General features: G+C 54.2%; 7 protein-coding genes, 1 long non-coding RNA gene and 1 pseudogene across 20 annotated transcripts; 6 read left to right on the forward strand and 3 right to left on the reverse strand.

Annotated features, from left to right (window-relative positions):
* Window positions 1–1,021: 1,021 nt before the first annotated feature.
* SLC12A9 (solute carrier family 12 member 9) lies at window positions 1,022–10,578 on the forward strand. 4 transcript variants are annotated; one of them, XM_045773929.2, is made up of 14 exons: window positions 1,022–1,151; window positions 1,901–2,120; window positions 2,349–2,483; window positions 2,930–3,061; window positions 3,466–3,774; window positions 4,436–4,543; window positions 4,676–4,787; window positions 5,355–5,512; window positions 5,631–5,713; window positions 5,859–5,983; window positions 6,117–6,309; window positions 6,474–6,648; window positions 6,881–7,027; window positions 9,278–10,578. In XM_045773929.2, the coding sequence occupies exons 2-14, from the start codon at window positions 1,940–1,942 to the stop codon at window positions 10,165–10,167; spliced, it is 2,748 nt and encodes a 915-aa protein (XP_045629885.2). In that variant the 5' UTR covers window positions 1,022–1,151; window positions 1,901–1,939; the 3' UTR covers window positions 10,168–10,578. The 4 variants fall into 4 exon arrangements, with proteins under 4 accessions (XP_045629885.2, XP_087723949.1, XP_087723952.1 ...); XM_045773928.2 differs by having other exon boundaries at window positions 1,032–1,147; XM_087867823.1 differs by lacking the exon at window positions 2,349–2,483.
* Window positions 10,579–10,660: 82 nt separating this feature from the next.
* On the forward strand, window positions 10,661–14,436 carry TRIP6 (thyroid hormone receptor interactor 6). The gene is made up of 9 exons (XM_045773944.2): window positions 10,661–11,128; window positions 11,382–11,509; window positions 11,593–11,718; window positions 11,999–12,376; window positions 12,662–12,755; window positions 12,860–13,029; window positions 13,489–13,667; window positions 13,933–14,053; window positions 14,166–14,436. Exons 1-9 carry the CDS (start codon window positions 11,020–11,022, stop codon window positions 14,295–14,297), a joined length of 1,437 nt encoding a protein of 478 aa, XP_045629900.2. The 5' UTR covers window positions 10,661–11,019; the 3' UTR covers window positions 14,298–14,436.
* Window positions 14,437–15,326: 890 nt separating this feature from the next.
* SRRT (serrate, RNA effector molecule) lies at window positions 15,327–27,717 on the forward strand. 4 transcript variants are annotated; one of them, XM_045773933.2, is made up of 20 exons: window positions 15,327–15,631; window positions 15,907–16,036; window positions 20,146–20,274; window positions 20,528–20,674; window positions 20,905–21,117; window positions 22,969–23,138; window positions 23,264–23,448; window positions 23,638–23,736; window positions 23,821–23,938; window positions 24,129–24,286; window positions 24,631–24,692; window positions 24,805–24,883; window positions 25,143–25,331; window positions 25,638–25,811; window positions 25,906–26,059; window positions 26,367–26,560; window positions 26,720–26,876; window positions 27,072–27,173; window positions 27,293–27,419; window positions 27,520–27,717. In XM_045773933.2, the coding sequence occupies exons 2-20, from the start codon at window positions 15,915–15,917 to the stop codon at window positions 27,593–27,595; spliced, it is 2,655 nt and encodes an 884-aa protein (XP_045629889.1). In that variant the 5' UTR covers window positions 15,327–15,631; window positions 15,907–15,914; the 3' UTR covers window positions 27,596–27,717. The 4 variants fall into 4 exon arrangements, with proteins under 4 accessions (XP_045629889.1, XP_045629890.1, XP_045629891.1 ...); XM_045773934.2 differs by having other exon boundaries at window positions 27,084–27,173; XM_045773935.2 differs by having other exon boundaries at window positions 20,929–21,117.
* Window positions 27,718–27,838: 121 nt separating this feature from the next.
* On the reverse strand, window positions 27,839–28,998 carry UFSP1 (UFM1 specific peptidase 1). Its single transcript, XM_045773946.2, is given in 3 exon segments — window positions 27,839–28,607; window positions 28,610–28,871; window positions 28,990–28,998. Coding segments are annotated over 3 exon segments (996 nt in total). The 3' UTR covers window positions 27,839–27,882.
* On the reverse strand, window positions 28,927–34,723 carry ACHE (acetylcholinesterase (Yt blood group)). 6 transcript variants are annotated; one of them, XM_045773939.2, is made up of 6 exons: window positions 34,593–34,692; window positions 33,293–33,484; window positions 31,912–32,995; window positions 31,068–31,552; window positions 30,136–30,305; window positions 28,927–29,273 (listed from the first exon to the last, which is right to left on the reverse strand). In XM_045773939.2, the coding sequence occupies exons 3-6, from the start codon at window positions 32,968–32,970 to the stop codon at window positions 29,152–29,154; spliced, it is 1,836 nt and encodes a 611-aa protein (XP_045629895.2). In that variant the 5' UTR covers window positions 32,971–32,995; window positions 33,293–33,484; window positions 34,593–34,692; the 3' UTR covers window positions 28,927–29,151. The 6 variants fall into 6 exon arrangements, with proteins under 6 accessions (XP_045629895.2, XP_087723977.1, XP_045629899.1 ...); XM_045773943.2 differs by lacking the exon at window positions 28,927–29,273 and adding an exon at window positions 29,286–30,022 and having other exon boundaries at window positions 34,593–34,694; XM_087867851.1 differs by lacking the exon at window positions 33,293–33,484 and having other exon boundaries at window positions 31,912–32,992; window positions 34,593–34,723.
* A 1,159-nt stretch (window positions 34,724–35,882) lies between these two features.
* Window positions 35,883–52,342, forward strand: LOC148110472 (uncharacterized). Of its 2 annotated transcripts, none has more exons than XR_015726385.1 (3): window positions 35,883–36,318; window positions 45,636–45,752; window positions 52,258–52,342. It is a non-coding gene; the product is annotated as an uncharacterized LOC148110472 (long non-coding RNA). The 2 variants fall into 2 exon arrangements; XR_015726384.1 differs by lacking the exon at window positions 52,258–52,342 and adding an exon at window positions 46,273–46,731.
* On the reverse strand, window positions 47,601–48,025 carry LOC123777307 (cytochrome c oxidase subunit 5B, mitochondrial-like; annotated as a pseudogene).
* Window positions 52,343–61,135: 8,793 nt separating the features above from the next.
* Window positions 61,136–77,768, forward strand: MUC3A (mucin 3A, cell surface associated). The gene is given in 15 exon segments (XM_087865506.1): window positions 61,136–61,406; window positions 62,301–62,428; window positions 62,969–63,983; window positions 64,090–64,120; window positions 64,208–64,278; window positions 65,492–65,607; window positions 65,720–65,778; window positions 66,398–66,546; window positions 67,160–67,225; window positions 67,590–67,752; window positions 67,933–67,958; window positions 67,961–68,108; window positions 68,200–68,291; window positions 68,954–69,006; window positions 77,667–77,768. Coding segments are annotated over 15 exon segments (2,490 nt in total).
* Window positions 77,769–82,813: 5,045 nt separating this feature from the next.
* Window positions 82,814–90,907, forward strand: MUC12 (mucin 12, cell surface associated). The gene is given in 12 exon segments (XM_087865516.1): window positions 82,814–82,844; window positions 83,238–83,339; window positions 83,811–83,938; window positions 86,797–86,995; window positions 87,327–87,398; window positions 87,510–87,693; window positions 88,361–88,432; window positions 88,434–88,508; window positions 89,117–89,163; window positions 89,166–89,192; window positions 90,619–90,707; window positions 90,866–90,907. Coding segments are annotated over 12 exon segments (1,068 nt in total).
* The last annotated feature ends 46,758 nt before the right edge of the window (window positions 90,908–137,665 follow it).

The following is a 137,665-nucleotide window of genomic DNA, read 5'->3' on the forward strand; positions in this document are numbered from 1 at the left end:
CTCTCCTAGGGGAGTGTTACAGATAATCTACAGCCAAACACTAGTGGCAGTAACAGCGGTGTTCATTTCCTGAGGCTCAAGTGGCAGCGTAGCCACAAGGACTGTATCAAGATTAGAAACGGATTAAGGAAGCTCTCCCAGCTTCAGTTTCCTAATGAAGCATCTTCCTCACAGGGTGCTTATGCATATATAATGTATGCAAATAACTTACTGTACATTTAGGCATTGTTTTCAAGTGCCGGTGAGTTCATTGAACCCTCTGTAGCAACCTTATGCAGGGTTCTAGTTATCCCCATTTTACAGCTGAGGAAATGTTGCCAGGTGGTGCTAATGTTGATGGTACCGGTAAAGAGTGAGGAGGGGGGGAAAATCCCATCTCCCGGAAGTTCACAAGCCCTGTCATATCTGCTAGAGGGGACAACACCGCGCGGGGAGGCATGAAAGCAATAGGAAGACATTGAGGACTGACGGTGGCCTGAGCAGCCAGGGCTCGCCGGGATCGGCGGCCGATGGCTCCCTCCGATGGCCGACGCGGAGAGCGCAGCCGGCGGGATGAAACGGCCGTGAGGGGCGGGCCTCCGCTGGGGTGAGGGCTGAGGCGGGTACCCTAGAGACATTCCCGGGACTCGAGAGGCTGGAGGAATAGGACTCCGGAAGGCGCCGCGCGACGTGGCCCCGCGTTCCCGGCGACGCACCTGGGCCAGGTGTCATGGCCCCGCCCACCTGCAGTTGCCTTCGCGGTCACCTCACGCCCCTTTCAGTGGTGACTCCTCCGGGTGCCTCCGCGAGCACGGAGTGGGGTCCCGCCAGCACAGCGGGCGCTTGTTTGCATCGGGGTTACGGGCGCCTTAGGAGCCGTGACCTACACCGTATCCTTAGGAGCGACCCAGGGCAGCATCCCGGGCGCACGTGGAGTGGGAGGGAGCAGCGCCGGCCCCCGGAGCCCGATGGGGGCGGGGCTTCCTGGGCGCGCCCACGGGGCGGGGCTGGGCCCGAGGACCAATGGGGCGCGTGGGCTGGGGGGGCGGGCACCGGGCCTGGCATCCCGGTAGCTGCAGCTGGCTTTTCCGGCACCCGCGCCCCCTCGGCCCGTAGCAGACCCCCCTCCGGCTCTTGGGGTTCGCCCCAGGGCGGCTGCGTCCTCCGGGTGGGTGAGTGAGCGCCCTGCCGCGCCCGGGCTGTGGGGATGCGCCTGGCCGGAGAGAAGCGGATCTCGGCCCCCTCCCACCCGCCCGGGGAGAAAGTGGGCTGGAACCGGTGGGGGGGGGGGGAGGACCCACCTAGTGTTGCTGGCCTGTGTCTTTGTTTTGGTAGTCGAGGGGTGTGTTTGGGTTGGTCGAGATTGGAGGATGCCTCTGTGTGTGTGTGTGGGAGGAATCTGGTGAGGCGGCTTGGGGGAGAGGAGCTGGTTTGAAATGGGTTGAGAGAGGACTGATGGAGGCCGGGGCTTCGGAAGATTTGGAAATTTCTCGTTGGGTGAGGTGATTGCTTGGGGGAGGTGGGAGGGGGACAGCTCGGGACACCGGCGGAGGGGGTGAGGAGGGCTTCCTGCCCGGAACTCACTTCCCTTTTTGGGGGATTTGTTTCCTCTTGCACTGCTAGTTGAAAGGGGAGAGTATCTTTGCCTCTTCCCAGAGCCACTGCCATCCTTAGTCTCAGAGATATGGGGGAATGGGGTGGTCCCCAGGAGCTGGGAGGGGACTTGGTAACCGAATGCTGAGGGTGTGGGGTCTGCCATTGTCCCAGGAAGTGGCAAGGACCAGTCTGCCCCTCATGAACTCTCAGTTGCTGGTGAGTTCTTGCAGCTCTCCCTTTTGGGGAAGTTTCCAGGTGTTTGGTTAGAGATGTTTTTGAGGGGCTCCGTGGAGCTGCTTTCCATTAAGCAAACTGTCTTTTGCAGGCCTCATAACCCACTGGTGGCTTCTGCCTGCTCTCTGCCATGGCCAGCGAGAACTCTCCTCTGCTGGCCTACCGGCTCCTGGGAGATGAGGGGGTTGCCTTCTCTGCCAATGGGGCTGGGGGTCCCGGAGGGGCATCCGCCCGGAAGCTGTCCACCTTCCTGGGTGTGGTGGTGCCCACGGTCCTGTCCATGTTCAGTATAGTTGTCTTTTTGAGGATTGGTGAGTGGGGTGGTGGGGCTTCCTCAGGGGTACAGTGGGATGGGGAGGGGTCGGACTGGGATGGGGTGGGGAAGGGGTCCTGGGAGAAGTGGGTGGATGAAGAGCTTGGGGAGAGGGCTCCCGTGGCCTTGTGTTTAGCTCTGCCCTGCAGGTAACTGATGCTGATGACCAGTGTGGTGTGGGGATGCATGAGCCACCCTCTGACCTGCTTTGCCACTCCTGTCCCAGGGTTCGTGGTGGGCCATGCTGGGCTGCTACAGGCTTTGGCCATGCTCCTGGTTGCCTACTTCATCCTGGCGCTCACCGTCCTCTCTGTCTGTGCCATCGCCACCAATGGAGCTGTGCGGGGGGGTGGCGCCTACTGTATCCTCCAACATTGATGGACTGGGGTCTGGGCTTTTCTGTCTTGTAGGGAGGACGAGGGGCCGGGGCAGGGGAAGAGGGAGACAAGTTCTAATAAATGTTCAGCAGGCAGGCCGATATGGGGAAGGTGACCAACATGGCCTTGCATGGATGTTAGTGCTAGTCTCCTGTCCACCAGGTGTTCCCAGCTGCCATTTTGGTTCTCCCAACAGTCTTGTCAATTAGGTCGTTCGTTTTACAGATGAGGAACTTGGAGCTCAAGAATATTAGTGACGTGTGTAAAGCCACGTAGCTTGGGAGTGGCTGTGCTGGGCCAGCTTGACCCTGGGGACACTCTTGGTGTGTGTAGGGAGACAGGGCTGCGGAGTGCTTTGTGCCCAGAACCTTCCTCCTGCTCCAATTCACTCTCTTTTCCCTTAACACTCACCCCCTTCTTCCACTTTTAGTCATGATCAGCCGGACCCTGGGGCCTGAGGTTGGGGGCAGCATCGGCCTCATGTTCTACCTGGCTAACGTCTGTGGCTGTGCCGTCTCCCTGCTGGGGCTGGTGGAGGCCGTGCTCGATGTCTTCGGGGCTGGTCTGTGCTCCAGGCAGCTCTGCGGGTTTGCGGGGTCTGGGATTCCGGGGTCCCCAGGGAGAAAGCCCTCTCTAGAAGAATGGCAACGTGGTCCATGAGCTTGGCTTTCTTGAGCGCCTCCTGTGTTTCCCGCCACATAGGGACATCCGAGAGATGGTCCTGGCACACAGGCAGCTTACTCTTTAGTTGGGGGAGCCCAGGCTAACACTCCTAAAGTCAACAGAGCAAGATTGGTGCTATCCACCAGGAAGGTGTAGGATGCTGGAGGACAGTTGGGTAGGAGAGGGGGAAAGATAGTCTTTGAGGACAGTGGGGCCAAAGAGGGGGTTTGTTCCTGCTTTGATTCATGGTTGGGATCCCTCCTGGGGGTCTGGTCTTCTAACTCTCTTCCTTCCTCTTTGTAGACTCCACAGGGTCCAGTGGGCTTCATGTCCTGCCCCAGGGCTACGGCTGGAGCCTGCTCTATGGCTCCCTGCTGCTGGGCCTTGTGGGTGGGGTCTGTACCCTAGGGGCTGGCCTCTATGCCCGTGCCTCCTTCCTCACATTCCTGCTTGTCTCTGGATCCCTGGCCTCCGTGCTGGTCAGCTTTGTGGCTGTGGGGCCCAGGAGCATCCCCTTGACCCCTCGACCCGGCCCCAATGGCTCCTCTCTGCCGCCCCAGGTCGGCCACTTCACGGGCTTCAACAGCAGCACTCTGAAGGCCAACTTGGGTGGTGAGCTGGGCACAGGGGTGACGGGGTTCGTGGGGCAAGGGGCAAGCCTGGGGGGGGGGGGCAGGCCCTTGGAATCCCTGGATAAGAACAGATGTCAGAAAGAATCAGGGGCAGGAGGTCAGATCTCTGAACAGTGCAGGTCATTTAAGATCTGGCCAGCGTGTCTGGTCCAGTGGGGAGCCAGCGTGACCACGAGATGTTCGGCCTTAGAGGAACTTTTTTTAGTTGGAGAGATAAAACGGACATTCAGGAAACAATTAAATCGCACAATGAGGCCAAGAATGATTCAAGTGGATGAAAGGCAGGCGAGTAGTTGGGAGGAGGGAGGCCTGAGTGTGGGCTGGGAGTGGGGAAGCGGGTAGAGCTGGAGGTGGTCTGGGGTGGGTTGGGGAATTCAGGTAGGAGTGAGAGGGGAGGGTGTCTCAGGAAGGAGCAAGGATGAAGGCCTGGAGGGAGGAATGAGGAGAATGGGGCAGGGGGTCGGCGGGGAAGGAGGTGATGAGGCCAGCTGAGCCAGGGCCCGTGGTGGGTCAGGGCTGGGGTCTTGGGGAGGGTGGTGGGGGAGGCGTGGGGGTTTGGATGGAAAGGGTGGCAGGGCCAAGATGCCTGGATCCCTGCGAGGGATACCGACGCCCTTTCCTCCCTGGAAACCATCCCTCAGCTGGCTACGCCAAGGACTACACCACGGGGGCCATGATGACCTTTGCCAGCGTCTTTGCGGTCCTTTTTAATGGCTGCACGGGCATCATGGCTGGGGCCAACATGTCAGGTGAGAGCCTCTGCCCGCCGCACCTTGGGGCTGTGGGGTGGCCACCCTGTGCTCCTATGGGAGTGCTGAGGGCTCCAGGATGTAGGGGTTAGTGGAGGGCTGACCTCTGACCTTCTGCTCCTCTCCTTCCAGGGGAGCTGAAGGACCCCAGCCGGGCCATTCCTCTGGGCACCATTGTCGCTGTCACCTATACCTTCTTCATCTACACCCTGCTTTTCTTCCTCTCCAGCTTCACCTGTGACAGGTGCCTGGGGAGGGGGCCGGCCTGGCCCTTGAGGGGGTGGAGCGGGGCTGTGGGACAAGGCTGCCACATCTGGATCACCCAGGGCAGCAAAGGCTGGGGGGGCAGGTACCCCCGTTGTTGAAGACTGTTTCTCCCACTGGGAGAGAGAAGGAGCTGCCGCCACCACAGATGGGGACAGCTGGCTAAATGCTGGTCGCCAGCCCGTAGCCAGTATTGCTGTGTCCCTGGGACTGCTGTAGCGCTTGGTTTGGGGGTGGGGGATGGCTTTCTAATCAATTTATATTTCCATAAATATTTGGATTCTTGTGCAGATACTGTTAGGAATGTCCACCATGTGATTAAACCCAAAGCAGCCCGATGATAGCCAGCAAATACCACGTCTTTCCCCTCCGGGCACACATGATGCATTACAATGGGCTTTGAGATCGGGCTGGGTCAGTTGAGAATACCCAGGAATACCCCCTCTTCACGTCAGAGGAGAGAGTCAGAGCACTTGTCTCACAGTGGCCCTGGGACGGATGGGACGGATGCACCCGTGTTACCGAGTCCTCCTTTCCCTCCCTCCAGGACCCTGCTGCAGGAGGACTACGGGTTCTTTCGCGCCATCAGCCTGTGGCCCCCCCTGGTGCTGATCGGGATCTACGCTACATCGCTGTCAGCCTCCATGAGCTCACTCATCGGGGCCTCCCGCATCCTCCACGCTCTGGCTCAGGATGACCTCTTTGGTGCGCCGTCCCCTGCTCCTGGCCTGGTTCTGAGCACACACCTTCCCCGCTCCCCCATGTCTGCCTCGGTCTCCACTTGGCCGAGGCTGATGTGTCTGGCGCGTTTCTGTTTGCACAGGAGTGATCCTGGCACCGGCCAAGGTTGTGTCCCGAACAGGGAACCCCTGGGGGGCTGTGCTGTATTCTTGGGGCCTAGTGCAGGTAAGCCTTCCTTTCAAGCTGTCCTTCCCCTTCCCCTAAGCCCCTCCTGGTTCTGCTGCCAGGAGGGGCTTGGGCTTGGGCTGGGAGAGTGAACCAAAAAGACAGGATGCGATGCATGAACCCCAGCCTCTTGGTCCTCGTCTAGCTGGTGCTCTTGGCTGGGAAGCTGAATACACTGGCTGCTGTGGTCACTGTCTTCTACTTGGTGGCCTATGCTGCGGTGGACCTGTCCTGCCTGAGCCTGGAGTGGGCCTCGGCCCCCAACTTCCGGTGAGAGGAGAAGATGCCTATGTCCCCGGAAACAAAGAGGGAGGAGTGGGAAGGACTCAGTCCAGGGGACTGAGTTTGGAGATGCAGTGGAGCGGCAGGCCCTGAGTGCCCTTCCTTCTCTCCCCACCCCCAGCCCCACCTTCAGCCTGTTCTCCTGGCACACCTGCTTGCTGGGGGTGGCCTCCTGTCTGCTCATGATGTTCCTCATCAGCCCTGGGGCCGCCGGCGGCTCCCTGCTTCTCATGGGCCTGCTTTCCGCCCTGCTCACGGCTCGAGGAGGCCCCAGCAGCTGGGGCTACGTCAGCCAGGCCTTGCTTTTCCACCAGGTTGGGGGGCTCAGAGGAGGTGGGGAGGGGAGGAGGCAGTCTGGGAAGCCCCCCCCAATAGTCCTTCTTTTGCCGTGGCTGGAGTCGGGGTTCTTGTCCGAGAGGTGGGGAGTGGGGGCTGTCCGCTTGAGCCCTTCCTCTCCACGCCTCACCCCTGGCCCCAGGTGCGAAAGTACCTGCTCCGGCTGGACGTCCGGAAGGACCACGTGAAGTTCTGGCGGCCCCAGCTGTTGCTCCTGGTGGGGAACCCCCGGGGCGCCCTGCCTCTGCTGCGGCTGGCCAACCAGCTCAAGAAGGGGGGCCTCTATGTACTGGGCCACGTCACCCTGGGGGACCTCGGTGAGTCGCCGGCTTCCTTCTCCCTCCTCCCCGGCTTCCTTCTCCCTCCTGCCTCAGATGCTGTAGATGCTGTTTGTGTTCTTTGGGTCCAACAGCCTCATGCTTCTTCCCCGATGACGCTTCCAACCAGCCAGAGCCCTGCCCAGACCTTTTTCTTTGTCCATTTGGGATTTGGATTCTGGGGGAAAAGCACATGGGCTTGGCCCACATCTGCTGCCTCCCTTCTCTGCAGACTGCCTGCCCTCGGACCCTGTGCAGCCCCAGTATGGGGCATGGCTGAGCCTGGTGGACAGAGCCCAAGTGAAGGCCTTTGTGGACCTTACCCTCTCGCCCTCTGTGCGCCAGGGGGCTCAGCATCTGCTGCGGATCTCTGGCCTTGGTGAGCTACTCCTCCCTAGGTCCCCTCGGCCCCCTCTGTGGCCCCTTTCAATCTCTGCTGCCGTCCCCCAGAGAGTAAACCACGAACTGCAAACTCCAGAAGGAGCTCAGGGTCTAGTGCAGATAAGACGCAGCGCTCAAGTTCAAAGATAACAGATGGTGTGAAAGTCTTGAGATGCTGAAGGACTGGAGATGGGTGCCACTGTTTTTGTTTTTGGTTTTTTTTTTTTTCTGACCCAAAAATTAGGGCACGGGCTCTGAAGACTGTGTTGTGTGACTGGGGACAATGGGAGACTTTCTGAGGCTGGGGGGCTGCTCCATCGAATCCAGGGCAGGTGGTTTCTAGCCATCTGACTTCAAGACCGCTATGCACTGATGGGGCTGGTGACAAGATGGTATCTCAGCTGGGGCTTGGAAGGGGCGGAGAAGGAAGGGGTGGTGTGACACTGGCCTCCAGAGACCGCAGAAGATGCAGGGGGTGTGTGGGGCCGATGCTTTCTGAGCGAGTGGAAGATTGCCTGCCTTGTTACCCTGCCTTAGTGCCAAGGCCTCCGCCCTCGCACCCCAGCTTCCTGAAAACCTGTGCTGAGCTGCCACCTTCTTTCTCAATCCCAGGCGGGTGTCAGTCCCCTCCCTGAGTGCATAGTCCCTTCTCCATTTAGCTCTGGCTAAGGTTCAAGTGTTGGACAATATCCTGTTCGGTGTAAATCAGAACCCCGGACGATGCTCAGGAAGGGGTGACTAGTTTCATTTGCAAGATTGGCTGGAGTTCACACCTGCAGAGGTGTTCTGGGCTGTTGTCAAGCATTATTAGATAGTCCCTGGAGCATGTGAGAGGCTGGTGTCTCCTCAGCCCCACCCTTCGTGGGGGAAGCTGTGCCAGGAGACCACGACTTTCTACCACATTTATCCTGAGGAAAATGATTGAAACGAAGGCAAAGATTTAGAGGAAATCTAAATAGTAAGCCCTCCTGGAGTGCAGAACTTGATTTACTGGTGGGTTTTGAGCAACCCGTCTGTTTCACGGGAAGTAAGACAAGATCTTAGAGTCTTTCTGTAAATTCAGCTGTTACAGTTGGGGGTGGGGGGGCGGGGCTATCCAATTTCACATTGGTTGTTCAAAAATTTAAAGATTTTATTTATTTTATTTTATTTATTTATTTTATTTGGCAGAGAGTGAGAGCGCACAAGCAGGGGGAGTGGCAGGCAGAGGGAGAGGGAGAAGTAGGCTCACCAAGCAGGGAGCCCGATGCAGGGCTTGATCCCAGGACCCTGGGATTACGACCTGAGCCAAAGGCAGACACTTAACGACTGAGCTGCCTGGGCAACCCCCCCTCTTTTTTTAAGATTTTATTTTTATTGGTTGTTCAAAAATTTAAAAACCAGGAGCTGTCAGCAGGGACCTGGGGCATTGTGTTTGCTACACACACACACACACACACACACACGGGTCAGAGGCTCAGAGAATGGGCTCTGGTGCTGGGTCCCTTGTGTTTACCTTCGGACCCCAGTATCCCCTGACCATGAGCCTTGGGGCAAGTGACTTCACTGCTCTGTGCCTCAGGTTGCTTATCTGTGAAAGGGGTGAGTAAAGAGTCCCTGCCTCATAGTGTTGCTTCAAGGATCAGGTGTGTTAAAACACGCACAGTGGTTTCAACAGGACCTCGCCCTTGGTTAGCGTGCAGATGGGAGTCATTTCTTCACCAGGGACCATGCTTTGGACTCGCCATCATTAGGGCCCTGCGGTGGTGGCAACAGATCAGGCCCGTTCTCCTCCTCCCCCAGCAGAGGCTGGGGTGCTGTTTCCCTGGGGATTGAGGCCATGAGCTCGACTGTTGCCTACTCAGGGGGTCTGGTCTGCCTGGGGAGTCAGACCTTCACCTCCCATCACGCAAAAGGCGTGCTCCTCGGAGCCTGGAGTGCAGGCACCCTCCTGCCGTGGACCGGAAGAGCTCGTTAGTTAAGAAGACTCTCTCCTGAGGCGAACTTCGCCTTATAGTTAAGTGGGGGCGATTAGTCATGCAGATACAACACATGAACGCATGAAAAGCATTTGGGAAAACTAAAAGTCATTATGCAAATGTGCGTAATGTTGCCCGGAGAGCCCAAGCACGGTGCGATCGCCATACCTGACGGCTGACGTGTGTCGCTGTCAGTGTGTCCGAGTGGGCGCGTGTTAGCGTGGGATGGAGTTGGTCTGCGAGTCTGATTCCAGTCCGTTCCTTCCCGCATCCCCCCTCTCTGCCCCCAGGTGGCATGAAGCCCAACACGCTGGTCCTGGGGTTCTACGATGATGCTGCTCCCCAGGACCACTTCCTGACAGACCCGGCTTTCTCCGAGGCTGCTGATGGCACCCAGGAGGGCGGGTCCCCAGCCCTGAGCACCCTGTTTCCTCCACCTCGGGCTCCGGGGAGCCCCCGGGCTCTGAGTCCGCAGGACTACGTGGCCACGGTGGCAGACGCCCTCAAGATGAACAAGAATGTGGTTCTGGCCCGGGCCTGTGGGGCGCTGCCCCCTGAGCGGCTGAGCCGGGGCTCGGGGGGCACCTCTCAGCCGCATCACGTGGACGTGTGGCCCCTCAACCTGCTCCGGCCCCGGGGTGGGCCCGGCTACGTGGATGTGTGTGGCCTTTTCCTGCTGCAGATGGCAACCATCTTGGGCATGGTGCCTGCTTGGCATAGCGCCCGGCTCCGGATCTTCTTGTGCCTGGGGCCTCGAGAGGCCCCCGGGGCGGCCGAGGGGCGGCTCCGGGCACTGCTGAGCCAGCTGCGGATCAGGGCCGAAGTGCAGGAGGTGGTGTGGGGCGAGGGGGCTGGGGCTGGGGAGCCTGAGGAGGAGGAGGAAGGGGACTTCGTGAACGGCAGGCGGGGAGACGCCGAGGCGGAGGCCCTGGCGAGCAGTGCCAACGCCCTGGTTCGGGCCCAGCAGGGGCGCGGCCGAGGAGGAGGGCCCGGGGGGCCTGAGGGTGGGGATGGCGAGGGTGGGCCCGCCACAGCCCTCACTTTCCTGTACCTGCCTCGGCCGCCGGCCGATCCTGCCCGCTACACTCGCTACCTGGCGCTGCTGGAGACTCTCACCCGTGATCTGGGCCCCGCGCTGCTCATTCATGGTGTCACCCCCGTCACTTGCACTGATCTCTGATGCCCTGGGGCCTGAAGCAGGGGGTGCCCGCGTCTAGTGACCCACCTCGATCGGTGGCTGTGGAAGGGAAGGGCAGCCTCCTCCCGCCTGCTCCACATGTGGGGTGTGGAGCCCCGTGGAAGTACTAGGGGATCCTGGGCGGGGCGTCCGTCTGTCCCTGGGAGAGGGGCTTCAGCGCACTAACGCAGGGCAGCTGGCCAGTCCCCACCACGCTGGGGGAGGAAGCCAGCAGCCCTCCCCACTGGCCTCCCTCCCTTCACCGGTGCCTTGATGGAGGCTGGGTCTCTGCTTTGACTCTCGGCTACCTCAGTCTCCCCTCGCCCGACAGACTTACAGACCCCCGAGGTGATGATGTTTTTGTTTTGTTTTATTTTTCTAACCGCTGAACGTGAATAAAAGACCGAAACACTACGGGCTGGCCGAGCACTGCTGGGGGGGGGGTAGGTGGGGCGGGAAGAGGGAGAGATGCGTACAGGGTTGTGTGGGAAAGAGCCGCGCTGGAGCGTCCCAGCGGTGAGGTGGCCATGTGCAAGACCTGGGGCGCCGGTCTGGGGGGACGGGGAGAAACGCAGGCGGCCCTGGAAAGCCCTCCCTGCTCAGCAGGAGGGGGCTGACTGGGGGAGGGACGGCGGTTTAGGGCCTAGGGGGCCACGTGACCCTCCCCCAGGAATGCGGTGACGTCACTGGGGGCGTGGCTGTCCCCAAAATTAGGGAGGAAGGGGGAAAAAAAAAGCCAGAAAAAGTTTCTTTCCTGGAGTTCCAAACGAGGTGTGGGACGGGAGAAGGGGTCAAGACCAGAGGCTTGGGGCTCCACGGGGCCTGACTGCTGTCTGGAGTCTCCTGTTCCAGGCCATGTCGGGGCCCACCTGGCTCCCCCCAAGGCAGCTGGAGCCTGCAAGAGCCCCTCAGGGGAGAGCACTCCCCCGAGGCGCCCCGGGGCCGCCGCCAGCCCACGGAGCAGGTAAGGCAGCCCCAGTGCCACCGAGGGGGCCACTGGCCATTCCGCCCTCACCCCTGCCTTCTGGCTCCTGCCTCCCGCCTGTCCCTGCCACCCCTTCTCTGAAGCCCTTCCGGCTTCCTGCTCCTCCTGCTCTGTTCTCAGACCCCAGGTGTGTGGGGGAGGAGAGAAGAGGGACCCAAGAGGGCAGCCTCCACACGTGTCACCCTCCTCTCCTTCCCCATCCCCATCTTGGCTCTCTCTTCCCTCACCCCAGCACTTCAGACCCACCCCAGGGTCAATTTTTGCCCCCTCCCATCTGAGCAGTGTTACCAGGCCCCCGGGGGACCTGATGATCGGGGGCTCGCCTGGGTGGGGTGCCATGGAGCACCCCAACGCTCACAGGTGAGAACTGGACTTAGGGGGTGGGAGGTGGGGGCCCCCGGGGCAAGTGATCTGAATTTTCCCTGGTTTTGCTTCATCCCCAGGGGCTCCCCCCAGACAGGGGGGCCTTGCATCCAGGGAGCCTGGATGCTGAGATAGATTCGCTGACCAGCATGCTGGCTGAGCTGGATGGAGGTCGTGGTCATGGCCCACGGCGGTCAGACCGGCAGGTGACCCCCCCGTCCCCCCCCCCCGCTCCTTGTCTCCTGCCCTCCTCCCCACTCCCCAGCTTGGTCCCTTCTCTAGATTCTCAAGCTAGACCCCCACCCCCGCCCCCACCCCCAGTGCATGGAAGAAGCTGAGCCGCCAGAGCTTACTGGGTTGTTAGCCTCTTGAGTGTGAGCCGTTGTCAAAGACCAGCGCTTACCCTGGGGTCACACACACAGGGGGTTCCCACAGGTATGTGTCCTGGAACGGGCCTGCTCACTCCTGGTCTGTGTTTCTCCCCAGGCTTATGAGCCCCCTCAGCCCCATGCCTACCGCACGGGCTCAGGCTCCCTGAAGCCGAATGGAGGGGGTGTTCCTATTCCTCCCCAACAGCTCTCAGCGTCCCCCTATGGGGGCCCCACTCCGGCCTCCTATGCTACAGCCAGCACCCCCGCTGGCCCTGCCTTCCCTGTGCAAGTGAAGGTGGCACAACCAGTGAGAGGCTGCGGCCCTCCCAGGCGGGGGGCCTCTCAGGCCTCCGGGGCCCTCCCAGGCCCCCACTTTCCTCTCCCAGGCCGAGGTGAAGTCTGGGGGGCTGGCTATAGGAGCCACCGTGAGCCAGGGCCAGGGGGTAAAGAGGAGGCTGCAGGAGGAGGAAGAGGAGGCGGGTACGGGCCCCAGGTAAGCCCCAGGTACTGGGATTTGGGGTCCTCACAGACACTGATTGGGTGGGGCGGGGGTGGTGTTTAGTGTCCTGGTTGTCAGAGGCCTGGGATGTGGTGCTGGCTAGGAGATACGAGAGGGAGGTGCTGGAGCTATACATTGGCTCCTGGAGGCGTGCCCCTGGGCCCTGGGCCGAGACCTCCTCAGATGAGCTTTCCGGGTGGAACTGCCTGGTCCCCTTCAGGAAGTTTGACAGCGCAGGGAGCTAGAGGTAGGGCCGAACCCCTGATTCCCCCCTCGCAGGTCCCCCTGAGCCAGCCTCCTGAGGAGGAGCTGGAGAGGCTGACCAAGAAGCTGGTGCATGACATGAATCACCCTCCCACCGGGGAATACTTTGGTGAGCTGACCGGAGGTGGGAAGAGCGGGGGACAAGAGTGGAGAGTTAGAGGGACCGCAAATCCACCTTCCTGATCTGCACTGATTGTCCCTCTCTGTCTCCAGGGCGCTGTGGCGGCTGCGGAGAAGACGTGGTTGGGGACGGGGCTGGCGTTGTGGCCCTGGACCGCGTCTTTCACGTTGGCTGCTTTGTGTGCTCGACGTGCCGGGCCCAGCTTCGGGGCCAGCATTTCTATGCTGTGGAGAGGAGGGCGTACTGTGAGAGCTGCTATGTGGTGAGTGGGCATGCTGGGGGGTTGCGGTGGGTGCTGGAGTCAGCAGCCGGACGAAGGGGCTCCCACTGAAGGTGGGGACTAGATGTCCAAGCCCCAAAGAGGAACGGAGCTCAAAGCTGGGGGACTAAACTGATACAAAAGAAGGGAGGAATTACCAAAGTAGCTAAATCACTGGCTACTGGAGGGAAAGGACAACAGTCTCTTCGTGAGACGTTTATTTTAGAATTGAGGGTTATATGTTGAATTCCCACACCACCGCCCGGGTGAAGCAGCTGTTCCTCCTGAAGGAACCCGAAGCTCAGAGGCTAAATCACTTGTCCAGGAAGCTGCAGTGCTGGGATTTATACTCAGATCTGTTCAAGGCCACTTTGCACTGAATCCCTTCTAGGGTGGGCCAGCAGGGTACCTGCCTGGCCTGGGCCTCCTCAGCCCCGAACTTCCCACCCTCCTTCCTAACAGGCCACCCTGGAGAAGTGCTCCACGTGCTCCCAACCCATCCTGGACCGGATCCTGCGGGCTATGGGGAAGGCCTACCATCCTAGCTGCTTCACCTGTGTGGTGTGCCACCGTGGCCTCGATGGCATCCCTTTCACAGTGGATGCCACCAGCCAGATCCACTGCATCGAGGACTTCCACAGGTCAGGCTGGGTCTCCCATCTTTGTTTCAGGATGTCTGACCCTCCCCATCTTCCTCATTTCTCCTTCATGCCCCAGTACCAGCCTCTCCAGTTTCCCACCTCTGGCTTTGTCTCTTTTTTATTATCCATCACTGTCTCTTCTAAGATCCAAGACCATACCTCTGGCCTCTCCCGTTCCCTCGCATATCCCACCTTCTCTGGGCTCCACTGTTAGTCCCCTCCAACTCAGGGGTTTGATAGCCTCCTTGGTTCCCTTCCCCCCCAGGAAGTTTGCCCCACGATGCTCTGTGTGTGGTGGGGCCATCATGCCTGAGCCAGGTCAGGAAGAGACTGTACGAATCGTTGCTCTGGATCGCAGTTTTCACATTGGCTGTTATAAGTGCGAGGTCAGGGGGCCTGGGCAAGGGGGAATGGGAGGTTCTTGGGGCCTGGGGTGCTGGGTCTGGTAGAACCCAGGGCTTCAGGCCTGATAGAAAGCTGTTGGTTCTGTCTTAACAGGAGTGTGGGCTGCTGCTCTCCTCTGAGGGCGAGTGTCAGGGCTGCTACCCGCTGGATGGGCACATCTTGTGCAAGGCGTGCAGTGCCTGGCGCATCCAGGAGCTCTCAGCCACCGTCACCACCGACTGCTGAGTCTTCCCAGAAGCACCTGTTACACTCCCCCTTCCCATCAGCCACCCTCCCTGACATCTACCTTTACAACTTTGTCACCAAATGCTGTGTCCTCTTCCTCCAATCATGAAATAATAATCCCTCAAGAGTTTACAAAACACTTTCAAGTGTACTGTCTCATCTGATTTTCACAGCAGCCTCACACAAGCACAGCTGTTGCGACTGCATTTTTGTAGAAGTGATCTCCTCAGATTGTATGTTTCCCAAATGGCAGTACCAAAATCAGAACCTGGCTGGGTCTTTGTAGACCTAGATTTTTGCAACTCCACTATACACTCTTGCAAACGTAGTTTGGTGTAAAGACACCCCTCCTCTCCGTGCTTGGAGTAAGGCTGCAGCATTCTCCAAGGAGGCAGCATTTCCTATTAAACCTTAACACTGCACTCCCTGAACAAGGACTTGGTGTTATCTCTGGGGGTGGTGGTGCATTTAATCTGGCGCAGGCCAGACTCCGCCCGTTGATCAAGACCTCAACCTATAACCTATCCCGACCAAGTACTGGTTGGGGATAAGGCAGATTTCCCAGTTTCGCCTACGAGATGGGGGGTGTCTGTTGAGGAACAGCGGTAACGGGTTTGCAGGTGGTAAATATTGAGGCGGCAATAAAACCTGGGTCTCTGGTGCAGCACAAAATGGTGGGAGATGCTTTAAAATGGTTGCTTTATCCCGCTAAACGCCTGCACTCCCCAACTCCGTGCCCTGCGCCAGAAGAAAGGGAAAACAGCCCTGGATGAAGGCAGGAGGCTCCCCGAGCAGGGTGGTGGAGGTCAACAACTGTACATGAACTGGTTCAGGCTCCGGACACATCCGAGGGAGAGCGACCTTCGACTTCGGTCGGAGGAAGCTCTCCATCAAGCCCAGAAGGCCCTACCGCCCTCCCAAGGCGTCGAGGCGTCGCTTGGTCCACCTCGGCTCCCGTAATTCCTCTCCTCCGCGCAGTTCTCGTCCGGGAAAGCGCGCGAGACTTCCGAGTCCCCGCCCCTTCCCATCATCCCCGGGTGCCCCCAGCTTCTCGCTCTGCGTTTTAAGTTCCAGTTCAGGCCGCGGGGGAGTAGTTTGTGGTTGGGGCCCCGTTCGGTCGGTGACGCAGGCGCAGCGCGAGTGGCGCGCGCCGACCGCCCATCCCCGGCTGTCCCACTTTCTCTTCGTCTCCTTGGCCCCCTCGCTGAGAGCCCCGCGTCTCCCTCTCATCGTCCGCGCCGTCCTCGTCGCGCGCGCGAAGCAAGAGGCGGGCCCAGGTCTCCCGGAAAACTAGCCCGCGGGAGCGCGAGGCTAACGGCCGCGACCGCTCCCAGGTGGGGGAGGGGCGGGGCCTGGAGAGCCGGGGCTGCGGCGGGCGGGAGCGGGTTCGGGCGGCCGACGGGCGTGGGCAGGGAGACCCCCGGGGGCCAGTAGAGTGTCGGAGCCGTCCACCTGCTAGGGGAGAGGGCTTAGGATGGCGGGGACAGCGGAAGGCTGGCCTTTGCGGAGGGAGGCGGGGGTGCTGCTTCGGAGCAGCTCTGGAGCCTTTCCTCCCCTCGTCATTGTTCTGCACTCTGACCACCCCTGTCCGGGCTCCGGGCCCCCTCAGACCGCGCCATGGGTGACAGCGATGACGAGTATGACCGAAGGCGCAGGGACAAGTTCAGAAGGGAGCGCAGCGACTATGACCGTTCCCGGGAAAGAGATGAAAGACGTCGAGGGGACGATTGGAATGACCGGTAAGACTTACTTTGCTCAGTTTTGTCCCCCTGCCTCATTCTGTGGCACTCGGCCCTCATTGTATTGCCTTTCTTAGTTTTATAGGGTGAACGACATGAAGTCTCTTGATATTTGACCGTTTCAAGTCGCTCAACCTATTCGCTTTTGGCCAGAGTTTTTTGTGTGTGTGTGTGTTTTTTTTTTTTTTGCTATGGCTCGATTTTTGAAATGTCCAAAAGGTCAAAGCAATAGACCTAAGACAGTTTGAGGAGGAAGAAGTAATATTTGTGCATGTACTTAAGATGCCTGCGTTTTGTTGTTTGTAAGTTACTCCTCAAAAAGGTTGATTCAAAGAAAGTTTAGAATTGACTCGACTGGATAGCTTGTCAGACCAGACCTGTTCCCTGGCAGAATATGGTTAAACTTCTTGTAGTTGTCTTCCCTGAGATTAGAAAGATTTTTTTGGACAATGAGGGTTAGGTTAACTGATTAGATTTGACTCAGCTAGTCATTAGCCTTCTGGGATGTCTTTGAATTAAATACCATTAAGGTGTTCCCATTGAGAGACATCTGACATCGTTTCCTTCCAATAAACTAATCAAGAGAAACGATTTTTTTGATCTAACGGACATCACAAAACATTACAGGGGGAAAAGTTTGAGGTAACTTACTGTAATATTTATTCATGCAGTGTTATTTTGAAAAATGTGTTTAGTAAAGCCTTTAGTCTGTAGTCAGTATATTTCTTCACTGGGGAGACCATCTGGCGCTTTTTCCCCCTAATTTTTTTTAAGAATGAAAAAAATCACAAGTGTTCTGAATTCTGAAGATGGGTAAGAAGTAGTTACTGTGATTAAATAATTTATAGTCTGGGGCTTGGAGTGGAGGGAAAATGGGTGTGTTGCAGTTGAGTATATATGAGAGATCATCATAAAGGTGGTGAAATGTTGAAGGAGCAGAGCTAAGGTAGTGGAGTAGTGGTGGAGGTGATAATGTTGGTGAGAGTGCAAGAGAGTGACACTTAGCGAGACTTGGAAAGATGAATGGGAATTCCCCAGGCACAGGTGGAGTCAACAGGTTGGACTTGGGAACATAAAATTGTGTGCAGAAAAGAGCCCATATTCTAGGTTTTTGTTTTTTGTTTTTTTTAAAGTAGTGGTTTTCAGGAGCTCCTGGGTGGCTCAGTCCATTAAGTGTCAGACTATTGATTTCAGCTCAGGTCATGATCTCACAGTGTCCAGTTTGGCCCCACGCTGAGCTCCTTGCTGGGCATGGACCTTGCATAAGATTCTCTCCCTCTCCTGCTGCCCCTCCCCCCCCAATGATAATAAAGTAGCGGTTCTCAAAATGTGGTCCACAGACCCGAGGGATCTAGGGATCTGTGGTGTTAGAACTATTTTTATAGCAACTTTAAGGTAGGATTGTCGTTTTCACTGTATTGATGTTTGCATTGTTGATGCCATAGCATTGGTGGAAAATTTGCTGGTGTCTTAGTGGAAATCAAGGCAGTGGCACTAAGCAGTTTAAAAAAAAAAAAAAGCCCGTTTCACTTAATGTCCTTAATGAAGCAGTAAAATTTTTAAATTTCATTAAGTTGGATTCTTGTCTATACCTCTTTGTAATACACATGATGAGTGGGAAGTATGCATAAAGCACTTACATTGTGTAAAGGAGGAGTACAGTGGTTATCTTAAAGAAGAGTGTGGGATTGAGTTTTGAGTTGAGCTAGCAGGTTTTTTTGTTTTGTTTTGTTTTGTTTTTTGGTGGGATTCCATTTGTACGTAAATGAAAGATTGTCAAACAGTAGTTAATCCTACTGGGGTATTTTGATATATTCTTGAAAACAGACTAAGAATCTATTACTTCAAGGAAAATTGTTAGCTTTGTTGCTAGTGAGGAAGTGGAACTTCCAGCGAAAACTAAAATTTTGGAAAACTTGTGCTACTAGTGTGAGTTTGACAGTTTCCCATTACTTTAAGACTTCTCTGACGAGATAGGTAGTGATGTTAATGAATATGATATTTTGATATCGGATAATGAGATATGTCAAGATCCACTCAAAGAGCAAGGTAGAACAGTGGATTTAAATGTAGCAGAGAACAAAATGTTCATTCATATGGTTTCAGATTCAGTGCTGCAACTTGCCTTTAAAGAAACTCTTGTCAAGTTTTGGGTAATCAAAGAATATCCCCAGTTACCTGAAAAGACTATTAAAGTATCTCTTTTTCCAGCTATGTATCTGTGAGGCTAGATTTTCTCCATATTTTTCAACCAAAGAATGTACTGCAACAGATTGCATGTAGAAGTAAATACGAGGGGGCGCCTGGGTGGCTCAGTCAGTTAAGCGTCTGCCTTTAGTTCAGGTTATGATCCCAGAGTGCTGGGATCCGGCCCTGGCCCTGCGTTGGGCTCCCTGCTCAGCTGGGATTCGGCTTCTCCTTCTCCCTCTGCCTCCCCCCGCCCCCCCGCGCTTGTGCATGAGCGCGCCCTCTCTCTCTCAAATGAATAAATAAAATTAATTTAAAAAAAAGTAAATGAGAATCCAGCTGTCTGTATTAAACCAGGCCTTAAAAGATTTGTTAACTGCAAAAACAATGGCACTGTTTTTGTTTTTTTTTTTTAAGGTTTTTATTTATTTGAGAGAGAAAGCGAGAAGGAGCACAAGCAGGGGGAGTGGAGAGGGCAAAGCAGGCTCCCCACTGAGCAGGGAACATGGGGCTGTATCCCAGCACCCTGAGATCATGACCCGAGCCCAAGGCAGATGTTTAACCGACTGAGCCACTCAGTGGGTCGTTAAAAAGTTTTTTTTGAAAATAGCTGTTTTTCATAAAAATGTAGTTTGTGTTGATAATATAACTTCAAAATTAATAGACTTGTTTTAATTTGAGAACAGTAAGTACTGATGTCATCCACATAAGCAAAAACTCTTTAAATCTGTAATTTTATTTAATTTTTTAATTTATTTAAAGATTTTATTAGAGAGTGTGTGCGCACGTGCTCGCTTGCACATGAGTGGGGCAGGGGTGGGGCGCAGAGGGAGAAGCAGACTCCCCACTGAGCAGGGAGCCCTGACTCAGGGCCAGATCCCAGCACCCTGGGATCATGACCTGAGCTGAAGACAGATGGTTAACCTGCTGAGCCACCCGGCTGCCCCTGCAGTAATTTTAGAGTGTGAGGTGGGGGTGGCGGTCCCAAGACCAAAAGTTTGGAAACCACTCAGAGCAAAGGAGGTTGTTATATAGTTAAGGTTGGGATAGAGGTAGCTGGTAACTGGTGGAGAATCTGGAATGACAGCAGGAACCAAGGTTTTGAACAGTGTTGTGGACTGGCATTTAGCAAGGAAAGGCTTGGCATGATTGCATTTGTGTTTGAGAAAGATTGCTTTTTTTTTTTTTTTTTTTTTTAGATTTTATTTATTTATTTGACAGAGAGACAGCCAGCGAGAGAGGGAACACAAGCAGGGGGAGTGGGAGAGGAAGAAGCAGGCTCCCAGTGGAGGAGCCTCATGCGGGGCTTGATCCCAGGACTCCGGGATCATGCCCTGAGCCAAAGGCAGACGCTTAACAACTGAGCCACCCAGGCGCCCCGAGAAAGATTGCTTTGATAGGAGAGAAGTGGGAGGGACCAGATGCTGCAGTTACAGGGGAAATGACCATGGTCAGGGCACACGGACAGGGCAGTTTGTGGATGGGGCAAGGACGAGGACAGTTTTGATAGGCTCCGAGGCAGAGGCTTAGCAAGTCAGTAGCTCCCGTGAGCTGTGAGGGTGACACTTGATAAGTTGGATACCTGGTGATGGTTGATATCCCCGCTCTGGGGGAAACAGGAGGTGGGAAGCAAGCTTGGGCATGAAGTGGTAGAAATAACAGCTTGCTCCTGACACGTCAAATTTGGGGTGGCCGTGGCTGCCTAGTCGGGGATTGTTAGTGCTGATCTGATCTGGAGGAACAGTTGGAGAGCCATCGCTTGAGGGTAGTGGTTGAAGCGATGACAGTAAGCAAGAGTCTTTTTCTGTTTAGAGAATAATCTTGTAATCGTAGGCTTTTAGTCTGGTGTCTCAGGATAGGAAGGGGCTGTCCAGGAGCATGACCGTCTGTATCCTATTACTGTTACTCATTCTTATCGCCAGAGAGTGGGACCGTGGCCGGGAGCGCCGCAGTCGAGGTGAATATCGGGACTATGACCGGAATCGGCGAGAGCGCTTCTCACCTCCCCGCCATGAGCTCAGCCCCCCACAGAAGCGCATGAGGCGAGACTGGTGAGGTGGCAACAGTTTCTCTGGCTTCTCTTCTTAGCCTCAATTCCTCCTGGCCCCGGCTGTGTTCTTCACTTTCGCTGAGGACTTTGTCATTTCATTTTCTCAGACTTCTTATAAACCCATCTTTTTTTATCCCCTTAAACGTTTGGGTGAGAGACCACATTCCATATGCCCCTTCTTCTGTCCTATCCTCCTTCGTGCTCTGGAGACATGATTCCCTTCTCTGTCTGACTTTTGTGTCCCCCACCCTCAGGGATGAGCACAGCTCTGACCCATACCACAGTGGCTATGAGATGCCCTATGCTGGGGGGGGTGGGGGCCCTACTTACGGCCCCCCTCAGCCCTGGGGCCACCCAGACGTCCACATCATGCAGCACCATGTTCTGCCTATCCAGGCCAGGTAAAGACCTGGGGTTCTGGGGTTCTTGGGAAAAGGGAGATGCTGGTTTGGGGGATGGATCGGGATTGCCAAAGACTGGCTGAGCCAGGAAGTGGGTTAGGTACAGAGAGGAGTGCCTGTGGGGTGGTAGCAGTTGGTGCCTGGGGTGATGTCCATGGTGGGCAAAGGAAGGGGGGCAGCTGGCTACCTTGGCTCCCCCATCCCCCCCACCCTCTTCCCCCACAACCAAGACTTCCTGACCGGGCCCCCCCCAGGCTGGGCAGCATCGCAGAGATTGACTTGGGTGTGCCACCACCGGTGATGAAGACCTTCAAGGAGTTTCTCCTGTCATTGGATGACTCTGTGGATGAGACAGAGGCTGTAAAGCGCTATAATGACTATAAGCTGGATTTTCGAAGGCAGCAGATGCAAGATTTCTTTTTGGCTCATAAAGATGAGGAGTGGTGAGTGCCCCCGTTTTCCTGCTCTCTGTTCCCTAGCATGTTTCCCCTGGCCCCGCCAGGAGCCTGCAGCCCTGTCCTCTTCCCATTTTCCCCAATCCAGAACTTCCTGGGGGTGGGGGATGGGAAGTACAACAGCATTGGCTGATGGGTTCTCCTCCTCACTTCAGTGTCTGCCACGGCCTCCCACCCCACCTCGCTTCCCCTCTGTCCTCAGTGAGTGGGACACCTCCAGGCAGCTGGCCAGAGCCACCTGTTCCCTTGGGGCAGCAGACAGACTGCTTCCCACTTGCTGGTATGGGGTCATTGTCATCCCTGATCGCCGGGACCCTGTGTGTGGCTGTGGTGTTCTCCCAAAAGCAACGCGTGAATCCAGACAAGAAAAAGCAAAGATCTCAGGGTCGTTTGACAGAAAAAGAATTTTAATTTTTTTCCTTTTGTGGATGTTTTAATTTTAATCAACCATCTTTTCCCCCCTTCCTGCTCCTCCTCCTCCTCATCCTCTTTCTGCTCCTCCTCCTTGAAAAGAGCCAGAACTGGGAACTACACCCGCTCATCGACGGAGCTCGGAGCAAACCCACCTCCACCCCCACCATACCCAGCCCATACATGAGCCCCCTGGGCTGAGCTGCGCTGCCCCGGCCAGGCAGACAGGCAGGGCACTGCTGTGCACAATGCAGCGGTTTAGCTGAATGTGAATGCTCAGGCAGCTAGTCAGTCAGGGCCCCCACCGCGGAGCCCCGCGGGGGTGGGGCATCTGGGCCGGGACGCCCCAGCCAGGAGCCAGCCGGTGGCCCACCTGCCAGCATGGGCCCTGGGCGCGGCTAGTTAAATCTTGAGCTCTGTTTGACCAAGCGGCCAAGGTAAAGATCCTGGAGGTGATGCCTGCGGCTTTCCTTTCCTCTCACGCTCAACTTGTGGTTCTGTTCTGTTTTGTCTGTCACTGTCCCCTCTTTCTTCTTTCTCCGTGTCTTGGTCTCATTCTCTCATGTACTTTTCATTCTTTCTCAGTCCCTGTCCTTGCTCCTTGCCTAACCACTTGTTTCCTCTGGTTTTTTCAGTTTCTCTGGCCTTTAGTTTTTCCCCTTGTTTTCGATTTCTGGGACTTTCTCACACTTTCCCTTTCTGCTTTTTCTCATACTCCTCATTTCTTCTGTTTTTCCCTCCAAGGTCCTATTTTAAATGTTGCCTTTCCATGCTCCACCCTAATCCTCCACCCCTCTCCTCTCTCTCTCTCCCTGTGGGCAGTACCTGAGGTTATAAGGGCACTTCAGTTTCTCCCTTTGGTCTTTCCCTGTCCCTCCACCATCTGCTTTTCTTCCCAAGGGGGGAGAAAGCTTTTCTGCCTTTTTTGGCTTTTCCTATCCGGTGCATTTCAGGTTTCCCTCTGTCTTCCACCTAGGGATGGAGGGAGTTGGTGGGAGCAGCCCTTTTAATGACTGAAGTTTGGGGTTGGCAAGGAGAGGGAGGTTCTTTGGGGCCTACTATTTCCTTAGCCTTCCTCTTGGAAGCTTTGGGAAACTACACTTTTTTAAGTGAGTGTTTTCCAGAGACTCAGGGCAATCGTTCTGCCTCTCTAACTCTGGCCTCCCCCTGTAGTCATTGCTTTTCCCAAATCCAGAGCTCTTAGTTCCTGGCTCTCCCCCAGATCTTCTCAGAGCATAACCTCTGGTTCCTTTTTGGGGGTATTGGGTGGTTCTAGTGCACCCCTCTCCCCAGTCTTTCTGCTTTCATGGTTTTTTTGTGGGTGTGAGAGGATGGGGGCTAAGCCCTGACTTGCCTGGGCCCCTCCCCATGTCCTGGCCCTGGCATCCAGTGACTATTTTGTCTCTTCCCTCCCCACTTCCTTCCCAGGTTTCGGTCTAAGTACCACCCAGATGAGGTGGGGAAGCGTCGGCAGGAGGCCCGGGGGGCCCTGCAAAACCGACTGAGGGTATTCCTGTCCCTCATGGAGAGTGGCTGGTTTGATAATCTTCTCCTGGACATAGACAAAGCTGATGCCATTGTCAAGATGCTGGATGCAGGTGTGTGGATCGGGAAGGGAAGAGGGTGTCTGGTGACCAAGATCTTGGTTGGGAAGTAAAAGTCAGCTGATAAGCCAGAGGCTGTAGGCCAGGGCCATTGTGACCTCTGCTCCCTTTGTTGGTAGCTGTGATTAAGATGGAAGGAGGGACAGAGAATGATCTGCGCATCCTGGAGCAGGAGGAGGAGGAGGAGCAGGCAGGAAAGCCTGGAGAGCCCGGCAAGAAAGAGGAAGGCCGGGCTGGACCAGGCCTGGGGGATGGAGAGCGCAAGGCCAATGATAAGGATGACAAGAAAGAAGATGGCAAACAGGTCAGAGTGCTGGGCTTGCTCGGTGCTGCCTGTGAGCACCTGGGGAAGAGGACGGAGCAGCTTCAGTGGTCGGGGGGCCTGGAGGGCTGTGTGCTGGGTCCCGGAGCGGTGGAGGGCTAGGGAGGGACTGGGCCCTCTGAGAAAGGTTGAAGAGGAGATGGACATGCCCGGGATTGTCTGTACCTGCAGGCTGAAAACGACAGTTCTAGCGATGACAAAACTAAGAAATCTGAGGGTGATGGGGACAAGGAAGAGAAGAAAGATGACTCTGAGAAAGATGCCAAAAAGGTAGGGTATCTCTTGCCAGGGGATTGGTGTCAGGTGCAGAACCCTCGTTATGTGACTCCCTTCCTATTGCTGTGGCTCTCACAGAGCAGCAAGAAGCGGAATAGGAAGCACAGTGGGGATGACAGCTTTGACGAAGGCAGTGTGTCCGAGTCCGAGTCCGAGTCGGAGAGTGGCCAAGCTGAGGAAGAAAAGGAGGAGGCTGGTCGGTTTTATTTTCTGCTTCTAGTCCATTCTCTTCCTACTGAATAGGGGTAGGAGAGGTGGGAGTGGGTAAAACTGGTAAGGGCGCGCCTTTGGGAGATGAGGGTGGGGAGGTGGGAGCGTGACTGCTTGTGTCTTCCCCTCCAAAATCAACAATAAAAAATAGCCAACTCCCACCACTTTCTGCATAGAAGAGGCACTCAAGGAAAAGGAGAAGCCCAAAGAGGAAGAAAGGGAGAAGCCAAAGGACACTCCTGGGTTGGAATGTAAACCTCGGCCCCTCCATAAGACTTGCTCCCTATTCATGCGCAACATCGCACCCAACATCTCTCGGGCGGAGATCATTTCTGTGAGTGGGGCAAAGCGGTATTGGGAATGGCACCCAGGCTCCATCTTTGGTGGCAGGGAGGGGGAGCTGGTGAGGCAGGGGAGAAGATAATGTGACTCTGCTTCTAACATATACCCCTGTTTCTCTCACAGGGAAGCCCCTTCTCATGGGCCCATGTCTTTTGTGGGCTGGCCCTGACTGCACTGTTTGCTTTTAAGTGCTATTATTCTGAAGCCCTTTTGTGGTTTTTCCTTACTTGAGTAAAGATTCAAAGGCAGTTACCAGGGTTCTAAGGACATGGGGATTGGAGGAAGAAGTGAAACGTTGAATTGCTCAATGGGGTTTCTGTTGCTTTGCTTTTCCAGCTTTGTAAAAGGTACCCAGGCTTCATGCGTGTAGCACTGTCAGAGCCCCAGCCTGAGAGGAGGTGAGGAATGGAGCGAAGAGTGACCCTGGATACCCTGGAGATACGGTACAGGGGGAGGCTAGTGGCCAGTATCCCTTCTACCCTAGGGTTATGCTGACCTTTTCTTCTGTAGGTTTTTCCGTCGTGGCTGGGTGACCTTTGACCGCAGCGTTAACATCAAAGAGATCTGTTGGAACCTGCAGAATATCCGAGTAAGTGCTGAGAGTGGGCTCTCTCTGCTGCACACCGCCTCGGATTCCTTTATTCTTTGATTCATTCGTTCTACCCCCGTCCATCCATTCAGTCTGCTCATGTTAGGTATATACTGGTGTCTGTGAATAAGATCCTCCTCTCCTGGTCCCTGTTCTCGGGGAGCTAACGGTCCAGTCGCTGGTGCTGTCAGTAGGGCCAGTCCCTGGAGCTGCTCCTTCTTGGGCAAGTGTTAGTGAACTTTGCGTTCGTTCCCTCTAGCTCCGGGAGTGTGAGCTGAGCCCTGGTGTGAACAGAGACCTGACCCGTCGAGTCCGCAACATCAACGGCATTACCCAGCACAAGCAGATAGTGCGCAATGACATCAAGCTGGCCGCCAAGCTGATCCATACGCTGGATGACAGGACCCAGCTCTGGGCCTCTGAGCCTGGGACACCTCCCCTGCCAACAGTCAGTGACTCCCTGTGGAACTTTTCCAAAAGCAGCCGATACCGTGTCGTCTGCTATGGGCACCTCTGGTCTTGTCTGTAGCGTTGACCCCTTGTTCTTATCCTATCTGGGCAGCACCTCCAGCTTCCAATAGAACAGACTGGCATTAGTGACGATGTATTGGCTAGCTTAGAATAAATAAGAAAAAGCCAAATAATGAAGCAGTGGTAATGGGCCAAGTGAACCCTGGATTCTTTTCTGCTTTAGATGTGGAGCTTCTGAGATTTTTCTCTTGTTGTCTCACTTGCCCTTCTTCCTCCCTACCAGAGTCTGCCCTCCCAGAACCCAATCCTGAAGAATATCACTGACTATCTGATTGAGGAAGTGAGTGCGGAGGAGGAGGAGCTGCTGGGGAGCAGTGGGGGGGCTCCCCCCGAGGAGCCCCCTAAGGAAGGGAACCCAGCAGAGATCAACGTGGAGCGGGATGAAAAACTAATCAAGGTGCCAGCAAGAGCAGGCGGGCAAGGTCCTGGCATGGGAGGGCAGCAAAGGGGCAAGAAGAGTATGGTGACTCATGGATTTTCATTTCCCTCAGGTTTTGGACAAACTCCTTCTCTATTTGCGTATTGTGCATTCCTTGGATTATTATAACACTTGCGAGTACCCCAATGAGGATGAAATGCCCAACCGCTGTGGCATCATCCATGTTCGGGGGCCCATGCCACCCAACCGCATCAGTCATGGAGAAGGTGGGCTCCCAGCTTCCCCATTCCTGATTCCCCTTTGGTTTCCCTTTCTCCTCAGCTGCCTCTGATCTTAGATTGTTCTGGTAGCAGTGCCTTACCACCCTCTCCTCTTATCCTCTCCTTTTTTTTTCTTTAAAGATTTTATTTTTAAATGATCTTTATGCCCAATGTGGAGCTCAAACTCAGGACCCTGAGATCAAGAGTCACATGCTCTGACTGAGCCAGCCAGGCGCCCCTTATTCCTTCCTTTTTATTCCTTGCTTCTGGCTCCCTTCTCCAACCTGCTGTTATCTCTGTTCCCATACCACAGTGCTAGAATGGCAGAAGACATTTGAGGAGAAGCTGACTCCACTGCTGAGTGTACGGGAATCTCTTTCCGAGGAAGAAGCTCAGAAGATGGGTCGCAAAGACCCTGAGCAGGAAGTGGAAAAGTTTGTCACCTCTAACACCCAGGAACTGGGCAAGGATAAGTGGCTTTGCCCTCTCAGTGGCAAGAAATTCAAGGTCTGGGATGTTAGGGAGTTGTGTGTTACAACTGTGGGCAGAGGGGGTTGAGCCAGGAAGCCTCCTCAGGCCTGGGGAGGAACTGGCTCTGGAATTGGTGGGCGGGGAGGTTGATTGTCCTTCCACATTGCTCTCTTCTGACTCTCTTTCTTTACCCAGGGCCCTGAGTTTGTACGCAAACATATCTTCAACAAGCATGCAGAGAAGATTGAGGAAGTGAAGAAGGAGGTGGCATTTTTTAACAACTTTCTTACTGATGCCAAGCGCCCAGCTCTGCCCGAGATCAAGCCAGCTCAGCCACCTGGCCCTGCCCAGAGTAAGATACGATCCATGAGGGTCTGCCACATTTCCTCTCCCTCGACTATTCAAGGACTCCCAGTTCTCTTATTCTGTGATCCTCTGAGAACTTTCTATCCTACTCTCAGGCAATATTTCTTAAAAGCCAGTTGTTGTTCCCCAGTCTGTCCCCCCCCCAACCCCCCCGCAGTAATTCATGTTCCTGTCCATGTTGTACTCCCCCCAGGCCTGACCCCGGGACTCCCCTACCCACACCAGACTCCCCAGGGCCTGATGCCCTATGGTCAGCCCCGGCCCCCCATCTTGGGCTATGGAGGTAAGTATAGGGGAAGACCGGGAAGGGCTTAGTGGCTGTGAGGGGCTGGGGGAAAGGAAGCTTAACCAAGGTATAGTTGAGGTCATAGGTTTTCAACTCAACACTGATCTCTTGCGTAGCTGGTGCTGTCCGCCCTGCAGTCCCCACGGGAGGGCCTCCATACCCTCATGCCCCCTATGGTGCTGGCCGAGGGAACTATGATGCCTTCCGAGGCCAAGGAGGTTATCCTGGGAAGCCTCGGAACAGGTGAGAATGAGCTAAGACGTCTAAGCTTTCTTGCTCTCTTCAAGTTCCCTTTCAGGGACCCTCAACTGTCCTCCCATCTTACCTCCTCCGTATCTCACAGGATGGTCCGAGGAGACCCACGGGCCATTGTGGAATACCGTGACCTGGATGCTCCAGATGATGTGGACTTCTTTTGAGCCATCTACTTTTCCTCACTCCTGGTATCGTCTATAATTGTGACTGCCTTGTCCCATCCAGCTGAGAAGGTTTTTTTTTTGTACGTTCAACCCTACTGCCAATAAAAGCACTTCCATAGTGATTATTATGTACCTTCCCAGATTCTCCCAAAGATTGGCTGGGGCCATAATTAGCTGAGCCTCACCACTTTATTGACGTCAAAGGCCCAGGCAGCTTTTGCCTTTGGAGTAGGGTTTAGGTGAGTGTGTTTGGGGCCGGAGACAGTCTCCATTCTGGGACCTGAGCCTCAGTCCAGGGCGTACTGCTACTCCTGGGAGTTGCGGCTGGTCAAACACAGGTTGTAGAAGGAGTTGGAGTCAAAGGCTGTGCCTACGTCTCTCCATCCCACCCACCCAGCTGCCTGTAGTTCACTGGGATTTTTCGGAGCACCCCAGAAGTGAGGGTCCAATACCAGAACATAGGCTTCCGTGCCTGGACCCAGGCAGACTCCCAGCAAGGCCTTGGACTGGGCATCTGCATCCCCGCCAACCATTACAGGCCCCCCGCCCCCTGCAAAGTGGGAGTAAAGCCTCTCCAGTTCCCCCTGAAGCCCTGCTCCGCGGGGTACGTGACGCAGGTGCCCCTGGGGCCCTCCGAAGTGGTCGAGGCAGAGGCTGGCTTCTACACAACCGATCCAGCTCTGGGAGCCCCGGAACCCGGGGGGCTTGTCGCCCATGTCCTCCAGGGCCGCCTGCACGGCGGCCAGTCCGGGCACGCCCGCGGGCCGGCCCTCTGGCCACGAGCACAGCGTCTGCAGAGTTCGGTAGCCGCAGCCCCAGCCCCGGTCATCCAGGCCGTCGCAGCCGTAGTGATAGTAAAGGTAGTGGCCCGAGAGGAGGGCCAGGCGAGCCGGCCCGCGGCCGGGCGGGGCTAGGCCCAGGTGGACGTCCTTCAGCGGCTCCAGGGCGGGCGGTGGGGTCCGAGGCCGGGCAGACGCGTCCTGGCGGCGCGGACGGAACTCCGGTTGCAGGGTTTCCTCTCGGCCCCGGGTCTTGAGCTAGGCGCAGGCAGAACCGGCGCGCGGGCGCTGGGGACGTCCTCGCGGGTCTCCGGCAGCAGCAGAGGCGCGAGCCCTAGCCGCGGGGAAGGCGCCACCCGCGAAGCTCCCACAATGCACCGCCGCGCTGCGGTCGCTACTGCGCAGGCGCGGGGCGAGCTGGCGCAGTGGGAGCTGACACCCTCCGCCCGGCTACTGAGATGCGCAAGTTCGGATGGCTCTCGCACCTGCCCCTCTGTCTACTCTGCTCGGGTGTTTGAGACCCGCTTCCCGCTCCCTAGTCGCGCACACTGCTGTGGCTGTAACAGTTTATTGGCAGCCCAGAGGGGCGAAGGCACCGCGGGGGAGGGGCTCGGCCCGAGACATGCAGAGGACGGGGAGCCTCCCGGGATAGTCGGGGAGGTGGGTGGGCAGGGTCTAGGGCTCCTCCGTGTTATATCCCAGCCCTTAGATAAGTATATACAGCTAAGGGGCCGGGCGGGGCGAGCAGGGCGGGGAGACATGGGGGTCCCGTCTGGGTCACAGGTCTGAACAGCGATCCTGCTTGCTGTAATGGTCAAACTGGTTCTTCCAGTGCACCATGTAGGAGCTCCAGCGGTGGAACTCGGCCTTCCACTGGCGCTCCGCCTCGTCCAGCGTGTCTGCGCCCAGGGCGCCCGGCAAGTGGGTTGGAGGAGGACAAGGGGAAGGTCAGGGAACATACATGGTGGGGGGCGTGAGTGCAGGAGGATACAAGGAGAATGCAGGAGAGCACGTAGGACGGTGGAAAGAGCATCAGGAAAATATGCGAAAAGACGGAAGACCAGAGGAAGGATGAGGGGCCAGAGAAGGATGGCGGGAAGGGAGGGGTGGGGGGAGGAGAAAATGACCGGAAGACAGGGGGACAGAAAGGATCAGAAGAGGGAGGATCCGTGGGTTGGTGGGGAAAAAAGAAGAGACAGAAATGGTTGACTGTTATAGCCCCACTAGGGGGTGCTATCTAGCTCCTGGTCCTCCCTCTCCCCCAACACCAGGCTCCGGCTCCAAATAATTTTATAAAAAAAGAAAATTGGCATTTTCATTTCCATTTAAACAACAAAGGCGTGTGGGTCCCTGAGATGGGTCATAGGTCACCACCCCCTCCCAGCCCGGCCAGTTTGAGTTTCTCGGTTTGAGGAGGGAGGGTGCGCTGGGTCGGAGATCCCTGAGTGGGGCCCTTCCCCACTGTCCGACCACTCATTAGAGGAGGGGCCCCCTGAGGCCGGAGGGGTAAGTGGCCGTGGTCACAGCCGCAGGAGCCGGGAGAGGTGGAGGAAGAGGAGGAGAAGGAGGGGCAGGGGAAGGCCGGGCCTGGGCCTCGGGGCCGCCTCCCCGTGGGCGGGGCCTGAGCAGGTGCTGGGAGCCTTCGAGGCTGGGGGGGGAGAAGAGAGGGGTTACGCCCGGCCGGCTCCCACTCCCCTCTCTCTCTTCGCGCCCCTTTTTTGCCCTCCTCCACCCAGCCCCTGCCCGCTGGCCCCTGCATACCGGTGGCGCTGAGCAATTTGGGTAGGAAGCGGTTCCAGAAGGCGCAGGCCTGGGCGCGCAGCCCCCGCCGCACCTCCAGCGGCCGAAGGTTCAGGCTCACGTACTGCTGCGCTCCCGCCGTGTACGGTGGCCACTGCGGGACTTTGGGGTCCCGGGGGTCATTGGGGTCCCTTCGGAAGGAAAGGGAAGTCTTAGCCTCAGGCAAGCCGGCCCCGCCCGCCCTTGGAACTGGGGACTGGAGATTGAGAGCAGGAGGAGACAGGCTGCTTCCTGACCCGTGCCCTCTTCGGGTCACCGGAGAACACATCCCCTCCTTCCCACCACCTCTTTAACCCCTCTTTCTGGTCTCCCGGATTCCCGTCATCTGGAGCCATCCCCTTCCTCCTGCCCTCCGTCTTTCTGCCTTTCCCTTGACTTTACTTTGTCTTTGTTTCTCCCATTTAAAACATCGATTTATGAGCCCTTACTGTGAAAGCAGGCTCAGTCCTAGGTCTACAAACATCTTGTTTTTGCTTTTGACAATACCCATGAGATGTCGGATTTATGGTCCCCTTTTTCAGACTGGTAAACTGGTGTGTGAGTACATATGCACGTGTGCATGTCACAGCTAATAAAATCACCACTGGCCCAGTTGAATCCAGCTCTCTACAGTTCAAGCTCCTAAGTACTATGGTAATTCCTTTTCTCCCCGTCTCTCTTCTCTTCTCTTCCGCTTCCCTCCCCCTCTGTCCTTGCCTCTCCAGGACCTGCCATTCGGCTTTCCTCTCCAGTCTCCTTTATCATTCTGACTCCCTCTTTGTCTCCTTTCTTTTGTGAACTTTTCCCTCCCTCTCCCGCCCTTTCTGCCTGTCTCTGTTTGTCTTCCTCTCTCTCTGTCCCCTGCTCTTGCTTTTCTGGCTCCTGGAGGCCCTCCTCCCCTCAGTACTGCTGACCCTGTGCGGGCGAAGTTGGCCCAGTATCTCATCAGTCGCTGGGCAAAGGTTCTCTCCTCGGCGGTATAGTTTAGCGAGGGTTCCAGAGGGAGCCCAAAGATGAACTCGATCTCGTAGCCATGGGGCACCCCCATCCAGAGGGGCCAGGAGAGCGTAGACGCGCGGTGTTCAAAGATGTAGGCATAGACCCGAGCACCCTGGGCAGCCAGTCGCCCAGCCAGCTGGGCCACAGGGCACACGACGTTGTGGTCGCCCACGACATCACTCATGGCCTCTCTCAGGCGTGCCGGGTCCTCAGGGTGCAGCCAGTCTGTGTAATGCAGGACCACAGCCTCGGCAGCTAGGTCACTCGCCTGGGGGACCCCGACCCGCACCCCAGCCAGGAACTGGGCCCGGCTGATGAGAGATTCGTTGTCTTTGCTGAAGCCTGGGGCCCCGTAAACCAGAAAATAGGAGCCCTCATCCTTCACCACACCCACCAGCACCTGGGGGGACAGGATGGAGAGATAGGAGGGCACAGACAGACAGGCAGACAGAAACAGATGGACAAAGAGCCAGAGAGATCAATAGTTACAGACCCCAGAACCATGGAGGAAGAGAGTGTGAGGTTGGGGAAGGGACTGAGAGAAAGTGAAAATATACCCATGTTTCCTTTTCTCTCTGCCCCACTGACCACCCTGGGATCTGAGCTCTCGGGGAGGAGGGGGCGGCCATGGGGCCAGAAGCCCAGGCCTTGGGGAGTTGGATCTTGAGAAGCCTTCATGCCTGGGTCCTGGGGCTGGGGGGTGGGGGTGGGGGAACAGGCCTTGAGGCACCAGCTCCACCCCTTCCAGCCACTAGTCACCTGCAGACCGTGGAAGTCTCCAGCATTGATGAGGGCCTCGGGTGTGTCACTGAGGAAGTCTCCATCCACCACAGGCACGAAAGAGAAGCGGAAGACACTCTCCTGTGGCAGCAAGTGCCACTCGTGGTCCACCAGATCCTGAGCTGGCCGTGTCCTCAGGCAGGCGACCAGCTCTGTGTCATTGCCACCAGCACCCCCCGGGGGACAGCCTACGAGGCGGGCCAGCAGTGTGGCCCTGCGGCGGGCCTCTCCCACACCCACTGTGGCCCAGGGGCCGTTGGGTGCACCGCTCTGCAGCACAGCCCGGTGGAACAGGCCCCGGCTGGGAGGGGACAGCAGGTGCATGCCCACTGAGGCAGCACCGGCACTCTCCCCAAACAGAGTCACTGACATGGGGTCGCCCCCAAAGGCTGCCACATTCTCCTGCACCCACTGTAGTGCCAGCCTCTGATCCAGTAGACCCACGTTGCCTGGGGCCTCCCGGCTCCCTGGCAGGGCCAAGAAGCCAAAGGCTCCCACCCGGTAGTTCATGGACACCAGCACGGTCCCCTCAGCCTGGGCCAGGAAGCGGCCATCATACACGTCCAGGGAGGAGGCCCCACTGTAGAAGCCACCCCCGTAGATCCAGACGAGGACAGGGGTGGGGGATGCAGGCCGGGGGTATGGTGTCCACACATTGAGGTAGAGGCAGTCCTCACTGAGCTCACGGTTCGGGTTCCACATCTCGGTGCCCTCAAAGCCAGGGTACAAGGTGTCCACATATTGGTAGCAGACACTTTGGAAGGCTGTGGCGTCCAGCACCCCTGGCCAGGGCCGCTTGGGCTCTGGCGGCAGAAAGCGGCGGGGGCCCACAGGTGGCTCTGCGAAGGGGATGCCCAGAAAAGCAGAGACAGGGCCCCCAGGGGCCATTAGGCGGATGCCCCGCAGCCGGCCCCCACGCACCGTTGCCAGCAGCTCCGGGTCCTCAGCCTCTGCCCCTCCTCCCAGGAAGAAGAGGAGGAGGAGAAGGATTGGGGAAGTCAGGGAGGGCGTGTGCAGGGGACACCAGGGGGGCCTCATGGCTGCCAGGGCAGGCAGGCGTCTGCTGGGAGAAAGAAAGGCAGAAGGTGAAGGCCTGAGGCTGCCAGGAGGGAGGAGATTAGGTAACACTCTTGCCCAGGGGTTATCACGGAGCTGCAGAAGAGGTGGGGCAGGTTGGTAGACAGGAGAGAAACGGAGGGAGGGAGACAAGCAGGGACAAGGACACAGGCAGACAAGGAGAAGCAAGAGGGGACAGAGATCAGGCACACACTCAACACCCAGACAGACCGACGGAGGGAACAGAGATGAGGCCTGCCAAGCAATCCCTTCCCCTGCCCCACAGAGGGCCCACCACCCTCACCTCCTTCCCCCAGCTGGGTGGATCCGGTTGGGCCCAGCCGGAGCCCAGCGGGCACCGGCACCAGAGGCCGCAAGCAATCCACACACAGGCCACCCGACAGGGGCGGGGCCCTCACTGACGGGAGGCGCCGATGGGGAAGCTTGCGGTGGCGTGAAGGCGCAGCCTCTCTTGAGTTGGCCAGGGTCGGGGTCCCTGGGGGGTGGGTTGGGCATTCAAGGGTGTGGGAGCTACAGGTCCCGGGGTACCCCAAATCCTGCTTGCTCCACACCCTGCCCCACCCTGCCCCTCCTCATCCACTGTCTGGCACGGGGCGTTGGTACCCGTGGGTGCCAGTCAGCTGCGCACTCGCCTCGCCTAGCCTCAGACATCAGGCTCGCCAGCCCGGGTCCCCCAGGACTCGAGTCCCCCATCCATCCGACCCTGAGAGGCACGCTGCTGCCAGTGGGGGGCAGTAGAGACCAAGAAAAGGACGGAGCTCCCCGCCCCGAGTCCGGAGCCGGGAGCTTGGGGCGGGGGTCTGGAGGTTCGCGGGCGTTGCGGAGGGGTCTGAAGGGCGAACCGGGAGGCCTGTGTTCTCGGAGCTCCGGAGATCCCCGGCTGCAGGGGCGAGGGCGCTATTTTGGGGCAGCAGCTGCTGTGGTTCCGGCATCTCCAGCCAAGGGATCAAAATTCCCCGGGTCGGAACTCCCCCCTCTCGCGGCGGTCACCTCTCACCCAGCCAACCCCCGCCGCCCTGAGCCTGGGGTGGTGGTGGTGGTGCTGGGGATTAACTAGGAAACCCGAGTGGGGCTAATTATAACTCGGGGCTTCCGCTGAGCCTCCCCTTTCCCCAAAATAGAGACGGAGTCCCCGTGGGAGGGGGACGCCTGGGCCTCGGAGGGGGCTTCGGCTGGGCGCTGCGCAGGGGCGCTGGGGTTGCGGGATCTGGGGGGGGGGAGTCAACCCGGCGCCAGCAACCTGCGCAGCTCGGGTTCCGCCCCAAGCAGGGGGCGTCTTCCAGTGGCCCCACACTTGGGGGCGGGCGGGGGAAGGGGCGCTCGGGGGTCCCCACAGGAATTCGAGAGCAGAGGCGGCGGCCGGCCCTGCAGGGTGCCGGCTCCCGCGCGGGCGACCGTAAGTATGCGGCGGCGAGGGAAGAGTTAAGGATGAGTGTGGGGCGGCGGGGGGCGTCGCTGGGCAGGCCCGGGGGCGCGGTGGGCGTCCCGTTTGGGGGCCCGGATCCCTCCGGGAGCGCACATTTTCCCGGACGCGGAATGGGCCGCGGGCCAGGGGAGGGTCCCGGCCGGGGCGGGAGACTCACCTGAGGCGGCCGAGCCGGGCCGGGCCGGGCCGCGCCGGGAGCTGGAGGCGGCCGATGTTTCCCGGCGCAGGCTGAGCCGACTCTGACAGCCGCCGCCTCCGGCCCCCCGCACACACCCCCTCCGGGCCGCACGGCGCCCCCGCCCGCCCCCGCCCGCCCCCGCCCCCGCCCACTGTCTCCGCCCCCGCCCCTCCCCGCCTCCCCGGGCTGCCACCTCCCCTCCCTCCCCCTCCCTCGGAGCCGAGACCCAGACACCCCGGGGGCCCGGACGGACTCCAGTGACAGACGCCGACAGACGGTCAGATACATGGTGACACGACCGAAAGACCCGCAGCGGCGGAGCAGACACCCACAGTGACAGACGGACAGAAGCCGCGGAGACAGACGCGCAGACGGACAGTCGCACGCAGTGACCGCTCCAGACAAACTGTGACCGACATTCACAGACGGACGGACACACTCAGACACAATGACAGCTTCAGCCCAGCTGGGGGCCGAATAAATGAATATCCTTGGCCACGACACAGCAGGGGTAGCATGGGAGGACTGGCACGTGAAAGTGTGGCTGAGGACCCCCTTAGGGGTCCGGGTGGTACCGGTGGAGAAAAGGGGACGTGGGACACTCCTGGGGGATGAGGGCACACCTGTGGGAATGAAGATGAAAACATGGGATCACGAGTGGAAATGAAGCCCCCCTCCCCCGGAAGAAGACCCCCGGGGCAAGGGAGAGGTGACTCGGGGACACCCCAGAGGCAAAACGTGGTGGCACGCGCAAGGCTGCGGGGCGAGGCCGCACTTCGCTGCCGCAGTGGAAACTTCCGGAACCCCCGCGGGTGGGTTTGCACTGGTTCCCTGACGGGTGACCTGGGACTTTCGTCACCAGGGTCCGGTCGGGGCATGACATCACCAGACCAGGCTCTCATTGGCCGCCGCGGCCGGCAGGTGGGAGCGGCCTGGCCCGGGAGCCCCCAGCCTGCTCAGGGGGGCCTGGGCCGCACGGACCCCCCCCACTCTGACCCGCCCTCCAGGGGGGTCACCCAAGGGGACAGTACGGCCGCGGCGGCGTCCCCACGCCGGAGGTGAGGGTGGAAAAAGCGTGCAGCGGTGTGCCCGCAGGAGTGCGCCCCTCGGAAAGGCCTCCCACTCCCAGAACACTGTGTTCAGGCGCCCACCGCCCACTGCGTGGGAGACCGGCCGGCGCGGGCAAGCGCCGGGGCTTGCGTGCGCGCGCGCGGCGGTGCGAGATGCTGCGTGGGGCGTGCGGGCGCACGCACGTTGACTCGGGCGCCCAGCGCCCCGCAGCGCCCCGGCCTGCGGCTTCCCGTCTGCGGCGGCTAGGGGCCGGCGTCCCCGTGTCTTCTCGGGGCCTGGCGGGGGTCGTGGGGTCCGCCCGAATCCAGGGACGCTCCCCGCCCCGGGCCGCGCGGTCCCGGCTCTCCAAGCTGGGCGCCCCCCAGCCCGTCCGCCCCGCGGTAACCGGCCCCCGCAGGCCCGGGGACCCGCGCTGGCTCCACTCTCCGCTCGCGCGCGACGGCCGCCAGGTGGCGCCGAAGTGAGCCGCTTCGGGCCTCGGAGACTGGGATGGAGTTGGGCGTGCGGAGATGAACCTCACACAGTCTGTTCCCACCGTTTCCGCCTTCCGCCCTTCGCTCTTCAGGCACCCCAAATGCCCCGCGTGGACACCGAGGTTCCCTGCATCCGCCTTTCAACGTCCTGGGCCCACTGGGTGAGAGCTCCCCATTGATCAGACCACGGCCCCAGTTCCACTCCCTCAAGAGCAGGCATAAGGGCTGTGGGTTTGGGTAGGGGACGGAAAAATGGACATCATTATTAGAATGATGAAAACAAACTGTGAGTGAATGAGCAGAGGCCTGCTCCAGGCCTGAGGCAGTAGGGATTTGGGGCCCTTAAAAGGCCCTGGTAGTGATGGGGGCTTGTCCCCTTGTCACTTTCCAAACGGGCTGTATCACACGGGTGCCTCACCTGACTTTTTAAATCACGAGCTCCTAGGTAGGACAGGGACAGCTTATAGCCCAGGTAGTTATGAACAAGGGATACCTTACATGGCTTAGCAAGTGAGAGGACAAAACCCTCCTTGGAGAGATCAATACTGCCTCAGACTGGACCTGCCTTTGAGTCAAGGACAGGACACTCAGGGTGGGCTGGAATCTCCCAGGGAAAAAGACCCTATATTCAGCTGGGTGGGAGTAAATGGATTTCACCAAGGGAAAAGGTGCCCGGTTGTGTCTGCAGGGGCTGGAGTTGAGAGCGAGGACAAAGGCCGTTCCTGCCTGCTTGGGCATGGCATTGGTGGGGCAGTACCTGAGGGGTATCCATGGGAGGTAAGGGCAAAGCAGGTTGTGCAGTATTCTGAAGTCGGTCAGAGCTTTATTCTTTCCAGGGTCGGGGATGAGCTATGGAAGTTCAACCAGCGGGAGGGGGAAGGGGCATCCGAGGATGCTTGAGAATCTGGGGCAGGAGGAGATGCAGCCATTTATGGCAACACCATCCTCCTCGTCCCCCAGGCATGGGGAGGGCAGGGCAGGGCTGTGCGGGGAGATAGGAGGAAAGGCATCAGGTCTGGTAGGGGGTAGGTTGGGATCTCAGGGGGGTGTCCTGCTCCTGGAGAGCCCCTGATGTGCTTCCCCAGGCCCTGACTCAGGGAGAGGTCAGTTGAATGTCCAGTCAGACGAATCTGCAAGTCTGCATGGAGTCCCAGGGCAGGCAGGCTAGTAGGTGCGGCCAGGGCTCTGCAGCTGCAAGCAGATCTGAGAGATGTGCTGAGGGGCCACAGGTGTGTCCTCAGCCTGCAGATTGTGAGGATGGAGGAGACCATGCAGATCGTGTCCCATCTCAGACAGTCTTTAAATTAGCCAGGCACCACCTGAGCGAGCCAGGCCAGGGGATCCACGTGGCATTGGAGTAAACTCTGGACTGGAGGTCCTGACTGCTGGGTTCTCACCCAGTGCTCCGCTCTCAGTGAGACTTCTGGAGAGTTCCACTCCTTTCCTGGGCCTTAGTTTCTCCACGAGTAAAATGGTGGATTGGACTTGAGTGTATGTCAGATTCATGGGGACCACTAGCAGGACTGATCCATCTGGTGTTGGGTGGAGTCCTTAGAGTCTGCAGTTTTAGGAAGTCATTAGGCCGTCTCATGAGGGTGGCGTGAGGATCACGTGAGGAGCCATGTTGGACTAGGTGTCCCCACATTCAGTCCAAACTGACCTCCTGAGACTGAGTGGATCAGAAGACTGTGCTGTGGGCAGTCAGCAGGTATAAGAACTAACAGGACCCCCTCTGGCCATGAAGGGAGATGGTCAAGGATTTGAGCCTGTCCTTAAAAATGGACAGAAATTTCAGCAACAGTCCTCTTTTTACCTTGAGCTTCTCCCTAATCTTTGTTAACACAAGCGACCACTACTTCTATTACATCCTTGCCCGACTTCTGCCAACAAGGAGGATTTTTAGCTCCTCTGTTTGTTGGTTAGGATCCTGTTCAGTTACATGAGACAGAAAACCAAACAATAATGGCGCGAATGAAATATAATGGAAATACATTTCTCTTACCGACCCAGAATAGACCACACAGGATTGGCAGAGCACCCTTCACACCAGGGACTAGGTTCCTTTGCACAGAATTTTGTTACTTAACCATCCTCAGCATATAGCTTCCACTGCATGGTGTAATGTGGCTGCTGGTGCATCGGTCATCACATCTGCATTCCAGCCAGCCTGCAGGAGGAAGGACTGAGGAAGAGCATCACTTCTCCCTTTAGGGACATTTCTTGGAAATCATACACACAGCACTTCGGTTTATATTTCTTTGGCCGGAACTTAATCCTGAGGTCATAACTGGCTATGCCCGAGGTTCAGAGATGAAGTTTTTGTCCTGGAAGACTGTGTACTCACCTAAAATTTGGCTGTTCTAATACTAGAAAGGGAGGAGGTACTGGGGGACAGCCATCCTCTGCCGAACTCCTTTGCCTGTGTTAGTGCAGGACTGAAACACACTTCTAAAACGTCTCAACTTGGGGACGACGCCCCCCTCCTTTCATGGACACCAACACACCCTGCGATTTTTGTGACCTGTGACCCCTCCTGTTCTAGCGGCTTCTCTATGGAAATGCAGTTTCTCAGGCCATCCGCTGGAGGGCGCTGGACGGGGGCCTGGTGGGGCCGCGGGGCCGGGCTGGTGCTGCCGCAGGCGGTGGCGCTGAGCGTCTTCGTAGCGAGCTGCCAGAGGAGGCGGGGCCAAGGCGGCGACCCGTGGGCACGCTGAGGTGGGGGTAAGGGCGGCAAAGGGGTCCCAGAGAGGGGGCGGCCCGGCTCTGGCGGTGCAGCGCCCCAACTCGGCTCGTCCCACCATCCCCGCCTGCAGAGCAAGGCAGGGTAATTGCTTCCCAATGTCCTCAGGGGTTCCAGCCCACTTAAGGCTGAAGGGTGCCTGGGGAAGCCACTGTCCCTATCCCCGTTAAGCGGGGTCGTTGGCCTAAAGAGTTGGGAGCATGAGCCATGCAAGAGACTCTGCTCCCCTCTCTCCTCTCCATCCTCTGGCCCCTTCTGCAGGTTGGGCTAAAGTTCACACTTGGTCCAGGTTACATCGTCATGCACGATTCCTGTTAGGAATCACCCATCCATCCTATTTGTATCTTTTCCCCCCTTTTTTGCTAGTCTTGGGCATTTCACACTTTTATCCTGTCTCTGGATAGACTCATTTTTTTAAAAGATTTTTTTATATTTGTTTATCAGAGAGCACACACAAGCAGGGGGAGCGGCAGGCAGAGGGAGCAGCAGGCTCTCTGCTGAGCAGGGAGCCCGAGCGGGACTCAATCCGAGGACCCTGAGATCATGACCTGAGCCGAGGGCAGACACTTAACCGACTGAGCCACCCAGGCGTCTCTGGATAGACTCATTTTATTTTCACGATTCTGTTCAATATGTAACCAGTTTACAGTATTCCCCATGCCGTTCATCAGACATCCTGTGGTTTATCCTCACCCCCTCTCTGGCTGGGGAGAGGGTCGAGCGGGGGTGTCATACCCTCGTACCTCAGATTGATTAATGACAGACATCAGCGCGATTCTCTGGTTGATCTCTCCCCAGGAGCTGTGATGGTCCAAAGGAGTGAAACGTATGCTGTCATTGACCGGGAGTGCGTTTAGTCCCATGTTTACCATTTATCTGCTCCGGTGTCAGAACCTCAAAGGAGCTCAGGATCCTGGAGGAGGGCTCAGCGCCCACCTGGCGGGGTCTGTGGTGTGCTGACCCACAGCCGGCTCTGATCCTGTTTCCACACAGGCACCCGCCAGCCCTGATGCTGGCTTTGGCTGAAATGTTAGCCGTGCGGGCTGGCTGACTTCTCAGAAGCAGCTGGTGAGGTCGCACTAGGTACTCTATGTTTGACACCCAGGGAGCTCCTGAAAACATCACCAGCTGCTCCCGGCTGCCCTGTGGGTATCCGCCAGCCAGGGAGAGCCATCCCAAAGCGGAGGTTCCCTTCGGAGGAACCTGGCCGTGGTTGCAGCTTCAGTAAGCATCAGGAACACACATGGTATGGAGATGGGGAGGGCGTGTCTGGGAGCCCCCACCTTGCCTGGGGACAGTGCAGGCTGGCTGCAAGGTTGGCCGTATGGCCAGCGGTCCTGTGGACAGGTGGGGCCCCGAGGTGAATATCTACACCGTTGGGGACGCCACAGTGCGGTTGGCGAGGAGCCCAGACCCAGTGTCAGGTCCACGGTCGCGTTACTGGGGGCTTGCAGTTCAGCAGCTGCTGGCCTGAAGGCTTTGCTAAGCGTCAGCCCATTGAATTCTGGCTCCAGCCTTGCAGTGGGGGTGGGTGCAACTGTTCTTTCATCCTTATGACATAACAGTGAGGAAACCGAAACTGAAGCACAGAGAACTTAAGTTTTTGCTTACTTCCTCCTCAGCAGCCCAGCGGAGGCCTTGGATGAGAACTCTGACCTGTGATAGCATTGGTATGCTTTGGAGTCACTCACCTTTTTTTCTGTGACTTCCAGAAAACTAACCCCTAGAGTCCAAGACAAGAAAAAGTGTGGGGCAGGTCTCCTGTGCCTCCTGGACAGCTTCGTCCCTGACTGCCGCTGTCCTCCTACCACCCTTCCGTCCCTCCGCCCCCTCGGGCCTCACTCAGGTCTGGGCCAGAGGCCCCGGGCATTGCCCCAGCATTCTGAATGAAGAGAGCAGGTGCAGAACACCCAGCTCTGGGGGAGAAGAAGGATGTGTGACAGTCTCCGCAGTCTCAAGGGGCCCTTCCTCCTCTCCAGTTGGGACCTCACACCTCCACCCAGCTCCCATAGCCGAGCCCTCTCCTGAGGGCGAGATTCGGCCCTCCTGAGCCAGGCCAAGGCCTGAGGGTGTGGAACGCCCAGCCTCTTGTGTGACCAGAGGAGTTTAGTGCCTCCTGAGGCTCCCCATTCTGTCCTGAACCCACAGCCCGGCACAGGGGCCTCTCAGTCCCAGGCCCCTTCTCCCCGACTCGTCCCTGACCACCTCTCATCGCCGGGGCCATTTCTGGAGCCCCTTCCTTCCACCCAGATCACTCCATTTACTGGGCTCCACGATTTTCTTGATGGAGACTTGAGGGGAAGGGCACCCCGTCCCCTAGGTCCTTGTCTGTAGGCTGGAGGGCTGGCGGGGGTGGGGAGCATGAAATCCACAGGGACCCTGGGGTCTGAGGAAAAGCGGAAGGAGTTTGTTGTGAGGTGGCAACACTTCTAGCCCCTTCCACGCCCCTGTTTCCCTCCCCTCCCCTCCTTCTTTGCCTCCCTTGTGTGGTATTTTGTTGTTTCTGTCACCCCAGCTGCCCTCTCCCATCCTGGCCTGAGGCAGAAGCCCCTGATTCTCAGGCACAGGTGCTCCTCTTCTCCCCCTCCCCCTCCCCCCCCCCCTCCTCCTCCTCCTTCTTCTTCTTCTTCTTCTTAAGTAATCTCTACACCCAACGTGAGGCTCAGACTCACGCCCCGAGATCAAGAGTCTCAAGCTTTACCAACTGAGCCAGCCAGGGGCTCCACACTTGCACTTCTTTGAATTGTCAGAGGGGCTGCTGGGTATCTCTTCTTCTCTCCCTGGCAGCCCCTGTACTTGGTGGGGAGCAGGAGAGGCCGTGAGGGAAGTGGGGAGCATCTGGTTCTGTGCGAGGAAGGAGGGCTGGCTGGCAGGGCCAAGAGGCTGGCTCTGTCCCGATAGCAGGGGTAGGGCAGCACCTGTTACTTATACCAGGCCAAGGGAGGGGCTGGGACTGTGGCGGGCAGGGCCTGGGCCACTGTCAGGGAGATGGATTAGCTCGAAGCATCTGGGGCTCTTCGGATTTAGGGCAAGACCTCCCCCCTCCTCTAGTTCAGCTGTGATACCGCGCCCCTCCTGGGCACCCCTGCAATGTCTGCAGTGTTGGCCAATGAGAGCTGAAGGATTTCAGAAGAGGGGGAAGAAGTTATTTCCTGGCTGGGGATTTCTTTTGAAGCTACATTTTATTTATTTGAACTGTTAATGAATTCATAAGATTCAAAAGGTATAAAGTGCAAAGTCCCCTTCTTACCCCTACCCCAGACACCCAGTTCTCATCCCTAGAAGCAGGGGTACCTGTTCATTGTTCATTGCGATTATTGAAATAGAGACTCTTCTGCTCGCCGCCCCCCACCATATTTTCACATAAATTGTAGCATCTTCTCTTTCTGCACCTTGACATTTTCTTTTAACCAAACCATGTAACCCAGGGATAGTTCCACATTGCTACATAGACTTCTTCTTCTTCTTTTTTTTCCCCTCCTTTTTTAATTTTAAAATATTTTATTTATTTATTTGAGGGAGAGAGAGAGCGAGAGAGCATACAAGTGGATGAGCGGGGTGGAGGGGGCAGAGGGAGAGGGAGAAGCAGACTTCCCACTGAGTGGGGAGCCCGACGTGGGGCTCAATCCCAGGACCCTGGGATCAGGACCCAAGCCAAAGGCAGATGCTCAATGTACTGAGCCATCCAGGCATCCCCATTTTCCTCCTTAAAAAAAAAAATGTATTTATTTATTTAAGAGAGAGCTATCAGGGGTAGGGGCGGAGGAAGAGGATCCCAAGCTGACTCCACGCTGAGCGTGGAGCCCATGCCAGGCTTGCTCTCACGACCCTGAGGTAAAGACCGGAGCTGAAATCAAGAGTCAGACGCTCAACCAACTGAGCCATCCAGGCTCCCCTGTTTCCCTCCTTTTAATGAAAAGCTGCATATTTTATATTGCATGGACTTTACTCAATTTAATTTGCCCCCCCCCCACTAAGGGATATTTAAATTTTCAGTTTACTTGCTATTACAAACTTTGTACATAAATTCTTTTGCAATGTTGCAAGTGTACCCTGGGATAAATTCCTAGACTGGTGTTGTTCCAACAATGAAAGTGACAGGTTTCCTGTAGTCTTGCCAACACAGTCTGTTAGATTTTGTCTTTCCTTCTTTTGTTTGCTTTTTTCTTTTTCAAATCATGGCTCAAATCATTTAAGAGGCAACTGGTGTTTCAGTATAGCTTTAATTTCTTTCTTTTTTTTTAATGATTTTTTATTATATTATGTTAGTCACCGTACAGTACATCCCTGGTTTCCGATGTAAGGCTCGATGATTCATTAGTTGCGTATAACACCCAGTGCACCATGCAATACGTGCCCTCCTTACTACCCATCACCAGTCTATCCCATTCCCCCACCCCCTTCCCTCTGAGGCCCTCAGTTTCAGTAGAGCTTTAATTTCTATTCCTCTTATTATGAGTGAGTTTGAGCATCTTTTCATTTGTTTAAGACCCCCCACTTTTCTGAGTTGGAATTTAATTCATTTCTTCTCATTTTTTATTTATTGATGTAATTACTTACATGCTATGAATTTTCCTCTGAACATTGCTTTAGCTGTATCCCATGGCCTTTTGTGTATTCTCCTCATTATTTCTGTTTTCTAGATGTTCCGTAATTTGGGTTTATACCTCCACTTTGTCTCAAGAGTTTTTAAGAAAGGGTTTTAAAATTCCAGGTGATAGCGTTTATCTTTTAATGGATTTGTTACTAATTTCCAGATTTATTGCATTAAGATCAGAGAATGTTGTCTGCTCTACCATATTCCATTGAATCTAGGATGTTCAAGGTGTAAGATGTGTCATTATTTAATTTCTAAACTTTTTGATTTCGGGACTTTCTTTTCTAAGGTATGCATTCAGTGCTATAAGTTTCCTTCTAAGCACTGCTTCTGCTGTATCCCACAACTTATGATAAGTTGTGTTTCCATTTCCATTTGTTAAGCATATTTTAAAATTTCTCTTGAGATTTTTTTGACTCGTGATGTTTAGACGTATGTTGTTAGATCTCCACATATGTTGGGATTTTTCCAGTTATCTTTCTGTTATTGATTTCTAGTTTAATTGCATTTTGGTCTGAGAGCAGACATTTATGATTTCTATTTAAATCTGTTAACATGTGTTTTATGGCCCACGACATGGTCTATCTTGGTGAATGGTGCATGTGAGCTTGAGAAAAAAGGATTTGCTATAATAGTCCAGTCAACAGTGTTTTATTTAAAACCCATTGGACTACATTCCGTGTAGTATAAAGTATAATAATACTACTGGACCTCGTAATATATATATATTTAAATATACATTCATTCACATCATCAAAGTAGAACTACATTGTAAAAGCGATTTCTAGGAAAGAAAAATGTTATATAAATGTTACCTGGAACAGTTAGCAACCCAACACTGTACCCTACAAACTAAGTTTCCTAGGTCTCTATGTGTATAGTGTATATTTTATCTTAGATTTTACTTTAAAATAAAATACACACTTTAACAAATTCACTAAGACCACATACTATAGATACTTAAGATTACAGTTAAAGAATGGTACTTAATAGTATTTTAATTAAGTTTTATTTTAGTAAATAAAACTGCTAAGCATACTTTTTAAGATCATCAACAAGGAAACACCAGTTTTCTTTCTAAAACATTCCAGAGATTTGGGGGCAACAGCATTTACCAGCATGGTTGGAGTTGGAGGTTGATCTAGATATTAGGAGAGAAAAAAACCCCAAGACGGGGCACCTGGGTGGCTCAGTCGTTAAGCCGTCTGCCTTCAGCTCAGGTCATGATCCCAGGGTGCTGGGATCGGGCCCCACATCGGGCTCAGTGGGAAGCCTGCTTCTCCCTCTCCCACTCCCCCTGCTTGTGTTCCCTCTCTTGCTGTGTCTTTTCTGTCAAATAAATAAAATCTTAAACAAAACAAAACAAAAAAACCCCAAGAAAACCAGACCCCAAACTCAGCAAGAACTGAGGTTCTCCAAAGCCCAAAGGTGAATTGTACATTAATTTCTTCTTCTCTTTCTTTTTCCTCTTCTTCTTCTTCTTCTTCTTCTCCTTCCCCTCCTTCTTCTTCTCCTTCTCCTTCTTTTTTTAAGATCTTCCTTTTAAGTAACCTCTACACCCAGCATGGGGCTCGGACCCACAACCCTGAGATCTAGAGTTTCATGCTCTACGGACTGAGCCAGCCAGGTCCCCCCATTAATTTCTTAAATAAACAAACAATGCTAGGAGAAAACCTGTGCTTTCCAGAAGTAACTTTTCCAACCAGAAAACAAACCAAACCAAACCAAACCAAAGCAGACTTTGTTTTGTTTTGTTTTTTTTTAAAGATTTTATTTATTTATTCTACAGAGGTAGAGACAGCCAGCGAGAGAGGGAACACAAGCAGGATGAGTGGGAGAGGAAGAAGCAGACTCATAGCGGAGGAGCCCGACGTGGGGCTCGATCCCACAACGTTGGGATCACGCCCTGAGCCGAAGGCAGACGCTTAACCGCTGTGCCACCCAGGCGCCCCCCAAAGCAGACTTTGGAAGCAGCAAGACTGTAACTCCTAGGAAGTCAAGCCTGCGTGGCTGCTTAGGGCCCCTGCTACTCAGCAAACGGTTCAGCGTCATTAGTTTGGTTCAAAGCTTCAGTCGTGGCTTAGGTGAGTGTTTGCCATTCGGTGTTCTGTTGACGTTAACGGCACCCTCCGTGTTTACAGGAAGGCAGCAGTGTTCCAGGGCTGACCGTGTGGGATAGGCTTGTGTTAACAGAACTCCCTGATACACCAGACTCCAGGATGAGAACTGTATAAGAGAGAAATAAATGTCAGGCAAAGGTAAGTTTCAATTTCCCTGATTTGATATCACTTTGTCGAACCATCAAAAAAATCCTCAAGCTGATGTGGACTTCCTTATACGCTGTATTTAGAAATCAATTAACACGTGAGAAATGTTTGCACAAGATTTCTGTGGGTTTTGATTTTTTAAACCCCATCAATCCATAACTGGTGGCATTCATTTCTCTGACTCAATGTGAGCATTTCTCCTAAGGGGATAAATCCCATGCTTACATCAATTAGGATTTTTGTCCTCTTTAGGATCAGAAACAATAGCGTATTAAGTCATATTATGAGCAGAAACTGGCTGTGGCTCTCTCCCTCCCTCCCCCTACTTCCTTTTCTCAAGGCAAAGTGTTTGCACTAAATCATAAAGCCTGTGATGAATTTATAGAGACTGTATGAAAGCAGGGGTGATAAAGTGAAATTGCCAATAAGAAAGTTAAAAACAGACCTGAAATGTCACTTTGTGATCTTAGGTTCCTGAGTAGTGTGAGCTAAACACTTGGTTTTATTCTAGAAATCACTCTGCATGCATAAAACAACGAAGGAGAGAGAGCGTGATTCATGGGACAAAGTTCACACGGAATAAACTTCACATGGAAACAGAGGTTTCAAAAAATATATTGAAAAACATTTTGCCCATGATGTTCCTATATCATAGACATACTACAGACATACAGACGACCGCCAAGTGCATGAAAAGACGCTCAACGTCAGGGACATGCAAATCAAAGCCGCCATGAGATCTCACCTCACACCTGTTGGAACGGCTAGTATCAGGGGCGCCTGGGTGGCGCAGTCGTTAAGCGTCTGCCTTCGGCTCAGGGCGTGATCCCGGCGTTCTGGGATCGAGCCCCGCATCAGGTTCTGCTGGGAGCCTGCTTCTTCCTCTCCCACTCCCCCTGCTTGTGTTCCCTCTCTCGCTGGCTGTCTCTATCTCTGTCAACTAAATAAATAAAATCTTTAAAAAAAATCAGTGCTGCAACCAAACCATTAAAAAAAAAAAAAAAGAACAGCTAGTATCAGAAAGACAAGAAATAACAAGTGTTGGTGACGATGTAGAGAAAAAGGAAACCTTGTGCCCTGTTGGTGGGAATGCAAACTGGTATAGTCACTATGGAAACAGTATGGAGGTTCCTCAAACAATTAAAAATAGAACTGACATATGATCCAGCAATCGCACTTCTGGGGATTTATCAAAGGAAACAATAAACACTAACTTGAAAACAGTAGCCAAGACATGCAAGCAGCCTGTGTCCGTTAGTGGATGAGTAGATAAGGAAAATGTCACACACACACACACACGCACACACACACACACACACACTATTCAGCCATAGAAAAGAAAAATCCTGCCATTTGCAACAACACACCTGAACCTTCTGGCCATTATGCTAAGTGAAATAACTCAGACCGAGAAAGACAGGTACCATATGATCTTACTTATATGTGGAATCTAAAAAAAACCCAACAAAACAAAACTGATCTCATTGATACAGGGAACAGATTGGTGGATGCCAGAGGTGGGGCGTGGCGGGTGGGTGAAACGAGCAAAGTGGGTCAAAAGGTTACAGAATAAGTCAGTCCTGGGGTTGTGACTATGGTTAACCAGGCTGTACTTCGTATTTGAAAGTTGCTAAGAGGATAGACCTTAAGAGCTCTCATCGCAAGAACAAGGTTTGTGGAGCCATGTGTAGGGATGGACGTTAACTACACTTACTGTGATCATTGCACCGTCTACATCTGTAGATCTATTTTATGGGAGAAGCAGCCGATGCCATGGCTAGTCTTTCCTGGAAGGAAGAAACTTAAAACAGTCCGTTTTGAGTAAGTTAGTGCCGAGGCTCAGTGGGTCAGCTGCTGGGGCACCGGCTTGTCATGGGTTCCGCAGTCAGGGCATCGCCGGGTCTCACCTTCGTGCAGCCAGAAGCAGATGATGGCAGTATCGTCCTCGCGGATGCAGCCCACTGTTCACTCGGTGGCGATAGATGGGGACTAAGTCGGGGTCTTCCTCGGTGCCCGAAGCTGCGTTCGAGGCTAGCATCTTGTATGTGTCCAGTCCCTTCCGTGGAGCCATCAGAACCTCCCTCTCCAGCCCACTTGCCTGCTCGCTGTCAGTAGGAACATGGCCTCCAGATGCCATGGAACACCGCGGCGACTCCACTGGGACCACGGTCCCTGAGATCCTGTGCTGCCAGTGCTCTGACTCTGGGAAGTAACCTTGAAGTCACCGTGCCCACCACAAACAGCAGCACTTCCAGTACATACATACACCGAATCATTATGTGGTACAATGTGCATCAGTTATGGCTTAATTACAAAACGAAATAAGACAAACATACTCCAGAACATTTAAACAACCAACAAAAGCATACTGTCGAGATTCTGAAAGTATCTTTGGAGACATTAAATACACAGTGCCCATGAAGATAGGGTTGAACAATTGGTGTTTTTTTTTTTTTTTTAAAGATTTTATTTATTCATTCGACAGAGAGACAGCCAGCGAGAGAGGGAACACAAGCAGGGGGAGTGGGAGAGGAAGAAGCAGGCTCATAGCGGAGGAGCCTGATGTGGGGCTCGATCCCAGAACGCTGGGATCACGCCCTGAGCCAAAGGCAGACGCCCAACCGCTGTGCCACCCAGGCGCCCCAATTTGTGTGTTTATTTTAAAAAGATTAATTTATTTGAGAGAGAGAGAGACTGGAGGGGGTGGTGGGGAGAGGGAGAGAGAGAATCATGAAGCAGACTCCCCACTGAGCATGGAGTCCAGCAGGGGGCTCCATCTCAGGACCCTGAGATCATGACCTGAGCCAAAGTCAAGGGTTGGCTACTTAACTGACTGAGCCACCCAGGTGCCCCCGATTTGTGTTTTTTAAATATAAATTTGTAAATGCTTTTTGTATATTACGAATACTAACCTCTTATCTGTCATCCACATTGCAAAAAAGTCCCCCAGTCTATTCTTCGTCTATTTTGTATTGTTTTGATACGTTACTTTTTTATGTAGTAGGAATGTGGAATTTTACTTTTGTACTTTTGGGGGCTCTCGTTTTGATTAAAATAATTTCCTCAGCTCCCAAGTTGTATGAAGAGCCTCCTAGATTTTTCCCTAGAAAGTTTATTTTTTTTCTTATGTTTTTGAGTTTGCCTTAAAATCCAATGTTGTAAGATAAAGATCTAACTTATTTTCTGCTATGGGGATATTCAGTGCCATTATTAAATAAACCATCCTCTCCTCTGAGTTAAATTCCACCTTGGTTGTGTGTGAAATGGTGGGATTTATTTCAGGCTTTTCCATTCCGTTTCATGCGTGGGTCTATTGCTCGTTCTTACCATAACATCATACTGTTTGGATTGCAGTCGTTTTATGGTATGCTTTTAAAACTTAAAACAGTGCGGTTTTGGTTTTTGTTTTAATTTTTTGCTTTTGTTTTTTGTTGTAGTAAATTTTAATATATGACAAGACACAATTATTTTTCATAATCTTCCAGTATATCGTTAGACATTTATTCATCTACGTGGACTTTAAGGTAATTGTGTCCATGAAGAAAATTCAACCCTGTTGGGATCTTCATTAAAATTGCATTAAATGGGGCACCTGGGTGGCTCAGTCTGTTAAGCATCTGCTTTCGGCTCAGGTCACGGTCCCAGGTTCCCGGGATTGAGTCTGGCATTGGGTTCCCTGCTCAGGGGGGGACCCTGTTTCCCTCTCTCCCTCTGACCATCCCATCACTCGCGCTCTCTCTCTCACTCTCTTGTGCTTGTTCTTGCTCTCTCAAATAAATAAATTCTTTAAAAATAAAAAAAAGACCCATCGGGTTTGATCCTGTCTGCCAATGTCACTGATGGCTCTTAAAAAAATTTTTTTTTTCCTAGAGAGGAACAGAGGTGAGGGGAGGGGCAGAGGGAGAGGGAGAGAGAGAGAATCTTAAGCAGGCTCCACGCCCAGTGCGGGGCCTGACGCAGGGCTCCATCTCACGACCCTGGGCTCCATCTCACGACCCTGAGATCAGGACCTAAACTGAAATCAAGAGTCGGACGCTTAACTGACTGAGCCACCGAGGCACCGGACCGATGGCTCCTGATTAGCATAAACCATAGCTACTGTCAGGATCCCCGCTGCGGTAGGTCGTGTTATTGTTCAGTGTATTTGCTTTCCCTCCCTGGGGCGGATTCTGTCTCCCTGCACCACTGATAGCAGGCTTGGCCTCAGATGTGCGGAGCCTGTCTCTGGTGAAGGCTTTACGTTCTTGTCCGTCAGGCTCAGGGCAGCCATGCGACTCGCTTTAGCCAACAGAATGTGGGCGGAGGGTATGCGACGTCACGTCTGGAAAGAAGCTTTAGGAGACAGCTCGTGGTTTTGCCATCTGTCATTTCCCACCGCTGTGAGACTGGCAGTGTCCCAGATGGGGGCTGCTCCGTCGGCCTGGGACCCCGAATGAACAGCACAGATGTTGGGATGGGCAAGTAGCATGAGCGGGACAGAAATGTCTGCTGTTGGGAGACATTAGGAGGCTTTAGGGTTGTTTATCTCAGCATTGCCTGAGCTCTCCTGACTAATACGCCAGCCACCACTGGCTCCCACTTGCTGTAAAGCCAAGTGTCAGCTTTTCATCCGCCATCATGCAAATCAATGCCCCCTTCCCCACTTACCATGACTTCAGAGACAGCTCTGGTCAGCACCTTGATTCCTATCACCTGACACCATCCATGATAATTGCTACCACAATTCAGATTAGGACACAGTGGAGGGGACGGTGAGCACACTTGTCCTAACCTTTCGAGCAAGCTTGACTCACTCGTGAGGTGAAAAGGAGTGACATGCCCCTGGCCTTATCTTTACACTTTGTCCTTAAACCTTGGCTTTTGAAGGATGGTGCCAGCCTGTATTTTCCTGGGTTTACGTTTCCCCACAAGTACCTGTGATAATGGTGGAATCTCGAAAAGAGACCAGTACCCCTGACTCGTCTCCCGTGAACTGCACTTTAATGTCACGTGGCCTGGGGGGTGAGGTGTGGGTGCTGGGAAGGGGTCAGATGGTGGGTGTCACTGTTGATGGCGCTAACCTCACAGTCCTCAGCCCCAGTCTCCCCAGCAGGCCTCCTGTTTGTCTCAAACTCTGGCTAGGGCCATACGCATGTCTGGACCATACGCCTCCCCTCGGTCTCAGGTGCGTTTCCCAGTTGCAACGTCGCACGGTGGTACAGGGGACTGAGGCGCTTGCCGCTCTGTTCCTTCCTTTCCAGCTTTCTCGTGAAGCCTGGAGGCCAGCATGGGGAGGAGGCATTCCCCAACAGCAGCTAGAGGACTCCAGCAGTTTTAGATTGCCCGTCTCCTCCTTAGTGAGGTGGGGCTCTGCTAGCTCAGGGGGGAAGTGGCCGCTGCCCCAGTTCAGGGCGCACAGGTGTCGCCTTCCCCTCCCCCTTCTGGGCAGGCATTCAAATGACTAATACCTGCCACTGCATGATAATTGAGGAGCGATGTCAGCAGTAAGCACCATTGCATTTCAAGAGTGGGAGAGGTCACCTCCTCATCACACACGGCTTCCTGGCGGAGGAGAGAGAGAAGCAAAGCCATAATAAAGAATGGGTAGGATTTTCACAGGCTGGGAGAAAGAGAAAGGGAGGTAGGCAGAGCAGTCCTACTGTGGGAAACAGTTCACGCAAAGGCCGGAAGGTAGGAGAACCTAGACAAAGAAGCCTGTTGGCTGGAGTAGAAAGAGGTCTGTGTAGGAGAGGGAGAAGAAATTGAAAGGGTGGAGGAGGAGGAATCAGGGAGCCTGATGTTGGGTTGGGATCCATCTCCCCAGGAGCCTGGTGACCCCTTCCAACAGGGATCCATCTACATCTGTGTCCTTGGTACAGTAACTGGCCTTTTTGTGCTTTGTTTCCAGCATCTTGGCCAACACTGGGGCTTGACCACATAGCTCCAGTCCCAGGGAGACTCTCGTGAAAAGCCAGAACAAACCTTTCCAAAAACAAAAACTTTAATATTGTGCAGTTGGTCAAAGGTGTTAAGAAATCAAAGTGAAGGGGGCGCCTGGGTGGCTCAGTCGTTAAGCGTCTGCCTTCGGCTCAGGGCGTGATCCCGGCGTTCTGGGATCGAGTCCCACATCGGGCTCCTCCGCTGGGAGCCTGCTTCTTCCTCTCCCACTCCCCTGCTGTGTTCCCTCTCTTGCTGGCTGTCTCTCTGTCACATAAATAAATAAAATCTTAAAAAAAAAAAAAAAAGAAAGAAATCGAAGTGAAGGATACCAAGAATGGCCCGGCTCCCCGTGGACTCCTTCACCTGAGCCTCCTCTGTGGGGCTGCTGTCGGCTCTGGGTGCCACCTCATCTTGCTGATTTATCTTTCCATTCCTTTGCTCACTTCCCCAACTTGACCACACACCCTCTGAGGTCAGAGCAACATAAGGTGTCCCCCAAATTTTGGTGAGTCCGGGTGTGTGTCTGGCATTTAGCCAGCACTGCTTGGTGAGTATTCACAATGCCTCTTGTTTGCAGTTCCTTCAGCGACTCTGGATAAAGACGTGTTCGCCCTTGAGATGTGAGAGGCACTGAGCCTCAAGGAGCTCCCAGAGGGCCTGGCCCAGGTGAGTTTGCCAACTGCCTTTCCACTTTGCAACCCCCTTGAGACCTCCTGAGTCTTGGGCCTCCCAGGAAGAGGAGAATTTATGGGGTTCCCCTCTGCAAAGACTCCAAGGCCTTAGGGATTGTCATATCTAATTTTATATTCATAATTTTGTATTCTTTTCTGATAAAAAGAAACCCCCAGTTGTGGTGAGTGGCATTTCGACCTCCGCCTTCCAGTGTTCCCCCCCCTGGACTGTAGTCCTTCCCACACCTACCTCTGCCTCCTCCAAGCTCTCTGGGCCCACTGCACTCTTCAGTTCACCTGGAACAGGAGCACCACCTAACTGTGTCACCCTGTGCTGGAGCTGATGTCACCTTCTGGTCTGAATTCACATGTGAAATCCATTTCTTAACTGAATGGGGCTTCCATGGTAGACTCCACTTTCCTGCGTGGCAGCCTGCATTACCCTGCGTGTATGTTCACATTACTGGGCAACCGTCACCACCATCCATCTCCGAAGCTCTTTTCATCTTGTAAAAGTGAAATTCTGTGGCCACTCAACAGCAGTTCTCCATCTCCCCTGCCCCTGCCTCTGGCATCCACTATTCACTTTTAATCTGTTTGCCTCTTTGTATCTCAGATCTCTTGCAGACATATATCTGTTGGGCCATGAGTTTTTATCCATTCTGCTAATCTCTGTCTCTTGAATGGAGAGTTTAATCCATTTACATCTAAAGTAATTCCGGATAAGAAGGGACTGTTGTCATTTTGCTCTTTGTTTTCTATACGCCTTATAGCTTTTTTTGGTCCTTCATTTTCTGCATAACTTTCTTATGTTTTGTGGGGTTTTTTGTAGTGAAATATTTAAATTCTTTTCTTATTTCCTTTTGCATACATTCTAAATCTTGTGTATATTCTATAACTTGTGCTTACCACAGGGCTTGCATTTAACATCCTAAGGTTATAACACTCTAATTTGAATTTATACCAGCTTAACTACAATAACACACAGAAACTCTGTTCCTTTATAGCTATGTTACCACCTCTTTTGGTTGTTGAGATCACAAAATTACATCTTTATATATTGTGTGCCCCCAAAACACTAATAATTCTTTTAAATGCATTAGTCTCTTAAATTATGTAGAAAGCAAGCTTTGGAGTTTTAAATCAAAGTTACACTAATATTAGCTCTTACACTAATAATTGTTTTTTTTTAAATTTAAATATATTAGTCTCTCTTTTTAAAAAAATTATTCGAGAGAGTGAGACAGAGTGAAAGAGAGAGAGCACAAATAGGGGGAAGAGGTAGAGGGAGCAGGAGAAGTAGACTCCCTGCTGAGTGGGGAGCCTGCCACGTGGCTTAATTCCAGGAGCCTGAGATCATGACCTGAGCTGAAGGCAGACACTTAACTGACTGAACCACCCAGGTGCCCCTAAATATTTAGTCTCTTAAATCATGTGGAAAAGTGTTAGTTAAAAACCATTGTTACAAAACTGGTAGTTTTTATAATTGCCCAATGTATTTACCTTTATTGAGATCTTCATCACTTCATACAGATTTGAGTTAACATCTAGTGTCCTTTAACTTCACCTTGGCGGACTCCTTTGAGCATTCCTAGAAGGTCAAGTCAGTGGTCATGAACTCCCTCAACTTTTGTTTACCTGAGAATGTCTTGAGTGTCACTTTTGAAGGACTGTTTTACTGGATATAGGATTCTTGGCTGACAGGTTTTTTCTTTTAGCACCTTGAACATATCCGGCCTCCAAAGTTTCTGATGAGAAATCTGCTGATAAACCTATTGAGGATCTCTTGTATTTGACAATTTGCATCCCTCTTGCTGCTTTTAGGATTCTCTCTTTGTCTTTTGAAGGTTTAATTATAATGTGTATTGGTTTGGGTATCCTTGAATTCATCTTACTTAAAGTTTGCTGAGCTTCTTGGGTGGTTATATTTATGTCTTTCATCAACTTCGAGAAGTTTTCAGCCAGTATTTCTTCAAATATCTCTCTACCCCTTTCTCTCTCTCTGGTCCTTCTGGGATTCCCAGAATGTATATGTTGTTCCATTTGATGATGTCCCACAGGTTCCTTAGGCTCCATCCACTTTTCTTCAATGTTTTTTCTTCCCAGTTCACCAATTTAATAATCCATGGTCCCAGGGGCACCTGGGTGGCACAGTCATTAAGCATCTGCCTTTGGCTCAGGGCGTGATCCTGGCGTTCTGGGATCGAGCTCCACATCAGGCTCCTCCGCTATGAGCCTGCTTCTTCCTCTCCCACTCCCCCTGCTTGTGTTCCCTCTCTCACTGGCTGTCTCTCTCTGTTAAATAAATAAAATCTTAAAAAAAAAAAAATCCATGGTCCTATCTTCAAGTTTGTTGATTCTTTCTTCTCCTGCTCAAATATGCCTTTGAATCCCTCCAATGAATTTTTCACTTCAGTTGTTGTGCTTTATAGCTCTTTCTTTTTTTATTTCTTTTTAGATTTTCTCTCTCTTTATTGATTTTTATGTTTTGTTCATACATCTTTTTTTTTTTTTTTTTTTTTTACTCTCTCCATATCTTCCTTTAGTTCTTTGAACACCCTCAAGACAGTTGTTTTAAAATCTTTGCCTGGTATATCTTCTATTAGGTCTTCTTCAGGGATAGTTTCTGTTTAATTCTTTTTTCTTTGTACCATACTTTCCTGTTTCTTTGTATGCCTTCTGATTTTTTTGTTGTTGTCATTGTTGGACACAGAACATTTGAGTCTAATAGTGTGGTAACTCTGGAACTCAGATTCTCCTCCTTCCCGAGTTTTTGATTATTGTTTTTGTTGGTTATTGTAGGGTGTCTCTGTGCTGAAGATGGGCATAAGGTATAAACTAAGGTCTTCTTAGGTTTGTTCTAATTCTTTCCGTGAGCATGCATGGTCACTTTCTAATTTTTCCCACATATGCAGATGTTTTGAATGTCCTAGTCTTTAACATGCAACTCCCAAAGGGGAAAGAGAAAAAACTGAAGGGGAGGGAAAAGGAGGTCAGCTGCTGCAACACCTCCTGCAGAGCCGTGGCGCGATTCGGAAAAAGACGAGGCATGGACAGGTTAGCTGCGAAAGAAAGCGTGGGTGCGGGGGACGACCGCAAAGAGTGCAATCGCCCCAAACAGCTGCAACCTGACATATTTATTGGCGGTAAACAATCAGGGACGATCAAGGGGAGTCTCGTGATCCGTAGCACATCCTAGTGAATGGTAGTACATCGTGGGGAAGGTCACGGGAGTAGACGATGTAACATTCAGCAAGTGAGGCCTATTCTTTTTTTTTTAAGATTTTATTTATTTATTATTAGAGAGAGAACCAGCGAGAGAGGGAACACAAGCAGGGGGAGTGGGAGAGGAAGAAGCAGGCTCCCAGCAGAAGAGCCTGATGTGGGGCTCGATCCCAGAACGCTGGGATCACGCCCGGAGCCGAAGGCAGATGCTTAACGACTGCACCACCCAGGTGCCCCAAGCGAGGCCTATTCTTAAACGTGTTTCTATGGACCCCGTGGGCTACTGTCAAGAGCAGTCAGGTTTCGGTTGGGGTGGCGTTCTCCGCTTACCAGACCAGGCATTCCTGGCTGCTTGTTATCTGAGGGGGTTTCGGGAAGGGCAGCGTTCCACCCTGAGCAAGCTGGGCGTTCCCAACTGCTCGTGCTCTCACATTCACACTAAAGCCGGTGGGGTCACAAACATGTTTTCCTATTACATCCTTAGCATAAGCTCTCGGCCAGGGGGCTGCTGCAGTCAGCCTTTTAAATCCCCTGGAATTCATTTCAAATGGAGGGGGAAGGGCTTGTAAGAATGGCTGTTTGCCTCTTTGTCTGCACCTTTGTGATCAGAAGCTATAATCAGTGACCGAAGTGTGTCACATCAGACAGATTTTGCTAGTGCAGTTACAGTTGTTCTCCAGGTGGCGAGATCAATTCCTGATTCCTCCTCCACCGTCTCTCCAGAATCTTCCTCCTCTTCCTCCCCTCCTCCTTCTTTTCCTTCTTCTCTGTCTTTGTCTCGTCCTCCTATTCATTTATTTTAGAGAGAGAGAGCATGAGTGGGAGGGAGAGGGAGAAAATCTCAAGCAGTCTCCCCACTCAGTGGGGAACTGAATGCGGGGCTTGGTCCCATGACCACAAGCTCATGACCTGAGCTGAAATCGAGTTGGATGCTTAACCAAATGAGCTACCCAGGTCCCCCAGAATCCTTCTTCTTCTTCTTTTTTTTTTTTTTTTAAAGATTTTATTTATTTATTTGACAGAGATAGAGACAGCCAGCGAGAGAGGGAACACAAGCAGGGGGAGTGGGAGAGGAAGAAGCAGGCTCATAGCAGAAGAGCCTGATGTGGGGCTCGATCCCATAACGCCGGGATCACGCCCTGAGCCGAAGGCAGACGCTTAACCGCTGTGCCACCCAGGCGCCCCCAGAATCCTTCTTCTAAACTACTTTTACATTACTTCAAAAGCGTAGCGTCATCTTCAAGTCGTCAAGGATAAACAGAGCCAGACCCTAGTTAAAGTGGGAAGGCCAGATTTTAATCACTAACATACTGTTGCCGTAGGAAGGAGTCCAGCATGAATGAACTCTGGTTTGCACAGAGGTCGCTGGCTGATTTATTTATTTATTTTTATTTATTTATTTATTTTTTAAAGATTTTATTTATTTATTTGACAGAGAGAGAGACAGCCAGCGAGAGAGGGAACACAAGCAGGGGGAGTGGGAGAGGAAGAAGCAGGCTCATAGCAGAAGAGCCTGATGTGGGGCTCGATCCCATAACGCCGGGATCACGCCCTGAGCTGAAGGCAGACGCTTAACCGCTGTGCCACCCAGGCGCCCCATCGCTGGCTGATTTAAGGGAGAGTGGGGGTGGGGAGGGAGGGAGTGGGGCTCAGGGGACTGCGGGAGTGAACAGTAACAGGAAGGGTAGGGGATGTGGTCCATGTGAAACCCATCTGAGTTTGCTAACTGGTGCTTATCAAATTTAGGCTCCTACCCTTCCCCAGAGGCTGGGAGACAGAGGGCCTATTTTTGGGTGTTGGCCGGGACAAATAGTAAATTCTTTTGGTGGCCTTGAGTTTTCTCAGGCAAGCACTTGAAGGGAGGCTGGGGTCAGCCTAGGGATGTGGCCTTGAGCTCTTAGAACTGTGTCAGTGATTGTTCAAGTCTCTATGGGCCAGAGTTAAGGATTAGTTGGGAAGACGGCTCAGGGGAGTCCGGTCAGAGTTTGGCCAAGGAGAGAATCTTAGTCAAAGTAAAAAGTAAAAACTACAGGTAGAGCTAATGTTCTCTGATTATTATCATTCCGAACCCTAGTTCCTTCTTGCTTCTCTGAATTAATCTTACCCTTGTTATTGGGGTAGGTGAGACTTCTTCCCTCCAAATTTTGAATGCACTTACCTGTGTGTCTGTGTCTGTGTGCGTATTCATAGGAGATACATATGCGTGCGTTTTAACCAAACTGTGTCTATCGGTTTCACTGACCAAGCCGTTCTGAGAGTCTTTCCACTACGGTTCTATTCTTTTTGATTCAAGTGTGGCAGTCTACAGTGTGACTATTCCATAGTCATTCTGGATTCCTACTGACGGATATTTGGGTTGTTTCCAGTTTCTGCTGGAATCACAATAAACTGGACGGCAATAAACACCCTTGTGAATACCGCTGTGAAGTCCTTCTTGCACACAGAGATGGAACGGAGGAATTCCTGGGTCCTTGAGCATGCATTTAAAATTTTAATAGATGTCACCAAATTGCCTTTTGAGAGCGGCCCAGCACACTTACACTCCCACCAGCTGGGTAAGAGTTTGTCCTTCACACCTTTCCCAACACTGAATGGACTCAGACTTCCTAATAGTTGCTAATCTCCTGCGTCCAAACATCGTTTTTGTTTGATTATTTCCACTGGCCATCTGCATTTTCTTTTCTGGGACTGGCCCAGGTCCTCAGATATTAAAATGACTTCTGATTGAACGCTGCATTGCTCCCATGGCTTTGGTTATGGGGTCTCAGCCCAAGTCATGCTAAGGGCAGGATGGAGAGAGGGAAGAGCAAGGGGCAGAGGGAGTGAGGAGAACAAGTTTTCACGTCCCTCTCCTGAAGCTAGGACTGAAACTAAAGAGAGGCTGTGAGAGCCGGCCCCAGACTTCAGAGTCCAGGGTCTTGGCCAAGTGTATCCTCCATCCAGTTTTGCTGGTTCTTGGTGGGGGGCAGGGGAGGGGAAGGCAGGGTCCTAGGAACTCCTCTGCGTAGGGCCACCAGCCGCTCTCCCTGTGTGACGCCTCCTGGGCTAGCCCTACCTTCTTGGTGTCCTTCGCAGTCATGCAGTCAGATACTTGGAGAAGGGGGAAGAGAAGTGAGGTAGGCGGTGCAAGTGGGAACCCATGCTCAGCCCCCACGTCTAGCAGGCAGATAAGCACAGCTTTTAGTTCCAGACCGGCGCTGCTGTGTACGTCGTGGCCGCCTCCTGAAGCTGCGCCCGGTGCTCCCGCCCGCTCTGCCGCTGCACCAGGCCCATGCAGCAGCTCAGGCGCCTCGGCTTCCTCTGGGTGCTCAGGGTCCCCACGGGGGCCGGAGGTGAGGGGGCAGATGGGAGGAGGGCTGGAGACAGCCTCCTGATGTTCTAGGGCAGGGCTGTGCGGGGACGTGGCTCCGAGGCCCCAGGGGAGACCGAGGAGGGAGTCCTCGGAGCTTTGGGTGCGGGAGGCATTAAGGAGAAAGGAAGCTGGTCCGGCAGGTGCTGCTCTCCACCCAGGACCAAGCAGGTTGCAAGGGTTGGTGCTTGCATCGGGAGAGTGGGCGTGACCTCTTTTCAGAGGAGTGCTCTTCCCTTTGATTTGGTTTTCTGAGCCCCCACCCCTCTTCTGTCCCTCCCCCCCACTAGCCCCGGTGCTCCATCCACTCTGGACTCTTCCTTTACTTTCGTGGGTTCTCTCTCTGTTCTGTCTTTCAGGTGCCCCTCCCCTGCCCCTGGGGTTCTCTCCTCTGTCTAGGGCATCTCTGCCTTTGGTCCCGGTCCCCTCCTCCTGCTCTGACTCTATTTCTCCCTGCCCCCATCCAGCCCATGTTTCTGGGCACAGCTGTCACTGGCAAGGCTGGGCTGGGGAGATCCTGATTGTTCCCAAAGGGTGGGTGTGTACCACCCATCGTGGGGTCCAGGGCTTTCTCTTTTCTATCACTTAGAAATCGCGCAATTCCTCTGTATTTCCCTTCCCTCTCTCTCCTGGTGCCTGTTCCTGACCCCCAATCCTACACCTTCCCAACCTAGAGGCCCATGGACCACTCTCTCACTTACCTCTAGGGCCACCTCCTGGCTCTAAGGACTGCAACCCAGGAATCTCCATAATCCCCCCATCCCACTTCCCTGACACACCTAGCTAGGCTGAGAAATGAAATCCCAGCTCTCAGAACAAAGATGTCCTGGGTCCAAGGTGAGGAGGAGGCTAATGCTGAGGGGGCAGGAGGTCTGGGCACTTCCTGCTTGCAAATGCTGTGGCTGCAGGAGTCTCCCCACCACTCACCACCAGCATTATGACATCTCTGGCCCTCACTCTTAAATGGGGTTGATGATATCTATGGAGTGAGGGGTTCATGTTTGTAAACTAATTAACCCAGTGGCCAAAATAGAGTGGGTGATAGAAAATATGTTTGTTTTTATTAACACTCACTGCTAAATCTTAAGGTCCTTGGAACTCATACCTATCTTTTTTTTTTTTTTAAGATTTTATATATTTATTTGACAGAGAGAGAGGGAGGGAGGGAACACAAGTAGGGGGAGCAGCAGAGGGAGAGAAAGAAGCAGGCTCTCTGCTGAGCAGGGAGCCTGATGCGGGGCTCGATCCCAAGACCCTGGGATCATGACCTGAGCTGAAGGCAGACGCTTAACCGACTGAGCCACCCAGGCGTCCCTCATGCCTACCTTCTGAGTTATCACTTTCTCTAAGTTTCTTTTTCTGTCCTGTCCCTCAGCCTGTCAGTGCGGTTCTCTCTCCCTGTCTCTCAATCTCAATAGCGTCTGAGCCTCCATCTCTGGTTTTCCCTTTGCTGTTCTCTATGCAACTTTCCCCTCTCTGACCCAAGGGCTCCAGTGTCCATGATGTGTCCCCCCTCCCCCAAGCCCAGGCTTGGCTGGGTTCTCTTGGAAGAGCAGAGTCTGCCCAGACAGCAGTATGTCATAGGGAGAAGGGCAGAGGAGAGCCGAAGCGTGGGGACATTGAGCAGCAGGTGGGGGAGAGGAAGGAGCAGAGTCAGGGAAACACGTATGTGTGGACAAGGGGGTGGGGTGGAAGGACCCGCAGCTGAACCTGCTTGCTCAGCACAGCCGTCCCTAGGGCTGGAAGCTCCCCACTCAGAAGAGGGGAGCAAAGGCCTGAGGGCGTCCCCTTCAGAACCTAAAAGGCCCTAGCCCCAACCTGTCTCTGATGGAGGGATAAGCAATGGAACTTCCTACCTTCTGTGATACTGTCTGGAAAACGGGGGTAGCGAATAACCACGCGGTGTTTATGGTGTCAAAGCGATCGCAAATGAATCCCTCTGTTCCGTCCTCAACACAGGCACTTTCCCCATGGCCGCATCCACCTCTCCTGAGCTTTTTCTCAGAGCACAAGCAGCTGGCACTGCTCTCAGCAGCTCCCCACGCTCCCAAGGGGCGGCAAGGTGGCCACTCAGCCTCCCCAGCAGGGCCCCTCCAGCTCCCAACAGTAGGGAACACACACGTAGAGCTCCCCCCACCTCCCCCCACTTTAAACCTATTTCTGAGGCATTGCTCAAAACTGCCATCAGGTCCAGCACCTCAGCAGTCCCAATGTCCGAGCTTGGCACCAAGGTCGAAGCCACTCCACTCATTGCCTACACGAGGACCGCAAAGTGCATCTGTCCCACGAGCCTCGTCATCACTACCACTTACCCCACCACCTGCGTGACCCTGACCACCGCCGAGAGACTCACCTCGGCCACGGCCTCGCCTCCCACGACCACCACCGCTCTGGGGAGAACTCCCACAACCGTGGCCCTACTCTCTTCCTCTGTCTCAGCCCCACGCACGACCTTCCGTACTCCGGCATCCCCTACAACTGGTACCCCAGAAAGGGCTAGCCTGGCCACGGCAAGCATCCAGACACCCAGGTCTCTTACCCCAGTAACCACTTCTACCTCTATTACCCCTTCGCTAACTGCTGCGAATATTCCAGCAACCGCGACCTAGATAACAGCTCTTCACCCATCCCCGGTAGCCCCTTGATTACAACCACAACTTCACTTCCTAGTCCTGCCAGTACATTCAAAGCAGCGACCGCCGCCACTCACGATCCCGCATCGGCAAGTAGACGAACAACACCGACAGCACGAAGTGTAGCCGCTTCTGCTGAAACAGCTGCTCCACTCAGTGCACCGACAGTGCTTGGGAAACGATGAGCTCCACGAAAACAAAACTTCTGGGGAGTGACTCCCCTAGAGAAACTCTCACGACAGGAATTCCCTCAATTTCTCCCATCGTGTCATCAATCCCGCCAACAAACACAGTGGTTTCTGCCGCACCTGCCACCTCTGAAACCACCGTGGAACCCACTACCACCAGTATTTACGCGACATTCCCAACCACAGAGCCCCACTCCCCCACTGCGGCCGCGACGCACACGGGCAAGTTGACCAGCGCGCCTTCGCCTGCCATCCCCACCTGGAAAACTACACTTACGCCTGCAAAAGACGTTTCCGCAGCATCTCTCCTGACGGACATGCCTCCTCCCCCCACAATTCCATCCTTAATTACACCCAGAATACAGTCAATTCTGCAGCACCAGCCTCTCCTATTCCAGTGACCAGCAGTCCCTTGACATCAGCCACGAGCACGCGTCTGTCTTCTCTACCTGCTCCATCCACAAAATCCGTCTCCAGCTGGACCACAAACACTACCCCTCTATCCACCCTGATTACTACACTCCCTACAACCCATGTCCCATCCACCCCTATAGCTCCCACTAGAACTGGCACCGTGGCCACAACCAAAATCCCCACTCCCACCAACATCTCCACCATTGCCACCTCGAACACAGCCTCTTTGCCCACTTCCTCCACTCCAGAAACTACTACCACGATTGGGGTAACAGCACCCACTCCTACGATACCACACAGTACCCCAGGTGTCACTTCTTCAAACATCTACCCTGAAGGAAGCACAACCACATCAGCAATAACCCAGCTCCCTCTACCATGGGTACCCCCAGGATAAGCCCCGCCATGACCGCATCCTCTGCTAGTACAGGCACGCCTGCCTCCACACCGACAACCGTCATCTCCACATCCAGGGGTCCCAGCGGTTCACCGATTACCATTACTGACCTTAGCTCCACAACCACCGTTTCCAAAATGTCCGCGGTTCCCACATCCGTCATCCCATCTTCCCCCACCGTGCAAGATGCAGACACAACACCCAGGGTCATCACAGCCTCTCCTGCAAAGCCTGCCGTGCTCATAAGCACCCACGGCACTCCCCCTCCCACCCTTGCTACAAACACCCCAGGTACATCCGCAGGTCCCTCTCCCGTGTCTACCGGTGGTACGGGGACCACGCAGACAGACGGTACCCCCTCATACGCAACAGGCACGAAGACACGGCACACAAACGCTGACCCCTCCCCAGCACCCACCACCACGGACACACGCCACGTCCCCGGCCGCTGGACTGCCGTCCTCTACGACGTTTACCACGCACACACGCAAGACGACTGTCACAGCCTCTCACGCGGCATCCACCTGGAAAGCCACACGAACTCCTGCCGGGGATGTTGGGACGCAGTCTTTCGCCACAGAGATTCCTTCTCGTCTGGCAACGACATCATCCGTCACTGCCACGGATACAGTTGATTCTCTGACATCTACCGCCTCTACTCCGGGGACCGTGACCACCAAAGCCTTAACATCAGCCTCGCGTACGCATCTGTCTTCTCTTCCTGCCCCAACCGCGGAATCGGTCTCCACTTCGACCGCAAACACCACCCCTTCCTCCACCTTGAATACAAGAACTTCTCCAACCACATCTTCTCTAAAGACCTTTGCTACCGACCCAACGACCAGCTGTTTTATTTGTTCTACCCCGTGTCCAGACTCCGTATCAGTTATGATAGCTCCTGTCTCTCCCGTGACTTCATGTATGGAAATGGGTCCAAGTGGTGAAGTGACTTCTACGCCCACCAACCCAGTGTCAGTGTTTACCTCTCCTACTGAGATGGCCACCTCTCCTAGTTCCACCAGTATGACAACCGTGTTTCCTATGCATACGGACACTTCTGTTCTGGAAACTCGTCCTGCCAACAGCGTAACAGATGCTCCTAGTTCTGTCAGCACTGGGACTGTCCCCAGTGACACAGTTGTGACAAGCACTCAGAGACCCACCAGTGGAAACTGGATGAGCCCCAATTCTGTAACCATCCCACATATGCCTGGGTTCACTAGCCTTCCACTGACGCCAAGACCAAGCAGCAGCTTTCCAACGGCTGTGGTGACTTCGAGCAAGTCGACTCACGCCGCCCCAACCACTACCAAGACTCTGGAAACACCGGCGGTCATGCCTCGGAGTACCACTACCCTTACGTCACCCAGGACAACTTTGACCACTGCTCAGATGACCACGCGGTCTAGGTTGACCACCACTCCAGGTTGGACCTCCTGCTTACCTCTTCCCTCTTCTCTCTCCTCTGAGAAATTTCTGTGTTACCAAGAGCAAGCCCTATGCTGAACTTCCTTTTTTCCTGTGCTGCCCAGGCCCCTGTGACAATGGTGGCACGAGGATGCAGGGCCCCTGCCACTGCCCCTTGGGGTTCTCTGGGGACCACTGTGAGCTCCAGGAGATCAGGTGCCAGAATGGGGGTTAATGGGATGGCTTCAAGTGCCACTGCCCTAGCACCTTCCACGGCTCCCGTTGCGGGTTTGTGGTGGACCAGGTGGATCTGGGTGAGTTGCCAGGACCCTGCCGTCTGCACTTTCTCCGGGGAGAGGCCACTGACTCTCCCTGGGTCCAGTCCTATGGTCTGCCTGCCAGCAGTCATTTTGCCTAATTCCTCCGTCCCTGCCTTCTCTCCAATGCTTTCCTCTACCCCATGTCCTGCCTCCTTTCCACCCTCACCTCCAGGAGGTGGTAGGGATCACACTCCTTCTTGTGGTCTCCTTCTCTGTCTGGGCTTCTAGAAGCTGTACTAGCTTCTAAATGCTGCTGTGGGGGCGCCTGGGTGGCACAGCGGTTAAGCGTCTGCCTTGGGCTCAGGGTGTGATCCCGGCGTTATGGGATCGAGCCCCACATCAGGCTCCTCCGCTATGAGCCTGCTTCTTCCTCTCCCACTCCCCCTGCTTGTGTTCCCTCTCTCGCTGGCTGTCTCTATCTCTGTCGAATGGATAAATAAAATCTTTAAAAAAAAATAAAAAAATAAAAAAAATAAATGCTGCTGTGATAAATTTTCACAAACTAAGCAGCGGAAATAGCGCAGATCTATTGTCTTACCATTCTACAGAGGGGAGTCTCACGTGGGTCTACCCAGGCTAACATCAGCGTGTTGGTGGGCCTGTGTTCCTTTCTGGAGGCTTTACAGGCAAGGATCCATCTCTTTGCTCCTTTCAGGTTCTGAAGCCTCTCGCATTCCTTGTCTCAAGGCTCCCTCTCTCCGTCTTCGCAGCTGGCAACATGCATCTCCGCGCCTTTCCTCTATCGTCACATTTTGTGACCGATTCTGAGCTCTTCTGCCTCTCTTCTCCACTGCTAAGGACTCTCGTGATTATGTTGAGCCCATCCAGTAATCCACGTTAATTTTCCCATGTTAGTCAGCTGATGAGCGATTTAAATTCTATCTGCAATCCTGATTCCTCCTTGCCATGTAGCATAACATATCCGGAGGCTCTGGGGTGAAGACACAGGCATCTTGGGGAGCCGTCGTTCTGCCTGCCACTGGGTCAGACAAGGGGGAGACCATGGGCCTGGCTGCCGTGCCTCCTTACCTCTAATCTTTCCCACAGCTTGGCACAACTCATCCTAGAAATTCTACCTCCATTCCTCCTGCTGTTCAGTCAGTCCTCAGGGAACACGGGCAATGGGAGGAACCCCTGGGTGGCAGTGGCGGTGGCGTCAGACAGGAGTGGGTGGTGAAGTGACCAGAGCGGGATGTGCTGTGTGCAGGTGCCATGGACACTGAAGTGGGCATGGGGGTGTCTGTTGACCAGGAGTTCTCACCGGACCTCAACGACAGCACTTCCACGGCCTACAGGGATTTCAGTGACACCTTCCGGGATCAGGTGACGGGGAAAGGGAGGGAACTCAGGCGTCCTTCCCTGAAGCTGAGCTTGGGCCCCTGGGTACACGCAGGTCACCAGGTTCAGGCGTGAGCCCAAGGTCTTGGCATTTCAGATGCAGAAGATTTACCAGAATGTACAGGGGTTCAAGGATGTGGAGATCCTGTCACTGAGGTGGGAGACCCTTACGGGGCTGTGGAGGCAGTGCTGGGTGGGGGCAAGGGGCACAAAGAAAAGCTGGAGAAGCCATCTTTTCCTTTTGGAATCATCAGATTTTAGAGAGAGGTGGAGGAAGGAGACGGGAACCAATCACTTCATGGGGGATTTTTTTTTTTTTCAATCATTTTCTGTGGTCATTTCTCTGTAGGAGAGATGCCACCCCTCCTTTTTAAGCATGATTGGAAGGAAAGAGATTACATGGGACATGCAGGGAGGTGATGCATGAGGGCTTATGGGAAGCTTGGTGTCTGGACAGTTAGCTGGTTTTTCTCTGGCTGGCACCTGGCCTACTGAGTGGGTCAGCATGAACGAGGCAGAGAGCCCAGGAGGGCCTGGTTTGGTAATGGCTCGATGCAAGGCGAGAGAATGTCAGTCATTCCTTGTCCTGCCCTCTGGGCTAAATCAGGGATGCGGGCGGCTCCTGCAAATAATGTTCCTGGAATCCCAATTCATTGCTTCTGCCTTCCTCCCAATAACAGTGCCCTCGTGCTTGGTCCTGGAGGTGCCCTCCTAAAGACTTACGTGCCCCAGGCCTGAGCACCCTGTAAGGCCCCCACCCTCTTGATCCCGCCAGGAGTGGCAGCGTTGTGGTGGACTGTCTGGTCCTGCTGGAGTTGCCCTTTAGCCTCCAGCTGGAGAGCACGTATGAGAAGATGAAGACGGGCCTGAAGGAGGAGCTCCAGAATGTCAGCTATAATGGGGACGGCTGCCAGAATAACCAGAGTGAGCCAAAGCTAGAGGGAGGGGTCAGGGCCAGAGCCACCAGCTTTGATAGGAGCCTCTGGGCTCAGGTGTCAGCTCGGCGCTCCTTCCAGCAGATTGGGAGAGGAGGGGGTGGGTTTACAAGCCAGCTGGGTCAACAGTGGGGCTAAGGGGGCGCCTGGGTGGCACAGCGGTTAAGCGTCTGCCTTCGGCTCAGGGCGTGATCCCGGCGTTGTGGGATCGAGCCCCACATCAGGCTCTTCCGCTATGAGCCTGCTTCTTCCTCTCCCACTCCCCCTGCTTGTGTTCCCTCTCTCGCTGGCTGTCTCTATCTCTGTCGAATAAATAAATAAAATCTTAAAAAAAAAAAAAGAATGGGGCTAAGGAGGAGCCTTCCAGAACTTGGGTGCTGGGGAAGACCCATTAACAGTTCTGCTCCAAGTTTTCAGGATGGCTGAGGACCCTTGTTTATTAGGGGGGAGATGAGGGAGGCAAGAAGCGCCTTCCCTTGTGGCCCCTCCACATCTCCCCCATAGTGACAGAGCCCTCTCTGCCCCTCCCCGGGCTTACCCTGCTCTGAGCCCTTAACCCGCCTCTCCCCCCCCCCAGTTCACCTATGCCTGTGTCCCCCCAGCCCTGCGTTTTAAGCCTGACTCTGTCAAGGTGAACAGTAACATCAGGAAGGAGCTGACTCTGGGAGGTAAGGGTGGGCAAAGGGCTGAGTGGCCCCAGGAGGCCATGACCCTCCCACCAGGAACATTTGTCCATTGAAATTCCCTGGGGAGGAGGGGGAGACCTTTCAGGGAGGCAAGTAATGTGGCCCCGGGCAGGGCTTGCCCTTCCTGGCCCTTGTTAGTAGCTTCGCCCTGAGGATCCGCAGGGAGGGTGAGGAGAAGGTGAGGGTCCTGGGGGTCTGCCCTCCCCTCATCTAATCCTAGGGTCAGCTCCGCGACACCCCACCCTCGGAAATGTCGTTTCCCCATCTACTTTCAGAGCCATTATAACCAGGCCCGAGTAGCGTGGATGAGGTCCCTGTCTTTCTGCAACCCCTTACCCCCTCCCAGCCATCTGTCGCCGCGCCACCGCCAAAGGCTATGAGGATTTCTACTTCCCCTTGGTGGAGGAGAACCGGCTCCGCTACGTCACCAAATGCACTCCCGGCGTGGACGGCGCCATCGACTGTCACCAGGGCCAGTGCCTCGTGCAGAGGAGTGGTCCTGCTTGCCGGTGAGACTCGGTGCCCACGCGGGAGCCCCGCCCACAGCCCGCCAGGCCTATCAGCTGGCCTCTCACCGCGGCTCCGCCCCCACCGCGGCCCACCTGCCAGCCTGAAGGGGTCTGTGTGCATGCGAGTGGACCCGGCAGGGAAGGTGGTGAGGGTCTGTGACCTGTGACCCCCTGCGCCAGCTGCTTCTCCACGGACACGCACTGGTTCTCGGCCCGCGCTGCGAGGTGGCCGTCGCCTGGAGGGCAGTGGTCGGCGGCATGGTGGGGGTCGTGGTTCTGCCGCTGCTGCTGCTGGCGTCCCTGAGCCTCTTTGTTGCCCGCTCCCGCTCCCGGAGAGGTGGCCAAGGTGGAGGCCGGTGAGAGCGCTGGGGGTGGGGGTGAGGGTGGCAAAGGGGTCCCAGCTGGGGCGGCCCTGCTCTGACGGTGCGGTGCGTCGCCCGGCCTCAGGTCCTGGGACGATGACAGGAGATGGTTTGAGATCTGGGATGAGGAAACTGTGGGAACTTTTTCAAACTTGGGCTTGGAGGACGACTGAACGGGTGAGTCCTGCTTCCAGAGAAGGGGGACCGGGGGTTTCCTGGGAACCGTTGTGGCCTGGGAAGGACCCAGCCTCCTCCCTTGCCCAGGGCAGACACGTAGGAGCGTCGTGTACCTTCCTCCTGAGGAGGGCGAAGGTCTTGCACGGGCCATCCCTGCAGGGCAGGCACTGGGGCCTAGGAGCCCCCCTGCCAGGCCTTGCCTTCCCCACCTTTCCTGCCCTTCTCCTTTCCTGCCCCTTCTCTCCTCTCTTTCCTCCTGTTCTCTCCTCCCCTCCTCTTTGGTTTGTTTGTTTGTTCGATTTTTTTATTATGTTGTGTTAGTCACCACACAGTATATCATTAGCTTTTGATGTAGTGTCCCGTGATTCATTGTTTGTGTCTAACACCCAGGGCTCCATGCAGTAACTACCCATCACCGGGCTAACCCATCCCCCCACCCCCTCCCCTCTGAAACCCTCAGTTTGTTTCCCGGAGTCCATAGTCTCTCATGGTTCCTCTACCCCTCTGATTCCCCCCCTTCACTCTTCCCTTCCTTCTCCCAATGTCCTTCGTGCTATTCCTTAAATTCCACAAGTAAGTGAAACCATATGATAATTACCTTTCTCTGCGTGACTTATTTCACTTAGCATAATCCCCTCCCCTCCTCTTTTCTCTCTGTCTAGTCAAGGATGAACACTTCCAGGTGGCCTTGGAGAATGCGGACACCAGTGTGAGGGTGAGGGGGCCAGGGGGGATGGTAAGGAACTCTCCCAGATCCGGGTCCAGACACCCTCCCTGCACGCACCAGGGCCCGGGGCTGGGCTAGGACCAGGAGGCAGTGCCCTGCCAGCCAGGCTGAGCAGGGTGGCTCCCTGTTCTCACTCGCTCTTGGACACATACTCTGTGGCAGGTGCATCTCCAGAGACTGGAGGTTGGCCTCGTCCTTACTGTGAGCCCCGCACGTCCCCCTCCACCCTGCCCCAGACAGTGAGAAGAAACCGTCTGAACCGCATCCATCTCAGGGTACGGCCCACGGACTTGCGCAGCTCTCGCCTGGGTTCCTTGAGCAAACTCAGACCGTTTCCCTGACCCTCATCCTTATCCCGACTTGGGAGAAACTCACCTGGAGACCCAGTTCAAATCCAGGCTCTTGCACTGTGGGACCTTGGCCGAGTCAGTAACTTCTCTGAGCCTGTCAGAGGAGTAGAGCATACTTGTCCTGATACCTCGTAGGGTTACTGTGAAAACCAGACATGCCGTCAGATCTCCGTCCCAATGCACCTTCCCGTGTCAGCCCTCATGCTTATGTGGTCTCTCGGGGACCCCCACATCCTTCAGGGGTCTCGGACCTCAGTCTGTTCTCCTGTGTGCATCCCTACACTGTTCCCCACCTGCACCTGTGCCCATCCTCCTACCTGCTCTATATGGAACTCCTTGTGGCACCCCTTGCTCCCACCCTTAAGTCTCCCCGTATGAACCCACCTCTTAAACGACTCCCCAGCCCAGCGCCCAGCCCCAGGTCTCCCCCAGTTTGTCACTTCCCCCATCCTTACAATCTCAGCCCTAAATTCTTACCACCCCCCCCCCCAGTCCCAGACCCCAGTCTTAAATCCTCCCTCCTCCCTCCATACCCCATTCGGAGCCAGGTGTGGGTGTCCTCTGCCTCTCAGGCCCCACGGCTGGTACTTCCCAGGCCCTGGTCCCCCATTCTGAGGCTCCATTCCTTCTTCTCGATCCCAAAGTCCCAGGATTCCGGTTTTCCGAGGCCTCAAGGAGGAGCAGAAGCCGGGCCCTGAGATGGAGAAGCTCCCTCGGCCCTTTGTCCTCATTCCCCTCTCTTCCCATCCCCTACTACCTCACCCTCCCCGCCCTTCCCCACCCTTCCCTGTCTGGCCTCACGCCCATCCCCACAGTAACCTCAGGGGCCAGAAGTCCCCAGCCTCGTTCGCAGGAACATCTCCTTTGGGGAAGAGTGTGTGCCAGCCTCCAGTTCTCCCGTGTGAACACAATACAGCGTTTACTGTAAAAGAGGTTGCTCCGTGTCTTCCTCATCTCATGGCACCTCCACTTGGAGAACAGAGACTTCCAGAGGATGTGTGGGAGGGCCTGGCAGCACCGGTTTCTCCCAGCAAGGAGGGAAGGGGTCTGTGGGACCCCTCAGGGCCATGACTGTCCTCCTAGAGACTGGGGGCCCATTTTGTTACTCAGGGGAGCCTCCAGATGAGCAGCAGGTGGGGGCCTGTTGGGTTTGTCATCTGTGCCCTTCCTCCCTTGACACAGGGAGCTCAGGGCTGGGTCGGGGGGGTGGGTGGCCCAGGCTGGGTCAGCTGCCATTTGCGCCGATGGGTAAACCTGGGCCTCCCCAAAGACCTCGAGCCTCCACAAGCCCGGGTGGCAGACACGCTCACGCCAGGGCCTGCCGCGCTTGGGCTTCGGCCCTCCTGTTCCCACTACTGCGGGAGCTGAGGGTGGTTGGGGCCGACAGATGGAGGTTCTTAGGGTGGGGGTTTGGGAAAAGCCCCTGGGACCTTTGCCCTGGGACGGCCAGTGGCTGGGGGTGGAGGCTAGGGCCGCAAAGCCTCAGGTGTGAATGGGACTTCCACCCGGAAGGACTAGTGGTCGCAGGTCTGGGGGAAGGCACTGGAAATTTGCAAGGGGCCAGCTTGAGGTGGATGAGGGGGAAGGAAGGCTGGACGAAAGAGGGGCTTCTCAGGGGTGGTGGTGCAGGGTCCTTCACTCAGCCTGGCCTGGGGATGGCTGCTCCTTCCAGAACTGTCACCCCTCCCTCCATAGTTACCCTCTTCCTGGCATTTCTTGGCCCCCGCCCCTTGCTAACCACCACCGACTCTCACATCTCCGGCCTCTTGTCCCTCCCTCTTGCCTGGCCGCACCCATGGCTCTGGCTTCCGCTGGAGGGACCCTGGCTCTGGGCGGTCGGTCAGCTTCCATGGAGTTAGAGGGGAGGGTTGACAGGCCGCCCTTTGGCCAATTCCCTGTGGTCACCACACACCATCCACTCAGTCCCATCACCGCACCCCTACCCCAAGGCAAAAGTCTCTGGGGTCCTTTATACAGCTGGTCCTTCCCTGGGAGCTCTCATTCCTTGGGCCCTCCTGACGAGGGGAGACCCTACAGCCAGGGCCCCGTCTGGAGATGCTGGTGTCCTGGATCCTCACACTGGGTCTCTCGCTCTGGGCACCTGCTACAGTGACTCAGGCTGAGTGGACCAGGGCAGGCACTCCCTGGGGGCCCAGTGTGTGCTGGCCTCGGGCGGGGCTCCTCCTCCTTTCCCCCCACTCCCTTTGCAGGGGAGGGGTCTGCCACAGAGCTGGACACCTGGGCTCTGACCTCATTCTGCCTTTGGGGGTGGTACAGGGGTCACCCTGGAGTCGTGTGGGAGCGGGGCAAGGGGTGTGGCCTGTGGTTGCGCATTTGATGGCCTACACCAAGCCCCTGGACCAGGGCTGAGAGGGGCTGGGATTCTTTCTTCACTTAGATGGTGGCGTCTGCCTGCCTTCCTCCTGTGGGCTGCATCTGCTGGAAAGGCTGGGTATTTCCAGACCTCACAGAGGCACGGTACAGGTGGTCAGCCCTGGCTGGGGAGGGAAGGACGGAGCTTCCAGCAGCTTCCTGCATGGGCGGAGCTCAGGGGCACCTGGGAAAACCCCTCTAGTTAGAATCAGCTGAAGGGCTGAGGGGGAGACACGGGCTCTGGGGTCCTTGTTGAACCTGTCATGGCTGTTTCTCTGGGAAGCAGTCGGTTACAAGCTGATTTCCTGTGGGTTCCCTCACTCGGAGCTGACTTTCAGATCCCCACCCCCACCCCCAACCCTGGAGGCCAGGAAGAACCATAGGGAAGGGGTGGGCAGGACAGTCACTGGGTGAGGGGAGCTGGGGGAGTGAGCCCAAGGCCCCAGGTAGAAGAGGAGAGCCTTGAGTTGAAGGCCCCAAGGGGTTGTGGGGGAGAGGTGGTGAGTGGGCAGGGGAGTGGGCAGGGGGGTGGGGAAGGGAGTCTCCGGTGCCCTGCAGGGTGGCAGTGAGATAACCCAGGCAGGGCAGTCACGGACACGGGCCCTCAGGGGCCACCGCAGCCGGCCGCCAAGCCTCCGCGTACCTCCTTCCCTGCCCGGACGAGGCCCGGCCGTGCAGCCTGTGAGCGGCTGATGGGAAAGGATGAGGGCTGCCGGTGTGAACCGTGGAGATTTACGGACATGAAGAAAGTACTTTAATTCTAGATAGACTAGCTTTAAGGTCAAATACAGAGAATAGGAAGCTACGGGCAGGGTCAGCCTTAGGAGGGGTCCAGCCTGTCCCTGCCACCCAGGCAGACTCCGGGCCTCTGTCTGGTCAGGCTGTCGGGGGAGAGAGAGGGCGGTGGTGATGGTGACGAGGATGAAGGGCCCCACAGCCAGCAGGGCATTGCCCTCGTGCGCCTTGCCCTGAGTTAGAACCACCAGGACAAGCAGAGACCCCCATTCCTAAGGCGCTCGGTATCGCGTGAAGATCACACCGACACCAATGAGCCCATTAGCATTCCAGAGTCAAAGCATCTATCAGGAGTGGAGAGGTCAGGCAAGTAGGGCCATTCCAGAAGACTCCAGAAGGTCTGATGGTACCCAGTGGCCCCCCACCTCCCACCCACAGAGGGCTCTGCTCTTCACAAACCCATTTCACAGCAGGTAGCTCACATAATTCCAGCAAGGGAGATTGTGTAAGGAACCGTAGGAGGATAGGAGATTGAGGCTCAGAGAGGGTGAGTGACATACCTGGGGCCACACAGCAAATAACGTGACGTCTCCCTTAACAAAAGGTTTGTACGCTGGAGGACCTCAGCTCTCTACAACACCCCCCACCCCCAGCTGGTATTCTGGGTCTTCGGGGAAGGCTTCAGATGAAAGGTCAGAGACCTGCGTGGCATCCATAGTTTTCTTTCTAATCTGCACTCTCCTCTGGGTACTCCAGTTCCCTGTGAGGACTGATGAGGTTTGGATAGTAGGGGGAAGGAATGCCAACCTGAGAAGGTAGGAAAAGCACAGGCACAGCTGTGTGGGGGAACTGACCTGTGGGAATGCCCCAAAGGTCAGGGAGCGTGTAAGGGACCAAGGCATTAGAGCCAGGTGGAGGCTTGGAGACCCCAGAGGGTCTCTGTGGACTGAGCAGGGGTGGAGTGCCCTGCCAGGGCAGACCCTTGTGTTGCCCTGAGAGCCATCCTGGCATGGGTCCAGCCAGGAGCCCCACTTCCCTTGATGATGGACTGTGGGGGCCCCAGGATACACTGTCCTAGAGCCTCTATGGGTGGGAAGGCAGGAGCCTCTTTCCGGTGGTTGACGGTGGCCTTCTGGGAGACCTGCTGTGTTCGAGCTGACCGTGGAGTTTCTGGGTGTAGCCGTCCTGCAGGCCCGGGGCTCGGAGGTGGATACGAACAGGGCACAGTCTGGAATTCTCCATTCTCCATGTGCTACAGGGGCCACAAAGACCAGACACCACCGTGGATTAACACGAGGACTGGAGACAGTGTCCCGTTTGCTCACATGAAGTTCCAAAGTGTTCCCAGGCAGGGTGGGGGAGGGGAGCTCCTCGGGATGCAGGGCGGCAGGGTAGAAGCATCTGAGGGGTCCGAGCTCTGGGGCAGAGCAAGGGGAAGGCGGAGGCGGAAAATGTGCCAGCACAAAATCGAGAGGAGTGTGGTGGAGATGAGAGCAGATTTGTTCACAATAGACAAAGGGCCAACCTTTGGCACTTGCATAGTATAAATTTAGAGCGATTAAAAGGAAGTGTGTTTTATATGGAAAGTAATAAACTTACTCATTCAGCAAACACCGGAGGCCTGGCTCCGCCTGGGCAGGTGCTGGGTGCTCTGCGTGAGGCACGATGAATAAGGCAGTTTACAGCCAAGTTTGTCCGGCGGAACCATGGGAACCGCGCAGGAAGGGCTACGACCCAAGCGGGTGTGGAGCTCTGAGACGGGCCGATGATGGAGGAGAGCAGGCGGGCCTCAGAGGCTGCTTCTGCCGCCCGCTTTTCGGGGAGGCCGTGGGGAGAGGTGGGGGGCTGTTGAGGACTTGGGCCAGAAGGAAGTATTTTCTTTCTTTCTTTCTTTCTTTCTTTCTTTCTTTCTTTCTTTCTTTCTTTCTCTTTCTTTCTTTTCTTTCTTTCTTTCTTTCTTTCTTTCTTCTCTTTCTTTCTTTCTTTCTCTTTCTTTCTTTCTTTCTTCTCTTTCTTTCTTTCTTTCTTTTTTACTTTCTTTCTTTCTTTCTTTCTTTCTCTTTCTTTCTTTCTTTCTTCTCTTTCTTTCTTTCTTTCTTTTTTACTTTCTTTCTTTCTTTCTCTTTCTTTCTTTCTTTCTTCTCTTTCTTTCTTTCTTTCTTTTTTACTTTCTTTCTTTCTTTCTCTTTCTTTCTTTCTTTCTTTCTTTCTTTCTTCTTTTTCTCTTTCTTTCTTTCTTTCTTTCTTTCTTCTTTTTCTCTTTCTTTCTTTCTTTTTCTCTTTCTTTCTTTCTTTCTTTCTTTCTTTCTTTCTTTCTTCTTTTTAAGATTTTATTTGACACAGAGAGAGCGAGCACAAGCAGGCGGAGAGGTGGGCAGAGGGAGAGGGAGAAGCAGGCTCCTCGCTGAGCAGGGAGCCTGATGCGGGCTCGATCCCAGGACTCTAGGATCATGACCTGAGCCGAAGGCAGACGCTTAACGACTGAGCCACCCAGATGCCCCCAGAAGGAAGTATTAATAGATACTCAATGGCCTTCGATCAATTCAGAACCAAAAAGGCCATACGTAACTCTGGAGAGAATTGGAATAGCGATAGGTGTGTGCAGCGGGGAGGGGAGAGAGCCAACGGGCTTGGCCTCAGCTCCATCCCGCTCTGCCAGGTGGGAATGGCCTTACAGAAAAGGAGACAAGCCCAAGCCACTGAGCTCATGCGTGGCAGGGCTGAAAGTGCACCAGGGACTGGGGGGCCGAAGCACATCCCAGTGGCCCCCACACTGCTGCTCGTGTAGAATATTCTAGAGTGAGCAGTGTGGTCATGGCAGGCATCACTGATCCCCATTTTCCAGGGAGAAACGGAGCGCATGAGATCCTTCAGTTGTGTGGTGGCTGATCTTGGAGGGGCTCTTGGGCCCCACCCACACTCCAGCCTTCAAACCCCACTGACTGGGTTCGCCACAAGCACAAATGTGTTTTGGAGGTAGCAGGAGGAAACGGCTTCATCTCACGGTGCTGGACTTGCTTTCTAGAGCTTTCCCCAAGGATGCCAGTAAATGGAAGACTTGTCCAGCAAACTGGCTGCCTTACTCCAATGCTTATCTTGTCAAGAAAATTCTAAATGCACGTATTGTGAAGAAGCAATAAAAACTATCAACGGGGCAAGAAAGTAGCACATGGTGCTTGTTTGGTAGGGAGAGCTGGTGTCTTTGATGATGACTGTGGGGCCACAACGCCGGCGAACACAGTTGATCCTTGAACAGCGCAGGGGTTAGGGGCGTCGACCGCTGTGCTGTCGAAAATCCACGTATAACTCTTGATTCCTCCCAAAACTATCTACTCATAGCCTTACTGTTGACCGGAACCCTTACCGAGAACGTAAACAGTCACATGACACGTATTTTGGCTGTCCCATGTATTCTGTCCCATATCCCTACAGTAAAGTGAAGCTAGAAAAAACAAAGTGTGATTAAGAAAATCATAAGGAAGAGAAAATACGTTTACAGCGCTGTCCTGTAAAAACTCCGCGTACAGGCGGACCCGCACAGTTCAAACCCGCGTTATTCAAGGGTCAACTGTAGATCATTTTCCTTAAGCATTTTGGCCACGAGGGCGTGGAGAATCCCAGCCTGGGAATCATTAGCCATGAGCGATTTTCTCTGCGTCTTCTGAGGTTTGTGGCGCACCTAACCTTCTATTTTTACGGCATGTGTGTTTTAAATATGTGTTTAAAAATGTGTTTAACACGAACGCATAGCTGTTGTAGAACATTGAGAAAGTACAGGCAAGCGGAAGGAAGAAAATTTAGTTTAACCGCTCAGAGCAACGTTGTGAGAATTGTCATCTATTTCCGAATATGTGTTTAGATTTATTCTATGGGCAACATATTTTTTTTTTGAAGATTTCTTTATTCATTAGAGAGAGAGAGAGCGCGCGTGAACAGGGGGAGGGGCAGGGGGAGAGACTCTCAAGCAGACTCCCTGCTGAGCGCAGTACCTGGTTCGGGGCTTGAGACCCTGCGATCATGACCTGAGCTGGAGTCAGACGCTTCACTGACTGAGCCCCCGGGCGCCCCTCGTTAGTGTTTGTTTTAGCGGCAGGTCAATATTCCATCTGCGGGGGATCACCGTCCTCTAACCAGTCTCTTACTCTTCTGTTCTTGGACACTTTGAGCCTATTTCTCATTATAATAAATAACGACGTAATAAACATTCTTGCGTGAAAACTTACAAAAACTCCGCATCTAGAAATGGAATCATTAAGAATGCTGTGAGTCTGCCCACGGTCCCTGATGCGTGTTTTCAGATTCTCCTTTGGAAATCTGGTACCAGGTGTAGTCCCCAGGCATCCCACGCGAATGCCCCACACCACCTGCCGTCATTATCATGTAGTATCGCAGAGGGGTGCAGTCTGGTGGGTAAACATACATAGCGTCTTGCTTTGTTTTGAATTTCTTTGCTTACTGGTGACGTTTGTTTACTCTTCTCTTCTCCTAGGCTTGTTGGTTCTTGCCTTGGAGAGCGGCCGTGCTTTTCCTTTGCTCAGCTTCTAGGGGGCATCCCTGACCCTGGAGGTCGACTTTGGGAAGGACAGCCTCACCTCCCTGCCACGTCCTTTGGGGACACCATTGCCAGTCCTGGGCCTGGAGGGGTCCAAAGCTCTTCACCTGGGGCGCTGCTCGGGGCACTGTTTGCTCGTCCCTCCCAGGAGTGAGTGCACTCCTTGAGCGCAGAAAGGGTTGGGAGGTGCGGCGGAGCCTCTACCTGGGGGCTCCCTCTTCGCCAGTGAGCGGGCAGAGCAGCCGGAGCGAGGAGAAGGATAGATAGGGCGCGGTGGTATCTTGGAACCTGAAGGACACGACAGATTCCCTAGGTGGGAGGGCAGCCGGGTGAGGTGGACAGGAGCTCATCGGTGTGTCCGGAGAGGCAGCCGAAGCCATCCTTAAAACATGGATGTGGATGTTTTAAGGACAGATTGAATGGCGACTAAGTGACATAAGTGATACGAATCCAGGAACAAAGATGAAAAACAGCAGGATGCCCAGAGTCCATTCCAGTGAGTGTCCCAGCCTGTGTTGGGGTCCCAGGTGGCCCACCATGTCCCTGCGGTGTCCTCTTCAATCTCCCTGCCTCTACCCTTGCTACCCCTTCACTCCAGGGCTCTCTCCCCCTCCCCCTCCTCCTTTTTCTTCTTTTAGGGCTCTCTGCTTCTAAGGCACAGTTGGGACCATGGCCTTTTCTGGACGTTCTTCACTGCCGCTCAGCCGAGTCCAGAGCTGGCCTCACACCTGCTTCACTAGCCTTCCCTCTGCCCCACTTGTCTCTCTACCCTGAACATGGAGAGAATTCACCGTCGGAACTGCAGTGAACGTGTGAGACAGAAACAGTAATGCCTGCCTCACGGGAAAACATTAAAACATTAGGAAAAAGAGTCTGGTGGACTTTTCAGTCTTCATTCACTCATCCACTCAGAAGTGCTCACTGAGCACCTGCTCTGGGTCCCTGCAGCCGCGGAGACTCTACTCTGGGCGGGGGAGGGGGCTGTCGGGATGGTGTAGGCTGTTCCCCACACAACCGCTGAGTTGCACTTGTGATAAGGTTAGTCGGTATGGGACGCTGATAGGCGGCCAATAAATGCCAGCCCTCCCCACCCCTATTCATTCTTCGTGATTCAGTTAGAGACACGACCATAAACTGCCTTTATGTATCTGTTCATTGTTTGATTTGTCACAAGAAGCACAGTCTACTTTTATAACTTAAAAAGTCCAGTAAAATTTATAATGCCTAAATCCACAAAACGCTTTTTAAAGAAGGGGAAACGGTAGCTCAGATATTACTTTCTGGCTGTTCCCTCCCTCCCCACACCCCCCTCTGGGGTTGCTCCCACCTCCCTTCATGTGGACCTCGACCACGCCCACCTTGCAATGGGGGGGCCAGGAGCCCCAGCAAGGGCAGGGGGCCGAGTGGTCGGCCATCCCAGGGCCCAGCATGGTCTCAGCAGTTACAAGGACAAGGGTGGGGCAGAGCTGAGAAGTGGCTTTTCCGTGGGCACATGAAGATAGGGAAGGGGAGGGCTGTGGTCCCCTCCGGGTGAGATACAAAGGGGGCTTCAGAGACGTGAGTGGAGGAGGCACCCTCTGAGACGAGGAGGGCCGAGTGGTCCATCACTGAAGGGAAGGAGGAAAGGAAAGAGAAGGCAGCTCTGAGGTCCTACAGCCAGGCCTGGGTTTACTCCGAGTCCGGCCACCTCTGCTTTGTGTGGACCCGAGCCCTGCGTGCCGCCTTGCTCTGAAACTCCTCATAGCTGCGACTCAGGGTGCCCCCCACCCTGGCAGCCTCCCCAGCTCTGCCCCTCTACTCCCAAATTAGACAAAACCGAACTCACAGGCAAGAGGATTGGGCAAAACAAACATATCTACTGACTTAAAAAACAGCCAAGCAATCTTTTCAATCTTTCTCATCAACGTAGAATTCCAAAAGTCGTAGGCATTATGACCCCTCTGACCCGAGCTCACTGATCAGTGATTTGATAGTGCTGTTCCCTAAATGCTCGACGGTGGTCTGCGAGACTAAAGATCCAGAACTGTTGATTTGAACGACCCGTCTCGACTAATTGTCCACTCCCTGCTTTCCCTGGCTTCCAGTCCTTACCAGCTCCTGGTCTCCCCCTGTGACCGTCTGTCAGGACCTTGTGAAAATGGGGGTGTCTGGAATGGCAGAGGGTGACTCTGCCCTGAAGGGCCCCATGGTACTTTCTGCCAGTGGCAAAGGTCCATCCTCATGAGAGGTAAGAAAAACGCAGCTCCAAGGCATCTTTGGGGAGAGGTGGGGTACTGACAGGAGGGACGAGAAGCCACATGCCCTGCCCTTTCAAGGAAGTCCCCTCATACCAGCCTGTAGAATTCCTAATACTCCCTACCTTTACGGCACTATTGTCCCAAAGATTCTTTTCATATTTGATTTTATTCATCTCATAGGCAGGAAAGAGGAGACAGGATTATAGTCCCGCCTTACATGGGAGAATAGAGTCCTACGCAAGCAATCGTACATTCTAAGTGGTGACGAGGTGACAGAATGAGACCTCCAGGTGCAGGGTACATTCCCAGCACTCTGATTCTCAGACAACTGTGGTCTATTGAGTGGGCTATGGGGCCAAGGAGTAGGAGGAGCTCACCTGGGCCACAGGGTGGCCGGATAGAGGTGGTAGTGTGGCTGGCTCTTGATTAAGTGTGTCTGGAGAGAACAGACGGGTTGAACTATCCATGGAAATGTGCCAAAGCTCTCCTATTCCTCCTGGGTCTGTGAGAACTGCTAGGATGGCGGTTGGGCGGGGGGGGTCTCACACATAAGAGATGGGGGAGACTTGTCAGACTAAGTATCAGCCAGATGACTCAAGGTGACTATGTGGTCTGCAAATCATAGAATGTGAGGAGCAAAAGGAGTGTGCATGGGGCATTTGTGTGAGTACAAATGTCCTTTCAAATTGATGCCAGAGTGCCCAAGTAAATAAACACAACCCAGAGTGCTGAGGGAGGGAGGTGACCTCATCTAGTGACACCTTGCCCTCTAGACAAACTAGTATATTCCAGAAGGGACAAAAGTCTATATCATTATTGGTAAATTATCCAAATATACAGGTTCCTCTGATATTTCCCATACGTCTGAGGAGAGAAGCTATGTTTCAGTATCAGAGGTTGACCAGCTATCCGGGACAGATTGTCACTGAATTCAATGACGGATTCACAGACCACAGCATCATCTCTGATTTTTTTTAAACCCACAGGGTCAGCTGCAACCACCTCGATGCATCCACATCGACTTCCAATTACCCCCTCCCCCTTCGGCCACATCCACTTCTGTGGAATCCACTGTCACCACCACTGGTTCACTGTCGTCAAATTCTACAGTCTCATTTTATGCTACAGGTTCTTCCAATTCCTTGAGCCCCAGTGGATTTTCTACCACAACTCTGAACACTGGTCACAGGATGACAACTTTTACTGAATTGACTTCTCTCTTCACAACCAGTCTTGGATTGTCCAAATCAGCTGTTTCCTCTGGGACCTCGTCCACCTGGGAAGAGAATACTGCATTCCCTTCAAGCCTTGGTCATCTATCTACCACCCCTATTGTCTCAACTCAGACAGACTCCGGCTTCACAGAAGGATTGACTGTGTACCCAGGCACCCCTGATTTGTCCAAACCTACAGTTACCTCAAATAGCACCATTAGCAGAGGGGATGGAGTTCCTGCTTCCACATCCGGGACTGCTGACTCCTTTACTACCCATGCTGCTGGCGGACAAACAACCTCATCCTTTGCTGCAGGGTCCACTTTCTACACCGCCCCCTCCGAGTCATCCACACCAGCGTTTCCCACCCGCTCCTCCCACAGCACAGATGATGCAAGTCTTGCCTCCACATCCAGCCCCGATGAGCTCTCTATCCCCACTCTGGTTCCTGGCCAAGCAGACTCAACTCTCGCAGGACAGACAACCGTCCTCGCCACTGTTCCCGCCTCAGCTGAGCCCACAGCATTGTCCCCGGTTCCCCATGCACAGGCACTGGTAGCTCTGTGGCTCCATGGAGCCCTGGGGAGGCATCCCCCAGCCCAGCTGTCTCAGGAACAACTTCCAGTACAGTCCCCTGGAAACCCACTGCGTATACCGCCCTGTCTGATTTTTCTCAACCCATAGGCTCATCTGTAACCACCAAAGATGATAGAAGTTCTGTGTCCACATCAAGGTCTACTGAACCATTTAGTACTTCTGGTGGTGATGACCAAACAACTTTTCCTCCAGGATCCACCTTGAATACAATAATCTCACCGGTTTCCACAGCAACATCTTTCCACTCTTCCTACAGCACAGACGAGACAAGTCCTAGTTTCCCATCAAGCCCCAGTGACCTCTCTCACCCAAGTCTACTCTCGGAATGAACCACACTGATTCTCACAGAGGAGCCAGTTGTGTATACCAGTGTTTCTGATTTACTCAAATCTACTTCTTTCCTCTGAAACTTCTTTTACCAACTTTGAAGGAAGTTCTGCCTCTTGTTCAGGTTCTGGCCACCTTTCTACCACCACTGGTGTCCCCCAACATACATCCTTAAATCTAAGTGATGGGTCTACTGTCTATACAGGCACCCTGATTTGTCCATTCCTACAGTGATTTTGGACACGACTCTGTCCAAAGAGAGCACAGTTCTGCTTCTACTTCAAGTTCAGGTGAAACTTTTTCCTGCACAGGTGGATATCAAGAAACACCCACATCCTTTACTGTGGAATCAACTGTCTCCACAATCCTCTCAGATTTTTCAAATCCAATGATTCCATGTAATACCTTCTATGGTACTCATGATACAAGTCCTTCCGCCTCATCTGGTCCTGATGAATTAATTTCCACTACTCTGGTCTCTGGGCAAACATGCATGCCCCTTCCTGAAGGATCCACTGTCCCCACAACCATATCTGATTTGTCTCACTCCACCGATTCAGTGCTTACCTCCTCCACCAGTGTTAATGAAAGTTTTGTTTCCTCACCAAGCTTTGGTGAATCACCCACTACCACCTTGGTCTCTGGACAAACAGCCACAATTTTCATGGAAAAGCCAACTGTCTACACCATTTCTGCCTTGTCTGGTTCTACAGTTTCCGTTGATAGCTCCTCTACCACTCCTCCTGGGGGTCCTGCACCCTCATCAAATTCTAGCTTGTTGCCTTCCACTACCATCACAACCATCCCTGCCGAAGCCAGTGGTAGTACCACTACCACCTATTTCTCCAACACAACTGATTCATCTGATGCCCCCCAACCACTGAAAATCTTAGTCCATTATCTTCATCAAGCCCCATTCATTCCTCTTGACCCCCAGCCACCTCTGAACAAATGCTCCCCACCTTGGATGAGAATTCCACTTTCTTCATCACCAATAGTGATTCTGCCAAACCAATGATTTCTACGTCCATCCCCTCTGCCTCGGACAGCCCTAGTCCTGCCTCCCCATCAGCTCTAACTTTCTCCTCTACAGTTAGAGTCATCTCCAGACTGACAGCTACCACCTTCAGGGGAGAATCTACTCTCTTTCAAAGCAGCACAGGGGCACCAAAGACAACAATATCGTCTAACAGTTCCCGAACCAGAGTCCCTGGGGCTGCTGCTTCAGCCTCAGCTATCCCTGGCTTCTCCTCCAGACCAGTCCCTGACTCTTCTTCAGCCGTTACAACTGCTTCTGGTTTTTCTCCTCATCTGTCCTCCACTCCACCTGGCTCTACCCATGCTCCAGTCCCTGGGTTCACTACCTCTTCAACTCTCCATCCTCTGTTCATTTGCACACACACAACTGTGATGACGACCCAGTCTTCAACTATGACCCCAAGTAAGTCTTTTCATGTGTCACTCTGTGTGCCTCTCCTGTCCATCTTCTCTCCTCAGCTAATCAGCTTTGATTTGACCTCTTCGTGGTCTTGTTCCACCCTTCCAGTGCCTTCTGGTCAGTGAATATCATCCTGTTGGATGGAAATTGTTTTTTTCTTTTCTTTTCTCTTTTGATTTGTAGGGCTTTTGTTTTCTTTGCTCACCCCCTCTCATCTCTTGTTTCCTTCTTCCTCATTGTCCCTCCTTCTCTCCCCCTCCGGGGCTTGAGGTGGTGGCAGAGGGTCCCATCCTCCTCTTTCAGTGCAGTGCCTGAATGATGGAAACTGGAATGGGAGCCAGTATTTCTGTCCCTTGGGCTTCCATGGCGACTGATGTGAATTCTACCCCTTCACAGGGCAGTGTCAGAATGGGACCAGCTGGAATGGAGAAGAGTGTGTTTGTGCCCAAGGCTTCTCTGGTTACCAGTGCAAGTCCCTTGTGGACTCCTTCCTCCTAGGTAATGAACTTTGCTGAGACCTGCATATTGTCCCTATACTTCCTAACCACTTAAATAGGACGGCAGCGCTGGAGGGATTATCTGCTACCACTACCTCATCGTGCAGGTGAAGGAGAAAATATGATATTTACCTAGGTCCAAATCCCTAGGTAGAACATGGACCTTCTGATTCCTTCTTCAGGGCTCTTTTCACTAGCTCCTCTGCCCCTCGGATCAAGATGTTTCCAACCCAGCCCTTTCTGGAGCCCTCCACTTAGCTCTCTCTGGGTCATAATCCTGACCACTAGCTCCTCATGGTGTTCGGAGACAAGGGGCAGAAGTTTCAGTGACTCCTACTTGCCTCTTGAATTTCCATCCACCCTCCTGCCCACTTTCTCTGCCTCCATGAGACCAGCAGGTGGAGAATTAACCAATCCCAGAAGACATTATTGGGAGGTGGTTATCTCATGCGTGATGTGGCTATTCTCACAGAAATCCCGGAAAAAGTCAATGCCACTTTAATTGTGACAGTGAAAGTGACTAATAGGAATTTCACAAAAGACCTGAATAACATATCCTCCCCGGTATACTGGAACTTCACTCAATTATTCAAGAGTCAGGTAAGAGCAGGAAAATCCCAGATTCTCCAATGTGGATGTCCAGTGTCACAGGGGATACAGGGGCTCATTCTGACTGACTTTGGAGTTTCTCAGCCCATGGATCCCTTCAGTCTTCCCAAGTCCTGGGAGGGGATCCTCTGGGAGCCCACCTCACCCACATCCTGGGGAAGGGAGCATCCCTATACTTTTCCTTCCTTCTTTTCTATGAGCTAATTCCATGGGTTCCCTGGGGGAAGGGGGCCCTGGGGCTACCTCTGAGACAGTGAACAGGGGCTGTTGCATGCCCCAGACCTGTATGAGCTCAGCTGCCTCATTTCTTTCAGATGGATAAAACTTACATGGGCAAAGACTTTCCTCAGTACAGAGGCGGGATCATTAAGAGACTGTTGTGAGAATGAGGGGAGATCAGATTTATAGACTATGGGAAGCCCCCCTCTCTCTGCTCTCTTGTCTTCTCCCATCTTGAATGAATATCAGTACCTAGCTGGACCAGAGGATACCCTAGCCCACAGGCAACACCAGAAGGTTCTGATCCATTCATTTATTCATTAATTTATCCTTCATCCATTCAACAAGCTTGTACTGAAAGCCTACCCTGTGCTAGGTGCAGGGAACACAGTGGTCCTGGTCTTCATGGAGCGAAGAGTGGCAGAACACAGCAAAAGGGCTGTGCAATATGGTGAGAATTAATGGTAAGAGACACACAGTGTGCAATGGGAGAGGTTGAGTGCAAGCTGGTGAGGTGGAGGGAAATCTTTCTGGAAGGAATGACAGCTAAACTGAGGCTTGAATCATGAGGAGGAACAAGCAAGGTGGATGGAATTGATGATGAAGAGCCTAGAGGTGAAAGAGAGGAGGGTAGATTAAGGAATATGAAGAACAGTTGGCAGCTTGAACTCATGGTGGGAGAGGAGGTGGAAAGATTACTTGTACCAAGTTGCTTAATCTTTAAGCATCAGTAGTTTTGGCTCACGTGGGAAGGTATCTGATTTGCACTTCGGACAGCTCAGTCTGGCTGCAGGACTGAGAATGGGTGGACAGGGGATGGAGATTATAGTGACCTGGACCAGAGAGGTGACAATGCAGGAGAAAATTAGTCCAGTGTGAAAGGTCTTTAGGAAGCAGGACCAACGGATCATAGGGATTCGATGGGTGTTTGGAGAGAAGGAGGAATGACACCAGATTTCTAGGCCGCTGGGGGTGTGGAGTGCCCTTTGCTGAGATGAGGAAGGTTAAGAAGGAGGGGGATGGGGAAAAGATATAAGTGGGCCATGTGGTGCGTCAAGTGCCCGGGGCCCAGCCACACTGAAAACGGAGCGGCGTGTGGTGGAATATGTAACAGAAAGTATCTTCAGCACAGACACTGGTGTTGGTGTCCCTGGATAGAAGTTGCTGGAAGCCCTGAGAGTGGACCAGATGGCCTGGGGATGGTCACAGCACAGGGGCGAACATTTCCCAGGAAAGAAGCATGGGAAGCACCAGCATCTAAGGGATCAGGAGAAGAAGCAGGGCCCCCAAAGGAGAGTGGCAAGAAGTAGACAGAAGCATGGGAAGGGAGCCAGGAGGGTGTCTTGTCCCCCCAGGGAAAGAGGGAGATCCGTACTGTCAGGGGTCCATGGGGTTCCACGGCTCAGCGTCCTCTACCCCACTCTCACCCCTGCCCAGTACCAGTGCTTATTTCCGTCTCCATTTTGGCACAAGGTTTTGTTAGTTTTTGTCCTCCTGTGTCCTGTTCCTGACTTCTCTGTCACAATGGCTGTGACTGGTGACAGACCTTGTCTTAAGATCTCTCAGTGCCCCACTGGCCATCTAATAAGGAGCTTCTGGGTTGGAATCTTATATCTCTAAAGTGACCTCATGTTTCTTCATTTCTAAAAGCATGCTTATTTGGTTTTCAAAGTATAATCCAACAGCCTCTATTAAAAAATTAAAAATTTTTAATTTAAAATATTTTTTATTTTGGTAAAATACCCATAACATAAAGTTAGCCATTAATCATCAAATGAATCATTTTGAGTGTACAGTTCAGGGATATCAAGTACATTCACATTGTTGCATAACCACCACCACAGTCCATCTCCAGAACTTTCTCATCTTCCCAAACTGAAACTCCGTACCCTTTAAACAATAACTCTCAATTCCCCCTCAACCCACCTTGGGCAACTCCCATTCTACGTTCTGTCTCTATGAACTGGATAACTCTAGGGACTTCGTTTTCGGACGCACGTAAACACTCACACGGTATTTGTCCTTTTGTGACTGGCTTCTTTCACTTAGCACAATGTCCTCAAGGTTCATCCACATTGTAGTGTGTGTCAAAATTTGCTTCTTTTGTAAGATTGAATAACATTGCATTGTACCGTTTACCATGTTTTGTCTATCCGTTCCTCCATCAATGGAAGCTCACTTGGTTTGCTTCCCCCTTTTAGCTATTGTGAATAATGCTGCTATGAACATGGGTGTACAAATATATCTTCAAATCCCTGCTTTCAATTCTTTTGGATAAATACCAAGAAGTGGAATTGCTGGGTCATATGGTAATTCTATTTTTAATTTTTTGAGGAACTGCCACACTGTTTTCCGCTGTGGCTGCACCATTTGACATTCCCACCAACAGTGCCCAAGGGTTCAATCTCGCCACATCTTCACCCAACAGCCTTCCATTTTTAGGAATGAATTTCACCCAATGATGTTTATTGTGATCACCGATATTTTGGAATCTTAGATCGTTTGGCTCTGCAGCTTCCCTCTAGGGTGTGAACTGTTGGAGGGAAGGTCTCTAGTCTGTCCTGCCTCTGGGTCACACAGCTAATTGTCTCTCATCACCCCTCTCATTTGTGGGCCCCACTTTCTGGGAGGATGGGTGGCCCAGGGTGACTGATGAATCATCAAGTCCTGGTTCTAGCAACGGCAGTGTTGTGGTGGAACATGACGTCGTCATGGAGGCCAACTACACCTCAGATTTCCGGGAACTATTTGAAAACCTCACTAAAATCGTAAAGGTCAAGATTATGAATGAGATCAAAAGGGTGTCTGGTGATTCTGAAGCTTGCAGAGGTAGGCCGACCCAAAACCCCTTGACGGTGGTGGGAAAAGGATGGGAGGGGTCCCGTAGGGACGTCTCAGCCTCTCCCCACCCTTCATCTCTCCTCTTTTCTGGAACCCCAGAGGCCTCCCTGGATAGGGATCCAGAAGCCAGGCCTGGGTGCCTTCCGCAGACTCTGCCGTGCCCCCAGCAGCGGTTCCCAGTCTCAGGTCCAGTTGTCCCCAGCCCTAAAGCCCCCATCTGAGCCTGCTTGCAGGCCCAGCTGCGTCTAGGGCTGGGCCAAGACCCAAGTAGGGCAGAGGGCTGTGTTTCTGTTTAGTTCTTTTCCACCACACTTAGCAGCCTCCTCGCCTCTGTGCGATGAGGAAGCCACTACCATGAGCAAGACCGTGGAGCTGGGCTTTGACCTGCAGGGCAAGTAGCTCCATGGAGTGGTGGGCGCTGGGGCGCAGAGTGTGGGCAGGAAATGTGGAGGCTGGGGGTGCTTTAACCAGGCTGATGCTTGCTGCCCACCCTTCACCCCAGAGCAGTGCTCTCAGAAGCCCACGAAGGACTATGCTCAGTTGTACTATGTGGAGGGACTGGGTGGGAAGCTGGCCTGCGTGACCAAGGGCACCTCGGGGACGAAGTTGTAACCGAACTGTCATGAGCATGGATGCCAGCTGCAACGAAGCAGCCCTGCTGCCTGTGAGCATCCAGCCCCTCTAAGGCCAGTGCCCACTCTCCCTGCTGGTAGGACCGCACTCTCCACCACAGTCGTGGAGCAGGGATGGGGGGGGGGGGCAGAGGGAACAGGCAGAGCTCACAAGGTGCCTCCTCTCCCACCATCCCCCCTTCTTCTACCTGGGTGTCCCTTCACTCCTCGCCCCCACCAGAGGGAGGAGGTGCAGGTTAGAGACGTGGGCACCCTAGGACTGATCGAGCCCCTCCCCGAGAAAGTGCCAGTTACCAATTTCCAACTCTGTATCTGTGGATCTCTATCTCTGTCTTTCCTTTTCCTTTCGATATGCTAGCCGCAGTGCCATCATCACCTCTAGCTGGAGCTGGGGCGCTAGGCTCGGGAGAGCGTAAGGCATAAAATATAAAATCGGGAACAGGCCAGTCAAGGTGCCAGCTCGAGATTAGACGGGTGGGCATCATGTGTCTGGGACAAGGCATCCAGTGCTCAGATTCTGAAGCCTGCTCCCTAGGAGGGGGTCCTCTACCCCCTCCCTGCCCCTGAAGAGCTGGGGAGCCTCCTAACCTGGGTCCCTCCTAACCAGCGCCTGCCCTTAGAGGAAGAGCCAGTTTCCTGTGCTTTGACAGCTTTTGTTCCTTTTGGGAGCCTGGGTGTGAGGGCTGCTAGTGGACTGGCCTGATCTTGTGTGTGTCCCCAGATGGCTGACCTCAGACACGCGGTACTGGGGAGAGACTTGTGCCTTGAGCACCGGCAAGAGCCTGGTGTACGCGAGGGACTGTGGGAGCACTGCTGGTAGTCACGGCGGTGGTCCTCACCGTCCGCCGATCCCAGAGAAAACCGCGCAGGCGAGCTTCTGGGGCGGGGCCCAGGGATGGGGACGGCAGTTGGAACAGCCCAAGGCTCTGCTCCTTCCAGCTCAACATTCGGAGGCCTGAAGGCAACCCAGCCCCTCTCAGCTCGGTAACAGCAGAAGGCAGCCTGCTGAGCTGATCTGATCTGTTCTGCAGGGAAATGCATCCAAAAAACTTGTGTCCTGAAATTGGATTCTGTAACGACATTACCTGGTGTATCCCTTCGGCTGCCGCAGAGCCACATTGTTGCACCAGGACACTGGGGCTGAGCTGTCCGGCATCGCTCTCCCAGCTGTAAAATGGGGGGAAAATCTGCCCAAGAAGGTGGAGGAGAAATGGGCAGAGCACGGCGGTCTGAGGGAGTTCACCTGGCCCTGGTCCAGCGCTCCCGTCTCACAGATAAGGGAAAGGAGGCGCATTGAGGGAAGGGCAGGCAGGTCAGAGTGATGTTGTTTTGTTTTCTGCTATTGTCCTGGGGACAGGCCGCTCCCTGACCCAGGGCTTGGCTGTGACAGCCCTTTCCAGAAGCCAAGGGTCAGGGCCCTCTAGGCCCCCTCCCCCACCTCCCTGCCCCCAGCTGTTCTTGGCGTTTCTGTTGGCAGGCAAGAATACAATTTGTCTCAAGAGTGGCACGGAGAAGATGTTCTGGCAGCTTCCAGAACACAGGCGTCTGGGAAGGTACTCCTCACCAGGGGCAGGCTGGTGGGTAGAGAAAGGCTGAGAAGATGCTGCGGCCAGACTCAGCATGGCTGTGGGCGCCAGCTGGTTTTGTGTGTGCTGGGCTGCCAGGCTCTGCCCCTCCTCTGCAGCCAGCCCCTGCCAGGCCTCGTCTTTTCTCAGCTCCTCTCTAACACTCCCGTCTGCGCGTGGCCCATGCTCACCGTGTCCCTCCTGCGTGCCAGACTGTACCACTGTCTGGAAGGTTCCCCTCGCTGGGGGCTCTGCACGTCCCAATCCCGCTCTGTTTCCAAGATCTGGTTCAAACACTGCCCCTCCATAGAGCCTCCCGTACGTTCCTCTGTTTCCCAGCTGCCGTGGAAAACCATGTCACATCTGCTCTGATATCTCACTGCACGAGATGAACGATCTCTGTCCCCCGCCCTCCCTGCCCCTGGGCAGGTCCTGCCCTACCAGTTCCTCCTGACAATCACCAAGGAAGGGCTACAGGCATGGCTGAGAGCCGGATCCTGCCCCCAGAGACCAGCCCCTGGGAGAGCATCAGATGCACACAGTTAGTGGGAGGACAGGACCACGCCCTGGGCTCCAGGGGCACAGAAGGGTGCCCGGCCCAGGCAGGGTGGGGTGGGATCCTGAAAGACTGCAGAGGGGACATCGCAGAGGGGCCGTGCTGCGAGCTGGTGAGTAAGCCGTGTGCTTCCCGCTTCCAGGAACACAGGTCCCAGGGAGGTAGTGGAGGTCTCTGTGGGCTGTGATGGGAGGACACATTGGGAGGCCCGGATGGGGGCACTGCCTGGTGGGGGGAGAGGCAGCAGGTTGAAGGCTGGGGGCTGGCGGAGGGCGGAGCGGGAGGTGCCCCCAGCTCTGGCCTGTCTGGACCCCGCTGGGAGTCATCAGGGAGCATGCAGGCTGGGAGGGAGCAGGGTGTAGGGCAGAGTCCCCGGAAGACCTTGGAGGAGGCAGAGAAGAAATGGTCATGGAGGCTGAGGAGGGAGGAATGTGCAGGACTGGGAAAATGGCTGCTGAAAACCCAGCTCCAACAGAAGATTCCGGCACAGTTTCTGCTTGCTGTGGTTCCCGTTGCTGTGAGGGAGTGTGTGCTGGTGACCCCTGAGCAGTGCCTTCCTCCAGTTCCACCCTCGCCCAGGTCACCCCAAGCCTGCCCTTGGCCATGACTTTTGACCCCGAAGCATGTCAGGGGGCTGTGGTTGCCTCCTGTCCTCTTGTCACCTTGGGCCAGCCCCAGGCGCTTCAGGGCCACCTCATAGACTGGCCGCGGTGGTGGGACGATGGATGGGCAGTGGGAGATACTTTAGGGAAAATATGGGGCTGACTCTTCAAACTTGTCCCTTTTACTGGAAAAGGACCCCCTCTGTGTCTCTCCAGCCTCCCCCAGGCTCACTCAGCCTGGCCCCTCTTTCTGCAGGTGAAAATCTGAAGGACGAGCCTTTCAGCCTTGAAAACATCTACGGCCACTTCCAGCTCTCCCTGGAGAACACTGACCCTACCACAGAAGTGACTCAGGGGCCCGTCCCCAGCTAGGAGCTGTTTCCTCCCCCCCACCCGCCGCCCACCACCCTGGGGCCGCACCCTTGGTCTAGAGACAGCTAACTTCCCCTGGATATGGCTGTTGCTGAAGGGCCTGTGGCCTCATCTCCTCTCTCCCACCCCAGCTCCACATCCAGAGGCGCAGGGTGGTGACAGCTGCTCAGTGAGCGAGGCAGGGGCTTCTGCCCCTCCTCCAGACTTGGACAACAAGACAGGGGCGGACAGACAGCCCACCGCAGTGCTACTCCCCCACCGACCCCCTTGGTTAAAAGGAAACAGACGTCAGGGCCCAAGGTGGTTCTGCTCAGAGCTGGTGGGCTTGGCCTGGCCCCTGCTGTGAGGCCCCCTCTCCTCCCTCAACCTCCATCCAGGAGCCCTGGGGCCGCCCAGACACCCGGACATTTTGTTTGCTCCAGTGATTCCCCACTCTGGAATTTGCCTCCCAAAAAAAGAGCAAGGCTTCAAGTAGAGAGCTGTGAGTGGTTTCTCTCTCCCCTGTGGGAACTGCCTTCCTAGCTGGGGCCAGGGAGCCCTTCCTGGGGAGAGCACTCCTTCCAGGGTTAGATGCCAGATCTGGGCACGGGACTCTTGCCACTCTCAGCCCCTTCCTGCGACATGTCGAGCACGGAGCATGGACCCTCTCTACCCCAGGCCGGCGCAGGCTCAGGCCCACCTCTGCCTGAGGTCGCTGTGGCAGACAAGCCTGGGATCAGACATTGGGGGTCTCAGGCCCAAGGCGTGAGGAGTGGGGGGTCCACAAAAGGCAAAAGAGTGAGCACCTGGCTTTGCTGACCTTGGGCAGCGGCAAGGTCACTCTGGATGGCCATGGAAGCTTGTGCCCACCTGTGAACTCAGATCTCTGGACCGAGAGATCCAAGAATGCGGCCATCCCGGAGCTGGGCCCTGGCCCAGGTGTGGCCACGATTTGCATGCTGGTGGGGTGCACACAGGGCCAGTAAGAGAGCTTGAGAAGAAGGGAGGGGGAATGTCCATACCTGGGGGGTGGGGGTCGGAGTGGAACAATGGGCGCTCTTCTCCTCTGGGGTTCAGCTCCAACCGCTTCTCCTCCATCCCCTGCCTCCCTCCACGGGTCTTCTCCAGTTTCCCAGGCTGTTTCAGGCCCGCGTGCCTGCCCCTCTGTTGGGGTGAAAAATCCGATGGCCCACATGCTTGTGTGCTGCCTGGAGAGGGAAGGGCTCCCCTCCCTCTGCCCTTTGGCCTGAAATGAAATCCGCACCCCCCCTCGCCCCGTCATGAGAGAAGCTCACACACTGACTCAGGTGGGCTGGTCCCAGTTCTCCAGAGTCTCAGGGATCAAAGGGCTCTGGTGCCCATTTATTACTGGGGCTCCTTGGCTGGCGATCATTTTGCCCATTCTGGCGGGTGACAGCAGGTGCGCCGTCCTCCGAGCTCCCATGTCGAGACCGGCGATCGGGGCGCTCTGCCTGCTGCCCCTTGTCATCCTGCTGCTGTCCCGCCATGCTGCTGCCGGCCACGGTGAGTGAAGTTTGGCTTCACCTCCTCTCCCGGGTCTGCCCAGGCGCGAGGGAGGGCTGCTTCCTGGGGGGTGCAGGTGGGGTATCTTCTGCCTGGAGCTCAGCCTCGTGCCCCTCACCCTCTTCTTCCCTCCCCGGCTACGTCTGGGAGAAGAGCTGCAGTTTTGGGGTGCATGCGTGTAGTCTCTCTGAGTCTGCTTCCTCTCTAAAAAGAGCACAAGAGCCCAGCCTTGCCACGGCCCCTGGCATACAGCAGATGCTCGGCCAATGTTAGGGTCTGTCCTTACCCCGTGGTTGGGCCCCTCCAACCCCCTGGTCACCTCCCACCAAGTGCCCAGGCCTTCTTTCATGACAGGGACAAAAGCCTGAAGTCTCTGCTCTCACTCTCATCTTTGCCATTTCTTCATCACCCCACCCCTGCCTTGTGCCCAGAGGATGTCCCAGGGCTGTCAGGTGTCCCAGAACCAGGAAAAGGGCCACTGCTGTACCCGGATGGGTACGAGATGGGGTTTCGGGAGCCCCAGATTCTAATCCTGTAGTGAAACAGCTGTGCGCCACGGGGCAACTCAGTTCTTCCTCAGTGTCTTCCCCTCAAGGACAAGGGTTGGGCCCTCCAGGGGTTCCATGGCCATGGGAACTTGGCTCAGGTCGGCAGAGGCTGACAGGGCGTCCCGGTCAGACCCTTCAGGAGTTCCCTCTGCCACTAGCCTGTCCCTAGAGAGAGAGGGAGGGGAAAAGGCAGGAACCAAACTGCCAGCCTCAGGTTCTCACTCCCTTGAGAACCTCCCAGGATGGCCTCCCAGGGGCAAGAAGGGGACTCCGAGGCAAAAGTGGGGGGACTGATGCTGAGGCTGTAGGTGGCATTCAAACTGCCATGTCCTGGGCTTTGTCCTGCCCTGAGCTCACTACACCAGGAGCGGTAGGGGCTCCTGGTCCCCTGGCCCCAGACAGGCAATTCTTCCCCAAAGAGGGAATGGGGTGGGAGCGGGGGAGAAAGTACCTGCAAGTCTAATCCCAGAGCCTGTGGCCTCCTCGGCCCAAACCCCCCCGCAGGGGGCAGCGCCTTCTCTGGGGACCAGTCTGAGGGCTGACGGGGCAAACGAAGAGGATGGGAGGGGGCAGGGGGGCAGCGGTCCGGGGCAGGGTGGGGCAGTGCTGGACTTGGTCTAAAGGGCTGGTTCACTGACCTGAACCCTGCCATCACTTGGGACAGACTCCCAGTGTGACAGCACCCAGAGCTGTCACCTTATTAGTAATAAGAATGACACCTTCAGAAGGATGACTACCCACCATTGGCATCGACAGGGCTGGAACTGGAGGGGATTATGCTGAGTGACGTGAGTCAATCAGAGAAAGACAATTATCATATGATCTCACTTATATGTGGAACATAAGGAATAGCGTGGAGGACCACAGGGGAAGGGAGGGAAAACTGAATGGGAAGAAATCAGAGAGGGAGACAAACCATGACAGACTCTGGACCCCGGGAACCAAACTGCGGGTTGCAGAAGGGGAGAAGTGGAGGGTGGAGATGGGGTAACCGGCTGATGGGCATTAAGGAGGGCCTGTATGGGGATGAGCACTGGGTGTTATACGCAACTAATGAATCACTGATCACTACATCAGAAACTAATGATGTGCTGTATGTTGGCTAATTGAGTTAAAAAAAAAAAAAAAGAATGACACCGTCTTCCCAGGCACTGTCTAGGCTGTCCATATTCTTAGTGTCTTATCTCTAACAACGCCATTTTAGGCACCATGATGGGCCTTAGTTGGGGAAGATGTTTCCAGCTCCCTCTTGTTCCTCCAACCCCTGCCCTCCCCTTTCTGCTCTGTTTCAACTTTCTGGCCCTTCTCTCCCCTCCCTCTTCCTCTCTTCCCTTCTTTTCCTCCTCTCCCCGCCCCCAGCCTCTCCCACATTCTGCACGCTGTGGTTCATTGCATCTCTAGCCTCGGTCTCCCCCTCAGTGGAATGGAGCCTTGCAGACTCTCCACTCCTGCTCTCTAGGAGTCTGTCGTCCCCCTTCTGTGTCTGGCAGAAATCAGCTGGTCTGTAGAGCTCTGGCCAGCTTTGAGTGGCATCTGACCCTCCCATGTGCCCTCTCTGGGGACCCAGAGCCACATCCCTTCTCAGGCCACGGGGCTGGGGATGCCTGAGTGGGGTGTGGGCTGCCAGGAAGAGCCTGGTGGCCTTCACCTGGCTCTTCCTGGCAGTCACACCCTCTCATGGCCACCTGCCTCCTTCCAGTACGCCCTGGTTATCTTGCTTATCAGCGAAACACAACATCCTGGGCCCAGTTCGGCCCTGTCCAACCGTGGCCAGTGCCTCTCACCTCCCACACGCAGCACAAACGTGTCCAGGGCTTGGGGGTTCAGTATCTCCCTCTGCCCTCCCCCCCACTCCCCGTCCCGAGCGCCTTCACCTGCCACGTCCTCACCACGATCTTACTATCACCTTCTGAGGGAGTCTAAGGAACATACACTCTAGAAGCTACTTTCCCCCTCTCCTCCGTCAACAAGGTCCACCTCTTCTGAGGAGCCTTGCTGGGGGTCACCACAGACTTCCTTGCCTTGAACCCACTGCTGCAGCCACAGGTGACCAGAAAGTCTCACTCCCTGGACACCATAACATTAGCACAACCCGAGTGGCTTAGAACGACAGGAAGAATCTTGTCTCATAGTTCTGGAGGTCAGAAGTCCAAAACCAAGGTGTCAGCAGGGCCGTGCTCCCTCTGAAGGGGACGGGGAGGAAGGATCTATTCAGGCGTCACCCCTGGCATCTGGTAGCTGCGGCAAGCTTGGCACTCCTTGGCTTGCGAGCACATCATCTCTGCCTTCATCTTTCCCCAGCTTCTCCCTGTGCGCATGTCCCTGAGTCCAAAATTCCCTTCTTATGAGGACACCAGTCACTTTGGATCCGGGCCCACTTTATTCCAGGGGTGACCTCATCTTACGTAATTACATCTGCAACAACTCTAATTCCAGATGGAACATTCTGTGGTACTAGGGGTTAGGACTACACTGTACGAATCTGGGGAGGGGGACACAATCCAACCCCGGGGGGGGGGTTGTTAAAGCACAGAGGTAAGCCCACACATGTGTGTTGGAGGGATCCTGCTAGCTGCAGTGTGTGGACCGCCAGGTGTGGAGGCCCAGGTGGGAAGTGAGGAGATAGGGCAGGAGGCTGGGTGGGAGTCCTCGGCAGTGCTGATCCGGTGGCGTTCGGCGCCACTGTAAGAAGTGGCCACGGGAAGAAGTGCAACGCCAGCAGGCCTGGCTGATGCTGCAGGGGCAGGAGGCGAGAGGAAGAGAGAAGCAGAGTGGCTTCCAAGGCGCTGGGCTTCAGCAACTGGTAGAAGGCCGCTTGCTCCCAGGGGTCTAGCAAAGAACTCAGGAGTTCCGTTTTGGATGGAGTCTGGGACGTCTACTTAACATCAGCTGAAGACGTCAAGTCAAAATGGGAATCAGCTTGCCACTGAGAGCGGGGAGCACAGCAAGAGACACCCACGGGGTGCGGGGCTGTATTTCCCAGGACTGCAGCAAGATCTTCCTGAGTTCTCTGCCCCACACCCAGAGGATGATAGGTTTTGCACTTCGGCTGGTGGCAACAGCACTGTTCCCATGCCTACATGAGAGCCAGGTCTCCTTCCTTCTAATCTGTTCCAGTGGCACTTCCCGGATCGTGGGTGATTGTTTCATACCCATGCTTGGATCAGTAGAGCGCGGGGCGGATATCCAGGGACCCCTCTGAGCAAGTCTGCCTCCCCAGTAATTCTGTCCTGGAAACTCTAGCTGTCTTGGTCTCTCAAGACGCTGATGTGTATCTCCTCAACCCGGGAGATCTGCTGGGCTCCAGCTGTGTTCTCCGCCCGGGCACTCCGCCTGGGAGCCCTCTCGCGTCAGTGAGCTAGGGCCATCACAGGGCTTGCCTTGTTTCCTTGTCTGTCTCTCAGAAACCACTGTTCTTGTTGCCTGACATCCAGCGCCTTTTTTCTTTTTTTTTTAAGATTTTATTTATTTATTTGACAGAGAGAGAGACAGCCAGCGAGAGAGGGAACACAAGCAGGGGGAGTGGGAGAGGAAGAAGCAGGCTCCCAGTGGAGAAGCCTGATGTGGGGCTCGATCCCAGAACGCTGGGATCACGCCCTGAGCCGAAAGCTTAACGACTGCGCCACCCAGGCGCCCCAATGACATCCAGTGTCTTGACAATCATCATTTCGTATCTTCTGTATGGTGATGTGGTTATCTGGGGGCCGGGTGTGGTTTCAGGTAGGAGGGTGAATTCCAATCCCTGACGCTCCGTCTTGGCCAGAAGCAGAAGTATAACACTTCGATAAGGGCCTTTGATTAGTGTGTAATCTATTTTACATACTTGGCCAATTAAATCACTTTCAACATTTCAAGTTACATTTATAAAATTAGTACATTACATTTCTTATTCAAAGACTTCAGTGGTTTAATTAATAACAAAACCTTTGCAAGTATTCAAGAAACTCTAAAATCTAACGTGAAGTGTAGATTTTTAAAAACTTCCCCCAAACCTTCAAGTCTAATACATTATAAGTATCTATGTGGTGGATCTTAAGTTCTCTTAAATGTTCTCATACTGTTTACAATCTTAGCAAGATTTTAATGCAAAATGACAAGTCTAAATCAATCGCTCAATTATATATTATAAATTGAAACTACAAGGTTGGCACTTTAGGCCAAATTCTCTTGAACATTACAAATATCTTAAATCCCAAGTGCAACGAGATTATTTAATACAAAGGGTTTAAATTTCTTAAAGAGAATTAGAGTAAGTGTGTCTGTTCATAGGCTTAAACGAAGCTCTTTCCCGTATTAGTTAGCATATTTTTGTATCTGCTATAACAATTATGCCCCAAGTGTATAATTGCTCAACCACAAAAGACTGTTTTTCTTGCTCATGTAATAATATGAGGCAGACGTTCCTGGGTGGCAGGTAACTTTCCTTCATGTGGTGAATTCAGGGACCCAGGTTCCTTCTTCCTGAGACTTCACTGTCCTCTTGGGCCTCCTTGCCATCTGCCTCCAGCAGGCAGAGCAATGAGGACGACGTCGGGAAGTTTCTGGGCTGGCCTGGACGTGGCATGCTCAGCTGTACTCACGTTCCACCGGAAGGACTTAGCCACATGTAAATACTTACCTTCTTGAAATCTGACTCCCGAACTGGGCAGGGGCCCCTTTCCTACTGCTGTACAACTTGACCTTGTCCCAACGTCTCAAAAGCTTCAAGACCTCATCTCCAAAACCCCGGCCTTCATGCCTCACCTCTGTGTGGGCTAGGTCCTGACGCGTGGTTTCTAGATCCTGAAACAAGCAAGGTGGCCCTTCCCAGAGGAGGCCCTTTCCAGAAGGTGGGGGGAATCACAGAGGTTGTGAGAGAATGAAGGATTCCCAAAAGGAAAGGAAAGTTATAGCTCCAGGAGACTAACTTCCCTTTCTCTCTTTCAGATCTCCAAGGGGACAGGGCTGTATGGGATGGTGGAGGGTGTGTGTCGCAAGAGAACCCCCAGAACCCTCAGTGCAAGCAGATACAAGACATCTACGATACAGGTGAGGCACAAGAGCCCCGGAGGCCTGGGAGGGGCACCTTCATGCAAAAGGACTGGAACAAGCCTCACAGGCCCCCAAGCCCCTAGGTTTTACAGTCCACGGCCATGTGGATTCTAGGGCTTTATAAAGGTTCTTAATGTAGATGGGAACCAGCCAGGGTCTATGAAAGGGTTCAGCTCAGCTGAATTCAAACAGCCTAGAGGAGAAGGCAAGAGAGACCAGAATACACCTGCAACAAATATTTCAGCTCATTCAGACAATGGATTCTGACAAATTTTATTCTGACAGCACTACTAAGAAAGAGTCCACTTAAAGTAGCATTTTCTTTCCCTTTTTTCTTTTTTTTTCTTTTTAAAGATTTAATTTATTTATTCGACAGAGATAGAGACAGCCAGCGAGAGAGGGAACACAAGCAGGGGGAGTGGGAGAGGAAGAAGCAGGCTCATAGCGGAGGAGCCTGATGCGGGGCTTGATCCCATAACGCCGGGATCACGCCCTGAGCCGAAGGCAGACGCTTAACCGCTGTGCCACCCAGGTGCCCCAATTCTTTCCCTTTTTTCACCCTAAGATTTATCATTCTATTTGAGAGAGAGAGAGAAATAGAGAGAGAGAAAGAGAACAGGAAGTGGGGAGAGGCAGAAGGAGAGGGATTCTCTGCTGAGTGTGGAATCCGACGCTGGGCCCAATCTCGTGACCTGAGATCATGACTTCAGTCAAAACGAGGAGTCAGACAGTTAACAGAGAAAACCAACCCAGGTGCCCCTAAAGTAGCTATTTCTGACACAGACAACTGGGAATTCCCATAGGTCCTAGACAATTTTAAAAAGCACTGACCAAACTGAAAACTTGAACACTTTTATAGGACGTGGAGAGGACCAACCCTATTCACCTGAGAGTAACAAAACTGTAACAAAATTGAGAAAGACTAGACAATCTGCAGTGATATCCACATACAAGCCCACCACGCTGGGTAACTCTAAAGAGAATGACAGATCTGAAACTGCTGCTGACAGCGGAACCAAAGTGCACCCTCCTACAGGGTACAAGACATCTAGAACCAGTGCTGACGCTGCCCACTCCTACGCAAAGTCGCAGGACTCCACAAACTCGGCCACCAGGAACATCACAAAGAGCTCCCTCCAAGAGTCAATGACCTCTCAAAACCCCATACACACGAGAACCTCACGGCACTCCTCTCGAAGATTGCTGTCCCATACAAGCCTGACAAAGACCACCGTTACTTCAACAGAGTCCTCGCCAGCGAACCCGAACTCTCCCACTGAGGCCTCCAAGAAACTCTTGCCGATGTCCTCGGAAAATAACTGGACCTCTTCAAATTCGGAGGACACCAGCTTCTCCCACGAGGCTTCCCCAGTGACATCATCAGCGTCCTCAGCCTCACCCACCTCGACGGCAACCAGCCCAACAGCACAGTCCTCGCCAGCGACATCCCCAGCATCCTCGGCTTCTCCCACCTCGGCGGCAACCAGCCCCTCAGTGCAGTCTTCCCCAGTGACATCACCAGCGACATCGGCTGCTCCCACCTCGGCAGCCACCAGCTCCCCGGTGCAGTCCTCCCCAACCACAGCACACGCATCCTCAGCCTCACCCACCTCGGCGGCCTCCAGCCCCTCAGCACAGTCCTCACCAGCGTCCTCGGCCTCTCCCACCTCGACGGCCACCAGCCCAACGGCGCAGTCCTCCGCAGCAACATCCCCATCATCCTCGCCATCTCCCACCTTTTCAGCTACCAGTCCCTCAGCTCAGTCCTCCCCAGCGACATCTTCAGCATCCTCGGCTGCTCCCACCTCGGAAGCCACCAGCCCCTCGGCACAGTCTTCTCCACCCACCGCGGTCACTCCAACATCCACAGTCACCAGCCCCTCAGCGCAGTCCTCCGCAGTGACATCGCAGGCGTCCTCGGCCTTTCACACCTCCTGGACCACCAGCCCCTCGGTTCAGTCCTTCCCAGTGACCTCCCCAGCGTCCTCAGGCTCTCCGACCTCGACGGCCACCAGCCCCTCGGCACCGTCCTCCCTAGCAACCGCCCCAGCGTCCTCGGCTTCTCCAACCTCGGCAGCCACTAGCCCCTCGGCACATTCGTCCGAAGCGACATCACCAGCTTCCTTGGCCTCTCCCACCTCGGCGGCCACGAGCCCCTCAGTGCAGTCCTCCCCACCATCCTCAGAGTCTCCCACCTCAGCCGCCACCAGCCCCTCTTGGCAGTCCTCCCTAGTGACCTCCCTAGCGTCCTCGGCCTCTCCCACCTCGACGGCCACCAGCCCAACAGCGCAGTCCTCCCCAGTGACATCCCCAGCGTCCTCGGCTTCTCCCACCTCGGCGGCGACAAGCCCGTCAGCGCAGTCCACTCCAGTGACATCACCAGCATCCTCGGCCGCTCCCACCTCGGAAGCCACCACCCACTCAGCACAGTCCTCTCCACCCACCACGGTCACTCCAACATCCGCAGTCACCAGCCCCTCAGTGCAGTCCTCCCCACCGTCCTCGGCCTATCCCACCTCAGCCGCCACAAGCCCCTCGGCGCAGTCCTTCACAGTAACATCACCAGCGTCCTCGGCCGCTCCCACCTCGGCGACCACCAGCCCCTCAGCGCAGTCCTCACCAACATCTTCGGCCTCTCCAACCTCTGCTGCCACCAGCCCCTCGACGCAGTCCTCCCCAGCAACCTTCCCAGCGTCCTCGGCCTCTCCCACCTCGGCGGCCACGAGCCCCTCAACGCAGTCCTCCGCAGTGACATCGCCAGCTTCCTCGTCTTCTCCCACCTCAGCGGCAACCAGCCCCTCAGTGCAGTCTTCCCCAGTGACATCACCAGCGTCATCGGCTGCTCCCACCTCGGCAGCCACCAGCTCCCCGGTGCAGTCCTCCCCAACCACAGCACCCGCATCCTCAGCCTCACCCACCTCGGCGGCCTCCAGCCCCTCAGCACAGTCCTCACCAGCGTCCTCGGCCTCTCCCACCTCGACGGCCACCAGCCCAACGGCGCAGTCCTCCGCAGCGACATCCCCATCATCCTCGCCATCTCCCACCTCTTCTGCTACCAGTCCCTCGGCGCAGTCCTCCCCAGCGACATCGTCAGCATCCTCGGCTGCTCCCACCTCGGAAGCCACCAGCCCCTCGGCACAGTCTTCTCCACCCACCGCGGTCACTCCAACATCCACAGTCACCAGCCCCTCAGCGCGGTCCTCCGCAGTGACATCGCAGGCGTCCTCGGCCTTTCCCACCTCCTGGACCACCAGCCCCTCGGTTCAGTCCTCCCCAGTGACCTCCCCAGCGTCCTCGGCTTCTCCAACCTCGGCAGCCACTAGCCCCTCAGCACAGTCCTCTGAAGCGACATCGCCAGCTTCCTCGGTCTCTCCCACCTCGGCGGCCACGAACCCCTCAGTGCAGTCCTCCCCACCGTCCTCAGAGTCTCCCACCTCAGCCGCCACCAGCCCCTCTTGGCAGTCCTCCCCAGCGACCTCCCCAGCGTCCTCGGCCTCTCCCACCTCGACGGCCACCAGCCCAACAGCGCAGTCCTCCCCAGCGATATCCCCAGCGTCCTCGGCTTCTCCCACCTCGGCGGCGACCAGCCCCTCAGCGCAGTCCACTCCAGTGACATCACCAGCGTCCTCGGCCGCTCCCACCTCGGAAGCCACCACCCCCTTGGCACAGTCCTCTCCACCCACCACGGTCACTCCAACATCCGCAGTCACCAGCCCCTCAGTGCAGTCCTCCCCCCCGTCCTCGGCCTATCCCACCTCAGCCGCCACAAGCCCCTCGACGCAGTCCTCCCCAGCAACCTTCCCAGCGTCCTCGGCCTCTCCCACCTCGGCGGCCACGAGCCCCTCAACGCAGTCCTCCGCAGCGACATCGCCAGCTTCCTCGTCTTCTCCCGCCTCAGCGGCAACCAGCCCCTCAGTGCAGTCTTCCCCAGTGACATCACCAGCGTCATCGGCTGCTCCCACCTCGGCAGCCACCAGCTCCCCGGTGCAGTCCTCCCCAACCTCAGCACCTGCATCCTCAGCCTCACCCACCTCGACGGCCACCAGCCCAACGGTGCAGTCCTCCGCAGCGACATCCCCATCATCCTCGCCATCTCCCACCTCTTCTGCTACCAGTCCCTCAGCTCAGTCCTCCCCAGCGACATCGTCAGCATCCTCGGCTGCTCCCACCTCGGAAGCCACCAGCCCCTCGGCACAGTCTTCTCCACCCACCGCGGTCACTCCAACATCCACAGTCACCAGCGCCTCAGCGCAGTCCTCCGCAGTGACATCGCAGGCGTCCTCGGCCTTTCCCACCTCCTGGACCACCAGCCCCTCGGTTCAGTCCTCCCCAGTGACCTCCCCAGCGTCCTCAGGCTCTCTGACCTCGGCGGCCACCAGCCCCTCGGCACCGTCCTCCCCAGCAACCGCCCCAGCGTCCTCGGCTTCTCCAACCTCGGCAGCCACTAGCCCCTCGGCACAGTCCTCCGAAGCGACATCGCCAGCTTCCTCGGCCTCTCCCACCTCGACGGCCACCAGCCCCTCAGCGCAGTCCACTCCAGTGACATCACCAGCGTCCTCGGCCGCTCCAACCTCGGAAGCCACCACCCCCTTGGCACCGTCCTCTCCACCCACCACGGTCACTCCAACATCCGCAGTCACCAGCCCCTCAGTGCAGTCCTCCCCACCGTCCTCGGCCTATCCCACCTCAGCCGCCACAAGCCCCTCGACGCAGTCCTCCCCAGCAACCTTCCCAGCGTCCTCGGCCTCTCCCACCTCGGCGGCCACGAGCCCCTCAATGCAGTCCTCCGCAGCGACATCGCCAGCTTCCTCGTCTTCTCCCGCCTCAGCGGCAACCAGCCCCTCAGTGCAGTCTTCCCCAGTGACATCACCAGCGTCATCGGCTGCTCCCACCTCGGCAGCCACCAGCTCCCCGGTGCAGTCCTCCCCAACCACAGCACCTGCATCCTCAGCCTCACCCACCTCGACGGCCACCAGCCCAACGGCGCAGTCCTCCGCAGCGACATCCCCATCATCCTCGCCATCTCCCACCTCTTCTGCTACCAGTCCCTCAGCTCAGTCCTCCCCAGCGACATCGTCAGCATCCTCGGCTGCTCCCACCTCGGAAGCCACCAGCCCCTCGGCACAGTCTTCTCCACCCACCTCGGTCACTCCAACATCCACAGTCACCAGCGCCTCAGCGCAGTCCTCCGCAGTGACATCGCAGGCGTCCTCGGCCTTTCCCACCTCCTGGACCACCAGCCCCTCGGTTCAGTCCTCCCCAGTGACCTCCCCAGCGTCCTCAGGCTCTCTGACCTCGGCGGCCACCAGCCCCTCGGCACCGTCCTCCCCAGCAACCGCCCCAGCGTCCTCGGCTTCTCCAACCTCGGCAGCCACTAGCCCCTCAGTGCAGTCCTCCCCACCATCCTCAGAGTCTCCCACCTCAGCCGCCACCAGCCCCTCTTGGCAGTCCTCCCTAGTGACCTCCCTAGCGTCCTCGGCCTCTCCCACCTCGACGGCCACCAGCCCCTCAGCGCAGTCCACTCCAGTGACATCACCAGCGTCCTCGGCCGCTCCAACCTCGGAAGCCACCACCCACTCAGCACAGTCCTCTCCACCCACCACGGTCACTCCAACATCCGCAGTCACCAGCCCCTCAGTGCAGTCCTCCCCACCGTCCTCGGCCTATCCCACCTCAGCCGCCACAAGCCCCTCGGCGCAGTCCTCCACAGTAACATCACCAGCGTCCTCGGCCGCTCCCACCTCGGCGACCACCAGCCCCTCAGCGCAGTCCTCACCAACATCTTCGGCCTCTCCAACCTCTGCTGCCACCAGCCCCTCGGTTCAGTCCTCCCCAGTGACCTCCCCAGCGTCCTCAGGCTCTCCGACCTCGGCGGCCACCAGCCCCTCGGCACCGTCCTCCCCAGCAACTGCCCCAGCGTCCTCGGCTTCTCCAACCTCGGCAGCCACTAGCCCCTCAGCGCAGTCCTCACCAACATCTTCGGACTCTCCAACCTCTGCTGCCACCAGCCCCTCGACGCAGTCCTCCCCAGCAACCTTCCCAGCGTCCTCGGCCTCTCCCACCTCGGCGGCCACGAGCCCCTTAACGCAGTCCTCCGCAGTGACATCGCCAGCTTCCTCGTCTTCTCCCACCTCAGCGGCAACCAGCCCCTCAGTGCAGTCTTCCCCAGGGACATCACCAGCGTCATCGGCTGCTCCCAACTCGGCAGCCACCAGCTCCCCGGTGCAGTCCTCCCCAACCACAGCACCTGCATCCTCAGCCTCACCCACCTCGGCGGCCTCCAGCCCCTCAGCACAGTCCTCACCAGCGTCCTCGGCCTCTCCCACCTCGACGGCCACCAGCCCAACGGCGCAGTCCTCCGCAGCGACATCCCCATCATCCTCGCCATCTCCCACCTTTTCAGCTACTAGTCCCTCGGCTCAGTCCTCCCCAGCGACATCGTCAGCATCCTCGGCTGCTCCCACCTCGGAAGCCACCAGCCCCTCGGCACAATCTTTTCCACCAACCGCGGTCACTCCAACATCCACAGTCACCAGCCCCTCAGCGCAGTCCTCCGCAGTGACATCGCAGGCGTCCTCGGCCTTTCCCACCTCCTGGACCACCAGCCCCTCGGTTCAGTCCTCCCCAGTGACCTCCCCAGCGTCCTCAGGCTCTCCGACCTCGGCGGCCACCAGCCCCTCGGCACCGTCCTCCCCAGCAACTGCCCCAGCGTCCTCGGCTTCTCCAACCTCGGCAGCCACTAGCCCCTCGGCACAGTCCTCCGAAGCGACATCGCCAGCTTCCTCGGCCTCTCCCACCTCGACGGCCACCAGCCCCTCAGCGCAGTCCACTCCAGTGACATCACCAGCGTCCTCGGCCGCTCCAACCTCGGAAGCCACCACCCCCTTGGCACCGTCCTCTCCACCCACCACGGTCACTCCAACATCCGCAGTCACCAGCCCCTCAGTGCAGTCCTCCCCACCGTCCTCGGCCTATCCCACCTCAGCCGCCACAAGCCCCTCGACGCAGTCCTCCCCAGCAACCTTCCCAGCGTCCTCGGCCTCTCCCACCTCGGCGGCCACGAGCCCCTCAACGCAGTCCTCCGCAGCGACATCGCCAGCTTCCTCGTCTTCTCCCGCCTCAGCGGCAACCAGCCCCTCAGTGCAGTCTTCCCCAGTGACATCACCAGCGTCATCGGCTGCTCCCACCTCGGCAGCCACCAGCTCCCCGGTGCAGTCCTCCCCAACCACAGCACCTGCATCCTCAGCCTCACCCACCTCGACGGCCACCAGCCCAACGGCGCAGTCCTCCGCAGCGACATCCCCATCATCCTCGCCATCTCCCACCTCTTCTGCTACCAGTCCCTCAGCTCAGTCCTCCCCAGCGACATCGTCAGCATCCTCGGCTGCTCCCACCTCGGAAGCCACCAGCCCCTCGGCACAGTCTTCTCCACCCACCGCGGTCACTCCAACATCCACAGTCACCAGCGCCTCAGCGCAGTCCTCCGCAGTGACATCGCAGGCGTCCTCGGCCTTTCCCACCTCCTGGACCACCAGCCCCTCGGTTCAGTCCTCCCCAGTGACCTCCCCAGCGTCCTCAGGCTCTCTGACCTCGGCGGCCACCAGCCCCTCGGCACCGTCCTCCCCAGCAACCGCCCCAGCGTCCTCGGCTTCTCCAACCTCGGCAGCCACTAGCCCCTCGGCACAGTCCTCCGAAGCGACATCGCCAGCTTCCTCGGCCTCTCCCACCTCGGCGGCCACGAGCCCCTCAGTGCAGTCCTCCCCACCATCCTCAGAGTCTCCCACCTCAGCCGCCACCAGCCCCTCTTGGCAGTCCTCCCTAGTGACCTCCCTAGCGTCCTCGGCCTCTCCCACCTCGACGGCCACCAGCCCCTCAGCGCAGTCCACTCCAGTGACATCACCAGCGTCCTCGGCCGCTCCAACCTCGGAAGCCACCACCCACTCAGCACAGTCCTCTCCACCCACCACGGTCACTCCAACATCCGCAGTCACCAGCCCCTCAGTGCAGTCCTCCCCACCGTCCTCGGCCTATCCCACCTCAGCCGCCACAAGCCCCTCGGCGCAGTCCTCCACAGTAACATCACCAGCGTCCTCGGCCGCTCCCACCTCGGCGACCACCAGCCCCTCAGCGCAGTCCTCACCAACATCTTCGGCCTCTCCAACCTCTGCTGCCACCAGCCCCTCGGTTCAGTCCTCCCCAGTGACCTCCCCAGTGTCCTCAGGCTCTCCGACCTCGGCGGCCACCAGCCCCTCGGCACCGTCCTCCCCAGCAACTGCCCCAGCGTCCTCGGCTTCTCCAACCTCGGCAGCCACTAGCCCCTCAGCGCAGTCCTCACCAACATCTTCGGCCTCTCCAACCTCTGCTGCCACCAGCCCCTCGACGCAGTCCTCCCCAGCAACCTTCCCAGCGTCCTCGGCCTCTCCCACCTCGGCGGCCACGAGCCCCTTAACGCAGTCCTCCGCAGTGACATCGCCAGCTTCCTCGTCTTCTCCCACCTCAGCGGCAACCAGCCCCTCAGTGCAGTCTTCCCCAGGGACATCACCAGCGTCATCGGCTGCTCCCAACTCGGCAGCCACCAGCTCCCCGGTGCAGTCCTCCCCAACCACAGCACCTGCATCCTCAGCCTCACCCACCTCGGCGGCCTCCAGCCCCTCAGCACAGTCCTCACCAGCGTCCTCGGCCTCTCCCACCTCGACGGCCACCAGCCCAACGGCGCAGTCCTCCGCAGCGACATCCCCATCATCCTCGCCATCTCCCACCTTTTCAGCTACTAGTCCCTCGGCTCAGTCCTCCCCAGCGACATCGTCAGCATCCTCGGCTGCTCCCACCTCGGAAGCCACCAGCCCCTCGGCACAATCTTTTCCACCCACCGCGGTCACTCCAACATCCACAGTCACCAGCCCCTCAGCGCAGTCCTCCGCAGTGACATCGCAGGCGTCCTCGGCCTTTCCCACCTCCTGGACCACCAGCCCCTCGGTTCAGTCCTCCCCAGTGACCTCCCCAGCGTCCTCAGGCTCTCCGACCTTGGCGGCCACCAGCCCCTCGGCACCGTCCTCCCCAGCAACTGCCCCAGCGTCCTCGGCTTCTCCAACCTCGGCAGCCACTAGCCCCTCGGCACAGTCCTCCGAAGCGACATCGCCAGCTTCCTCGGCCTCTCCCACCTCGACGGCCACCAGCCCCTCAGCGCAGTCCACTCCAGTGACATCACCAGCGTCCTCGGCCGCTCCAACCTCGGAAGCCACCACCCCCTTGGCACCGTCCTCTCCACCCACCACGGTCACTCCAACATCCGCAGTCACCAGCCCCTCAGTGCAGTCCTCCCCACCGTCCTCGGCCTATCCCACCTCAGCCGCCACAAGCCCCTCGACGCAGTCCTCCCCAGCAACCTTCCCAGCGTCCTCGGCCTCTCCCACCTCGGCGGCCACGAGCCCCTCAACGCAGTCCTCCGCAGCGACATCGCCAGCTTCCTCGTCTTCTCCCACCTCAGCGGCAACCAGCCCCTCAGTGCAGTCTTCCCCAGTGACATCACCAGCGTCATCAGCTGCTCCCACCTCGGCAGCCACCAGCTCCCCGGTGCAGTCCTCCCCAACCACAGCACCTGCATCCTCAGCCTCACCCACCTCGACGGCCACCAGCCCAACGGCGCAGTCCTCCGCAGCGACATCCCCATCATCCTCGCCATCTCCCACCTCTTCTGCTACCAGTCCCTCAGCTCAGTCCTCCCCAGCGACATCGTCAGCATCCTCGGCTGCTCCCACCTCGGAAGCCACCAGCCCCTCGGCACAGTCTTCTCCACCCACCGCGGTCACTCCAACATCCACAGTCACCAGCGCCTCAGCGCAGTCCTCCGCAGTGACATCGCAGGCGTCCTCGGCCTTTCCCACCTCCTGGACCACCAGCCCCTCGGTTCAGTCCTCCCCAGTGACCTCCCCAGCGTCCTCAGGCTCTCTGACCTCGGCGGCCACCAGCCCCTCGGCACCGTCCTCCCCAGCAACCGCCCCAGCGTCCTCGGCTTCTCCAACCTCGGCAGCCACTAGCCCCTCGGCACAGTCCTCCGAAGCGACATCGCCAGCTTCCTCGGCCTCTCCCACCTCGGCGGCCACGAGCCCCTCAGTGCAGTCCTCCCCACCATCCTCAGAGTCTCCCACCTCAGCCGCCACCAGCCCCTCTTGGCAGTCCTCCCTAGTGACCTCCCTAGCGTCCTCGGCCTCTCCCACCTCGACGGCCACCAGCCCCTCAGCGCAGTCCACTCCAGTGACATCACCAGCGTCCTCGGCCGCTCCAACCTCGGAAGCCACCACCCACTCAGCACAGTCCTCTCCACCCACCACGGTCACTCCAACATCCGCAGTCACCAGCCCCTCAGTGCAGTCCTCCCCACCGTCCTCGGCCTATCCCACCTCAGCCGCCACAAGCCCCTCGGCGCAGTCCTCCACAGTAACATCACCAGCGTCCTCGGCCGCTCCCACCTCGGCGACCACCAGCCCCTCAGCGCAGTCCTCACCAACATCTTCGGCCTCTCCAACCTCTGCTGCCACCAGCCCCTCGGTTCAGTCCTCCCCAGTGACCTCCCCAGCGTCCTCAGGCTCTCCGACCTCGGCGGCCACCAGCCCCTCGGCACCGTCCTCCCCAGCAACTGCCCCAGCGTCCTCGGCTTCTCCAACCTCGGCAGCCACTAGCCCCTCAGCGCAGTCCTCACCAACATCTTCGGCCTCTCCAACCTCTGCTGCCACCAGCCCCTCGACGCAGTCCTCCCCAGCAACCTTCCCAGCGTCCTCGGCCTCTCCCACCTCGGCGGCCACGAGCCCCTTAACGCAGTCCTCCGCAGTGACATCGCCAGCTTCCTCGTCTTCTCCCACCTCAGCGGCAACCAGCCCCTCAGTGCAGTCTTCCCCAGGGACATCACCAGCGTCATCGGCTGCTCCCACCTCAGCAGCCACCAGCTCCCCGGTGCAGTCCTCCCCAACCACAGCACCTGCATCCTCAGCCTCACCCACCTCGACGGCCACCAGCCCAACGGCGCAGTCCTCCGCAGCGACATCCCCATCATCCTCGCCATCTCCCACCTCTTCTGCTACTAGTCCCTCGGCTCAGTCCTCCCCAGCGACATCGTCAGCATCCTCGGCTGCTCCCACCTCGGAAGCCACCAGCCCCTCGGCACAGTCTTCTCCACCCACCGCGGTCACTCCAACATCCACAGTCACCAGCGCCTCAGCGCAGTCCTCCGCAGTGACATCGCAGGCGTCCTCGGCCTTTCCCACCTCCTGGACCACCAGCCCCTCGGTTCAGTCCTCCCCAGTGACCTCCCCAGCGTCCTCAGGCTCTCCGACCTCGGCGGCCACCAGCCCCTCGGCACCGTCCTCCCCAGCAACTGCCCCAGCGTCCTCGGCTTCTCCAACCTCGGCAGCCACTAGCCCCTCGGCACAGTCCTCCGAAGCGACATCGCCAGCTTCCTCGGCCTCTCCCACCTCGACGGCCACCAGCCCCTCAGCGCAGTCCACTCCAGTGACATCACCAGCGTCCTCGGCCGCTCCAACCTCGGAAGCCACCACCCCCTTGGCACCGTCCTCTCCACCCACCACGGTCACTCCAACATCCGCAGTCACCAGCCCCTCAGTGCAGTCCTCCCCACCGTCCTCGGCCTATCCCACCTCAGCCGCCACAAGCCCCTCGACGCAGTCCTCCCCAGCAACCTTCCCAGCGTCCTCGGCCTCTCCCACCTCGGCGGCCACGAGCCCCTCAACGCAGTCCTCCGCAGCGACATCGCCAGCTTCCTCGTCTTCTCCCGCCTCAGCGGCAACCAGCCCCTCAGTGCAGTCTTCCCCAGTGACATCACCAGCGTCATCGGCTGCTCCCACCTCGGCAGCCACCAGCTCCCCGGTGCAGTCCTCCCCAACCACAGCACCTGCATCCTCAGCCTCACCCACCTCGACGGCCACCAGCCCAACGGCGCAGTCCTCCGCAGCGACATCCCCATCATCCTCGCCATCTCCCACCTCTTCTGCTACCAGTCCCTCAGCTCAGTCCTCCCCAGCGACATCGTCAGCATCCTCGGCTGCTCCCACCTCGGAAGCCACCAGCCCCTCGGCACAGTCTTCTCCACCCACCGCGGTCACTCCAACATCCACAGTCACCAGCGCCTCAGCGCAGTCCTCCGCAGTGACATCGCAGGCGTCCTCGGCCTTTCCCACCTCCTGGACCACCAGCCCCTCGGTTCAGTCCTCCCCAGTGACCTCCCCAGCGTCCTCAGGCTCTCTGACCTCGGCGGCCACCAGCCCCTCGGCACTGTCCTCCCCAGCAACCGCCCCAGCGTCCTCGGCTTCTCCAACCTCGGCAGCCACTAGCCCCTCGGCACAGTCCTCCGAAGCGACATCGCCAGCTTCCTCGGCCTCTCCCACCTCGGCGGCCACGAGCCCCTCAGTGCAGTCCTCCCCACCATCCTCAGAGTCTCCCACCTCAGCCGCCACCAGCCCCTCTTGGCAGTCCTCCCTAGTGACCTCCCTAGCGTCCTCGGCCTCTCCCACCTCGACGGCCACCAGCCCCTCAGCGCAGTCCACTCCAGTGACATCACCAGCGTCCTCGGCCGCTCCAACCTCGGAAGCCACCACCCACTCAGCACAGTCCTCTCCACCCACCACGGTCACTCCAACATCCGCAGTCACCAGCCCCTCAGTGCAGTCCTCCCCACCATCCTCGGCCTATCCCACCTCAGCCGCCACAAGCCCCTCGACGCAGTCCTCCCCAGCAACCTTCCCAGCGTCCTCGGCCGCTCCCACCTCGGCGACCACCAGCCCCTCAGCGCAGTCCTCACCAACATCTTCGGCCTCTCCAACCTCTGCTGCCACCAGCCCCTCGGTTCAGTCCTCCCCAGTGACCTCCCCAGCGTCCTCAGGCTCTCCGACCTCGGCGGCCACCAGCCCCTCGGCACCGTCCTCCCCAGCAACTGCCCCAGCGTCCTCGGCTTCTCCAACCTCGGCAGCCACTAGCCCCTCAGCGCAGTCCTCACCAACATCTTCGGCCTCTCCAACCTCTGCTGCCACCAGCCCCTCGACGCAGTCCTCCCCAGCAACCTTCCCAGCGTCCTCGGCCTCTCCCACCTCGGCGGCCACGAGCCCCTTAACGCAGTCCTCCGCAGTGACATCGCCAGCTTCCTCGTCTTCTCCCACCTCAGCGGCAACCAGCCCCTCAGTGCAGTCTTCCCCAGGGACATCACCAGCGTCATCGGCTGCTCCCACCTCGGCAGCCACCAGCTCCCCGGTGCAGTCCTCCCCAACCACAGCACCTGCATCCTCAGCCTCACCCACCTCGGCGGCCTCCAGCCCCTCAGCACAGTCCTCACCAGCGTCCTCGGCCTCTCCCACCTCGACGGCCACCAGCCCAACGGCGCAGTCCTCCGCAGCGACATCCCCATCATCCTCGCCATCTCCCACCTTTTCAGCTACTAGTCCCTCGGCTCAGTCCTCCCCAGCGACATCGTCAGCATCCTCGGCTGCTCCCACCTCGGAAGCCACCAGCCCCTCGGCACAATCTTTTCCACCCACCGCGGTCACTCCAACATCCACAGTCACCAGCCCCTCAGCGCAGTCCTCCGCAGTGACATCGCAGGCGTCCTCGGCCTTTCCCACCTCCTGGACCACCAGCCCCTCGGTTCAGTCCTCCCCAGTGACCTCCCCAGCGTCCTCAGGCTCTCCGACCTCGGCGGCCACCAGCCCCTCGGCACCGTCCTCCCCAGCAACTGCCCCAGCGTCCTCGGCTTCTCCAACCTCGGCAGCCACTAGCCCCTCGGCACAGTCCTCCGAAGCGACATCGCCAGCTTCCTCGGCCTCTCCCACCTCGACGGCCACCAGCCCCTCAGCGCAGTCCACTCCAGTGACATCACCAGCGTCCTCGGCCGCTCCAACCTCGGAAGCCACCACCCCCTTGGCACCGTCCTCTCCACCCACCACGGTCACTCCAACATCCGCAGTCACCAGCCCCTCAGTGCAGTCCTCCCCACCGTCCTCGGCCTATCCCACCTCAGCTGCCACAAGCCCCTCGACGGAGTCCTCCCCAGCAACCTTCCCAGCGTCCTCGGCCTCTCCCACCTTGGCGGCCACGAGCCCCTCAACGCAGTCCTCCGCAGTGACATCGCCAGCTTCCTCGTCTTCTCCCACCTCAGCGGCAACCAGCCCCTCAGTGCAGTCTTCCCCAGTGACATCACCAGCGTCATCGGCTGCTCCCACCTCGGCAGCCACCAGCTCCCCGGTGCAGTCCTCCCCAACCACAGCACCTGCATCCTCAGCCTCACCCACCTCGGCGGCCTCCAGCCCCTCAGCACAGTCCTCACCAGCGTCCTCGGCCTCTCCCACCTCGACGGCCACCAGCCCAACGGCGCAGTCCTCCGCAGCAACATCCCCATCATCCTCGCCATCTCCCACCTCTTTTGCTACCAGTCCCTCAGCTCAGTCCTCCCCAGCGACATCGTCAGCATCCTCGGCTGCTCCCACCTCGGAAGCCACCAGCCCCTCGGCACAGTCTTCTCCACCCACCGTGGTCACTCCAACATCCATAGTCACCAGCCCCTCAGCGCAGTCCACTCCAGTGGCATCACCAGCGTCCTCGGCAGCTCCCACCTCGGCGGCCACCAGCCCCTCAGTGCAGTCCTCCCCATCATCCTCGGCATCTCCAACCTCAGCCCCCACAAGCCCCTCAACACAGTCCTCCCCAGCAACCTCCACAGCATCCTCGGCCACTCCCACCTCGGCGGGCACGAGCCCCTCCGCGCAGTCCACTCCAGTGACATCAACAGTGTCCTTGGCCGCTCCCACCTCGGCGGCCACCAGCCCCTCAGCGCAGTCCTCACCAACATCTTCGGCCTCTCCAACCTCCGCTGCCACTAGCCCCTCGGCACAGTCCTCCCCAGCGACCGCCCCAGCGTCCTCAGCTTCTCCAACCTTGGAGGCCACTAGCCCCTCGGCACAGTCCTCCGAAGCGACATCGCCAGCTTCCTCGGCCTCTCCCACCTCGGCGGCCACGAGCCCCTCGGCGCAGACTTCCCCAACGACATCGCCAGCTTCCTCGGCTTCTCCAACCTCGGTGGCAACCAGCCCCTCAGCGCAGTCCACCCCAGGGACATCACCAGCGTCCTCGGCCACTCCCACCTCGGCAGCCACCAGGTCCTCGGCACAGTCCTCCCCAGCAACATCACCAGCTTCCCCATCTTCACCCACTTCAGCGGCAACCAGCCACTCAGTGCAGTCTTCCCCAGCGACATCGCAGGCGTCCTCGGCCTCTCCCACCTCTGGGGCCACCAGCCCCTCAGTGCAGTCCTCCGCATTGACTTCCCCAGCGTCGTCGGCCGCTCCCACCTCTGCAGCCACCAGCCCCTCAGCGCAGTCCACACCAACATCTTTGGCCTCTCCAACCTCCGCTGCCACCAGCCCCTCGGCACAGTCCTCTCCAGCGACATCGCCAGCTTCCTCGTCGTCTCCCACCTCAGCCGCCACAAGCCCCTCGCCACATTCTTCTCCACCCACCGCAGTCACTCCAACATCCGCAGTCACCAGCCCCTCAGTGCAGTCCTCCCCACCGTCCTCGGCATCTCCAACCTCGGCAGCTACCAGTCCCTCGGCGCAGTCCTCCCCAACCACAGCCCCTGCATCCTCAGCCTCACCCACCTCAGCCGCCACAAGCCCCTCGGCTCAGTCTTCTCCAGCGACATCGCCAGCTTCCTCATTGTCTCCCACCTCAGCTGCTACTAGTCCCTCATCACAGTCCTCCCCTGCAACCTCACCAGCGTCCTTGGCCTCTCCCACCTCGGGGGCAACCAGCCCCTCAGCGCAGTCCTCACCAACATCTTCGGCCTCTCCAACCTCCGCTGCCACCAGCCCCTCGGCACAGTCCTCTCCAGTGACCTCCCCAGCGTCCTCGGCTGCTCCAACCTCGGCAGCCATGAGCCCCTCGGCACATTCCTCTCCACCCACCGCGGTCACTCCAACATCCGCAGTCACCAGCCCCTCAGTGCAGTCCTCCCCACCGTCCTCGGCCTCTCCCACCTCGGCCGCCAGCAGCCCCTCGGCACAGTCCTCCCCAGCGTCCTCAGCCTCTCCCACCTCGGCGGCCACCAGTCCCTCAGCACAGTCCTCCCCAGTGACCTCCCCAGCGTCCTCGGCCTCTCCCACATCGGGGGCCACCAGCCCCTTGGTTCAGTCCTCTCCAGTGACCTCCCCAGCGACCTCGGCCTCTCCTACCTCGGCGGCCACCAGTCCCTTGGCGTCATCCTCCCCAGCAACCTCCCTAGCGTCCTCAGCTTCTCCAACCTCGGCCGCTACCAGTCCCTCGTCGCAGTCCTCCCCAGCAACCTCCCCAGCATCATCGGCCTCTCCCACTTCCGTGGCCACCAGCCCCTCGATGCAGTCCTCCTCCTCTTCCTCATCTGTTTCCACTCCTGTCCCGTCCAGTTCTCCAACAACTTCTGCCACCCTCTCATCTGTGACTCCTGTGGCTGTTACCACCATGACTCTGTCCACTTCGACCTCCAGCTCCACACCTACCACACAGATGACCACGTCTACCACAGTCCCGATTGTCACCACTCAGTCTACGACTGTTATAAGCAGCACCCCAATCCCTCCATCTACTGCTCCAGCAACCACACCGCGTAAGCAATTTCTTGAATTTGCCTTTTGAAGCTTCATATTTCTCTCTCCCACTATGGTCTTTTTAAGCTTTTACCCTTCATACTCTTCTTTTGTTCTTGTTTCCCCTGAGATCAAATGTCATCAGTGCTGTCACCCTGTCTCTGACCTCTCGGTGTGCCCGCTGTCTTCAGCTAGATCCACTCTGTCATACAGCACGCTTTGCCTCTCTTTGCCTGGACCCTTTCAATCCCCAGCAAAGTGTCTGCAGACTCCATTTTTCCTTTTGTATCTGCGAGACTCTGTCCCACTGTGTCTTATATCCTGTAATTCCAGAACTTCGTATCTTTCATTTGGATTTCATATCTTTTTAGTGGTTTTTCTCTTTGATTTTGCTCATGATTAAATGCAAAGGGTTTTGTTTTTGTTGTTGTTTGTTTGTTTGTTTTTGGAAGCAGGTGTTGCCAATAGTACTCACATATGCCTTTGGCAAGTAGCTCTCTGCTACGGTTCACTTATATATTTTTTAAATTTTCTGCACATCCAGCACAGAAGCCAAAGAAGATTCACTTTTATTAGGTCTGAGCTCAGCCGCTATGCCTTTGAATGTTCCCGTGTCCTTATGCCTTCCTGTCTTCTCTGTGTCTATAGTTTCCACTCATCTCTCTTTGCTCTGGGTAGGATGAGACCTGCTCCACTCCATACCTACTGTTATAATATACTGTCATTATGTAATATAGAATATACAATATATATTACACAATACACTGTTATACTTGTGACACTTATTATCAGAGCGAGAGAGGATATTTGTCATACATTAAGAAAACCATAGTAGTTAAAATACTTGAAGACATTTGCTAGTTTAGAGGAACAATAGATATGCCCAGAGACATAAGATCTGTGTTTGCCTGGGGCGCAGACCAATCCTGTCTTGAACTGAGGAAGATGAAGGGAAGTTCTTCAGCATTTGGCTACTGCATTTTCTCAGTGCTTTGTGAATTCTTCCTCTGGCGAGCTCTTTGCCTGGCCTTTATTTTATGTGGCTGTGTTTTTTGGTTTCTCTCCAATGTGGCATTGTCTTGTTGAGCTCTCTGGTTCTCAGAGGTGCTGAGCATCTTCAGAGGGGAAGTCTGGACCTTGTGTCCCCAGGATGTCCCACGGGTGACTTACAGTGAATGCATGACCACCAGGCCCACAGCTGGTGTCGATCACCTCTCTGAAGGCAGATGGTCTCCTTTCATCTTCCTCTTCTTCCCTGGAGGTTGGCTTTCCCTATAGACCCTTGGACAACAAGTCACACACCCCAGTAGGTCCTTTTGCTGCTACGCACAAGCTTGTGCTCAGCACTTAGAACAGGTCTGGACATCTTCAGTAACATACGAGAGAGAGAATGAGAGAGAGAGAGGCTGACTGAGGATTTATGGATCTTTATTGTGCCCAGGATGCCATTCTTGACTGAACTCTTTCATTCTTCCTGAGTGTCTTAGACCAAACGCCTGTAACCAGAGGCTGTGTGATGTGATGGCCGTGGGTGTGGCCCATGCACTCCGAATCTGGTAGGACAGGGGTAGACCAGGAGACAGAGGTGGGGCAAGTCTTCTTAGAGTATGTGCGTATCTCGTGTGCCTCCCTAGATAAAACATACCCGGAATACTAGTCTGTGCAGGTACAGCTCTTTTCAAAAAAACCCAAAGCGGGGGCACCTGGGTGGCTCAATCAGCTAAGCATCTGCCTTTGGCTCAGCTCATGATCCCAGAGTCCTGGGATCGAGTCCCATGTCAGACTTCTTGTTCAGTGAGAAATGTGCTTCTCCCTCTGCCTGCCACTCCCTTGCTTGTGCTCTGTTTGGCAAATAAAAAAAAAAAACTTTAAAAAAAGGAAAGAAAGAAAGAAAGAGCCAAAGGGAACAGAGCTCTCACTCTTCCAGGCAGGTTGAGGGAGGTTATGCTCCTCACGAATCACGGATAGTCACAACGGCAACTATTTCCAGTATGAGCTCTTCTGAAGCAGGTGATGGAGAGACAATGACATACTCATTCGCAGGCTTGCTGGAATCTAGATTGGTCACGTTCCTCTGGGTACTCCTAGTTTCTGTTTCCTCTTTTCTCTACTTCGGCCTTGACTGTGTTGTCCCTCACTCCTGACAACACTAGGTTTCTCATTCCTTTCTTTTCAAGCTAAAGTAAATCATACTAGAATACTCCAAGACCAAGTCAAGTCTGGCCTCCACACGGACCCTTGGGCAGGTCTGTTAGCCTCTCTCCACCTCACTTGTCCCATCTGTAAAGTGGGGATGACACTAACTGTCCTGCCCACCCCAGGGTCTCATGAGAGTATCAAATTAGATGGTGCCTGTGAAAATGTGGTGCACGCTGTAAAGCGTTATGCAAATATGTGTGGGTAAGAGGGGCCTTGTCCTTTTCAGTGAACTGCTTAAATGGAGGGACATGGAACGGGCAGGTCTGTGTTTGCCCCAGCGGCTACAAAGGAGACCACTGCCAGAACAACCTGTTCTGCAAGAATGAAGGCTTCTGGGATGGGATCAAGTGTGTGTGCCCCAGCCTCTACCAGGGGCCGAAGTGCGAGGATGTGGTCCCGAGCATTGAGATAGGTGAGTGAGACCGCACGGCCCTGCTCTCCCCAACCCTGGGCCTCCATTCCTGCCCCTCTGCATGCCCAGGAATATGGCCTCTTCTGGGGGCAACCATTTTACTCAATGGTAAGAAAGGTGAAACATTAAAAAATGAATAAGGCAAGAAGGTATAGTTTGGAACAAAACACAAATTTGGCACAGAATTTTACCATAAAATACACTAAAGGTAAATGAATGTGTGATGGAGGAGAATACAAAAAGTGTGTGGAATTCTCTAAGAGAACGTAAAACCTGAGATCCCCAGGGCTCAGTCCCAAAGCCTGAGGAGGGCAGAGTACTCCCCACCCTCCAGGGGCACTCTGGTGAGACCTGAGTGGGGGTAGTGGGTGGTGGAGCCAGGCCACTCCCCTGCCCAGGGAAGAATAGCTGGAGGTGTGGGTCTCCTCGGGAGGGAACTTGGGGGCGGCAGGGGGGAGGGCTCTGTCCTCAGTAAGTGGTGTTTCTGTCTGACCCCCTCAGAGCCTCCACCGGAGACTGTCTCTGCCCAGATGGAAATGACCGTGACAGTGACCAGTATGGAGTACACGGAAGAGCTAGAAGACCGGAGTTCTGCACAATTCCAGAGCTTCAATAAGACATTCACAGACGAGGTGAGCCTGGGAACGCAAGGCCCCGTGCGCCGCTCAGCTCTCCCTAGGGAGCAGTCTCTGGAGGTGAAGAAAGCAGCTGAGGGCTGTTCTCCTGTTAGAGGGTTGGGAGTTTCTCAGTTCACTCCTTGCCTCAGGTCTTGCCAGAGAGCTTGTGGAAAGACAAAGCAAGGTTCCATGAAAGGGTAGTGGTGGGCCCCAGGGGCAGGACTGGTGTCTGAGCAGGGACCACTCCATCGGGACAGTGTGCCGCTGCCGGCTCCTGACAGAGAATGGGGAATGCAGCAGGTCCACACTCTGCCTTCCCAAGTTCCAGCAGGCTCCAAGTTGGGACCTCTGGCATGACACGGTGATCTCCTTGCCTTTCAGATGGATAAGGTTTATTCCGGAATCCCTGAGTATCAAGGGGTCAACATCACAAGGCTGTCGTGAGTATCTGGGGCTCCTGGGAAGAAAGTCTTTGGAGTGGAAGCAAATAGTCATAATTATAAAGACCACTGTAACTCTGCCCCTCTGTTAGTTGGTTAGGGCTCTCCTAACAAAATACCCCAGACTGGGCAGCTCAAGCAACAGAAATTTATTTCTCACGGTTCTGGAGGCTGGAAGTCCAAGACCAAGGTGTTCAGTGGGTTGGGTTTCTTCTGAGTCTCTCTTTGGCTTGTAGACAACCGCCTGACTGGGTCCTCACACAGTTTTGTTCTGTTCAACACATTCCTGGTGTGTCTTTATGTGACTGAATTTCCTCTTCTTTTTTTTTTTTTAAGTTCTTATTTATTTTTTTTGTAGCAATCTCTACACTCAACACGGGGCTTGAACTCAGGACCCCGAGGTCAAGAGTCACATGCTTTTCCAACTGAGCCAGCCAGGTGCCCCCCAAATGTCCTCTTCTTCTAAGGACAGCACTCAGATTGGATTAGGACCCACCTCAGCAGGCTCATTTTAACTTAATTGCATCTATAAAGGCCCTATCCCCAAATACAGATGCATTCTGAGGTACTGGGGGTTAGGGCTTCAACACATGAATTTTGGGGGAACACAATTCAGCCTATAACACCCTCCAACAATTATGGTTTCACATGTATTTTCCAATTTGGAGGCTCATAAGCACCCTGTGAGTGAGGCTGGCAGGCCTGTTCCCATTGCACAGATGAAGAAACAGACCTAGAGACAGGCACTGAGTTGCCTGAGGGGTCATTTATGGAGTGGGAGAGCGAGATTCACACAGAAGTCTTCTTATGCTGGGGACACTGACACACGAGAACACTGCAGGTTACAGCTTGTGTGATGGACACCCCACTTGTCTTCAGAGATGAAGCCAAATAACTTAGCTTGGGAGGGAACCCCAGGGAAAAGGTGTCCAAGTCCACAGTTGGCCAGTATTCACTCCCACTCACCTCTCACAGGATTCTGTCCCCACAGAATCTCGGCCCCGTTATCAGCCTCAACTTTCTGAAACCCTTAGAATGGTGCTGGGCAATGAGGTTTACAGGAGTTGCCCAGCTTCCCCTGGGTCATGAGGGAGCTATCTTTCCCATGGTTTATAGAGTCATGATAATTTTCAAGAGGAACTTACAACCAGTAGGAAGAAAGCTGCACAAAAATCACAGGGGGGAAAATGTGTCTGCCAGCCTCTGTTTGTCTTCCTCTCTTAATTGTGCCCAACCCAAACCTTCTCTCTCAAACAAGAGAGGACACCCCAGGTGGGACCAGGTGGGCTTGTCACACCCCTCCCCTCCCTGTGGTCTGTGAGCTCAGTAGGTGCTCCCTGTGAGCTCTGCAGCAGCTCAGCTCTCCTGAAAGACAAAACCATTTTTCTTTCTGGCCCTAAAACTTCCTCTCCAGGTTTGGCATGTGCTGACCCCATAGGACTCTCTTTTGCTCCTGGGGATGGGGCAGTCTGTGGGTATAGACGTCACCCTTCTTCTCTACGTGTCTCTATCTCTCAGGCAAGAGACGGAAGACAGGCTCTGTGGACCAGGCATTTTTACATTCTTGCTGGCTTCTCCTAGCTCTTAAGCAGAGAGTAGGAAGAGACTTTCGGCTAGAATTTTAACCCTTTAGGTGTCAGAGATTCGTTTTAGCATTGACAGAGGTGTATGTGTTGAGCTTCAAATCTGTGCATACTCTTAAGAGGCTCACAGACCTTCTACAGCCCTCCACCTAGCAATTCGTGAATGCTGTGAGAGTCCCTGGTGTCCTCCTACCTCTTAAGGACATCTTGCCAGCAGCTGCCCAGTCTCCTGCTGGAAGGCATTTAATCACACCTTGAGGATGATCTTCCACGGTCCCATCTCTCTCTCCATCTTTGCCCTTGAGTACCTGAGACTTCCACACAGGGATGTCTAGAACCTGACCTTTGAGACAGACAGTCCTCTTAGGTGCAAGTCGTGGTATGAGTCCTATGGGGAAGTGCTTAGCACTCTGCCTGGAATAAGCCTTCACCCAGGGAACACAAGGTCATTATTCCAGCCATCCTCCCCCAGCTCTGCCTTTCCATGGGGGCAAAGAGGGCATATCCTGCCTGGGAAAGGGGGCTGGGGACGTGAACACCTATTACGACCTGGGAGGATGCTCACGGACATCTTTTTCTCTCCTCAGTGCTGGCAGCATTGTGGTAGAACATGAAGTCCTCCTGGAGACCAAGTACACCCCAGAGTACAAGGATGTTCTCGTTAAGGCCACCCAGGAGGTGACGGAAAAAATCCAGAATGTAACCAAGGAGCAAATAAGCAGAAATAACACCTGCCCAAGTAAATTTCTAGGCCTCTGGGAGGGGCTGGAAGGGGTCCTCAAGGAACCTTTAAGCTTTGTCATCCCTGTGGTGGGGGAGGAGGGAAAAGCAGGCTTACACGCAGGCTAAATCCTCCGGGACCTCTGCGGGAAAGTGAGACTAAGCATGGCTGGTTATGCAGGACAGATTCGTCTGAATGTAATGAATAGTGTGGAAATCTTGACAAAAGTGCTTACGGGAGAAGAAGATACGGGGAAGGCACAGGGGACTTGGAGGGTCTTTGTTCTGGAGAGCTGGGCATGAGGCTGGCATTCCCCAACTGCAGGGCTGGGTTTCCCACCACCCCTCATCACAGGCCCAACCCCCACTCCCCCACCCCCTACCAAAGGAATCTGTTTTAAGGGGCTCTATGTGTCTCCTTTCACAGCTGTACTGTGTTACAACACGACTGCCACCAAGGTGCAAAACGTTACAGTTACCGAATATGATCCTGAAAGTAGGTGACTGGGGGGAGGGCTCCGGGGAGGGCAGGGGGAGGCAGACAAGGTGCCTGGCTGCCTGGTCACTGCAACTCCTCCACACCCCACAGAGGAATGCCAGGAGAGGGCTGGGAAAGTTTACGCTGCCTACTTCTTCGTGGAGTACAAGGAAGAGAAACCAAACTGCATCAACCGCTGCACGCCAGACTTCAACAGCTCCCTGAACTGCAACTTCGGGAAGTGCCAGCTAGACCTCAGTGGCCCTCGGTGCTAGTGAGTGTCCCGCCCCAGCCTGGCTGTCCTTCCTCCCCACCGGGGACCGCACTCTTCAAGACTCTGCCTAAAGGCCAAGTCATGGAGTAGGTCCTGGCCTCTCTTGAATGCAGCCAGCCACAAAGGACATGTGTAGCCAGAGCCCCAAGGCCAGGTCCGGAACAGGCCTCAGTAGCTCCCCTCCCCTCCCTGGGGTTTGTGCAGTTGAGGCTAAAGGCTGTGCCAAGCTCTGAAGAAGTGGAAGGAAAGCCCCAGCTTCAGGAAACTCCTAGTCAGATGATGAGGGTAGAGCCTTGCTGCCAGGGGGAGACCATACTGGTGAAATGAGAAGGTGGGAGGGTGGAAAGCCTGTAAAAGCCCAAGTCACAGGCTTTCTCTACTGAAACGAAACCAAAGAGAGACCAGGGGGAAGGTGTCACACATATGCAAAGGCCTGAGTAGATGTTCTGGTTCTGGGAAGCTTTCCTGAACAAGGATTTTGCAGGCTGGTGTGGGGAGGAGAGGAACAGGGCTTAGAAAGGGTGTCTACAGGGAGGGGAGGGAGCTTCAGAGGCAGAGTGTGTGCTGGGGATCCGGGATGGGGATTTGCTTTTCCTGATGGAAAGGGAGAGGCTGAGAACGTGATGGTTAGTGCATGGATAAGAAGTTTGCTATTGGGGTCTCAAGTTCCTGGGTACAGCCCAGGGCAGCGCCAGAGGTGGGCTAACCGCTCTAGATCCTGGGCTGCAAAACCTAAAATTACTGGGCTGAGTATTGGGTCTTTCTTAGGCCCATGCCGTGGAAGTTGGACTTTACCTCTGCCCATCCCCTCAGGGCTCCTCATTCTGCACCCCAGCAAAGTCGTCCTCACCCTCTCCTCATTAAGCACCCATGGGGTCAGGGCTGGATCTGAGGCAGGGAGGCTGTGGGTGTTGGCTGCCCCTGACTCAGAACGCTCCCTCTCTCTATCTGCCTCCTCTGTCTGTCTCAGCTGCCTGACCACAGACACTGAGTGGTACAGCGGGGAAACCTGTGAGTTCAGCACCAAGAAGAGCCTGGTGTACGGGCTTGTGGGGGCAGCTGGTGCCATAGTGCTACTCGTCCTTGTTGTTCTCTTGATATTCATGCTCCGTTCCAGGAGAGAGTTGAAAAGGTGAGTCACTGCTGCCACCTCTTCCATTTGCCTCCAGCTCCTCCTCCTTTTCTGACCCCTCTGCCTTCAGTCATTCATCTTCAGGGTGGACAGTGGGGGAGCTGAAAGGAGGGACATAACCAGTCCCCAAATCCTAGTTCCCTGCTCATAATGGAATCTCTCTGGTGTTTCTGTCAATAGGCAAAAGTCTAGAGTGTCTCAGTTGTACAAGTGGCATGAAGAAGATGGAGGGCCAACACCTGGAACCTTCCGAAACATTGGCTTTGACATCCATGAAGGTATTGGAAGTCCTCGGTGCACTCAAAATGTCTCAAAGTGTGGAGACACACATGGGAGGTACATGGGAGGACTTAAAGGAGCAAAGAACAGTATTTTCATCTCTAAAACATTAGGTTCCACATCTGTACCCCTATTTCCACCTCTGGCTCCTGCAAGATCCTGGATGAGGTATAAGCATGGGCACAGCATAACTAGCCCATTAGAGGGCACGAGTTACTTGATGGTCTAGATTTCTCCAGAACACAAACCTGCCCGTGTGGACACGGATAACCACCTAGGAGTGGGTGAGCTCACTGATAGGTGATTTATAGCTCAGTCAAGAGATTAACTGCAGATTTTGTCAGGTTAAATGTATGTGTTAAAATTTCTACAAATCGAGCCTTTACATTCCAAAGAAGGGGAAAATGGAACGAGGAAACCATTTTAGTCAATCCGCAAAAAAGCAAGAAAGGGGGAGCGGATGATAAGGAAAGGGATAACAAATAGGGAGCACAAAATAAGATGGTAGAAAATAATCTACCATGTGAACAACAACAAATAGAAGTGGATTAAACACTCAGCTAAAAGAGGGAATTTTTTTTTTTAGATTTTATTTATTTGACAGAGCTAGAGACAGCCAGCGAGAGAGGGAACACAAGCAGGGGGAGTGGGAGAGGAAGAAGCAGGCTCATAGCAGAGGAGCCCAATGTGGGGCTCGATCCCAGAACGCCGGGATCACGCCCTGAGCCAAAGGCAGACGCTTAATCGCTGTGCCACCCAGGCGCCCCTAAAAGAGGGAATTTTTAAAAATCTAGCTATTTCCTGTGAATGAAAGGCAGAGCACGGATGAAGGCAAAAGTATGGAAAATGACAAAAAGGAGAAACACTAGCCCTGCAGAAGGTGGGATTAGGGGGAGAGATGGGAGCTTGTCTTCCTAACCAGCTGCCTCCATGGGGCTTTCTTCCCTTCCAGATCGAGATGACTCCATCCACTTGGACTCCGTTTATAGTAACTTCCAGCCCTCCCTGGACCACATAGACTCAGAAACACAGGTAAGAAAGACATGGATGAAGTGCTCACCTCCCCCTGCCCTGAGACCCCCTAGCCTCTCCTACTACAGTGAGATCTTCAGGAAAGCGAAGTCATGTTTATGGTTTGTTAGTCCAGGTGACCTCTAGGTCTACACTGCTGGGAAATGAACAATAACTTGGGGTGGCAGCAGGTGGGGGAGAAGGAGCTAAGCAGTAGGGTGGAACCTACCTTCCCTAGATCCCTGGGGCTCTAGGTTCAGAGATTTCTTTTCACTTTAAGTATGCCCTTAATGGCCACTTTATTTAGTTTATTTAGTTGTTTCAATTTTCAAACCCACATAAAAGTCAAAATAGTAGTGCACTAAATACCCCACCTAGATCAACAATCTTTAACAAGTTGCTACACGTTCATTATATGGCATAGTATGTACAATACACACACTCATCGAATTCTGCTGGACCATTTGGAAGTCAGTTGCAAACATTATGACATTTGATAAAATGACAAAAGTGATAAAACACTTTAGTACACACACACACCCCCAAATACCATTAGCATTCCCAATAAGTTGATGATAATTTCACAATATCATCCAATATCTATTTTCCCAATAAACCCAAGAACCTCTCTTATGACTTGTTTTTTCAAATATGAACAAATTTCACTCACTGACTTTTGCCTCATGTCGGTCTTTTTAATCTAGAACTGACTCCTACCTTTTAAATATATTGATTTTTAAAGAGTCTAGGATGATTGTCTTAAGGAATGTCCCACATTTTTTTTAAAGATTTTATTTATTTATTCGACAGAGATAGAGACAGCCAGCGAGAGAGGGAACACAAGCAGGGGGAGTGGGAGAGGAAGAAGCAGGCTTTTAGCAGAAGAGCCTGATGTGGGGCTCGATCCCAGATCGCTGGGATCACGCCCTGAGCCGAAGGCAGACGCTTAACCGCTGTGCCACCCAGGCGCCCCATTTCCCACATTTTGAATGTATTGAATTACTTCTTCATGGTGTCCCTTATCTTGTCCCTCAATCCTCTGTACTTCCTACAAATTGAAAGTTAGGCCTAGAGGTTCGATTAGACCCAGCTTAGACATTTCGTTAGGCATATGTCATGGGTAATGCTACTGCATCACCTCGGGAGGTACATCATGTCAGGATGTCCCACTATGAGTGAGGCCAAGATTGGTCACTTGGCTAGAGGTGACCACTCATTGATTGCCACCTTAATTTTATTTTTAAGATCTTATTTATATATTTGACAGAGAGAGAGAGACAGCCAGCGAGAGAGGGAACACAAGTAGGGGGAGTGGGAGAGGAAGAAGCAGGCTCCCAGCGGAGGAGCCTGATGTGGGGCTCGATCCCAGAACGCAGGAGTCACGCCCTGAGCCGAAGGCAGACGCTTAATGACTGAGCCACCCAGGCGCCACCTTAATTTTATTTCAACTGGTTGGGTGTTCCAGGGCAGAAGAAATGCTCTCAAAGTATTCACACTTTCGAAGAAGGGTGATTGGCTTCAGGCTCTGTACTCCCTAGGGAAGGCCTTGGGGCAAAGATAAATTCCCTAGCTAGAATGCCTTTAAAACTACCTAAGTTGGGGGTAAGTGGGGGAGACAGTTGGTTTGTACTAGACTCTAGGTTATAAGGTAAGTTCTAAGCTGAGCACTTCCCCAGTCCCAAGACTCTTCTGTTTCCAAATCCCAGGTTCCTTATAAACCTAGCCCTCACCTGGTTCTATCTCTCTTTCCAGATCAGAATTCAGAGGCCCGAGGTGATGATGACATCGATTTAAGGCAGTTTCACAAGAAGCTGTGGGGTCTGGGAGTGAGGAGAGCTTGCTTTGGCTAAGCCTGGTGGAACTTTCCCCATCGAGAGCATTCATGGAACCTGATGAAAAACAAAAGCTGTACCAAGGAGGAAGAGGGGAGAGAGTACAGTGCTGGGAAACTCTCAAAGAGAAACACTATGGAAACTCCGATGGGCTTGTTATGATCTCAGGCGAGGCACTCCAGTTCATACAGGGAAGTTCTTCCTCCTGTCTGCCTTGCTTCAGCACCAAGGACAGCATCTGAATGACCCGTTAACAGAGGCCATCACTTAAACAAAGGACTGAACTTTACCTTACACAAAACCTCGTGTAAGGTTTATTGTACTTCCTTTTCATGAAAAACATGTTTTGAACCATTCAGCATTTTCTTTCAGTATATAGGATTATAAGTTTTTTTAAAGTTCTAATATTTATCTACCAGTTCTGATTTTTTACTGGTCTATATAATAATATATATTTCTAATAACTAAAAACAATAAAAGCAAATTCATTAAATTTTTCATGGTTCCCAGTCCTTTCTTCATCCGATACCCTATACTGGCTCCTGTTTCTCGCCTGCCAATCTCTCTCACCATCTCTCCCTCAGGATGTAGGATCTGATGAGTTTGGCCTCAACATGAAAAGAAGAAAATCTACAGCCAGAAAGCATGCCATTCTTGATCATCCCCAGCATCATTTGCTGGCCACTGAAGATGCCTGAGGCAGGACTCACACATACTCCCATGATACTGGGACTCCCAACTGGGAAAGAACCAAGTTCTTCTGGAAATGGGCTTATGTTTATTTCCATAGATTTGCAGAGATAGAGTCTTGGGTTTTATTTCAAGTTCTCTCATCAACGCCCTGTGTAAAATCTGGGAAAAGTCATATTTGACAATTCAGACTCAGTCTTTCCTTTTGCTGAGTAAGGACTAGGTTCTTTCTAAAGTCCCCTTATTGCTGTCATTTTAACCATGTTTAGGATGCTTTATTAAGATTCCAGCCACGCTGCTCAGGATTTATTTTGTTCTGGGTGGTGTTTCCCACAGGTTACCCCATTTAAACCTTAACCTAAAAACAGAGCCTAGGCTCTGCTGCCCCCTCACGATCACTCAGAGCATCTGCAGGCACCAGTCAGCTCGCAGCCATCCCCTCCTGGTCCCCTTCCCCCCACCTCCCCACCCCAGTGGAAAGCCATCAAAATCCCCAACTCTTAAAACTGGGTTTAGTGCATTTGGGCTGCCATAACAGAATTCCATAGACTAGGTGGCTTATAAACAACACATTTATTTCTCACAATTCTGAAGTCCAAGATCAAGGTGCTGACAGATTTAGTGTCTGTTAAGGGCCCACTTCCTGATTCACAGACAGACAGCTCTTTTTTGTGTCCTCATAGGACAAAAGGGGTGAGGGAGCTCTCTGGGGTCTCTTCTATAAAGGCACTAATCCCATTCGGGAGGGCTCCATCCTCACGACCTAATCACCTCCCAAGGGTCCCCATCTGCTAACATCATCACATTGGAGATTAGGTTTCAACCTATGAATTTGGGGGGTGGGGGGAGACAAACATTCAGTTTATAGCCCGGGCCAAATCTAGATGTCTTCCTTTTCACAAACCTGCTTCCTGCTTCACACAGGCCAAATGGTCATAGGAGGGGCCATTTAGAAGAACAGAAGACCCCACAACCAATCTAGAACCACATTATCCACCTCAACTCCTTCCTGCTCTCTCCTCATATCTGCTTCATGGAGAGGCAGGATACAGTAACTAGACACATAGTTGGTCTGGGTCCAACTCTTGGCCAGCCATTTACTACCTGAGTGAACTTCGGAAAGTAACTTCTCTCTGGACCTCAGTCTTCTTATCTGAAAAAACTGACTGACCACTCCCCTTGTGCCAATTACCGTTGTATATTTTAATTCATTTATTCTTTACAACACTATGAAATGGGAATTATCATTATCCCCATTTTACAGATGAAGGAGTCATCGTGTAAGTAAGGAATTCTTATTTGTTCTGATTGCTTCATGCACGCTTATGTTTGTTGAAAGAAAGAAAGAAAGAAAGAAAGAAAGAAAGAAAGAAAGAAAGAAAGAAAGAAAGAAAAGAAACGAAACAACAGACCCCAAATGGAGTCACTCGTGCTAAGCCTGTGTCAGCAAACTAAGACTTAACGCCTAACCTAATTGCAGCGTTAGCCTCTCCCAGGACTGTGACCTTTAACAGGCCAATCTGGAATTCTCTAATCAGCACTAGGGAAGTGATCTGCCCAATAGACCCCTCCTCTTCCCGCATGTGGGGGTGACCTTGCCTTAAACAATCCACTCTTTGTTAGAAACTTCCTTTTTCTGACCTTGATGTGAGACAGGAATCCATCAAATTCATAGAGAAAAACATAGGCTGTAACCTTTTCAACACGGGCCACAGTAACTTCTTTCATGACACATCTCCAAAGGCAAGGGAAACAAAAGCAAAAATGAACTTTTGGGACTTCATCAAGATAAAAAGCTTCTGCGCAGCAAAGGAAACAGTCAACAAAACAAAGAGGCAGCTCACGGAATGGGAGAAGATATTTGCAAATGACACTACAGATAAAAAGCTGATATCCAAGATCTATAAAGAACTTCTCAAACTCACTACCCAAGAAACAAATAATCAAATCAAAAAATGGGCAGAAGATATGAACAGGCACTTTTCCAATGAAGACATACGAATGGCTAACAGACACATGAAAAAATGTTCAACATCATTAGCCATCAGGGAAATTCAAATCAAAACCACATTGAGATACCACCTTACACCAGTTAGAATGGCAAAAATGGACAAGGCAAGAAACAACAAATGTTGGAGAGGGTGTGGAGAAAGGGGAACCCTCTTATGCTGTTGGTGGGAATGCAAGTTGGTACAGCCACTTTAGAAAACAGTGTGGAGGTCCCTCAAAAAGTTAAAAATAGAGCTACCCTATGACCCAGCAATTGCACTACTGGGTATTTATCCCAAAGATACAGACATAGTGAAGAGAAGGGCCATATGCACCCCAATGTTCATAGTAGCATTGTCCACAATAGCCAAACTGTGGAAGAAGCTGAGATGCCCATCAACAGACAAATGGATAAAGAAGATGTGGTCCATATATACAATGGAATATTACTCAGCCATCAGAAAGAATGATTACCCAACATTTGCATCAACATGGTTGGGACTGGAGGAGATTATGCTAAGTGAAGTAAGTCAAGCAGAGAAAGACAATTATGGTTTCACTCATTTTTGGAACATAAGGAATAGCAGGGAGATCGGGAGAAGGAAGGGAAAAATGAAGGGGGGGGTAAACAGAGGGGGAAAATGAACCATGAGAGACTATGGACTCCGGGAAACAAACTGAGGGTTTTAGTGGGGAGAGGCGTGGGGGAATGGGCTAGCCCAGTGACAGGTTATTAAGGAGGTAACGTATTGCATGGAGCACTGGGTGTTACATGCAAACAATGAATCATGGAACACTACATCAAAAACTAATGATGTATCGTATGATCACTAACATAACCATAAGAAAGAAAGAAAGAAAGAAAGAAAGAAAGAAAGAAAGAAAGATCCTTTTTCTGCCCCCTTCTGCCTGTAAAAGCCTTCCATTTTCATTAGCTCCTTAGAGCACCTTTCTATTTGCTAGATGGGATACCACCCCATTTATGAATTACTGAATCAAGCCAATTAGATCTTTAAATATACTCAGTTGATTTTTTTTAAACATCTTCTGGTCCTATGGAAAGCACCATGTTGTTGTTGTTGTTGTTGTTGTTCTTTTTTTTTTTTTTAAGATAATTTGGTCTTTTTTTTTTTTTTTTTTTTTTAGATAATCTTTTTTCCCAACATGGGGCTCAAACTCACAACCCTGAGATCAAAAGCCTCATGCTCCACAGACTGAGCAGCCAGGCGCGCTGGAAAGCATGCTCTGGAGCCAGAGAATTTAGCTCAGACCGTGCACTCCAGGGCCTCTCACACATCCTGGTTTTCTCCTTTCCTTTCATGGCTAAGCCTTTCCCTCTCTAGAAGAGATCAAGACAGGAAGAATGGCAGCAGAGGGCCTGGGTTTGGGAATAAATACAGCATCCCGGTCTCCCTCCTTGGCCTTCTCTGGGTCTTTCCAAGCCACTTCCAGTCACCCAAAGACCCTGGGGGTGGGGCAAGTGTGAAATGAGGCTGGAAGTCGGAAGGCCCTTCCCTGATGAGAAGCGAAGACTAATGCCACTATTCCACCCTCAAAATGTGTGGCGATAAGGGAAATAGTTTTCCAAGGCACCCTCTAAAACCCAGCTCTCTTGCAGCCAGAGTATAGTATAGACTTTTGGAAAACAGTAAGACATTTAGAACCCCATAGATTTTACTGGATTGGGAAGACCGTGACAGTTGTGCTTTGCGGCTGAGGGTGGTGTGACTCTGGCGTTTAGATTACACCCCCAGGTTGGGCAGGCCTGATTCATCTGTGATGATACAGCAGGCGGGGGAGCTGGCGGCTGCCTAAGTCAGGCTGCCTGACAAGAGGCAGGGCTCACAGGGGAGCCAAGCAGCGAAGGAAATTTACTGCGTGTTGTAGCCAGGGAAAGTGGAATTGGACCTGGGTGATAATCAGCCTGATTAGCTTGGTGCCTCCTGGAGAGAGCCAAGGGCGGGGGAGGCGAGGCAGGGCAGGGCGGGGGCGGGAAGGACGGGTCAGCCAGCATGAAGGTGGAGGCCCAGAGGCTGGGGTTTGCTGAGGTCAAGAACTGGGGCCCAGAGAAGTCTGTGGAGCAGCAAACCCAGAGAAAATGAGTCTAACACCCAATCATCGGTGCTGAATTAAAAAAGAGACAACAGGCCCAGAATGGAGTTGCTTGTGCTAACTATAATCAGCAAACCGCGACTTAATATCTAACCTAACTGCAGTTTCAGCTTCTTCCGGGGAATATAAACTTTAATGGGTCAATCTGGAATTACCTGGTCAGCACTAGTGAGGTCATCTGCCTGATAGACCCCTGGCCTTCCCCCAGCGGAGGGTGACCTTGAGGAAACAATCCACTCTTTTGTTAGAAACTTCCTTTTTCTGCCCCTTTCTGCCTATAAAAGCCTTCCATTTTGTACAGCTCCTCAGAGTTTCTTTCTGCTTGCGACATGGGATGCGGCCTGGTTGGTGAATTGTTGAATAAAGCCAATTAGGTCTTGAAATCTAGTCAGTTGAGTTTTGTTACTTAGTGGCAGCAACGGGATCTGAAGGGAACTTCAGATGGCTTCAGGGACAATGAGAAACAAAACATGGTACCCTTGAAGCCTCTGAGATCTCTCCTTTGCTTGCCATTTCTGAGGGCTGGGCCCAGTTCCTCTCAGTCCCGAGCCCCACTCTCTTTGCTTTGGGCGCCTGATCTAATTGGCTCTCCAGTCAGTTCCATGTTGGGAGCTGCTAGTATTTTTGTGACAATAGCTAGTATTTTACCTTCTTCGAGTGGAAAACCCAGCCTTTGGTTCTGTCCCCAGGTTCCACGTTGGGAATTGGTGGTGGTACACGCAGGGCCTCCTTTTGGCCAGTCTGCAGGAGCATTCCTTGGTTACTGCTGACATACTAAGGTGCACGTGTTTGTCTTGTTTTGTATAGACAAAGTCTATTGATAATGGGAATCTCAGAAGCAGCCACAAAATTAGTGGGTGCCTGTCCAGCATTTAACAGCTGTTAGAGCGCTCACCACCTAACCCAAAGACTCCTGTTAGGATAAGTTGGTTACGGAATAGGTTAGATCCACACTTGGCTACCCACCAATCTCAAAAAAATTTCTGCGCAATGAGGTACACTGTAAAACACCACACAGTCCCTAACCCAGTGGCACATCCCTTTTAGGTATCAGTTTGGCTCTGAGAGACCTAAAGGCTTAGCCTAAATAAGTAAGTAAGTAAGTAAGTAAGTAATCCTTAAATTGCAAAGATGAGCACACACACCACCTTTGGCACACCTGCTTATTTTTTGTCTAAGAACTATGGTTCTGGAAGCTATAAATACCTACAAAAATGGCAAAATCTTACAAAAGTTAACCTAGAATTATAATGGCCGTTATGGGGAACGTTCCAGTTAGACGAGATCATTTATTTAAGAAGTGCACTTGAAAGCAAGGATTCCCAAGTTCAACACACAGAATGGGATACCTATTTTAACTGGTATGCAAAAACTTCCAAATGCCTTCAAGATTCCAAAATTCCTTCATTTAAACAATTCACTGCCAAGGTTAATGAAAAATTAAAGACACAAGAGATACCTCAAACAATAGATGATAAAACCGATGTGACTCCTCCATTCTCGTTTACCTGAGTACTCACGTTCTACTAATTCTCTATCTGAACTACCTTCCCATTCTGAAAAGACTGTTGAACAATTAATTACCTTATAAAATAAAACCTCTGAAGTTGCAGGAGACCCTCCTCAGGTATCTTTCCCTTCTTGGTCAAAGATCAAACTAATGGCCAGAGTTAAAGAATTTCCTAAGCCCAGGGAAGATCCCCAGAAGTCTTCTGAAGACTTCAGTCATTATCAGGGCCCATGACCCCAGGCTGCCAGATTTTTATCAGCTTGTGCACCCGCTGGTGGGACCCAGTGAAGCACAAAAATGGTGGAAGGAATCAGGATGGCATGACCCTGAAGAAGATATCCAAGATCGCTGACCTTCAACATGGTCCCCTTTGTGGATTAAAAAAAAAAAAAAAAAAAGCTAGCAAAATAGCAACTGATCTTTTTTTTTTTTTTTTTAAGATTTTATTTATTCATTCGACAGAGAGAGAGACAGCCAGCGAGAGAGGGAACACAAGCAGGGGGAGTGGGAGAGGAAGAAGCAGGCTCCCAGCGGAGGAGCCTAATGTGGGGCTCGATCCCAGAATGCCGGGATCACGCCCTGAGCCGAAGGCAGACGCTTAACCGCTGTGCCACCCAGGCGCCCCAAAACTGATCTTCTAAAAGCCATTCCTAGAGTCTTCCCTGCCTGCACTGATGGGTCTATTATTCAAACACGTACGCATAAAATGTATTTTATGTATTTGTATGTATGTATTTGTGGCAAACTTTAGAGCCCATTCGGAAACTCTCTTCCAGTAGCATTCCAGGTCCCATACAATAAATGAGCCCACCCACCCACGTGCTCTAGCTGTTCTTTTTATAAATTGATTATCTTCTGAGATCAGTGGATTGATAAAAAGGCAGAAAATAGAACGGGAAATCACCAGTCTGACTAAACTTGTGACCCTAGCTGAACACTTTGAAAGGACTTTGGAACAAGATTACACACGTCTGCCAAGCTACTGGCCCTAACAGCCACGACAGCTCCAAGTCCAGGCACCTAAAATAACTCCTGAGAGCCCCACACCACACCTTCCTAGGGGTCCACCATCAAAACAATGGCCCAAGGGTTGATATTTCATTTGTAATCAATTGAGACGCTGGAAAAAAATGTGTCCTCAAAGACCCCATGCAAATTTTTCAACGTCAGCTTGAGTTTACTATCTCTGTGGTCCTAAGCTGATAATCAGAACCTGATAAGAAATTATTTTTAGACCTTCTCACCTAAGCTAAAATAAAACTGTGTACCCAGAGGGCGGGGGTGGGAAACCTTCAGAAGCGCTTGTAAAAGGATTTATGGTGGGTCAGTTTACGATGTCATTTAAGTTGCAACCCATTTCTTGAGGAATTACAAATCCTTACAAAACCAAAAATGGCGTCAAAGTCCACTTATTTTTTTTTTCCAATCCCCAAACCTCTTCTATTTATCACAAAAGGCTTGTAAGGAGTGTGAAAATTTTGCCTTTAGGAAATGAAAGTCCTTCCTATAGAAACTTTCAATTACGCTCAAAGTCTTTGAAATGTAACAGTCCTACTTGATCCGTGCAGGCACTCTTACCCAGGACATCTCACTAAGATCCAGCTTCCCGGGAGGAAGTTCTTATTTAAAAAGAGGGGGAGGGGTATTTTAAAATTTACCTGGCTGGCAAATGTGGGGAACCCAGCTGGCTCAGGGGGTGGAGCGTGCGGATTTGTCTCATCTCAGGGTTGTATCTTGTGGGGGTAGAGATAAAGGAAGTTTCCAAAGAATTTGGGGGTAAGATTTAATTTTATTTGGGAACAAGAGAGAGCAAGCTGGGGAGGAGCAGAGGGAGAGGGACAAGCAGACTCCGCGATGAGTACAATGAGATGAGATCACGACCCCAGCCAAAACCAAGAGTTGGACACTTAACTGGCTGAATGACCCAGGCACCCCCCAAAGGAATTTTTATGTGTTAGAGAAGAAGACTTACAAGATCCTGGGGGAGTTGAACTAACATTACCTTTGCCCTCAGCAAAGTATTAATAGTGAGGCAGCTGAGTCCCTAGCGGAACGTCACTCCACCTGTTTCAAGGACTTGTCGATGGGCTGGAAGTAGTAAGAAAATTTAATTTTTTTCTTCTGCCTTTGTTGCCCTCATCATAAGGGACAGTCCATAATTGTTTACTTCTTCATTTTCACTGGAAATTAAGGTTTTTAAAGTGTTAAGAATTCTCATATAACTATAGCTACCAGAAGCAATAAGAGAAACGTCTCCATACGCAGGGAAAAGAGGATGTGTGTTTTCAGTAAGAGAGGATATGAGGAGTGGAGATGCATTTTTGTTGAGAGAAAAGGAAGTAATTTTGTCCTAAATGGCCTCAGAATTGGAAAGAGGAAAAACGGCAAAATCTGAATGTGAAAAAAAAGTATAGGTTTCTGGAAAACAAATCTTGGGGAAGGAATTTTATGCGTGGTCAAGATGGCTAAGATTGAAATAAATTTATTTGAGTAAAAAAAATGATGAGTTTTAATATCAAAAGTACACTAGTGCAGGGGCGCCTGGGTGGCTCAGTTGTTAAGTGTCTGCCTTTGGCTCAGGGCGTGATCCCAGCGTTCTGGAATCGAGTCCCATATCAGGCTCCTCTGCTGGGAGCCTGCTTCTTCCTCTCCCACTCTCCCTGCTTGTGTTCCCTCTCTCGCTGGCTGTCTCTCTCTGTCAAATAAATAAATAAAATCTTAAAAAAAAAGATTAAAAAAAAAAGTACACTAGTGCAAAATTAGAGTTGATTTCTCATTGTTGAAAAAAAAGTTTTCTTGGACTTTCGGTTTGCTTTTGGCAACAGATTGTTAAGTTTCTTTACTTTTTAAGCAGTCCACACAAAGCAGAAATTTTGTCTTATCAAAACAATTACTGTTTCATGTTATCTTTCTCATCACAGATGTGATTACTTAAGGAAATGGAGTCTTCTGTATTAAAAGAGCTAAGGGCTTGGTTTGTTTTTTTTTTTTAAGATTATATTTATTTATTTGACAGAGAGAGAGGCAGTGAGAGAGGGAACACAAGCAGGGGGAGCGGGAGAGGAAGAAGCAGGCCTCCCACTGAGCAGGGAGCCCGATCCAGGCTCCATCCCAGAACGCTGGGATCATGACCTAAGCCGAAGGCAGAGGCTTAAGGACTGAGCCACCCAGGTGCACCAGCTAAGGTTTTTTTTCCCTAAAAAAAAACAACTGTGTGACTCTCTGTATTTGATTGTAAAGTCTTCAATTGTCACTGTGGTTAAATAGATAAGTATTGGTTCACAGTGACCCACAAACGATCCTTTTGGTATTTTTGATAAATTTCCCCAAATCAAATTCTAAGGGAAGTATTTTTGACCTCCAATCAACTCTTGAGATTTTTAGGAGGGGTCCTGGCATATCTCAAAAGATTTGTTTTCTCTCCTTATGGAAAGAGATGTTAAACTAATAAGATGAATGTGTCAAGTTAAATTACATGGGAAGCACCGTCAAATAGGAAGTAATACTAAGACTTCCTTATGTTGAATTTGTATAAGAATATAAGTAGTTCCAGAAATTATATGAAATTCCTGAAGTCTGATACGTCCTGGCATAATGTTATCATCATAATTCCAGGTCATTTAAAAATGTTGTGTGCCACAAAAATGACTAAATTTCCTTGTCAATTCCACTGTAATGAACTCTCATCAGATCTTTAGTGATAGGCATTTTTTGTCTTTTGTCATTTACAAATAGTTATTGTTTTACTCAGGTGCTTTTGCAATAATGTTCCTCCCTAAGTACGTCATCTTCAAGGAGATTCATGAAAAGGACTTTGGTAAGCACAAGTTTATGATAACTTTAAGATCATAAAACTGGGGGCGCCTGGGTGGCTCAGTCGTTAAGCATCTGCCTTCAGCTCAGGGCGTGATCCCGGCGTTCTGGGATCCAGCCCCATATCAGGCTCCTCCGGTGGGAGCCTGCCTCTTCCTCTCCCACTTCCCCTGCTTGTGTTCCCTCTCTCGCTGGCTGTCTTTCTCTGTCAAATAAATAAATAAAATCTTTAAAGAAAAAAAAAGATCATAAAACTGAACTGGATAAGAATTTCTACAACTACTGGAAAAAATTGGATTCAAGCAGAACCTTAATCACACGGAACTGAATGAACTAAGGAGGATGACTGTAATTCTTTATGACTTTTTGTTTGAAACATTGGTTGTTTTTGAATGTTGTGTTTTCCAAGATTTAAGAAACCTTTTCTTAAGCTATCTGTGACTTAACAGCAATTTGGTAAAGTATATATACCTTTATAACAAAGACGAAACATTTACCTTCTCTTCCTGCCTGATTCCTCCAAAATTCAGAAACTCTTGAGTATTCTTTTCATGGCAATATTATTAGCTATTTGCATAAGTTCAATAAAAATTTGTTCTCAAAACAGGACACACTGGAGACAATGGCTGTATAGCCAAGGCTTTGACTAGAATGCATTATTGGAGAGAGATGTGTGTAGACTCAGATATGACCAGACAGCTTTCAGGAACTGCTTGGAAAGGTCAGCCTAGTACCTTGCGTATAGGGTTCCCAGCGGCCTTACCAGGTGAGTAAGGAAAGTCACTCCCTGGCAGGCCCTCTAATGGCTCAGGGGGGACCTCAAGAAGAGAGGAATTCACCCAAACTAGAGTATTGCAGGAAAAATCTAATAGTTGAGTCCTTGACTTAGCTTCCTGGCCTCAGAGGTTTTTAAGAGTTCAATCTGAGGGAGGCCTGGGTGGCTCAGTCAGTTAAGCACCTGCCTCTGGCTCAGTTCATGATCTCAGGGTCCTAGGATTGAGTCCTGCGTCAGCCTCCCAGCTCAGTGGGGAGCCTGCTTCTCCCTTTCCCCGGTGCTTGGGCTTTCTCTAAAATAGAGTTCAATCTGAGATTACTTATGAAAATTTCCAGCAAAGCTGGTCTTTTTATTTTTATTTTTTTAAAGATTTTCTTTATTCATTTGACCCCGGGCTGGGGGTGGGGGGCGCAGGTGGGAAGCAAGCACAAGCAGGGGCAACTGCAGGCAGAGGGAGAAGCAGGCTCCCCACTGAGCAAGGAGCTCGATGTGGGGCTCCATCGCAGGACCCTGGGATCCCACCCCGAGCTGAAGGCAGCTGCTTAACCAACTGGCCACCCAGGTGCCTGCAAAGCAGTCTTTAAAAAGAGTTTATTTGGTCAGTCACTATTCTTGCTACACTTATGTAAATAAACAATCAGGCCAGGTTTAATGCAAACAAACTAGCTTTACTGCGATTATCTGAGGTAAAAGAAAAAAAAAGAATGGGGCTAATTATAGAAAAATTACCCTTGCACATTTATAGAGTTTAGATTTTAATCTCATTAATTGTCTTTGAGGTTTTGTGATATACCTGTTAACTGGACTGGATTCTGAATTCTTCTAGTTGTCAAACATCTGGCTATGACCCTCCAAACTCACGTTTCCGTTTTCTCTCACCCTTCTCATTTGGGATCAGTTAAAACAAAGGCCGTCCTTGAATCTCCTTGGAAGGGACTAGACTAGGGCCTAGACCAGGTCCTCCTTGCTGCCCAAATGGCAGCCAGGCTTCAGGAACCCAAGCCTTGGGTACACATCTCACAGCCGAAGAAGGCTCCTCCTGACGCCTGCCCTCTGCAGACACTGGAGAGTCTCCCCATCGGTTGACGAGAAGGGGAGGAGCTGACATCGATAGAGAGTTTCCATCAAAGATGCCAGATCAAGGCTTGTTACTTTAACTACACATAAAACCCTTTTGTCTTTTCTTTCTTTCCTGTACTCTGCATTGGGCTGGTAACCATGCAGTAGTTATCAAACTAGATCCCAGACAAATAAGATTTGTTCGTTAGCCTTTTGCTCTTATTTTCGAGTTATTCCGCATAGCCAAAACCACAGTCTCCGTCATGCCGAGCCGCTGGAGTCTGCCAAGCTTCCCTGTAACTGAG

The sequence above is a fragment of the Ursus americanus genome, chromosome 2 (genome assembly GCF_024610735.1).
Source record: "Ursus americanus isolate L20-20 chromosome 2, mUrsAme1.1.p, whole genome shotgun sequence".
NCBI classification, from domain to species: Eukaryota; Metazoa; Chordata; class Mammalia; order Carnivora; family Ursidae; genus Ursus; species Ursus americanus.

What these genes read in the sequence shown, in the direction of transcription:
- SLC12A9 (XM_045773929.2), top strand. Translation starts at nt 1,940, where the DNA reads ATGGCCAGCGAGAACTCTCCTCTGCTGGCCTACCGGCTCCTGGGAGAT. An exon ending in GCGGGGGGGTGGCGCCTACT is followed by an intron (nt 2,484 to 2,929) that starts GTATCCTCCAAC and finishes TTCCACTTTTAG; the next exon opens with TCATGATCAGCCGGACCCTG. An exon ending in GCTGCGGATCTCTGGCCTTG is followed by an intron (nt 7,028 to 9,277) that starts GTGAGCTACTCC and finishes CTCTGCCCCCAG; the next exon opens with GTGGCATGAAGCCCAACACG.
- SRRT (XM_045773933.2), top strand. Translation starts at nt 15,915, where the DNA reads ATGGGTGACAGCGATGACGAGTATGACCGAAGGCGCAGGGACAAGTTC. An exon ending in AGAAAGAAGATGGCAAACAG is followed by an intron (nt 23,449 to 23,637) that starts GTCAGAGTGCTG and finishes CTGTACCTGCAG; the next exon opens with GCTGAAAACGACAGTTCTAG. An exon ending in CTGAGAAAGATGCCAAAAAG is followed by an intron (nt 23,737 to 23,820) that starts GTAGGGTATCTC and finishes TGGCTCTCACAG; the next exon opens with AGCAGCAAGAAGCGGAATAG.
- TRIP6 (XM_045773944.2), top strand. Translation starts at nt 11,020, where the DNA reads ATGTCGGGGCCCACCTGGCTCCCCCCAAGGCAGCTGGAGCCTGCAAGA. An exon ending in GAGCACCCCAACGCTCACAG is followed by an intron (nt 11,510 to 11,592) that starts GTGAGAACTGGA and finishes CTTCATCCCCAG; the next exon opens with GGGCTCCCCCCAGACAGGGG. An exon ending in TGCATCGAGGACTTCCACAG is followed by an intron (nt 13,668 to 13,932) that starts GTCAGGCTGGGT and finishes CTTCCCCCCCAG; the next exon opens with GAAGTTTGCCCCACGATGCT.
- ACHE (XM_045773941.2), bottom strand. Translation starts at nt 32,970, where the DNA reads ATGAGGCCCCCCTGGTGTCCCCTGCACACGCCCTCCCTGACTTCCCCA. An exon ending in GAGACTTCCACGGTCTGCAG is followed by an intron (nt 31,553 to 31,911) that starts GTGACTAGTGGC and finishes CTGTCCCCCCAG; the next exon opens with GTGCTGGTGGGTGTGGTGAA. An exon ending in CAAATTGCTCAGCGCCACCG is followed by an intron (nt 30,023 to 30,135) that starts GTATGCAGGGGC and finishes CTCCCCCCCCAG; the next exon opens with CCTCGAAGGCTCCCAGCACC.